The sequence below is a fragment of the Diceros bicornis genome, chromosome 12 (assembly GCF_020826845.1).
Source record: "Diceros bicornis minor isolate mBicDic1 chromosome 12, mDicBic1.mat.cur, whole genome shotgun sequence".
Classification (NCBI taxonomy): Eukaryota; Metazoa; Chordata; class Mammalia; order Perissodactyla; family Rhinocerotidae; genus Diceros; species Diceros bicornis.
Window position 1 is genome coordinate 37,880,344 of NC_080751.1, and position 144,179 is coordinate 38,024,522.

Genomic DNA, 144,179 nt, shown 5'->3' on the forward strand with positions numbered 1-144,179 from the left:
TGCTTTGCCTTTGGAAGGAAGCAATTGCAGGCAGCTTGTGCAAGCTTCTGAGGGGGGAACCGTAAGCATGGTTTGAGGGGGCAGAGAAGGGACCCTTCCCTCTCACCAACCTCCCAGAGACACACCAGTCCTCCAAGTTACAATGGTAACTCAGGATCCAGTGGCACGCGTGTATTTTTGCCCATGTTCCCCAGGTCTCCCTGCCCCCAATCTCAGTACATTATTGTCCTTCACCTCAGGCCAAAGGGCTCAGTGCTCCAGAGGCCAGGGGCTGCTTCCCAGGAAAAGCCAGGCTCCCAAGGTCAGGGGGATTGATGGAGACCAGACCCAGGCCTGAAGGACTTGTTTGACATCCTGCTTGACGGTGAACATTGAAATCCAGGACTGCTTGGCAAGCAGGGATGGGGTCCCCCCATCATTTCTGGAACAACGACATCAAGAGGGACCCTTTTCTTTGGTGCAGGTTCTTCTGAACCTCAGGCTAAGAAAGGGCTCCATTCTCTTAGATGCAGTGGCCTCTCCCACCATGTAGGGGTCTCCAGTGTGACCCACAGATGGTCACTCACTGCAGTCAACAACTCCCCCAGGCTCCAGGAGTTGCTTGCTAACCTTAGGCCCACACTCAGCCTGCTCATGGCGGGTCTGTGGGGCTCCCATAAACACGGCATGGGCTCTAAGAAGCCCTTGCCACCCGGCTGTGGCCACACAGAAGCCAGGGTCTTGGAGAGCAGCCAGGCCTTCTCAGAACCGAGTGGGCAGGTAAAGAAGCCACCCTTGGTGTCCTTGTTTGCTAATAAGGCCAGGTGGTCAGGCCCCTGTGTCCTCTGACTGAAGCCAGAGCCTCCAGGCCTGGAGAAGGAGTCAGAAGGCTCAGGCAGTCTCAGGCCCTCAGCTTGTGGAAAATGCCAGACTGTCCTGGGCATTTGCCCAGGAGCATCACACACTGCAGCATCATGCACACACACACATCAGCGTTACAAAGAGCTACCAGCCCCTTTTCCCAAGGAAAAATCCCAGTCTGGGCCACTTTAAGAAGTAAGATTTCCCATATTTAACTCCCTGGAGATCTACTAGGGCCTGGAAAATTCCTCTCTGCCTTGGGGGAGTTTCGTGTACACTTTGCATGAATTTGTGTTTTACACAGAAGCCAGCATCCAAACCCAAGCCAAATCCTGGGAAATAGCTGCTAAATTTACCCAGGCTCCTCCATCCCTCAGGCAGGCCTCCCAGCAGATGCCTTCTCCCTGCGTGCTCTGAGGTAAGGGAGTCTGAGCCCTCAGGCCAAAGGAGAAGCTTCTGGGGAACCAGGCAGAGGGCAGCCACAGAGGCGCAGCACAGGAGCTGTGGGCCAGGCGGTTCCATGTTACTGTAACTTTTTACATTCTTAACAAACCGAAAGCACAATTCCTCCTGTGTTCCTCAGGAGAGCACATCCAGGCAGACTGCTTAGGGCACTTCTGAGTCCAGAAGGGGCGCAGAGGCTTGTTTCTTTGTTCCAGCATGTGAGGCTGCAGGCTCCACACTCTGTGCGGTGGGAAGGGGGGGAAGGGCTGCTGAAACCACCCCTGACCCCAGGACGGCTCATCAGCATGGCCTCGGGGCCAGGCTCTTGCCCCTGCAGTGGCTCTGGCAGCTTCAGACCCCGTGTCCAGCCAGGCTCATTATGTGTTAAGAAGCAATGGGATTTCTGCCTAACCCAGCCCCAGACCCTCTTCCCCTTTCCCTCAGCCTCTCCCTCCTCTCCCTCCTCCCTAGGGAAGCTATACCTTGCTTTACGAATCCTTTTCTATGCTACATCTTCTCTTAGGAGGGGGTTAGAGCATTCGGGGCAAGCCTGCAGGGTTTCTTAAACAATACATTTATTTTTCTGAGCAGCACTCCAAGAGAGGAGTTGAAGGGTGTTTAAATTAACGATGAATAAAATGCAGCCTGCCACCCCTTTGAGCTGTTTGCTTTCTGTCTGTCAGAGCCACCTGCTTCCCCAGCTCCCTGCTCACACCTCCTCTCAGGGGGTCCAGGAGACTTTGGCTTCCTGGATTGGGACCCGGGGGAGTTACTCTGCAAAACAACAGTGACATCCACCTGTGCCAGGGGCACCTGGGTCTTACGAGGACCAGATTGGGCCAAGGCCCGTTTGTGACAGCCGGGCAGGAAGGAAGGCAGGGGCGCAGAGGAAACCAGCGCTGGGGGAGTTGGGAGATGGTCCCAACTGTGGCTGTGGTTTCCAACTCTGGCTGTGCTCTAGAATCTCCAAAGGGAGCTTTAACAGATACTGATGCCCAGGCCCCACCCCAACCGCCAAGAGTCCCAAGATTCTGATTTCAGTGGTCTGGGGAGCTCAGGCAGGTGCTGGAATTTCTTTGGAAGCTGCCCAGGTGATTCTAATGGGCAGCCAGTGTCTTGAACCCACACTCTAAACACAGAGCACTCACTGTGGTGTGGAAAGAGCACCATTTAGAAGCTAGGAGGTCTGGCTTCTAGTTCTAGATCTGGCAGTCACCCTGCTTATTCAGATCCTCAGTTTCCCCATCTCTAAAATGGGATAATGCTATCGTCCCCCCACCCCCACCCCCCAGGAGCCTTATGAAAAGTAACTGAGAGGCTGGGAACTCTGAAAAGCAGGAAGCGCTCCACAAATGCAGTGTCACCATTATAAGAGGCATTTCATGATAAGGGACCAAGTAGCCCCTATCGCTTCTACAGGGGGCCCTTTCTGCAGGGCCAGCTGGGGAAGAAGGCTGCATCCAGATGATTCCTTCTGCCTGCGATGCCTTTGCAAACCTCCCCTTTTTGGCACCACCTTAATCGCCATGCTAATAGTGCACACTCCACTGAGGCTTCCTCTCCCCTCCACAGCCCCTGCCCCAGCCATCCTTTTCCTTCAGGTTGCCCTAGAGATAAGAAGTAATTGACAGGTCACTCAAGTATGAGACCCCCCTCTCCACTTCTCAATCTGGAAAATCACTCTCTAGCTCCCCCCAAAGCCAAAGGTTTCACAAGGCTGCAGTGACATACAGGGTACTATTTTCCATTCTGGTTTTTGGGTTTTGTTTTGTTTTAATGCTGGTCAAAATTCTTAAATTGATTTCATGATCTGCTTGTGAATCACTCCCAGCCGTTTGAAAAACACTGGCCTACAGTGTTTCTGGAAAGAAACTTTCCTATTACCATGCTTGCAGCTAAGACCCGTTAGCTAGCTGTGACAGTGGAGAGGCCTCATCCCTGGTCACCCATCAGCCTCCTCTGTCTCTGGGTCTCATGCCCCAGCTGTGTAACCAGCCCAGTGGGTGTTTTAGCTGCATGAGGTGGTGCTTACCTTCCTTTCAAGTTCTAAGGCCTGTGATTCCTATGACATTTTAGACCCCTAGCCAGCCATTCCTGGATGGACTGCTAACCCTCCCTTCTACAATCAGCTAACTTTCTGGAGTATATCCGTTTTCTTAACAAGAAGATAAGAAAAAGATACTCATATTTACCATGCACAGGCACACATTTATATTAAAAGCCTACTTATAGGCACTGCTGCAAGTAAGACATGAAGCAAAACTTCATAGAGCTGCCGCCTGCAACTCAGACATTCATGTGGAATGCTCTGGCAGTGAGGAAACAAAAAAAGAAGCGTTTGCTGGACTCCATGGCTGGAGGTAAACGAGGACCGACGAGGAGAAGGTCACGCGGCAATTCACTAGCCGATCTCTAGCAGGAGCCAGCCATCCTTCCTGCCGGCCCACAGCTCTGTCCAGCCCCTTTGTTGGGTCTTGTGTTCAAACAAACACATGTGAGCACTTACTGTGTGCGTGCTCTGTGCTAGGCCCTATGGAGGTTACAGTCAATAAGTTAATAAGTCAATAAGACCTCTATGTCTAGGAGCTAGGACATGGCAATAGGTGACCGTAGAAGCAGGTACATCCAGGGCTCAGAGAGGTCCTGGCTACTTCAGGGTTTGAGCCACACGGCGAGCACAGGGTGGCTCTATACTTCACCCAGCTCTATTCCTTTGGCTCCCCATTCCTAATCTATCTTCCACCCAGCAAAAAATAGAATACATTCTTTGTTTATCAAAATCTCAGCAGCCAGTTAACACCAGAGTTTATAGACCTCTTTCACGCACATCCCATCCTCTGTGCTCCTCCGCTAAAATTGCTCCAGATCAGGTTCTTAAAGTCCTTCTCATGCCCAGGTCACAATACTGCTGAGTTTCACTCAGGAAGCACAAACCACAAGAGTTGGTCATATCCATAGCTGGAATTATAGCTGCCTGCAGATAAGAGTTTAGGGGTGTTGAGAAGGCCCATCAAAGTAGATTGTGGAACCTTTGCTTCTGTCTGCCCGGGATGTTCTCCTAGCCCCTTCTTCTGGGAACAATATCCCTGTCCTCCTGTCCTTTTGGAAAACTCGACCCCTTCTCTATGTGGTCTAGTGGACCTGTCAATCACAGGATCCCTCCTGTGTTAGTTAGGAATGCATTCAGCTGCAACTAACAGAAAACCCAACTGAGGGTAGCTGAAAGAAATAGACACAGGGGTTTATTTGATTAACAAAACCGGAAGTCTGGAGGCAGGTGGTGTGGGGCTGGTGCCATGACTCGGTGATGCCCACTGTAAAAAGCTAGCTCCTCCTCTCTTCCCACTCTGCCATCCTTAACATGTTGGCTTTGGTCCTCACTCTTGTCACCTCAGGTACCAGAGGTAGCAACACTCCCAAGTCTCACGTTCATGTTACCAGCAGCAAGAAGTAGGAACGGAGACTCCCTGGTGAGCCTTTCCCCAGGCCTCCCTAGGGACTTTCTGCTGGCATCTTATTGACCAGAAACGTGCCACCTGTGTATAAGGGAGGCTGGGAGACGGAGCATTTTGTTTTCAATCCTCTGTACCAGAGAATAGCAATGGTGAGGGTGTTGAGATGGTGTGGAGTAAGACCACCTACGGTACCTGCCACCACCCCCCCCCACCAGGCTGAATCAATCACGATTCCATATCCTCAAAGACAGTCATTGGTCTAAGGGAGAGCACATGCCCCAGGCCAGGGGAGCAGCTCCCTGGCCTTACAAGGACTGAAGCGGTGGAGCGGCTCTTTCTTCTCTCGGATTACAAGTTAGGCCTGGTGCACCAGTCAGGGTAGAGTTAACGCAATAGGATCCAGTGCAGCTGGTTTAAGCAGAAAAGATTTATTACAGGTGATAAACTGTGACCCAGCCATCTAGCCCACTGATACTGACAACCTGACTAGGTGACATGATCCAACTCAGGCAAGTCGCAGAGCACTAGATGCCACAGTCCCCAGGCAGAGTCTTATGTGCTTAGGAGAGACAGCTGGACACCACGATCCTGAGACAGGCACCACAAGCACAGAGCAGGCTGCCTCCAGGCAGCCAAGGCTTCCACAACCGACAGATCCAGTCAGCATCACTCAGATTTTGCTTTCCTACTGTGGGGCAGAGAGAGAATTTGCAGTTTTTTGATTTTAAAGAACCTACCCCATTTCTCCTCCCCAAACCTCATCCCAAACAGCCTTCCTAGACCCTGTCCTGGATCACGTTTCCTGCTTGTCAGTAACGATTTTTCACTCAACACTCTATTTTTGGTCTCTGGTGGGCTTTATTTTATTTATTTAACGTGGGATATTAAATGGCCTATACAGCCCTGGGAAAGCTGAAAGGACTCTAGATTGAGCTCTCAGGGCTGACTCTTAGGAGAGACACACCCACAGAACCAGGTCACTAAGGGGGCTGCTGTCTCTCCTATGATCAGGAAGCAGCCCTTCTCAGAAGGCTGCCATGATAAAGAAGCCACTCCAGAAAAACCAGAGACCCCCACTGGCCAGCAGAAAACAGCAGAAGCATGCGCTCCACCTCCGAACAGCCCGTCAAGTCTTGTGCAAGTGCATCTAACGTGCAGAACCTAAATCTCATCCAGATTGGTAGCTGCAAGGGAGCCCAGGAAATGTAGTTTTCAGCCTTCTAGCCTCTGCAGTACAGGACAGCCCTGTAGAAGGAGGGTGGAGCAGAGGCTGAGTGCCTGTCTGCCATGTCCTGCCTACAGGAGCTGTCAGTCAGCAGATATCCCCGCTCCTCCCCCATCATCCGCCAGGTGGAGCATCCCCCTACAGGAGGAGAGAGAGGCCACTGTGCAAAGGGAAGCAGAAGCAGGCCTCACTGCCTGCCTGAGCCCAGCTCTGCTCCCTGAGGCCCAGTGCCTGCAGTTGTTCCTCCAAGTCTGGGAGCCTCCTCAGCTTTCTTCCCACCAACATGAGCCAGTAATTTCCCCTTTGCCTACGGGCTGAGTTACCTAGGTTACTTTGCAATTGAAAAAATTGGGGCTAACTCTATCCCTTTACTCCAAATCAATTCCTTTCTTGCTCCTTGAGGGCTGAAATAGCAACTTTCAAGGGAAAGTTCAGTCTTGGAATGCAGACACCTTGGAATGCAGTCTTGGGAGAGAGAGCACAATCACGTATTCACACTCAAGAGTAAATGACTGCCAGTGGAGCCTCTCCTGAGACCACATTCTGATGGAGCAGAGGGAAAGGAAAGCCGTGGCTCCTGGCAGATGGAGATGGGAATCTTACCAATTGGATAAAGGCAACAGAAAAGGCCATTCGAGGGCAGCATGGATCAACCTTGCTAACTTCTGGCTTCAAAGACTTAAGGCTAAATGTAAGCCCTAACATTCCTTCCCTTCGAAAATGAATTTCCAGCCATCCCCTGTTACATTTCTAACAAATGCTCAGGCTCCAGTGTTGACTTAATGTTTATGTGACAAGGTCTCTGCCAGCCCAGCTTCTAATACGATTAACCAAACACCCTAACATTCGCAGAAGTCTCTCAATCTGTCTCTCTCTTCCGTGTTCCAGCTTCCTTAGATTCTCTTCTGAGCATCCAGAGCTTGGGACAAGAGGGTGGAAGGTAAATCTCTACTGGCTAGAGAGCCAGAGAGTATCTCTATTCCAGAAACTTGAAACATTTGCCCCTCCCAACCCACTTATGCTCACCCCACCATCCCTAATAAGGAATTTCCTTTTCCATAGGTCAAAAGTCAAAATAATAAAAAAGGAAAAAAATTATTCTGGGAATTTTATTCATCGTAAACAAGTTAACAAGAATGATGCAAAAGCGCTGGAGGCAGAATCAAGCTTTCTGGCCCGGAGATGTCTTAGCGTGCAGTCCTCTCCTGGAAGCTGCAGTCCCCTCAACCCCTTTCGCTGAAGGCATTAGGGCCCCCTTGCTCCTCCCACAGCCTCGTGCGCAGTGAGCGCCCTGTCCTTGGTCATGACCGTGGGGCTCGCGTGTGGACTCCAGGCTGGGCTCACACCAGGCTACTCCACCACCTGTGCAATTTAGGAGCTCACTCCTGCTGCAGAAACTCCAGAGAGACTTGCTACCAGATCCTAGTGCCCCCTTAAAGGCAGTGACAAAATAAGCCATCTGGCCACAGCAGGAGCAAGCCAAGCATCACTGGCATTTCATTCCCTGCTCCAACGCACCCACTATGTACCAGGGAAGCCACATAGAGCCACGTGGGAGAGCAGCCTGTGGACAAGGCCATAATCCAGCCTGGGTCAGCCACCTCTCTCCTGGAGGGCAGATGCGAGAAAGCCCCCAAAATTATGGATGGCTGCACAGGCAACTTCTAGCCATGGTTTAGTCTGTCCTTCCTGTTTTACAGATGAGGAGCCTGGGCAGAGAAGAGAAGCAACTTGCCCAGGTCTCCTGGTTATATGTGGGGAAAGCCTGGACTAGAAGAAGATCTGCTGGCACCACTGGCAGAGCCTCTGCTTTTTCCATCACCAAGCCATAGCCAAGGAAAATATGGCCTTGAGCCCCACCGCCAAAGAGATGCTATACTCCTGCTGCTTGCGGGTTCCCTCTATTCTAATATTTCTTCTCCTTTATCACTTCAAAACCTTCAAGGTCTATCCCCAGGTGACCTCAGCCCACCTGGAGAGCCCCCCAGACAGTTGCCTGGAGAGTCATCCAGATCCACAATAGACTTTGTATGAACAAGAAATAAACCTCTGTAACGTTAAGCCACTGAGATTTGGGGATTATTTGTTACTGCAGTTTAGCCTTGCTTATCCTGACTGGTACACACTTGTTCATTGGCTGCTGTATAGTTGTTCTCAGCATGGTTCCTGAATATGTACGATCCTCACCCCTTCCAGGAGCTCAAAATCTCCCCAGAAACTAGGGCCAAGTCTTGCCTTTTACCATTTACTTAGACAAGTCACACCCTTGTTGGGGATTGCTTTTCTCACCTGTAAAGTGGAGTTAAAAATATTGGCACATACCTCATACAGTTTTGGTGAGAATTAAAAGAGATAAAGCTGGGAAATGGCACAATTGTTGAGTATAAAATCTCTTTACTCCCCATTTCTCCATCTTCAACCCCCTAACCCCATCTGCTCCGGTGCCCACGTCAGAGCCAGGCCCCACCCAGCTGTCCTCTCCCAGTAGGGTCACATGGCCAGCACTTCATTCTCCAGGGAATGATGAGTGACAACACGGAAGTAATTCCAGCAAGGGAAGCTCACCCCAGCCTTGGTGTTTAGGGTTTTTATTGGGGGTCAGTCACATAGGCTTGGAGTACCCACCTGAATGACCTTAGTTACCCGTTCTTCAGCCCCTCCACAGATTGAGCTGATAGAGCATTGCCCAGGGCCCCGGGTGAACAGACAGGTGCTCCCATGCATCACATTGTTAGCACAAACTATCTAGCGTGACTCAAGTTCTCAGGATCTTTATGAAGCAAGATATTCCAAGGGCTCAGAGGTTATTTCCTGGAAGCAGGTCAAGGGCCAGTCCTTTCTTTGGAACATGAAAGGTGTGAGCACCCCAAGCCTCCTGAGTTAAGTCTCTATTCTTCACTGGTAGGTGGCCTCTGCCTCCCCAGGTCGTGCCTACAGAGGTCAGTGGCCAAAGCGGGCAAGAAGAGCGGTGGAAACCACAGCTGGTCTTGGCTCAAGGCCCTCTCCCCACAGAATCAGCACCAGACCCCAGCCCCAAAGACCCCCCTCTTCCTCTAACAGGGACCTGAAGGGCTGATGTGTTCTCCTTGGTGGCCATTAAAATTGTCCTGCTGTGGCCATCAATGATGACCTTTACTACACCTGTGGCAGCCTCATTACCTTGTCTTTTCTGCTTCCTGACTCTCCGTGGGGAGGGGAGGGGCCCAAACACGGTCCTCTCACCACTGCTGGTGTCACTCCACTTTACCACTTTCACACACTTCTCATTTTCAGCTCTGTTGGGGATCAGGGGCTCCCTCCATAGCAAAGTTACAGCCCCTAATAGTGTCCCCAAGAGCGGGCCTGGCTGTCTCTTTATCCTATACCCCTCTTGCTCAAGGAGCCAGGGACAACCTGGGTCAAAAGGCACTCATGTGGCACTATACAGTGTCACACCCAAGGTGCCTCTCCCCACAGAATTCCAGGCCCAATGCAAGTGCCTTAAGTCTTTGCAACCTCATGGGGAGTTTCTTCTCCACCTCGTCATCTCCCTGGTAGATGGGAGGGGGCATTCTCTGTCCTCCATCTTGAAGACATGTTCTAGGAAACAAGCACCCACTCCAAAGGCCGCAAGGACCCCTGAGGGTCCCTGTACAAATAGATGCCAGTACTGCCAGGGCCTGCCAGAGCTGTCAGGTAAGCAAATGGGCCTCCCACAGGGTTGCAAGTAAAACGGGCTTATGAAAATCCATGCCCAAAAGATGACGTATGTGAAGAAACAGTGTCTACTATTGAAGGCCATATGAATAGAAATGAGGAGGATTACTATTCTTTTGCTGACAAAAACTTTTTTTCCTCACGATATAACTTGCATACACAGCCAAGGAGGAAGGAGATATTGTGGTTCCCACATATAGTACCATGCAAATAAATGACTGATGACAGAAGCCTTGCAGTTTATGGCAAGGCTAAAGGCAGAAATAGTAGCCTCGCTGGTACCTTGAGGAGGCGAGGAGAAGGGGCTATTGGTGAGGGGGGTGGGGAGGGCACAAAGGCTGCGCAGCCTGGTGGTCTGTCAGAAGCTCAGAAGCCCAGCCTCCAAGAGGACAGAGCGAGCAGTCAAGGCAGCTTGTGTCATCAGGGGTGGGCCTGCTGATGGGAGCCTCAGCTCACAAGGCACCTGGACGAGGCTCCTGTGAAGGACAGGCCCACAGCCAGGGTGGGTGATAGGCTTTGGAACCAGGATGCTCCAGCAGGACAGACCATGATCATGCTGGGGCAGCCACACCAAGAATTCAGTCTCCAGAACTGAACCCACAGTCTGGGCTCCAAACCCCTCTGCCCCCTGACTCCCGGGCCCTGTCTCCTCTGAGAGTGACATCAGCTTGAGGTCAGGCCTGACAAACATTGTTCCTGAGCAGCACCCAGCTCCCACAACGAGGCCTCGTCTCCTCATCCTCTAAGGCCTGCCCATTCAGGTAATATCTGCTCTCAGCTCTTACACTCTGGAATAAGCATTGAGAAGGGTGTAGTCTGCTGTCTGTGGGGAAGGCAAGGGGGGACATGGGAGAGGAGAAGAGCCATGATGGGTAGGGCCAGCTGGCCTCAGCCTGGGCCCCACCTGTCTCAGCATGCAGCATTCTAGGACAGCTATGTTGAGGGCTTGGCCACACCTGTCCTCAGACTCCTTTTGAACCAATGAGGGGAATGGTCATCTGGGGCTGACTCAAGCCTTCAGGAGGCCAGCTCTTCCTGTAGCCCCCATTGCTGACCCTTAGTCATGCCGGAGCCTGCCCCACTTTAATCTATTTGAATCTGGCATCCACATGCTTTCCTAGTCAATGCTTCTGAGCAAAAAATATCATAAAAATCAACTTTTTGGTGTCTACTTGGTGCTGGGTTGACTTTTAGCGTGTGGGGGTTTTTCCATTCAGACTGACCTACATGAGGGTCCCATTAAGCAAATTCCTTAACCTCTCTGAGCATCAGTTTCAACATCTTGAAATGGGAAAATGAACCTACCTTACTGCACTGGTGTGAGGTGAAGGGGAGGAAGACTATCCTCTACCCACTCTGGGTCCTTTCTGGCTGGGCTGCAAATTAAATTGACATGATACTGAACAGCAGGAGAAAATCAAACAAAGCTTTATAACATGTATACACGGGAGAGACCCACTGGGTAACTGAGTATCTCAACAAGATGGCGGAGGTTCTCGCATTAAATATTACCTTCAGCTAAAGACAAAGGAGGATGTTGGGTGTAGGGGAGTCAGCTGTGGGAGATTACCAGAAAGCACAGTAAACAAGAGTATGCAGATTTAAGTCCTTGCCTTCGCACTGATAAGAGTTTCTAGAGATAAAGTCATCCCCCCTTCTTCCTGATACAGAGAGGGAGATACCTTTACAAATGGAGATTTCCCTTATAAATGTAAATGTCTCTTACAAAGGGTAACTTCTACTTTTCAGAGCTTCTTTCCCTTCTGCAGTTTCTTAAAAGTAACCAGCCCAAAATAATCCTCATGAAAAGAGCTGCATTTTGGGGTGGCCAATTCTGATCTCCCACAGAGGATTAACTGAAATGATAGTTACAAAGCTCCAGACACAGGGTCTAACACAGGCATTGAATGAATATCAGTTTCCCTCCTTCCCTCCCCTCATCAATAAACAAGTTCTACCCTTCCTGTGCCAACCTGACTATCAGGGGCCATCCATCCATCCGTCCATCCAAGTGTTTATGTTACATCATTTAGTGAGCACCTTCTGTGCACAAGCCACTGCGAGTTGTCCACAGAAGTAGATATACGAACATACAATCTAGAAGCACAAATTAAGTACTAAGATCAGGATATAAATAACTTGGCAGAAGGTGAAAAGTGTCATAAGAGAGGTACAGAGAAAGTGGTGGGAGATTAAACACTCCCAGACATCTCTTGAAGCTCCAATAGAAGGCAATTGACAGGATTACATTCTATTTAATAAAACATTTCTCTCTCTAATGGAGACCACCAGGACATTTTTTCCTTTTACACAAAGAAGCAGCCTCAAATTCTAATTATCCTAACCTGGGCAATGGCTTTCTCTTTCATTTTACTGTGTTCAGCTCTTAGTTGCTCCACTGAGGACAATGTATAGAGCCCAGATTCCTTCCACAATTGTAATTGGACCATCCTTGAGGAATTTTGAAACCAACAAAATGAGCTAAATGAGGAGATGATGGATACATGAAAGACAGCTGCCTCGGGCCAGACGTTCCCTACACAACAGTGTGCAGGTGAGTCAGTAAGTGAGGGCTTTGCATCATCTTCAGCCGACCTCCACACCCTTAAAGACCTCTCTCCACTGCCTGAGTCCTGCCCACACTTGAGTCAACCCCAGGAAGAATTAGGGGAAAAATATCTACCTACAAAAGTGCCTGATAAACAGCGTGGAGCTGCATTTCTCAGCAGATGAAAAAAGAAAATATCACAAATTTTGTTGCCACAGTGAGAAACAACGACCCATCAACATGATGAATGAAACACTCCATAATCACCACAGGCCACTACTTACCCCTGCAGGAGGAATTTAACTGCAAGATTCCTACAAAGACATGGCCAAGAAAATGCTGCCGATGCTACTGGTTGAGTTGTTGGTGTTGTGAATTTAGAGACAACAGAAGACCCAGCTCGGCCATGTGCCAGCCACGTGAGTTTGGGCAAGGCCCTTGAGCTCTCTGAGTCTCTGTTTACTAGTCGGTAAGCGGGAAATCACCCACCTCGCCTACCATAGCCGCTTGCTTGATCGTGACAGTGCCAGGAGGCGGGAGGCAGAGTGCAGGGCCAGTCCTTCCATCACTCATTAGCACAGTGATCTTGGGCAGATAACTTCCCTTTTCTGGTCCTGCACTTCCGTGTCTGTATAGGTGACAGGTTTGTGTGTGGATTAAATAAGATTATGTGTGCAGCGCATGGCGCAAACAGGGTGCTCAATAGATTTTAGTTCCTTTCCCCCAGACCTGTGCTGTTCACACTCTACGGAGTTCCCCTTGGCCTAGGACGGGAGGTACAGAGTCTCCTGGCTCCCCAAGCTAAGGCCAACCATTTAGGGTTCACCTCGTTGACTAACACATCTGAATCAGCCTGAGGCTGATTTCCACTTGGCTCAGTAGCTTCTGGCTCCTAGGAAATGATCTTCCAAACCCTCATTTCACCACACCACCAGCCGCAGATTCACTCTCCAATTCAGCATGCCTTCACAAGACTCTAGAATCATTTTCCCAGCTCTGGCCCTTATGACTTAGGGATTTTAGCTCTTTATGCCTCAACACAAAGAGATCCTCTTCTTCCCAGAGGCCGTTGCTAGCACATACAGGGCCTTGTGGGAATTAGAATTAGGCGCCCTTCTGAGCAGACAAAGCCTGGGCCAGGGCGTATGGTAAAGTGAAGGCTAGCTGCCCTCATGCAAGGTGTAGAGTACACCACATCCATCCTCTCCCTCCCCCCTACCTCGTCCTCCTCCCTCCTCCTCATCCTCTTCACCCTTCTCCTCTTCGCCATCACCACCATCATAGCAGCAGCTGACACTTATTGAGGGCTTGCTAGGACCCAGACACCATGCTCAGCTTTTCACCTGCCATATCTCTTCTAATCCTCACAAGTCTCCTATAAAGAAGTGTGTGGACATGTGCTGTTTTCCTCGGCCCAGCACCACTTCTTCACTTCTTTGGACCGTGGTACTCCCCATTTCCTCTGGGAACATCTCGTCCCCGTTCCACCAGGTTCTCCAGGGCTGCCCTGGTAGCCTTTGCCTCAGGTCAAGGTAGTTGGAATCCCTCCCAGGATGTATACGTGGACGCTGAAGAGAGATGACCTCTTCCTTCTGGATTGAGAGTTGTAAGGTTGCTGTTGACCCTGTTGCTGTCTGTCAGTGGCCATGTCCCCTGTCATGTGAAGGAACCCAAGGATGAGGCCAACACTCAAACAGGCCAGAATGAGAAAGGGAGAAAAGCAGGGCAAGGCCACGCCACGTTGCTACTGCTCCAGTTTCTGGACCCAGCTGGGCCCGAGATCAGCAGCCCCTGCCCCAGATAGCTCTTTTTGTATAAGGTAGTGTAGGCTGACTTTCTCTTACCTGAAAGCATACGTGTTCTGATGATTAGTAGATAGATAGGTAAATTAGGTAGATTCTTTTATTATCCTCATCTTACAGAGGTGGAAAATTAAGTGTCTGAGGTCTAGAGGCAGAGCAGGGACTGTTGCACGAATATATTTCATTCTGCTAGAATGCCCAGTGTGGCCATATGCTGGATGCTGTACAATAGAACTCTGTAGAAGTGGTTATGCTTCTCTTACAAGTAACACTCTAGGAAAGAGGTGCAGTCACATGTTACTGATACAACCCCACTTTAATCAAATCCCTGTATACCAAGCCATATTTATGGTCTGCACAACGCTGCAAAACAACTCACATCAGAGTTTCCTTAAATAGTGGATGTTCTTGGTGCCTTTGGAATCTGAATAATTCACAGAAGCATGAGTCTCCTATGTCTCTTTTGAGGCCCATGAGGAGTCGGTTGTCATGAGTTTTCATTCTGGCTCAGTCAGTGAATGAATCATCCAGGGACCCTTTGGTCACAAGCAACAGAACCTGCACTCAAAGTAGCTTAGCAAAAGGGAATTGATTGGCATGATGACTCAGAATCCCAGGAGCGGAGCTGGCCTCAGAGAGCCCAGGGACTCCAGTAAAGTGGTAAGCTCACTTTTGCACCCTCCGCCACCAACATGCAATAGCTCTCCTCTCTCTGTAAGTTGACTCAATTTTTGCCTCTTGCTGGGCTCCCTGTGATGGCTGGGTGGGGTAGGGGAAGATGAGGGGAGGTAAGAGGCAAGCAACATCCCAATTTAACAATCTTGGAGGAAGACGAGATTCTTGTTCCCCAAATCTGTGTATAAACTCTGGTGGTACGGCTTGGCTCCTTGGCACACCTCGGTGGCCAGGACAGTGGGCCCTGTGACTGGCAGCCCCTTCAGAACTGCATAGAGGGGCTTCACCAAGAAAGGTAGGGAGGGAATGGTGAAAAGACACAACATCAGCTATCGCTCACTGTCACAGTGGATTCGAGTTGGTGGAAGGCTTAGTGGAGGTCATCCAGTTCAGCCGCCCTGAGACACCCAGGGATGGGGGCATACAGGTGCCTACATCTCCACTCCTGGAAATTCCACTTCATACCACCTGTGTGGCCTTGGGTTCTTGGGTTCCTCACATTTAAATCAAGTGCTTGAACTTGATGGAGTTATCTGAAGACCCTCCCAGCTCTGATCATCCAAGGACTGTCACAGCTACACAAAATGAAGCTTTCTTGGAAAAGGGACCCCTGCCGTAGCTTAAGCCCTAACCTGTGCAGGAGCTGGTGCTAAAGCAGCTAGCGTGGGGGCTGGCCAAAAGCAGGCAAGGCAAAGGGCTGAAGCCAGGCCAGGCAGAGGCCAGCCTGAGCAGAGCGAAGATCGGGAAGCCGCTGGGCCTGGGAATAATTGGAGGGTCAAATCGCTCATAGATGAGGAAAGACTGGCATCAGACTATTCAAAGTGGTGAGAGTGTTCCAGGAACTCAGGCCTTGGGCTGCCTGGACTGTTGGGGAGAATATGGGGCCAAGATGGCAGAGATCTCGAAGCTCCAGGAGAGGAACGAGAGCGAGTGAGAGCTACATGTGGAGTGGAAGCAGCTCAGCTTCAGGCCAAGGAGGTTGGGCCTTTTCTTACGTGGCCGTTGGGCTGCCAGGGCCCAGATGAGATGTGAGACAGAACGTCTTACAGCTAATAAGAGGCCGAGTCCCCAGGGCTCCCAGGAGATGGTGCCCTCTCTGAGCTGTCACTTGGGACCTCTGGTGACCACAGAATCTGGGCAGGAGCCACCATGGGCCTAGCTCCAGCAGAGACTGTGACACCTCCACAAGCTCACTAAGCATCCCTAGCGATGCAGGTGGAATTACTCCCTAACTCCTGAGAGACTCGGAGGAAGGGCTGCCTTTGGAACCCGTGAGGCCAGTTGAGGACTAACAGGAGCCTACTTCCCTTAAAGAAGAACCAAGAGACAGATGTGGATTGATTCCAAGCAGTCTGAGAGATAATGTCATTAAGAGAGCCAAAAATATCCACGAGGAAAAGTCAGAAGAAAGCAGAAATGGCCTCAAAAAACCCTATGAGGTGACCTGGACCTCTGTCAGCAAGATTCTGGGCAGGGAGGACCCTGGCCAATGACTGTGAGAGGCCTGCGCTGGCCATTCCTCCCCTGGAGAGGGCTCTCCAGTGAGGTGTCCTTGAAGCATGATTTCTGCCCCAAGGGGAGTGCGGTCCTTACAGCGCTGCCCCTTAGAAATATGCCACAACCCCTAGAAAAAATAAACTGTTCTTTCTTCCAGCTCATTTATTTTCTGGCTTGTCGGTTCTCACACCAAAGGAAAAACTATTGGGAGAGCGGAGGAGAGAAAAGGAACATCTTCACAAGTATTAGGGTCTTCTGAAAGTCTATAAACACGGTACAAGCACAGTAATTACAGCTTAGATCTGGTGCTTAAAAAATCAGTTCAGGTTCATTATTTCCAGCTAAGTTAATCAACCCCAAGAGGAGGGGAGGAGAGAAACAATTTGCAAATACATAAAAATTTATTATCCATTTCTCTTTCACTTAATGATCCTGTGTGATGAGGCTCTGCCTGGAAATCAGGGTTTGATTGAGAAGCTCTGTAGTCAGAGGAAGTGCCTGAGGGTCAGGGGGCCCACCCTCCAGGACAGGTCTGGCACCAACCAGCCATGAGCCCTGGGTCATGTCACTCCCATCTGCATGCTGACGTCAACTCTCTACCAGTCTGTTCTGTGGAGGGTCATTTTGTTCCAGCCATGCCAATGTCCAAGGGCTCCACTACCCTCCATGACAGTCCAGAGGGAGAATTATATACATTGGGGCACATCAGAGTCACTGCTCAAAGGTGTCAGTAATCCAGGTCCCCAGGGAGCTCACACTGTTTTCTGAGAACCTGCTCCAAGCCTACTGTGCTCAGGACTGTGGGCAAGACAGACAAGGTCCTGAGTTTTTAGCTTAGTTGGATTTGGTGTAAACAGTGATTACAGAATAGAGTGGAGTTCAAAGAAGTTATTATGTGGGAAAGAGAAGGAAAGAACAGAATCCAAATGGTGTTCTGAGAGGAAATAAATATTAAAGACAGGTGGGGCTTCCAAGGTGGTGAGCAGAAGAGGAGACATTGTCATCCCAAAGCATTTACTAAGCACCAAGTTAAAAATCCATTGCCATTCCCAAAACATACTTTTCAAAATGGATTTTGGTCAACAGCTCCTATGAGGTAGGGAGGCCAGCTAAACACTCCATTTCCAGGGCTCCCTCAGTGTGGACACTTGACTCAATTCTGGCCAAGAAGATGCAAGTGGAAGCAATGTGTACAACTTCCACATTTCCTTAAAGCTAAGAAGAACATCCTTGTACGCTCTTCCTTCCTGCTGCCTGAAATGTGAGTGCATTGGTTGGAGCTCCAGCAGTCATCTTGGGCTACAAGGGGACCTTGGGAAGAGAAGCTGTGCACAGGGGAGAAACAAGCTCAAAGAATCCAGGGTCCCTGATGCTCACAGAGCCACCTTACCTAGACTTCCTGCCTCCAGATTTCTTTTACATGAAAGAAAAATAACTTCTATCCTAATCTACTCATGTATGATGATCTTAGGCTAGTCACTTATCGTCTCTACACCCCAGTTTCCTCATTTGTAAAATGCAATGTAATAGTATTTACCCAATAGGTTGTTGAGAATAAACAGTGCCAGACACGTAAAAGTGTTGGCTTTTATTACATCTTATTTAAACTACTATTTTTTTCGGGCCAGCCCCGTGGCTTAGCGGTTAAGTGCGCGCGCTCCGCTGCTGGCGGCCGGGGCTCAGATCCCGGGCGTGCACCGATGCACCGCTTCTCCGGCCATGCTGAGGCTGCGTCCCACATACAGCAACTAGAAGGATGTGCAACTATGACATACAACTATCTACTGGGGCTTTGGGGGAAAAATAAATAATAAATAAACTACTATTTTTTAACAGCTTTATTGAGATATAATTTATATACCATATAGTTTGCCCATTTAAGTGTACAGTTCAGTGGTTTCTAGCATATTTACAGAGTTTTGCAATTATCACCATGATCTAATTTTAGAACATTTTTATCAGCCCTCAAAGGAACCCTGTACCCATTAGCAATCACTCCCCATTACCCCACACACACCCAGGCCTTGGTATGGTTTATCTTTAATAGTAAATTCTCTATAATCACAACTTTAAGGATGCTTGAAGATATTTTATGATACTGGATACTCCTTGACTTAAGATAGACAGATTTTTCCTTTAGATTTAGACTGACAATTTAGATTCTCCCCAAGAGAAGGACCTTACGTTACAATGCAGTTTGTTTGGGGTAAGAGTATGACATTGTGTTTGTTGGATTTTTCTTAAAGTGTCAACATGCAAAGTGAATAATATCACTATTTTTTTTTTTTTGCCTGTTACCCTGGAAATATTTTCATTTTCTTTTTTAATTATTTTATTGAGGTCATATTGGCTTACAACATTGTGTAAATTTCCAGTGTACATCATTATATTTCAGTTTTGGTATAGACTGCATCGTGTTCACCAATAGTCCAGTTTTCGTCCATCACCATACATATGAGCCCCTTTACCTCTTTTGATCTCCCCCAACTCCCTTCTCCTCTGGTGCCCACTAATCTGTTCTCCTTATCCATGTGTTGGTTTATTTTCCACATATAAGTGAAGTCATACGGTGTTTGTCTCTCTCTGACTTATTTTGCTTAACAAAATACCCTCAAGGTCCATCTATGTTGTCACAAATGGCATGATTTTGTCTTTTTTATGGCTGAGTAGTATTCCGTTATATATTCATACCACATCCTCTTTATCCATTCATCAGTTGGTGGGTGCTTGGGCTGCTTCCACATCTTGGCTATTGTGAGTAGCCAAGCTATCTTGTGCTATGATGAACCTAGGAGTGCATATATATTTTTAAATTATTGATTTCATGTTCTTTGGATAAATACCTAGTAGTGGAATAGCTGGATCATATGGTATTTCTATTTTTAATTTTTTGAGAAATCTCCATACTGTTTTCCATAGTGGCTGCACCAGTTTGCATTCCCACCAGCAGTGTACGAGGGTTCCATTTTCTCCACATCCTCTCCAACATTTGTTATTTCTTGTCTTGTTAATTATAGCCATTCTGATGAGTGTGAGGTGATATCTCATTGTAATTTTTATTTGCATTTCCCTGATAAATAGTGATGTTGAACATCTTTTCATGTGCCTGTTGGCCATCTGTATATCTTCTTTGGAAAAATATCTGTTCATATCCTTTGCCCATTTCTTGATCAGGTTGTTCATTTTTTTGTTGTTGAGTTGGTAAGTTCTTTATACATTTTGTAAATTAACCGCTTGTCAGATATATGATTTGCAATTTTCTCCCAGTTGGTGGGTTGTCTTTTTGTCTTGTTGAGGGTGTCCTTTGCTATGTAGAAGATTTTTAGTCTGATGTAGTCCCATTTGTTTATCTTTCCTTTTGTTTCCTTTGCCTGAATAGACATGGTATTGGAAAAGATACTGCTAAGACCAATGTCAGAGTGTACTGCTTATATTTTCTTCTAAGAGCTTTATAGTTTCAGGTCTTACATTCAAGTCTTTAATCCATTTTGAGTTAATTTTTGTGTATGGTGTTAGATAATGGTCTACTTTCATTCTTCTGCAAGCGGCTGTCCAGTTTTCCCAACACCGTTTATTGAAGAGACTTTCCTTTCTCCATTGTATGTTCTTGGCTCCTTTGTCAAAGATTAGCTGTCCATAGGTGTGTGGTTTTATTTCTGGACTTTCAATTCTGTTCCATTGATCTGTGTGTCTGTTTTTCTGCCAGTACCATGCTGTTTTGATTACTATAGCTTTGTAGTATATTTTGAATTCAGGGAGTGTGATACCTCCAACTTTGCCTTTTTTTCTCAGGATTGTTGTGGCTATTTGGAGTCTTTTGTTGTTCTATATAAATTTTAGGATTCTTTCTTCCATTTCTGTGAGGAATGTCATTGGAATTGGGATTGGGATTGCACTGAATCTGTGTATTGCTTTAGGTAATATGGACATTTTAACTATGTTTATTCTTCCAACCCATGAGCATGGGCTATCTTTCCATTTCTTTATGTCTTCTTAAATTTCTTTCAATAATGTCTGATAGTTTTCAGTGTATAGGTCTTTCACTTCCTTGGTTAAATTTATTCCAAGGTATTTTATTCTTTTTGTTGCAACTGTAAATGGGATTGTATTCTTGATTTCTCTTTCTGCTAGTTTGTTGTTAGTGTATAGAAATGCAACTGATTTTTGTATGTTGATTTTGTACCCTGCAATTTTACTGTATTCATTGATTATTTCTAATAGTTTTTTGGTGGATTTTTTAGGGTTTTCTATACATAGACTCATGACACCCTCAAAGAGTGACAGTTTTACTTCTTCCTTTCCGATTTGGATCCTTTTTATAATACCACTATTTAAATAAACTTTTAGACAGTTTCTTTTTCTGTATTCATTTTCAATTTAATTGATTTTTATCAAAGCAGTAAATTTAGTTTCAAGAAATCAAATTATAGCACCATAAAGTTTATAATAAGAAACAGCAGTCCCCTTCTCAATGCTGCCCTGTTCACTGTCCCAGAGGTAGCCCCTGTCAGCTCTTTTAGAATCCTCGAGTGTTTATCTCCATATTTTTAAATAAAATGCTTATACTGCTATTTCTTTATTTTCCTATTTTAGACATTATCTTACAGAAATAGTGGCAGATTTACTCTCTTCCACCCTTTCCCACCCCAAATACAGTATGTTTCTTTACTATTTTTCTTCACTTGTTGGTGTTTAAATTATTATGACTAAATGAGTAAAATTCACAGTTGAGGTGGGCAGTATACTATCATGATATTTACTTTTTTTTAAATAAAGTTTTGATATTCCTGGAGTTAATCCCACCTCCCTTTCTTCCCAATTGCTTTTTCTTTGTAGCTATTATTAATTCAACCCCAGACTCCTCTCACTACACTCAAACACAGCAGGTCCATTTGTTCCGTTTTTACCTGTGTCCATCCTTCCAGGAAGTCCCGTCCTCCACCTGGTTGCTGTCTAGGTTTGCTTCAAGCTACTGTTTTTCAATCTTGAAAGTTACTTTACTTAAGTCAACTAATTCTGAAAGACACAGCCTTCTTCATCTCCTCACCCCCACTCTCCCCAAAACCTAGGCTTAAGCTCATGGAGCTGAGAGAGGCTTGGAAGTGCTGCTTTGGTCTAAGCACCTTGCCTTTCTCAGGTAAGCGGAGGTCCTCCCTCATTCTACCTGCTTGGGTTTCATTGGGTCTTTTTTCTCCATGTCTGATTTTAGTGAAGGGGCCACCCAAAAGGTTTCAGGGAAAGTATCATGAATGAATATTTCTAAGCCTCAACATATTTGGAGGCTAAGATCACAGCTAATAATAAAGAATAAAGCAGCAGGGCCAGCCCCGTGGCTTAGCGGTTAAGTGCTCGCACTCCGCTACTCGCGGCCTGGGTTTGGATCCCGGGTGCGCACTGATGCACCGCTTCTCCAGCCATGCTGAGGCCGCCTCCCACATACAGCAACTAGCAGAATGTGCAACTATGACATACAACTATCTACTGGGGCTTTGGGGAAAAAAAAGGAGGAGGATTGGCAATAGATGTTAGCTCAGAGCCGGTCTTCCTCAGCAAAAACGAGGAGGATTAGCACGGATGTTAGCTCAGGGCTGATCTTCCACACACACACACACACACACAGGCAGCAAAATGCTCTGTTGCTGATTAGAGAATTATGAGCTAGATTAATTTCTTTTTTATAATTTTATTTATTTATTTTTCCTCCAAAGCCCCAGTAGATAGTTGTATGTCATAGCTGCACATCCTTCTAGTTGCTGGTGGGACGCGACCTCAGCGTGATGGGAGAATTGGTGCGTTGGTGCGCACCCGGGATCCCAACCCAGGCCCCCTGCAGCTGAGCACGTGCACTTAACCGCTAAGCCACGGGCCGGCCCTGAGCTAGATTATTAACATGGACCTAAAGGGGGAGGGATGGGGCCTGGGGCCACCTCAAGGGGGGCTATTTGGAAGCTGGTGTAGACTAACTTAACAGAGGCTGGAGGTCTTTTTTAGCATGTATGAGAAAATCATTTCGTATAATCATGAAATATTAGAGACTGCCCCAGAGGACACAAACTGGTAGCCCTTGGACAGAATCAGACCTGCGGACATTTTCTCGTCCAGCAATGTTTTTAAACTTTTGAATGCTTTTAGGTTGGGGTGTTCACCTTAACGCCACTGTTCTGTGTACCCGCACCTGCCTAACCCTGAAGGTGTGGCATTTGAGAACTCGGATAATCCAACTCCCTTAAATTACAGAAGAGGAAAAAACCAAAGGAGGTGCAGTTTCAAGCCACACAGCTGAGTGGTGAAGCAAGGACTAACCCAACTCAAACAGCCTCCTGGATACACCATGGGCCACTCACTTCAACTCAACCATGTGTCCTGCCCTGCACAGCCTCAGTCATCAGTTTACTCACTAAGCACATATTCAGAGCAGAGTGACGGAGAGAACCTCAGAGTTGTTCCTCAGGCTAGACAAAACATTCCTGCCTTAAGACAGAACATACATAACCTCCAAGTCAAGTGGTCAGAACATTTGAGCGCACCAGCTTCAGTGTCTTGCTCCAAACACTGCTGACATTTAATTCCATCTCCCCATTTTGCAAGCTTCTAGTGACCATCTCTCTTCTCATTTAAACAAAATTTTTTCTCCAACAGGGTACCATGCAATCACTTAATTAGATGTCAGCTTTTGGTAACTGGTGAGCTTCTGAAAGAATGCAGCTTCTTAGCTGCTCAGGTTCCTTTGGGTTAATAAGCCCCGACAGCAGCTTTGCAGTAGCCAGGAACCAGCATGACCCCAGGTGGATGCCTCCTGCTGTGTCCACATAGCAGCTTCCACAACAGAATTAGAAATACTTCTTAACACCTGCACAACACCTCGCTCCATTTTCCCTAACTCCTGTTGCATTGCCTACACCACTCATTTTGACACTAAATAATATTTAGAAAGATTAAATTTATCACTCGTGTACATCTCAGATTCCTAACTATATTTTAAGCTTCTAAATGGAAAGAAAAAAAAGTACAGATTTTGGAGACTCATTGCTGGCTTTCACATCCTGGCTCTGCTTCTTACTGGCTGTGTGGTGGGCAAAGTACCGACCCTCTGAGCCTAGGCATTCTCATCTGTGAATCGCAGGTAACAGAAGTGCCTACCTTTTAGGATTGTATAGGAGGAGGAGCTTTGAGGAGCCCAGCACAGAACCTTGTCCTTTTCAGATACTCAGAAAGTATTTTAATGTTGCCAAATTGTTCATCCACATTGTAATATTAACGATTCAATGTGGAAAGTCATTTTCATGATTGATTTGGCTGAGCCAGAAAATGTTGAGCAACAAACATCACACTAGATTTAATAATATATACAAAGTCCTGATCATTATATGAAGAAAAAAATGGATACAATACATCTTGCTGGATGGACAATGCATATTAAAATTTCACATTAGCGGCTGAACTGAAAATAGTTGCATTGTCTTAGATTTAACTATACTTAATTTGGTTTTAAGCTATCTCCATTCATGATTATTCATAAAATTAAACTGACTGCTAATTATAACTGATAAGTGTCAACAAAATTCTAGGAAATAAACCCAGTACTAATAGTGTGATAATACAGTTAATTGCTTTGGTTGTGTTTACCTGCTGATTCTGAACACCAAGGTATTCATTGCCATTGTTCTTTTGTTAGAACTAATAAGAAATTGTCCAGTGACAGAACTTTCCTTCCTTCTAAATTTAACCACCTAAGGGAGTTTATAGTTTCTCTTTACCTCTTTGAGGTGAACCAAAGGCAGCAGCAGTGTGGTCTTCTAGTCACCAAGTCTAGAAATAAGATCAGATCCAGTGAAGGCCGCCCAACATCCCGTCATCACCATATTGTTCATGCCACTGCTGAATTTCCCATATAGCCGTATGAAAGATGTGTGTGGGCACTTCTGTTTGGACAAACCACAAGCCAAAGCGAAAATATGCCAACATACATTGAATTTGGACCGTGTTCTGGGTGTTGTCTGACACCATGAAACACTGCTTCCAGGGAGGTGGGGAAGCAGCTGTGTTAAAGGCAAAGCGAGGGCTCCCCATTTCCCTCCTCAGAGAAGAGGAAGCATTGCTACCAGCAATGAGACCTTGTCTACAAGGGGCAACTTCTTCTGTGATACCCTAGCACTGTACCAGAATGTTCACAGACATCTGAAAACTGACCAGATAGGCAAATTCTGAAGCAGAACAATAAGAGAGCAGCAGCTCTATCTATCAAGGAAAGAGGAAGAAGGAGAACCTCGGGCAGAAGCTACTATTTTAAGTTTTAGTCTAAAAATATGTGTATCATTCTGGGCATTTTCATCATCTTTCCTGGCCACGCCCTATCTCCTTACCTCAAACACACTGAGCCTAGGAAGGCAATAATAGAGATTTCCTTCGTATATGAAAATTCTCTTTACTCATTTGTTCTTCCCCATAAGTTGATTAACATTGTTTAATTTATTTCAGACCAGGCACTGGTTTTTCTTCTGACTGTTCTGCACACCATTGTAATCAACAGAATGTAGCTAACAAGCCTAAAGAGCCACTCAATACTGCATCACCAGCTCCTACCATATGCTGTGGTGAAAACATAACTTCCAAAAAAGCTAAATGCAGAAAGACCAAGGATAGAAGATGCATTTAATACTTAAGAAGTCTAACAGGATGTGCTTAGTATGTGGAACATTGAGATTTTAAGGGGAAAAAGTCATTCTTTAAATACATCTATCCTAAAACATCTTTCTTCTGTTCTGCTACAATTTTTACCCTCAAAACGGTAATTTAAGGAAAAAAAATCAAGTTAATTACAAAAACAATTGCATCTTTGGATGGATTCTTAGTGCTGTTAAAAACTGCAAAAAATCATGTATTTTCCCAGAAACGTGGTTTTGTGGGCAACAGATTTCATGATAACAGTATGGTTGAGTTCTAAATCTTGGATAATATTTATATATTCGGCTTTATTCTGGTATTACCCAAGTTCATGTCCGAGTGGGAAAAAAAAAAGCCAAACCACATTACAATTTTAAAATGCAACTGTCTTTTGACGGGTCAGAAATTAGTTTTTCTTTTGCTTTACATCCACCATTCCAAAAGGAAGGAGACTCTAATTGAAGGCCTGGTTGCTTCATTAGCCTATTCATGTAATAAGCAAAGCTTAAGTCTGAAACATCTTAAACAGGTCTATTATGTGTTTTTTCATTTTCAAGAACATCTTAGAACTAAACAAAGTCTCTTTTAGAGAAATGAAAGCAGCCTGATTTATCAGAGCTTGATAGACTACGTGTTTTCTTAAAATTGACATCCCCTCCCCCCAGGTCTTGTAGCCCTAACAACTAAAATCAAGGACTGATTTCCATTTTAGACATGCTTTTGTGCAGCCATCTAAAAACACTATTTCATAGTTAACCAGAGGATGAAATATTTCATTGGAATTTGAAAATTGCTTTTTGAATGATATAAAAAAATTCTTCCGCTTATAAGTAACTAAATGATTTTGTAAACTAATAAAAATTACCACATTAATAAGTTGTTCCTTTGCAAGTTTGCCTTCTTCCCAAGCTTTTGGTATCTGGAAAAGGAAAACTGATGTAACTCAGTCTAAAGTATCAATGATAATGAAAAAGAGCATGGTAAGTAAAGATAAGCATTTTAAAGGGCTCATTGGTCTTAAATTTTCATTTGTTCTCATACCAAACTTTAAGTGCTTAAAACATAATTGCATAGTTTAATAATTATAAAGCAAGCACCCGCATAACCACCACTCGGGTCAAAAAGCAGAATGCTGGAGGGTTCCAGAAGCCTACTAGAAGCCCCCCCCATCAGCACACCCACACACCTAGACAGTCTCCTGATTTAAATATTCTTGTTGGGCCGGCCCAGTGGCGCAAGCGGTTAAGTGTGCGCGCTCCGCTGCGGCGGCCCAGGATTCGCCAGTTCGGATCCCAGGTGCACACTAATGCACTGCTTGTTGAGCCATGCAGTGGCGGTGTCCCATATAAAGTAGAGGAAGATGGGCACGATGTTAGCTCAGGGCCAGTCTTCCTCAGAAAAAAAGAGGAGAATTGGCATCAGATGTCAGCTCAGGGCTGATCTTCCTCAAAAAAAAATAAATGATCCTGTTTAAAAAATAAAAATAAATATTCATGTTGTTTTTTTTGATAGTCTTACCCCAAGTATGAATGCACCATGAAACGGTATTTTACTTGTTCTTCAACTTCATGGGAATAGGAAAAACCTGTATTATTCCTTCTCTGTCATTCCTTTTGCTTACTGCTTTTAAGATTCTATGTTAGTTGGGCTGGCCCCGTGGCTTAGCGGTTGGGTGCACGCGCTCTGCTGCTGGCGGCCCAGGTTCGGATCCCGGGCGCGCACAGACACACCGCTTCTCCGGCCAGGCTGAGGCCGCGTCCCACATACAGCAACTAGAAGGATGTGCAGCTATGACGTACAACTATCTACTGGGGCTTTGGGGGGGGGGAAATAAATAAAATTATAAAAAAAAAAAAAGATTCTATGTTAGTTTGTGTAGCTGTAGTTTCATTTCCATAGCTGGGTTGTTTCCAATTTCCAATTTGGGCCTACTGTTTCCAGTTTGGGTCTATCACAAGCATTCTTGTATGTACAATGCATACAAGCATCTCTAGAGTATGCACCTAGGAGCAGAACTGCTGGGTCATGTGCATATTTTCAGCTTGACTAGATAATTATTGCCACTAGCAGCGTTGTCCCACATCCTCACCAACACTGGCATTGTGACACTGTAAATGATTGTCAATCTGGTGCGGGGAGGGGGTGGGAGTGGGGAAGGGTAACCCAGCATGGTTTTCATTTTCATTTTTCTGACTGGTGATTAAAGACCTTTACACATGTATGGACCACTTAGATTTCCTCTTTGGTAAAGTGCCTGAACTTTTTTTTTTTTTAAAGATTTTATTCATTTACTTTTTGCCCCCAAAGCCCCAGTAGATAGTTGTATGTCATAGCTGCACATCCATCTAGTTGCTGTATGTGGGACGCGGCCTCAGCGTGGCCAGAGAAGCGGTGCGTCCATGCGCGCCCGGATCCGAACCCAGGCCGCCAGCAGCGGAGCGCGCGCACTTAACCGCTAGGCCACGGGGCCAGCCCCTTAACTTCTTTTGAAACAAGTTTTATTGAGCTATAGTTCACATACCATACAATACACTCATTTAAAGTGTATGACTCAATGGTTTTTAGTATATTCAGATATGGGCAAACATGTTTTAGAACATTTTCATCTCAGAATGAAACCCCATACGCTTTAATTATCACCTCCCTAGCCACCCATTCCCTGGCCACCAACCCCTATGCCACTGCTAACCCACTTTGTTTCTACAGCTTTCCCTAGTCTGGACTCCTATGAATGGAACCATTTAATACGTAGGCTCTTGTAACTGGCTTCTTCACTGTTTCCAAGGTTCATCCAAGTTGTAGCATGTATCAGTCTTCCACTCCTTTTATGGGCAAATAATATTCCTTTATTCCGGATATCCCACATTTTGTATAGCCACTCATTCATCCATTGATGGACGTTTGGGTTGTTTCCACTTTTTGGCTATTATGAATGACCCTGCTATAAACATTTGTGAGCAAGTTTTTGTGTGGACATGTTTATTTTCTTGGATATATACCTAGGAATGGAAATGCTGGGTTATATGGTAACTGAGGAAATGCCAGACTTTTCCAAAGCAACTGCATCATTTTACAATTCCACAGGTAGTGTATGAGTTCCAATTTCTCCACATCCTCATCAATACTTACCTTTTTTTTTAATGAGGAAGATTGGCCCTGAGCTAACATCTGCCATTCCTCCTCTTTTTGCTGAGGAAGACTGGCCCTGGGCTAAAATCCACGCCCATCTTCCTCCACTTTATACGGGACACTGCCACAGCATGGCCCGACAAGTGGTGCGTCAGTGCATGCTCGGGATCCGAACCAGTGAACCCTGGGCCACCGCAGCTGAGTGCGCGCACTTAACCGCTTGTGCCACCAGGCCAGCCCCTTACCTTTTTTTAAATTGAAGTAACATTGTTTCATAACATCACATAAATTTCAGTTGTGCATCACTGTATTTCGCCTTCTGTTAGACTACATCGTGTTCATCATGTCTAGTTGCCGTCACCATGCGAATCTCCCACTTGACCCCTTTCGCCCTCCCCTCCACCCTCCTTCCCCTCTGGTAACCACCAATCTCTTCTCTGTGTCTGTATTTATCTTCCAAGAGTGAAATCACAGTATGTCTTTCTCCATCTGACTTATTTCACTTAGCATAATTTTAGCTATCCTAACAGGTGTGAAGTGGTAGCTCACCGTGGTTTTATTTATTTATTTGTGAGGAAGATCAGCCCTGAGCTAACATCCATGCTAATCCTCCTCTTTTTGCTGAGGAAGACCAGCCCTGAGCTAACATCTATCACCAATCTTCCTCCTTTTCTTTCCCCCTTTTCTCCCCAAAGCCCAGTAGGTAGTTGTACGTCATAGTTGCACATCCCTCTAGTTGCTGTATGTGGGATGCCGCCTCAGCATGGCTGGACAAGCGGTGGGTCGGTGCGCCTGGGATCCGAACGGCAGGCCTCCAGTAGCAGAGCGCGTGCACCCAACTGCTAAGCCATGGGGCTGGCCCCTCACCGTGGTTTTAATATGCATTTTCCTGATGACATCCTGCATCTTTTCATGTGCTTACTGGCCATTTGCATATCTTCCTTAGAAAAATATCTATTCAGATCCTTTGTCTTTTAAGTGGGTTGTCTTCTTAGTGATTTTATAGTTCTTTATATATTCTGGATGTAAATCCTTTGACATTTTATGTGGTACCGATATGTTCTCCCATTATGAATCTAATCTTTTCACTTTGTGATACCTTTTAATGAAAAGAAGTTTTTAATTTCAATATAGCTAAGTGTGTCAAACTTTATGGATGCTGTTTTTGACTTAAGAAATCTTTTCTAAAGCTGATTTCATATTTCCCAAATATTCATAAAAATATTTCCCTATATTATTTTCTATGGAACTATAAAACCAAACACTAAAAGCTTGGTAGTTTTGCCTTGTACATTTAGGTCAAAAAGTCACTGCAGTTAACTTTTATATATGATGTGGAGCAGGGATCCAATTTCATTTTGTTCCTGTATGGATATCCCACCATCCCATCACCATTTATTGAAGACTGTGTTTCTCCGCCCCCATTTTCAGCAGGGGCAGCCACTAACTCTTAATCTCTCCATCGCTTTGCTGTAAAATAAGAGAAGTAGACCATCAGGGTTCCCAATCTGAAAAGATTTTGTTAAAATCCAGATTTTTAAGTCTCACCACGAACTGGGAGTGGGAGAATGGCAGAAGGGGTGGAGAATCACACGAGGACTCTGGATTTATAATAAGTTCCTCGACTAATGTGTATGCAGCCAAGCTGGCTCCTGCCAACAGATGGACATTGTGGACAATCACTGAAAATGATTTCCATGATTCCTTCTAGCTTTAAGATCCTTTGCCTTTACAAAGTCTCTGGGCTACTTGTTTCTTCCATACCATTTGGGAATAAATACGTGTAGAAGATCTATTACAAAGGAATACAATGCATATCAAATTCCATAAACTACATAATTTTATTTATAAAATTCAACATAGTGCCTACTGTTGCCCACGTCCATTTAAGTATTCCTCAGTTACAGCTCTCATTTTTTCAAAATAAAGATCTTGAAAATGCACTCAAGTAGAACAAAGTATTACTAAATATTTTATTAAGTTGATATCCATGAGCATCAATTGCCAACACTATGAAAAAAGGTTACTATAAAACAATATAAAAGTATTACAGACAATAGCTTATCAAGATTATATTCATTCCATTGGTGGGATTTTTTCACGCAGTAACCTTTATTCGTGAAATGATTTCATTTACAAAACTATTATTCTTTGCTATCACCTCAGCTTTCAGCTGTTTTAACTTCATTGTGATGTTTTCTTCTGACATTTCAGTAAAGGGCACTTGCTTCACCTTGGATAGAAACTCTTGAATGATTTTTTCACCTTGCTGAAAAACATGTGAACATTCCATTAGTCTTTTAGAGAAGATATTTTAAAGTCACATTAAATAGTAGTGAATTGTTTCACTAAATTTCAATCTAAACACGCCACCCAATATTTAAAGAACATTCTTTAAATTGTACATGTGCACTATCTGAAATATGTAGCACAGCCCTTAGTTGACCATATTTCTTCATAGCAAATCATTAAAATGATATTTAGCATATTTTCAGCTGCTAATGACAAAGGGGCTGAATACTTTAGTGGTTCCCAAATCCCTCAGCTTTTATAATTGATATATAAACTTAGTCTTCTGGGGAAAAAAGAACTCAAGGTTTACAAATACTGTAAAGCACGGTCACCGAAAATTTAATACTCACACATAGGATGTTTCTCTTTTATTTTACTGCCCAGTAATTGCCATTCTAAAGAACATGGTTATTACTTGCCATGTGACCCATGGGCAAATTCCTTAACCCACATTCCTCATCCATAACATGGGGATAATATTACCAACCACACAGGGCTGTTGTAAAAATTAAAGAGAGTTAATATGTATAAAGTGCTTAGAGCAGTGCCTGGCAAAGGGCTAGCACTATGTAAATATTTTATTATTGCAAATGAAGCAGAACTAAAAAGTCTGCTTTTCACACAGGGAGCTAGTTGGTAGTAAATACCTTAAAGGTGAAAGGCAGATATCCAAATGACAAGATAAAGAAGACATACTTCTCTTTTAAATAACAAGTATACTTTTTCTCAAAGATAAAATCTAGACTAATATCAATAGCTATGATTGTCTCCCTTAGCTTAAAATTTTATCAAAATACATTGTAATTACTATTATCAGAAGTACATGGCTTCTCTTCTAATTGGAAACCAGAGATTACATAAAAGAGCCTATCTAATCCCAAATTACTGTTAGCTGTGGTGCTGATACCAAGACCATTTCATATTCAGGATGGCAACCTTCCATACTTAAAAGCTATTAACAGTTAAAATACATTTCTCCTGCTTGTAAAGGTACAACAGATAAAACCATACCTTTTAAACTCAAAAACAAAACACATCATCTATTATTTAACAATCATCTATCCTTCCAGTAAAAACAACAACAAAATTCACTGGGTAATAGCTAAAAATGTGACAAGAAGCTGTCACAATGCATACCATAGTAAATGTTGCCAGGACCCAGTAGTGAATTATGATTCTTTTATTTTCATTATTACAGAGAATAATCCTTTAAGTTTTAAAAAACACTTCGGCAGATGCTTATATCTTTCTGTGCAAACATCTAAATTTCACCCTCACTCAGAGAAGGCCCAACATAAGATCTATTTCTCCCATGAGAATTGAAACATACTGCCCAGAGAGCTTTCCTGAGTAAACATCTGTCATACACCATTTTATTCTCTATTATGTATTCATTATTCTTATTTCCCCAACTAGATTCTAAACTGGAGGACAGAAACTATATTTCTTTGGTATCATCTTAACTAAGCACCAAGTAAATATGCAATTTAACTGAACTTAATTTGTTCATTTATGAAGTAATCAAAGATGTGCTTGGACATCTCCAACTCCTTTGAATTACTTATTTTAAACCTACACTAATATTCCTATCCTCCTACTTTTTAAATATGGTACTTGAAATGCTATCTTCGATCATGCAGATTTATGTAGTGCAGAAATCAAAACGATACAGATGGATTCTTTGCCATGCAAAGAAATGGAAGTGAAAGCCAATAACGAATGATCAATGAATACACATTAGATCATTAAGGAAAAAGTAACTCATCTTGGTGACCCGATATACGTAACAATACAGAGGTTAAATAACTACAAAAACAATCTGACAAACCTCTCTTTCCAGATAGCACCTCTTTGCTGCCGGTTCCATTTCGTCATATTCTTGTGATTCTCCAATATTCTGAAACTCCTCTAGTTCCAGGGCTTTCTGTTTAGCACACTCTATTACATGCCTAGGGAAATTAGCAAGCTCTGCAACGTGAATCCCAAAACTTTGATCACAGATACCTACAAGAAATTTGGAGGGTGTGAGGGGCAAGGTGGGAAGAGACGGCAATTCATGTAAATGGAACTTATCCTTCTCACCTTGTCATTAGCAAACTTAATTTTGTATTATTTCAAATACATTAGCCAAATGTTTCAGAGTAACTTAGATAAAGGAATTTTAATTAAGCCTCCAGTGAAAAGTGATTATGACTTGGCACACAGTGCTGTATTTTATCCTGGACAAATGCAGTAGAAAAAATAAAAATAGCAGAGGAAAAGCTTGACAGATAATCCTCAAAGGCCTAGACAAATACCTGAATCTGCAGAAAAATTAATCAACTCAATTTCTCTCTGAGGTTTTCTCATTTCATAAGGGAGAAACTCAAGTATTAAGAAAAAAAGAGATCAACGCAAAACTGTCACTAATTAGGAGGAGCATTTAATTCAAAATATACTCATATTATTAGTGAATGGTCTATCCTCTGGATCTGCCTACATCATTTTCTAGAGATGGTGACTCTGGAAAATTGGCTGGACAAATATATTTAAATATTTAAAATACTTTTCTTACAAATGTTACTTACCATTCTTATGTAATCTGATTCTGATTCTAAACTACTGCAAACAAATGAAAACAGAATTTGACCCAAATCACTAGTAAATTTATAGACTAGGTAGCTTATCTTCATGCCCATTTGCAGAAAATAAACTGACTTAAGACATTCCTTCCAAAAGTTTAATACAAATGATGCTCATAGTTATCATGGAGCTTCCATTTTTGCCTCAATTATTTATCAACTATATATAGCCTAGTTATATATCCCATGCATTCTGGAGCTGGATACTTGCACCACTAAGAGAAATAAATAAAAATAAAATAGAAACAAATGTTTGATAAACATCCACAGGATGAACTTAGTCCTATCTTCTCCATACTTCATTTTTTACATTCTGAACCCATTTCTATATCACACAAAATACAAAGATTTAAAAGCAAAACCTCAACTTCATGCTAAATGCCAGGTCCAACTAAAAGTATCCATCTATATTCTCTATAAATAATAATAATAACGCAAACACAGTAACTCAAAAGGATTCCCAATGAAGCACTAGTAACAAAGGATAAAAGAACCAAAAAAAAAAAAAAAAAAAAAAAACTCATTAATGTGCAACCAACTGATGCAGAAAAATGTGTTCATGGAAAATAAGAAAGCCATCTTAAAAAGTTATTCTGATGACTGGTGAAATGTTTAAGTAATAAAAACTTTACAGTATGTTAATTTCACCAAGTCAGTAATCTGATTAGCTGTGAGAGCCACAAACGACAAACTTTCCTGAAAGAATAAAATGCCAACAAATAAGTCATTCCTCGTGTGATAACTACTAACAATTTCAGGATTTCTGTAAACGCCAGCTTTAAATGAACTTGTTTATATAACACATCTTTAAAAATACAATCAGATAACTACAATAAGTAGTTTATTAAACAGTAATAGCTAGAGCCTTGAAACTTCAGAAACTTATTATTACTATCAAGTAGCTAATTAGACAAGAAAATATACTCCCCATGGGAGGTAGTAGAAAATCCCTCTGTAATGATATTCAAGAGTATAGATAATTCTTTTTGCGACTGTTTCAGAATCAGCAGTCCTACTACGAGACACAGAAATGTAGATAATGGTCCATGTCTCTGCCTCCAAACTGAATTAAGAGGTAAACGTGTTCAGTAAAAACATCAATAATTCATACTAACTTAGAATAAGGCAATTACTGATGATTTCAAGAATAGTAAGTTTCCTATTGTCACAGTCTGAATTTACAGTACACCAGTGGTATACACTTACCTTTCTTCACCTGATAAAGCATAGTTAAGGTCTCTTGAGTAGTTAATGCTGTGACATGCAGATTATTAACAGTTGGTATCTGATTGGCCAAGGCAGTAAGTTCATGAAAATGGGTTGCAAACATGCAAAAAGCATTGATCTTTGTTGCAATGTACTCTGATATAGCCCATGCTAACCCAAATCCATCATAGGTAGAGGTTCCTCTTCCCAGTTCGTCTATGATTATTAAAGAATCTTTGGTTGCAGACCTGAAACACATAATTACATGAAAATTTCCCATAAAATAATGTCGTAATGCAAAAAACAAAATGAAGACAATGGGAGAGAGGGGCCCAACAAAACAGCTTATCTTAATATATAAAGAAATTCAACAAAGTCAATAAAACACACTAAATCTTCAGTAGAAAAATGGGCACCGTCACGAACAACTGATGGAAGAGGAAACAAATGGTAAATATTTTTTAGATTACCAATCTCACTACACATAATCAAAGAATTTCTAAAGAAAGCAGCTACCATTCATTTCTTGCCAATCAAATCAGCTAAAAATTTTAAAAAACAGTACTGCATGAAGATGGGACAAGGGTGTGATGATACGGACACCCACATACATGGCTGGTGGTCATGTAAACTTGTGTGACCGCCACAGCCCTACCAATACAAGATATTAGCATTTTTTCTTTTCTCATCTTTAACCAAATATAAGGAGGAGATTATTTTTTTAATTACAGAATTTGACAGTACTTCATGTGCTTATTGGTCATTTATTTCTTTTTCTGTGACTTGCCACTGACACCTTTGCTTATTTCTTTAATCTTTTAAGTTATGAATATTAACTTGTTGACTAATTACTATACAGAACATTTGTATTGCTTTTATAATTCCCCACAAACAAAAAATAATCAACACATAATTTACTAAGGATGTACTATATGCAAAATACTTTAGAAGACACCAAGAAACAGAAGGCATAGCCTCCCTGCCTTCAAAGAAGTTCCTAAAAAGTGAAATAAAGAGAAGAGATTTCAGTAACCTCTAAAATAAAAACCAGACATGTCCAAGAGTTCAGAGAAGCACCCATGACCTTAGGCTCACATGACAAGGAAAATCATCGGAGAAGTAGAATTTCTGTCATTAGAGCCTTTAAAGATTGGAAAGGACTAGGGTAAAGGGTAAGGAAGGACCATTCCAGGTAATGTGAACAGTGTAAGCAAAAGCATGGTAGTGGGGGAGATTTATAAGATGAGCAACCAGCAGAAGCCTTAAGAAGACAACTTTAAAAGTCAAAGAAGCTTTCCACAACTAGCACCAATCACCCTTTTAAGATGATATAAAATATATAAAGTTCACAGGAGAACTATTAAACTAGATAAAAGTTCTTGTATGTTTTATAGATGAATCTGCAAAGGTACTTCTTACACAGGATGGGGACATTCAGTTCCATTTTCAGGGGACTGGTAAATGCACTCACCTGAGAATAGAAGCAGTTTCTAACATTTCAGCCATGAATGTGGAGACTCCTTTCAACTGACTGTCACCAGCCCCTACCCGGGCCAAGATGCAGTCCACAATGGTCACTTCTGCCGACTCACATGGCACAAAACACCCAATTTGGGCCATGAGCACTATCACCCCAGTTTGGCGAATGTATGTTGATTTACCTCCCATATTGGGGCCTATCAAAGAAATTATATCAAAAAGCAACATTATTAATTTATTTCTCCTAATAATAAATTGACTGCTAGCCCTAAATTGCACATTGGTGACTAATCACCTAGGTCATATGATACGGTATACAAGCAGCAGAACTACACACTGCCCAAAGATGTGGACAAAGTTACTGACCACACTACTCCCTGAAGTAATGCTATTTTCTCTTCAAACAAACCTACACTGCACCCTTCATCAAGAGGACCCATGAAAAATATACCTTAGCTATAATTTGACTACGACCTAGAAAGACCATACATTTTCCCACAGCTCATAGAGCTGGCTGCAGGATAATTTTATGAAATCCGAAAAACAGGCCTAACTGAATAACTAACTAAACTCATTAATAAATGGCGCTATTAGTGAAAGGATCAGTATGGTCAAATCATTCAAATCACTTCAACTCTACCTAAAGCCTTAAGACACGACCCTGGCTTTTGGAAAACGTACAATTTACTTGTCTGGGTTAGATTATATGAACAACTTGAAAATCCATTTGGGGAAATAGAATACAATCATTGACTGTTCCCCAAATACATTTGCCCAAAGACTCCTACCCCACCTCTACTTTTGTTTTCTAGAATTGGTTAAGATCTCTCAAAACACTTGAGTTTGAGACACCCTATGTTAGTCTATAAGCAAGTCTACTTTTTTCGAGTTTCAAATATAGTGCTACGGCTTTCAAAGAATTGCTACCCTAAGCCGAGGTCATTCCAGCAGCCAATTCTGCTTGACCTTCAATGACCTCACCATTGAAAGGTCTGGCTCAAAGGTAAACTTTGAGGATGAAGGGATGTTCATTTTTAAATGCACTAAAGCCCTGGAACAGAAGTTTCACATAGACACAATATTCTATCATAAGTTTCCTCTTCCCTTCCAAATCTTCCCTCTAATCTAAATGTGAATATATTACTAACTAGTATGAATAACATGTTCTTTTTCTAACGTCAGGGACTAGGATTTTCTTCATCGATTTTAAATATATTTTCCACTCCAACATAAAAAAAGGGAAACATTACCCAAAAAAGCCCATAAAATAGGTTTGGTTTTTTTTCTTACCAGTAATGATGTGGAACATCTGTTTATCTTTTTCAAAGTGAACATCATTAGGAATAAACGCAACTTCATCTTGAACTTCAACACAAGCATGTCTGGATGCTTTCAATGTAATTCTTCCTTGTCCTTTCTCCAAAATGACCGGTCGTACATATGGAACAGGTGCTCCATTTGACACATGTGCAAAGCTGACCACAGCATCTAGCTGAGCCAACACATCATTGAGTGTCTGCATTGGTTCTACATAGCCTATATAAAAACAGAAGATAGACACAGGAATATTGAATAATAAAAAAATACACATAAGGAGCTAGAAGAATAAATATAACTCCCCCATTTGGAAATTCAAAATCCATTTCCTAATTTATATACTTAAAAAAAAAAAATTAACAGAAGTTTGCCATAACTAAACTTGAAAGGAACACCTAAAACTCAACATGAGGCTAAAATGTGTTGCTATATCTGCCCCTACTATGAACAGATTTCAAAAATAGAGAAAGTGTGATGCCTTCCCTTACCAAAATCCACTAAAATATAAAAGCACACAGCTGCTTATAAAGAAATGAAGCAGAGGTTTAAAAAAAAAAACCTAAAAAGGAAAAGCTTTCATAATACATTGATAAGGTAAGAAAAGCAGGGGGCAGTAATATGAGGCACACCTGCGATTTTAAGACACACCTTTCTCTAAATTTTAAGAGTCTAAAACCAGAATAGCATTTCATAATTATCATAAGAAACATGCAAACACCAGGTACAAACATCTAATTTAAGTCAAGGCCTATGCATGTATAAACCTGACCGTGAGACTCTTAGTTGAGCTTTTTTTTTCCATCAGTACCACATGCAGTTGAATTTTAGCATAATTTTAGATCCATAATTGTCACTTAAAATACTTTCAACAAGATTCTTCTCTGCTAGAGTATTAAACCTAGAAGCTATTATATATATTAAAAAGTCCCTGACACATGCTAGGCAAAGCATGTTTCGGCAATAAAAATGGTGAAAATTTTCAAAATAGATTCTAAAATATTAATAGGTTGGAGGGGTTGGTCTAACAGACCCACGTGTCACGTAGAACTACCAAGCAGACATCAATGTGTTAAAAAGCTTCAAGGGATATTCAAGAGAATAGCGTTTAATTTTAGAAAAACACAAAATTATGAGTTTAATAAAATGGCAGGAAATTTGACTCATCTTTGATTCCCTTGTTCCCCATAAAAGTGATAAAATGTTTTGAAAATAAAAATTAACTTATGAATGGCCAAATACAAATAATTCTCTTACTCTGTTTCACCACTTTTAAACTTATTCCTGTTTTACCAAACATATATTTAAAAAAAGGGGGGAAGGGGGAAGAGTTCACACTACCCTATCATGTAGCAACAGAAACCTGTTGCCGTATTAATAAACCTGTATTAAGAACACATAGATTGACATGTTTCTTACCAGCTACTTCAAAGCTGCCTTCAGGACAGTCTTAGTTCAGTCCATCTAAGTAAAGCCCACACTGTAATGCAGGCAGTCAAGTGTTTAAAGAAACTTCTACCAAAAGGAGTTTGTAAACAAGCTACTGCCATGACTTGTCTGGTGGTCCTATCTTAAATAGTAGTGGACTACTTACTATAATTACTTTAAAACTCAAAAAATTTCTAACATAACAAGAATAGGTTCATAATAAAAAAGAAACCCACAAGCCTCTTAATTAATAAGTCTATACATGGTATATCACATCATCTGGCTTTTAACAGCATCACCTTTTCTGATTTAACAGCAAGATAGAAAACTACAAAAATGATTCATTACATTTTTAAATAAAGATAGTTTATAATGTGTATATTAGACCAAGAAGAGGTTTCATTTAAATTCAAGGTGATTCCAAATATAAAACCTTCAATTTAAATGTTAAAACCTAGCAGTTTTAACCTAGTAGGTGCTTAATGAATACCAGTTAATATTACTTTTTGTGAGGAAGACTCATAGTTTGAATATACAGTGTTTACAGAGTTCTTAAAAATGCAATTTAGGCTCAGGAACATAATTCAACTAGAAGATTATCATGCTACAGTTATCTGATACCACCAAGCAAAAAAGTAATCTTTACAAATCTCATTCATCAACACCAATACATAAAGTGTATTAAAACTCTTTAAATTTTATGTTTCTGATTTACTATGAAAATTCATAATAGTAAAACAATTTACAGAATTATACATGCATAGTTTTTAAATGACTTTTTACCCCTAAATAATTCAACACGCATATCCTGAGAACAAGGACATCCTCCTACGTAATCACAATACACAGCCAAGAAATGCTGACACCGATACCACATTATCTCATATTAAACCTTGCCAATTCCTTTATAGCTATTCCCCAACTCCAATCCCGAGTCCTGGATCCAATCAAGGATTGTCCACTGCATTTGACTTTCCTGTCTCTTTATGTCTCCTTTAACCTAGAACAGATTCCTTTTTTGCTTCCATGACACTGACATTTTTAAAGAGTTCAGGCCTTAAAAAGAATGTCTCACAAGCTATCTAATTTTTCTTCTTCTTAATAATCAGGTTAAACATTTCTGTCAAGAATACTACATAGATGATATTGTGTCCTCTGTGAATCACATCAGGAAGCATACATATGTTATTTGTCCCATTATTGGTGATGCCAACTTTGATCACTTGGTTAAAATAGGTCTTTGGTATATTTTCAAAGGGCACAGTGAAGGTTACAGTCAAAATACACATGATGATAGGCAAAGTCTTCCAGCTTCACACATCACGCACCTACCCTGTGCTAAACATACATTCATTCATGCTAAGGGCGATACCATAGTGCTCAGTCATGTGTCTCTTCAGTTATAAGACAACCATCTCAAACAGTGCCTCTAGAATGGACTCTGAAAATCTATAAAATGGCACATAGAACTCAAAAAGGCTTGCCTCGTGTAATTTCTATTTGCTTTGCAGTGGTATTTATTTCCATAATCGAGAGTATGAGCCCATATATAATCTAAGGTATTAGTGCCTTGTAGCCCTTGGTGTTTCTTTTCCTTGTTACGACTACAGTAAGTTTTGTGCTTTTCTGCACGTCTTTGTTTTTCAGGGTATTCCCATTCCTTAGCCTGCACTAGCTTATCTTTCTATATACAAGAGTAATTTCCAGTTACTTTTCCTACCACAATACAGCATGCATTATTTTATAAGTAGCCTAACATAATAAACAGTCACAGTGAGTAAGAGCTTTTTGAAAAACCACTCTTCAAATATCCTGATGTTCTTTCTAGTACTAACAACCAGATCATATTCAGAATATTTAATGTATTATTGGTTCTATTAAACTTACCTGAAGAAATATTGACAATTTCTTTAACAATGGCATCCTGGGCTTCCTCGTATTCGGTTTTATTTTTGGTATACTCTTCATTGAGAGAAGTCAATTTACTGCAAATCAAGATAATGGTATTATTAAAAATATTAAAACATCTACCAGAGGTAATGTGCACTACATAAATATATATCCAGAGTATCTATCCTATAAAGCATCAAAACAATAATTAAAATGAAAATATCAGTAGAAAATTAGCAACTCATTAGAGGTAGATGTGGCTGGAATTCAGTGTACTAACATTTATGCTGTTTGGAATAGCCTGCTGGCACAATTCTTGCTATAACAATTATTCCCTTGAGTAAAATTCTGATCGGTGACCTTTTCTAAAATATTTAAGTGGAATAAGTTTTCATCCTTATTTAGGAGAGGCCATCACCCCTTTTAAAATACACATACACACACACACAAACACATCACACAGTTTCTCTCTTTACTGTAGTATAACTGTCTTTTGATACTGAAAGTTATCAAAGTAAGGAAAATGTCTGAAAGCTAAATCTTAATTAGTAATTTAAAGAGAAAATGAAAATTATAGGTTGAAATTAAAAAATGCTGAAGAAAGATGAGAATAAAGTAAAGAAAAAAATATTCACTGGTATCATAAGAAAGGTACGAAATTTTAAAAAAGACGAGGGTTCACAGAGGAGACGAGAAAGAGGGGGAAGTACTTATCAGAAGGAGAAGGGCATCAGTCAACCAAAGCAGTAACTGTGAAGTGGATGGAATTAGCCAGTGGCATAATATACATACACAGCTCAAGAACAGTACATAGGCAAGTAGCACAAAAAGACTAGTATGAGACAGGCAAATGGAAAGAATTACAGGAAGAAAAGCAAGAGGCAAAGCCATTATAAAGGTGAGACTGCTATGTGAAGGGAAGAGCTGCAAGAAACAAAAGCAGTGGGCAGGGACCAGAATGTGTAGGTCATGATAAAGACTAGATTTTTCTGGTTGACAGATAGACAGTGGAGTTTTTTAAGAAAGAGAATTATATGATCAGAATGAGATATATAGCAAGCATTCAATTTATTGACAAAAATGTATGAATGAACGAATTTTTCACAACTTTTGGAATCACTGTGGCCATTCAGTTCAATCTCTTTTATATATGTTGTAACTAACCAATGGATGATTCAATGATTACAACACCCCAAAAGTTCTGTCTTAGCTAAGCGAAAAATATACATATATTTCTAGAATCAGGGATATAGTGTGGTGGAAAAACAACTACTACTAAATTTGGCAACAGAAGATCTAGGTTTCAGTACCTAGTGTTACTAGTTGTCTAATCCTGGGGAACTGGAGTTTTGGCTTCTTCATCTAAAAAATGAGAGAAATACACCTGTCCTATTTATATCAGAGAGTTATTACGAGGAACAAACTAAACAGACTGAATGTTTTCATCACTGAGGTGTCTGAACACCTAGAATAATGTCTGCACATAATAGACACTCAAAATACTCGTTAAATAAATGGATAAAAGTGGATCATAAAAAGCTACCTGTAAAGTACTGGGAATATTCAAGAGGGGTGGGAGTAAGGCCAGCCATAAGTTCTAGTACAGTACAGGAGAAAGGACCAAATCACCCCGCCCCAATCACAGAAACTTTATTTTAAAATAATTCGTTTTTCACCTATGAATAATTTGCCTAAAGAACTTCCTAACATCAGCGAGGGAAAAGGCACAAAAAACTGGTAAGATTTTTTTTCAACGTGAAACATGATCCAAAAAAGAAAAAACTGTAACCTAATGAGTGGCCTCATTAAGGCTGGTAGATATCTCCCTAAATTAATCTATCCAATTGACATACCAGAAGAATTTTTTTTCTTGATAAATGATAGCAAAGTTTTCTTAGAAAAAATAAACGTGGGGTTGGCCCTGTGGCTTAGCGGTTAAGTGCCCGCGCTCCACTACTGGCGGCCCGGGTTCGGATCCCGGGCGTGCACTGACGCACCGCTTGTCCGGCCACCCTGAGGCCGTGTCCCACATACAGCAACTAGAAGGATGTGCAGCTGTGACATACAACTATCTACTGGGGCCTTGGGGGAAAAAAAGGAGGAGGATTGGCATGGATGTTAGCTCAGGGCTGACCTTCCTCACACAAAAAAAAAAAAAAAAAAAGGAAAGAAAAAAATAAAAGTAAAAATAACTAAGGCAGAGATCTGAGGGGGAACTAATTCTAATAGATATGGAAAATATAAAATAAATGTAATACCATCTATTTCATATTGACAAAAAAATGGTGAGAGAGATATATGAAAGAATAATCTTAAAAACAGACCCAAAGCACCACTCCAGCCAGAGAGGAAGAGACAGATTATTTAACAAGTGGTCTTGGGACACCTGACTAGCCTCTTGTAAGAAAATAAAGCTTCAATCTTACCTTATGCCTTATATCAATTAACAATAAATAAGGTAAAAACTTCCTTAACATAGAACATTCACATTTCATCACAGAATAATTTAGTTCCATGGAACTACTGAAGGTTTAACAACGTAATATAGGTTTACAAACCTGTTGGTAAATTTAACACCATTCTTCTGGATATCTACTGTACTGAAGTTTTTATTGTTACGAAGGACTTTTTCTTCCTTACACGTTACGCGAAAGTAATATCCAAACTGTGTGCTGGAATCCAGTTTAATCTGTTTCCCAGGATCTAAGCCTTCATGATCACGAAAAAAAGAAAACATACGTCATAGATATCTGCAGGCATTTTTCCAATGAAAATGTTGAAAATAATTAAATCTAAAAAGTGAAAAACATACTTTTATTACATGACAGCATGCTAGAAATTATTATAATCTAACTAGAAAAGATTCAAATCCTACTTCACTTCACCCAAAAACTGCATGAATTAAGGATTATCTATAAAATCCTTAAACTCGCGAATTAATGGTAGCTTCTGATGTGGAAGCACGATCTGGGTAAACCCATCCATCCAAGGCTGCAGAGCACCTGCCTTGGGCAGCACACACTGGTCTGATGTTGGAGGCCTGGGGGTGGATAAGATATGGCCCCTGCCTTTGAGTTCTGCATGAGGGTTCTTTAGTTAACGAAGGGATTTCTCTGGAACTGACACAGAGTATAATTAAAGTGAACAAATACACTTTCCAAACAAAAACTTGAGACTCTGACAATGAAACTAGAAAAAACTAGGACATATATTTTCTAAGTGTAAGAAACTTCACAAAACAAGCTAGACTTTATGCAACTAATATTTTTGAGTTTTTATAAGTCTGTCCTCTCCTCATCTCATTCTTCACTATGATCTTTAGACCACAAACTAGAAGAGAGAGAGAGTATCTACAAATTGATTTGCTACAGCATAGCTACTGAATGTCAGTAACAGCAAACAACTAACGACAGACCTCACTTGACTGGGGAGGAAAAGGAACTATGGAGAGAAGGTAGAGAGAGCTATGAAACGAGAAGGGTAAATTTTAATATTCTTCAAGGCAAAGATTCTTAAATCTATGATCTAGTCCATATATGGACTCTCCATGGAAACTATTTGTGAATTTTTTTGTATATGCAGGTATGGGCATATTTCTGGGAAGAAGATCCGTAACTGTCATCAGATTCTCCAAAAGTTTAAGTAATACTGCCCTGAGGCATCTTCTAACATACTAAGACTTATTTATTCATTCAACACACATGTGAGACACTCAGAACAAAAAGGTTTACAAATTCAGAACAAAACAGTGTGAACAGTGCGAGACTAATTAGAGAATTAACAATCTAGTATGGAATGCAGACATTAAAAAAAAGTTGGTATTAATGAAGTGCACGGGAACTCAAAGCCATATCAATGAACTATTCATAGCAGAATTAGGCTTATAGAGGAGGTGACATTTAAATCAGGTCTTATAAAAGACATGACGCAAGGGGCCTGTTGGGTGATTTGTCTGGCAGGAATGTGGGGTCATCCTGGGGTTGGGGGAGTTAGTAAGAGATGATGAGTCTAGAAAGGGAAGTGAAGTTCCAAATGTAAAGTATGCTGTATGTCAACTTTAAGTGTTTGTAATTTTATTCTGTAGAAAAAGGGGATGGCACTTTAAACAAGCAAGTGGCATAATCAATTATGTCTTCTAGGAAAGTAAGTCTGGCACTAGTACAAATACTATGTAGACATTAGAATTAGTCAGACCTCCAAAGGCCCATTCTTACCTAGATCTCTAGCTGCACTTACTAATGTTGATTGCATCTTCTTTTCTAAACCATCCATTATTTCTCTTAATTCACTCAGATTAGGATCAAACGAAGGTTTTACAAGGAATTCATGGTTTTCCACCTATAAACAAAGAGTAGCTCAATTTTATAAATGATAGGTAAAGATGGAAATCATGAAGCAAGTTATTTTCTTTTATTTATTTAATTTAAATTTGACCTATGTTTTGAGCTAAATGATTCACTACCCATAAGTTACTCAGTCACAACTATAAGGAGTTTATTACTTATAAGAGATGTAAATTTCTGTTTATTTAGGAACTTAGAGCTCTAGATGTACAAAAATTTTTCATATGAAATAGACATAGTGCTAATGATGCATATGTCACTAATAGCATTCATTGTTCAGGAAAAAATGTAAATGAAAATAACGTTCAAAACATTTTTCCTAAACATTACTAAAGAATGTTCAAAGTCTACAACAGAATGGGTAGTTTTTGCCCAAACCAAGGATCCATCTTAGGAATCTCAAAGTTAGCTCAAAAAAACCCCCAGTATTTTATTTCTTCAAAGCGAAAGTTCATCAAAATCTCATGATTTAAAAACATACTACTGGGGCCGGCCCGGTGGCACAAGCAGTTAAGTGCGCGCGTTCTGCTGAGGCGGCCCGGGATTTGCTGGTTCAGATCCCGGGCGCACACCGACGCACTGCTTGGCAAGCCATGCTGTGGCGGCGTCCCATATAAAGTGGAGGAAGATGGGCACGGATGTTAGCCCAGGGCCAGTCTTCCTCAGCAAAAAAAAGAGGAGGATTGGCAGATGTTAGCACAGGGCTGATCTCCTCACAAAAGTAAAAAAAAAAATTAAAAAAAAAAAAACCATACTATTAAGTACTTTGTTTCCCTAAATTCCTACCAGTAATAACCAGCAAGAAATCATAAGGAATAACAGATCTCACTTACAATGGTAAAAATATACACAAAATATTTAGAAACAAAATCTTAATTATATAGGACTTTTATAAAGATAACTGCTTATTAGAAGACTTACACGAACTGATAAGAGGCAAACTATGAAGAGATAACTAAATCAAATATTAAGATCTACTCATTCCGAGTGACTGTCCAATAGGAATCCCTTTTTGAAACAAAACAAGTAAAACTTAGAGAGACAAATTATGAATTTTTTATGTGCGTGTGTGAGCAACATTGGCCCTGAGCTAACATGTGTGCCAATCTTCCTCTATTTTGTAAGTGGGACGCCACCACAGCATGGCTTGATGAGTGGTGTGTAGGTCTGTGCTCAGGGTCCAAACCCGTGAACCCCAGGCCGCCAGAGCAGAGCACACAAACTTAACCACTATGCCACCGGGCCAGCCGCAAAAGAATATTTTTTAAAAAGAATGAAGCCTATCCTCATAGACATTAAGAACTATTAAAAAGAATTATATACAAAAGTGTAATATGAGTTTTCTAAAACAAGGAGATTTTTAAAAATTCAATAAGTGGGATTGATATAAATTCCTCCCAATTACTACCCACACATTCTTCACATACCAAGTGAACACCATAAAAATAAGGAATTAAAATAAAATTATAGAAAGCTAGCAAAAAAAAAATTTATCAACTTTCTCAACTTAAACCAACAAAATTAAAGAGATATAATTATGTATTAAAATTTAAATTTTTGAATAAACCTAATTTTTAAAAAGATGAAAAATTTGTAAAACTAGCTTTGCAAAACGTAAAAATATAAAGGTAATATTTTCTTTTATAAAGGCACTTGTTTGCATGTATGAGAAAAACATCAAAGTCATTAAATGGGCAAGTATAAAACCATACAACTCACAGATGAGAAAATAAGTAGTAAACTAACCCATTAGAAAATGCTAAAGCTCCATAACAATAAAAGATATGAATATTTAAGCAACCTTAAGATATTATTCTACAGCTATTTTTTTTTTAAAGAAAAAAAAACCATCACCAAATACTCATCAGGCTACAGTGAAATTAGTACACTCATTCATTTCTGGTGAGGATCTAAGTTGTTATAACCTTTAAAAAAGTAAAAAGCAATATGCAATAAGACTCAGATATTTGTTATACTCTTTGACATAGCAATTCTACTCCGAGGAATTCAATCTAAGGAAATAATGCAACAGAAGCAAAGCAACACAGCAATGAATAAAATCTCTGCAGATTTACCTGTTACAGCAAAACCACAATGGTACATCAACGGAATAATACAGTTATTTAAACAGACAACGAAGATGATCTAGAAACAAGGACCAAGACTTATAATTATTCCAGGGGTAAAAATAACGCTACAATGGTGGATCAACACTGCTACAGAACTTGCTTCTTCCGATGAACTTAAGAGAAGTGAGGCAGACCCAGGCCAAGTTCCTATCCTCACCCTCACCTTCCAGAAACCCACTAGTGAGCCAACAAACCCTGAGAATTCTCACTAATAATCCCAAATCTGGAGAGAAGAAAGATGAATGGGTATCATTAGATTTTCCTTCCTTGGATGGGAGAATACTGTTTCGAAAGCGCTGCTGGGGAGACCCAAGTGAAACAAGGGAAAGTGAGCAACTGGGCTCCAACTTACTAAAATATATCCTCTAAGGGCCACACACCAAATTGGGTATCCTTCAGCAATGCATCACTCCTCCCAAATAATCTGAGATAATAAAATATACCACACAAGGAAGTATCCTAACCCAGAACTGAGGTATTCTAACAAATACCACACATGACCTCTAATAGTTATCTTTCCAACAATATCACCCACCCAGCACCAGAAACACACACACCATTACACGCAACTACATATAGGAGACAGAACAAAATAAACTCAGGCTTGGAACTCCAACATAGGATGATGAAATCAAGAAATGAGATAAAAAGAACGAGGAAAGGAAGTTAGATTCTAATGATAGCATTAAAATACAAATAAATACAACATAGCAAAGAAAAGAGATACTGTTGAATCAAATTGCCTGTATTGACATAGCAGAAAAATTAATATAATCATAGAGAATTCACATGAGAGATAGAGATAAAAGTAACTAGAGAGGGGAAAATAAATATGGACGATACTAGACATCTTTAAAAAAAAAAACAAAAAACTCCACGACTCCAGAAGTATCAGATAAAATATAAGCATTTTTTCAAATAAACGTATAGGTGAGTTACAGAAAACCAGAGGTCTGAGTTCCTGTAAAGTGCCAAGTCCCCAGCATAAAGCCAGGCCAGGGGGACCATTTTAAAAACCTACCTCGTGATAAATGGCAACAACAGGGAAACCTGCCTCTATCAGCCTAGGCCCTGGGAAAGAGAAGGTAGGGGCAAAATCTCCTCTTTGACAATATGTGACTAAAAGCCCGCCTTCACTGGTGTTTGGATTTCAAATGTCTGCTATTTGTGTTGGCAGTGAAAGAGGCTGCTGGTTGTTGGCCATTTCTATCACTCTCTCCTTCTACAGTGACAGAACTGACAATTTTTTGTAGGACACATAACTACTAAGAACAAAGAATACATTTTCCAACTTCCCTTGCACCTAGGTGTGGGCATATGACTAAATTCTGGCCAACAGAATGTGAGCAGAAATGATGTGTACCATTTCCCGAAAGTGTGCTCCATTTCCCCTGTTGTCCTCTCCCGTTGATTGGGATGAAGGTAAGGTAGCAGGACTTGAAGATGAAGGCCACACCCCAAGGTGCTGGAGCCGCAAGGGAGGAGCCAGGCGGCAGAGACGGCGAGGCTGCCCTGCCAGCTCTGTGCTGCTATGCCCACACTGTTATGACAGAAAATTAAACCTCTCTTCTTGTTTAAGCCACTGCTATTTATTTGGGGTTTCTTTTTTAGCAGCTAAATCTTTGCCCTAACAAATCTAGAAAGCTCCAGGCTGACAAATTAAAAGTGTTCCTAGGTAAATTACATTGTGAGGTATACGGCAAAAGCAAAAGCAAATTTTATCTGGGGGGATGTATGATTTGCACAGCTAAACAAGAATTCATAATCTAAACACATGTAACAGATAAGGAAGCAAGCCGCCAAGAGTAAGAGTCGACAACAACAACAAAGACAGCACAAACAAGGAGCAGCTTTAAACCCAAGAAATTTTAGATATGGAATATTAAGTATATTTAAAATGTTTCAAGATATATAATACGGAATGGAACACATGAGCAAAGAACGAATACTACTTCAGAAAAAAGACTAGGCAGAGTTAGAAATGAACCAAGTAACTTTTATAAATGAAAAATATAATTGGTGGAAAAAAACCCCGACGGACTGGCTAAATAACATATTACAGCTGAATAGATGTTCAGTGAATTAGAACATATGAAGTAATCACAGAGAGCAGCAGAAACAAATGGCAGAAAAAGAATGCAAAAGTCTAACATACGTCCAATCACAGTTCTAGAAAAAGAGAACGAAGGAACACAACAGTCAAAAAGATAATGATTGATAATTTTTCAGAACCAATTAAAGACATAAATTCTCCAGTTAAGAAAACATAGCAAATCCAAATAGGAAAAATAAAAAGAAACCCATTTTTGGACACAGAGTAATAGAAGGAATCAATATCTGGAACCAGAACTTCTACACATCGATAATAATGCAAGCCAAAGGTCAGCACAACACAATCTCACAGACACCAAGGAACACCGTCAACCTGGAACTGTACACCCAGAGGAAACACCCCTCAAGAACAAGGGGGAAATACAGACATTTTCAAACAAAACCTGACTAACAGACGCCCAAAATAAAGGAACTCCTAAAGAATATCCAGGAAGAAGGAATGAATAGCAAAGAAACTGGTAAGCATGTGGGCAAATCTAAACTTTAACACTGACTGTACAGAATGGAAATCTGATGAGTAAAAAAGAACTACAATACCAGCCAATAATGAGGAAATGTAATCTGATCTTAGGTATCCTAAGACCCTAGTATTTTTTGGGGATAAGTGAGAAGATACTGATAGGCTTTTGACTTTGATGAGTTAAAGTATATACATTTTTTTTTTAATTTCTGAAAAATTTCCAAACTACCACATGTGTGATAGGATGGGGCATGGGCAGAGAGAAAGGCAAAATCAATATAAAAGTAAGAACGACAGAATGGGTAAGAGAAACCAAAAAGAATAGGAATCTCAAAACAATCTGATAGAAATAAAACCAAATTGCCACTTAAAAAAAAGGAGATCAAATTTAAAAATAAGTAAAATCCAGCTATAGGCTTTTTTACCTAAACCATAAAGACTCACAAAGGATGGAAAAAGATATACCATGTAAAAAACTAAAAAGGACTCTGGCACAACTCTCTTACTATCAGATAAATAAATCTAAGGAAAAAAGCATTGCTAAGATACTGGCACTAAAGAATGACAAAGATTCAATTCACATGAAGCAAAAATGGATGGAACTACATGGAGAAATTCACATTTCTCTCAGTTACTCAGGAGATCAAAAATTAGCAAGCATACAAAGTGAACAAAACAACTAAAGCTTTATCTAACGGACATTAGGGAGCACACGTGATCCTCAAGCATATGGAGAACTTCTATTAAACTAACACATACCAAGCTTGGAAATTTAAAAAATTATTCCTAAACAAATGACAAAGTGAAGAACAAATGAATAAAATAAAGAAACTGTACCTCTCAAAATGTATGGGATGGATTCAGCTAAAGCAACACACAGAAGGAAAAGTATAATCTTAAATGCTTACTGAAAAAGAAAAGGCTGGAAAAATAGTGAACACTCAACTAAAGAGGTTGAAAAAAGACCAAAAACAGATTTTTAAAAAAATTATATATATATGAACTGAAATTATTGAAATAAAAAGCAAAGATACAAAAGAGGATTTAAAAAGTCACAAGTTGATTCTCTAAAAAACAAACTATGGACAGGAAGAAGTGTTGGGGGAGGCACAAACAAATTATATTAAAAATAAACAGGGAGTTAATCTGCAAATGCAGCAGTGCTTTTAAAAATAATAAGTAACCACTAGGAACAACTTTTGGCAATTGAAAAACCCAGAAAGAAATACATAATTCCCAGAAACAGGGTCCAGTATCCAGAATATACATACAGAACTCTTACAACTCAACAACAAAAACAAGCAACCCAATTTAAAAATGAGCAAAGGATCTAAACAGACATTTCTCCAAAGATATACAAATGGTCAACAAACATGAAAAGATGCTCAGCGTCATTAGCCACCAGGGAAATGCAAATCAAAACCACAATGAAATACCACTCCACATCCACTAAGATGGCTACTAAAAGAAAAACCATAAAATAACAAGTACTAGCAACAATGTGGAGAAATTGGAATCCTCCTATTTTGCTGGCGGGAATGTTAAATGGTGCAGCCACTTTGAAAAACAGTTTAGTGATTTCTCAAAGTTATACATAAAATTACCACATGACCCAGCAATTCTACTCCTAAGAACTGAAAACAGGTAGTCAAACACTTGTACGTGACTGTTCATAGGAGCACTATTCTAATAGCCAAAAGACAGAAACCACCTAAAAGTCCAACAACAAGGGAACAGATAAACCAAAGGTGGTATATTACTGAGCCATAAAAGGGAATGAAGCACTGATAATGGTACAATGCAGATGAACCTTGAATACGTTATGCTAAGTCAAAGAAGCCAGTCACAAAAGGCCACACATTATATGATTCCATTTATAAGAAATGTCCAGAATTGGCAAGTCCATAGAGACAAAAAGTAGATTAGTGGTCGCCAGCATCCGGGGAAAAAAAGCAAAGGGAGTGACTACTAATGGGTATGTGTTTTCTTCTGATGGCAATGAAAATATTTTGGAACTAGATAGCGGTGGTAGTTGTACACCAGTGAGAATGTACTAAATGCCAGTGAATAGTACACTTTAAAATGGTTGATTTTATGTAAAATTCATCTCAATTAAAAAATGATAATCATTGGAAAGGAAAAAAATAAGGAAAGATACAAATAATGTTCATGAATAGAAAGACCCAATGTTGTAATAATGTCAATTCTCCCCTAAGTTAATCCTTATGTTAAATGCAATTTCAATCAAAATACTGATAACACAATATTATTTATAAAGCTTAGAAATAAAAAATAGGGCTGGCCCCGTGGCTTAGTGGTTAGGTGCACGCGCTACGCTGCTGGCGGCCCGGGTTCGGATCCTGGGTGCACACCGATGCACCACTTCTCCAGCCACGCTGAGGCCGCGTCCCACATACAGCAACTAGAAGGAGGTGAAGCTATGACATACAACTATCTACTGGGGCTTTGGGGGAAAAAATAAACAAATAAATAAAATTAAAACAAATAAATAAATAAAAATAAAAAAGAAATAGAAAATAGTACATATTACGGTAATGAAACGCATTAAAATAACAAACACCAACTTCAGGACAGCACGTATTTCTGTGGAGGGATGTGTGCAAACAGGACTTTGTGGTGAGTATACAAGTGTTGATTATATTGGTAATTGTATGACAATTATGTTATAATCAATTTTAAAACTTTTAAATACACCAAAAGGAAGAAAAGGAGGTGGAAAAACTAATGGAAAAAAGGATGCAGGTAGAAAGAAAGAAGGGGGAAGGAAGGAAAAAGGGTGGAAAGAGGGGAGGAAAGAAGGGGTAATGGCTCAGGGGGCCAGACAGAGGAAAGGGGGAAGGTGAAAGCAGGAAAGATAAGGGAGAGGGCAAAGGAGTGAAGGAAAGAGAACAAGAATGAAGAATTCTTCAGGCATCCAGGCAGAAAAAGGAAATCACCTGGAATGTAGGGTGGGGAGAAGGGTAGTGGTAAATCAAAGTGGTAACAGACATTTCATTAATACTGAATGTCAGAAGATAGTAGTGTATCACCCTCAGAGTTTAGGAAAGGTGTAAATTTAATAATCAAGATTTGTTTGAGAATAAAGCTAAAAGACAGATATGCTTATCAAGCATGAAAATAATTCAAGGACTATAATATCTATCAACCTTTCTTTAAAAAAACACCCAAAACACTTGAAAAACAAATCCAGCCAAATAAAAGTGAAATCAAAAACTTTAAACCCAGGAATGAAGAAGCCGTGGTAAAAAGACTGATGGTAAGCACTGAATGCATTTACATACAAACACGAACATTACACAACCCTGGAAACTGAAATTAAGGCTACAGACATACTGTGCATATTTTAGACCTGGACAATATAAAAATATAACTATTAATAATAACCAAGAGGTATGAGGAGAGGTAGAAGCACATAGAAGAGTGGTAAGTGCTCAACTTTCACAGCAGGGAATTAATACCATCCAAAATTGAAACACGTCATTCAAAGAAATCTCCAATAGCTTCACATTTTTCTAATTTCGTTTCTTTAACCTCTCTTTTTAGATTATTTTCCCTCTCTTGTGGTGAAAAATCATTCATTTGAAGTTCAACTGTTCCTTCCATAATTTTTTTTCTGTTACACTGAAAAACACTAAGTTGAATCCTTTTAAAAGTAACATCTAGGGCCAGCCCCAGTGGCCTAGTGGTTACGTTCAGCACACTTGGCTTCAGCAGCCCCGGTTTGGTTCCCGGGCACAGACCTTTACCACTGTTAGCAGCCATGTCGTGCTGGTGGCCCACGTACTAAAAAATAGAGGAAGACTGGCACGGATGTTAACTCAGGGCGAATCTTCCTCAGCAAAAATAAAATAAAATAAAAGTAACATCTACAGTAGGAGCTCCTTTCTCTAATTTATCATCTGTCTGTATATAACCACAAAAAGATCATTAGCTGTCTCTCAATGGGGGCACTAGTGGCATTTTGAGTGGGACAATACTTTATTGTAAGGGACAAAACACAAAATTTCAACACCTGTCTTCAAAACCCTCAATACTGCCCATACTATAGAGCAGACTGAAACTGGTGGACAGTTGGCCATTAATGATTAGGCAGCTAGTAACTAAAGTTTTTATGTAGTTATTAACTGTAGCTTTTAGTTGCTCACACACCCATCGGTAGCTCTGCTGCTCAGGTAATATATTATCCAACTCCCACTAGGTTCCTCATAGATAACATCCTTGACACTTGGGTCACCACGGTAACGATGCTTGAGCTGTTTTTCAGGAACTAAAAGTCTACCCCTGCCCAGTTCAGGCTGGTTGAGACCACCAACCCACCAACTGGGCCTGTGCAGGTGTCCCACAGATGAACTCCTGACATCAGGGAGCCAAAAACTCCACCCTGAGATCATGGTAATGCCATCATTTTGTGAACATGTGTCCAATGAAGAGCCATGAAGCTTGACTACGCTTGCCCAGATCCTTGATTACCTCACTTCTTCTCTCCTCCAATCATCTATTCCCACACTTCAGACCACCCTGCCCCCTTATCCCATAAAGGTCCCTAATCCCCATTTTTGGGGAGGCAGATTTGAGATTTGTTCTCCCATCTCCCCGCTTGGCTGCCTTGTGAATAGACCCTTTCTCTGCTGCAAACCTGTCATCGCGATGATTGGCCATGTGACACAAAATGAACCTGGTTCGGTGATAAGACTAAACGTTAATACAGTTATCTCTGGGTGGCAGATGTGGGGGACATTTTAAACTTTCATCTCTCTACCTTTCTGCCTTGTTTGAATGCTTTGTATAGGTATCAGTTTTACAACAAGAGTGTTTTATTTTTGAAGTATAACTATAAGCAAAAATGTTGACATGTTTTGAGAGTTAATAATTCTAGTCGGGAGAATATGAATACTTCCTCTTTTTTGTATTTCTTTTTCGTTTCCAAGAACAAAAATTTTACAGCATTTATATACACTATCTTTACAACTTACGTATACTCATACAATAATGATATAGTTGTATCAGGATTGTGCAATTGTGGCTTTATAAAAATTATTTTAATTTTTTCTTTCCCAGTATTTTCAATAAAACTTATCTAACATTATTACTTTTCTAATAATAGATGAACTATCAATAATAGCTATATGTGAAAACTAATATTATATGATAAAGTAGTCATTGTATTGATCAATACTATATAGAAAGATTTAAAAATTTAATACATCTCACTGAATCACCCAATCTAACTGAAATTGCTTACTTTTCTGTGAAAAATCATTGCCTTTTTTTGGTTTTGATCTACATTTACATTTGGTATATGGTTTTGATCTACACTTACTACAAAAATAGAAAATCTTTCTAAAAGATTTATGGAAAGCAGTCACAAAAACACCTGAAGCATTAACTGCAAAGCTCAGCCTAGGGAAAAAAAGAAAATTAACACAACCACTCATGTCAATGACTGCTCCCTTCATCACACAGTGCACAGCTGGAAAACATGAGTGAGGCTTTCAGAAATCATACGAACAACTGATAGCCTCTTGAGATTTTCTCAAAGTGGTTCTGAGTCATGTAATTTAAATGCCTCAATTCATTACAAATATCTACAATGAAAGTGAAGGGCTGAATTCTTACAACCTGAGACAAGTTTAAAGGTTTGTAACTGAGAATAAAGAAGATATTATACTAGGTCAGCTCCCTAGAGAATCTAGAACAGGTTTTAACCAGGAATCTGATTTGTTTAGAAGACAGTTATCCTACTATAAAGCATGAACGCCTGTAGTTACAGGACAGTATCTGGTGATCTATACAACAGTTATTCTCTTCCCTCCTCCTTCCCGCTTCCCAGCAGTGCTGTTACTGTACTTCCAACTACAGGAATAACCTGCCCCTGGTTATCTTAGGCCAGTTATCACATTCTATTTCCCTGGCCACAATCACTGCTTAAATGGTCTCTGCAAACTGCAGGATTCTTCTTAGAATGTTGCATGAATTGCTACTGGTAGTTGGCCATCCTAGGGCCAAAAGAGGAACTGGCCTTAGGCTGAAATTAAAATCACAAAAGAGAGAAGAAATATAGAAGAGATCAAGAAATTAGGTCCTTTGGACGGCATGAATGAGCTGTTGGATCAAGCAACTCTAAATAAAGCCTACCGTATCTCTAAGACTTTTAATTTCATGAGCCATGCTGTACCGAGTTTTAGGTTACCTGCAAAATAAAGTCCTAACTGATATTAAGTTTAATCTCAAATGGTCTATTCAGAAGGGAAAAAATAAAGGAAACCTACAACTCATGTCTTATTGGCATAGTACTTAACATTGAAGGGGTCCAGAATGTGCCACTGTGGAATACAAATTATTTCAAGATGAAAGCATTTGAGAACAGACTTTGTTTTTCTGAACTCCCTAATCTGCCTAAAAGCAGAGCCTCCCAAAAGAATTCAATTGTCATAAATCCCCTCCCAGGGAGTTTCAAAACCAAGGAAGATAAAACTATATCTCCCCCACCTATTCTCCAAAGGGCTCATTTATCTTAACTAAAAGTTATTTGCTTTCCCTTAAGTGCCCTTTCTCTCCCTCCCCTTCCTCTACTAAAATAGTATGTAAGCCTTAAACTCTAACAACCTCTTTGAGTCACATATTTCTGTGACCTCAAAAATCTGTTCTCTTGCTAATCTGTTTTTTGTCAGTTTTATTTGCAGGCCTCCAAACACCAAACCTAGGAGAGTAGAAGAAAAGTTTCTCCTCCCCTAAAGTTAACTACATAAGGTTCTACTTTCAGATTAAGAAATCAGGGCTTGTCATATCTAAAGTGACACCAATGAAATTAAGACAAATGACCTCTTCTTTTCCAGTCTATATCAATATAATTGCACTGTTTATCTTCCCAAAATCTACACTCTTACCAGACACTTCTAAAATCTCTTACAACATGCTAATCCCATAGCATCATTCAAGAATTAACACTTACTACTATTTTACAGTCACAGTAAATATTCCTTAACCCAGGGTAAGTTAGTGTAGTGGAACTGGAGGAAGCATAACAGGCTGTTAACATTGTTTATCTGAAAAAAAGGAAGGAGAACTATCGAGGACGGTCACCTTTGCCTCTATACTTCTTTGTATCATTTTGTTTCACTTGCTCTAATACTGTTACATAAGTAGAAAAGCATCAAATAAAGAAAAACACTTAAAAATTTATATTCTGGTATTTTAAATATCATTTTGAAAAACTACCCATTAGCACATTAAATGAAAACTACAAACAAGAGCCCATTAAATCATTAATGGTACATCATCATTTGTGAGGAAATGTTTTGGTTTATTTGCTGTCAAACAGAAAAAAAACCCAAGGGTTGGATCTATACAGTCAAAATATTGCATGACAGAAAGGGAGGGAGGGAGGGAGGGAAAGGAAGAAAGGAAATGAAAAGGCATAATATAAAGTAAAAGTATCCAAGATTTTATCATCCTGCTGCCTTTTGTAATTATCATAGTAGCAGCTAATATCCTGTGTATAATGAAAATAAACTGTTTATTATAGGAAGACAGCTTTTATTGTCCAAAAGTAGGAGAGGAGGAGAGGAAGAGGGTGGTCCTAAAAGGCAGAACATTGGGCATCTTTTGGGCAGATGTGAATGTAGGAAGGTGATGGCCCAGATAGCTGCAGAAGGATCTTTGATAGAGGATCTGTACATTGATGGAGGAGCTACAAATTTTAAGAAACTCTTAAACATTCTCAACTATACAAATCAATTTTTGTCCAAATATTGTCCAATGATTGCCCAAGAGTGCAGCATTTCAGGCAGCCTACAAACTGTTGGAAAGAAATCAGTCTTTCTCACTGTGAGAGACGACTACACTCCTACCCTATTAAATGAGTAGATCTCAAGACAAGTAGCATCATTTGGGTACATGTTAGAAATACAGATTCTCCAGCCCCACCCCAGACCTAAAGAATCTGATTTCAGGGATGGAGCCCACCAGGTGATTCTGATATATGCTTAAGTTTGAGACCCACAATATTAAGGGGCAAGGAGATAGCAAGTTAGAAGAATAAGGGTGGCCACAAAGGGCAAAATCAACTATAGAATTTCAGCAAAGCTTTGCCTGGCCTCTGGGTTCAAGTGTGTACACCTGTAGTGACAATTCCTGCTGTCCCTCCCTATTTTGGTGAGAGTTTTTGTTAACCATCAAGAACTACACTTTTATGCTTTCATTTAAAGGAATGTTTACAAATATCCAACTCTGCCCAATCACTGATAAGACCACATCCTCAGCTGCCGGGGAGTGGTGATGGTCTTGGTGTCCAGATGTCTCTGAATAGTATTTCTGCCTCCCACTGACCTAAAAGTTGTGCACCTAAAATCACTCCATTAATAGCAACATTACAGAGGGAACAATAGCTAAAATACGAGTTTTCCTAACCAAGGGGTGAACGATGCAAATTTTTTGGTTGCTTAACCTAGAAATGGAAAAGATTGCCCAATCACTAACAAAATATTACCAGAAAGTGAAGCATTTATACCTATACAAACACATACTCATGTACTTCTAAAATCCAAAGAGCACAGAGTAAATGGGATTTAACTTCCTTAAGCCTCAGTTAATGATCCAGTAAAAACAAAATAAATCAACATCACATAAGACAAATGTTAACTCAAGCAAATCCCGTCATTAAAGAACGCAAAGAGGGGCCAGCCCCGTGGCTTAGCGGTTAAGTGCTCGCGCTCCGCTACTGGCGGCCTGGGTTCGGATCCCGGGCGCACACCGACACACCGCTTCTCCAGCCATGCTGAGGCCGCGTCCCACATACAGCAACTAGAAGGATGTGCAACTATGACGTACAACTATCTGCTGGGGCTTTGGGAGAAAAAGGACGAGGATTGGCAATAGATGTTAGCTCAGAGCTGGTCTTCCTCAGCAAAAAAGAGGAGGATTAGCATGGATGCTGGCTCAGGGCTGATCTTCCTCACAAAAAAATTTAAAAGAAAAAAAGAATGCAAAGAATCTAACAATTAGCAAACCAAACTATTACCTTAATATGAATAATGTGAGCATATATTCCCTGCATGTTCATACCCACCCCCAGGCCCCCGCCAAAGCCCCAGTAGATAGTTGTATGTCACTGCTGCACATCCTTCTAGTTGCTGTATGTGGGACGCAGCCTCAGTGTGGCCGGAGAAGCAGTGCGTCGGTGCGCGCCCGGGATCCGAACCTGGGCCACCAGCAGCGGAGCGCGGGCACCTAACCGCTAAGCTACGGGGCAGGTCCATGCATGTTCATTTTCTTTTCTTTTTTTTTTTGTGAGGAGATCGGCCCTGTGCTAACATCTGCCAATCCTCCTCTTTTTTTGCTGAGGAAGACGGCCCTGGGCTAACATCTGTGCCCATCTTCCTCCACTTTATATGGGACGCCGCCACAGCATGGCTTGCCAAGCAGTGCGTTGGTGCGCGCCCGGGATCCGAACCAGCGAACCCCAGGCCGCCGCAGCGGAGCGCGCGCACTTAACCGCTTGCGCCACCGGGCCGGCCCCTCTTTTTTTTTTTTTTTTTTTTAATTATATCTATTTATTTATTTTTCCCCCAAAGCCCCAGTAGATAGTTGTATGTCATAGTTGCACGTCCTTCTAGTTGCTGTATGTGGGATGCGGCCTCAGCATGGCCGGAGAAGCAGTGCATTGGTGCGCACCCGGGATCCGAACCGGGGCCGCCAGCAGCGGAGCGCGCACTCTTAACCGCTAAGCCATGAGGCGGCCCTGCATGTTCATTTTCAACAGTAAATTTAGTGTGGAAAAATTTCAAAATATTTTTTTTTAAAGTAACATAATTTAAAAACACTACATTCAGGGCCGGCCCCGTGGCTTAGCGGTTGAGTGCGCGCGCTCTGCTGCTGGCGGCCGGGGTTCGGATCCCAGGCGCGCACCGACGCACTGCTTCTCTGGCCATGCTGAGGCTGCGTCCCACATACAGCAACTGGAAGGATGTGCAGCTATGACATACAACTATCTACTGGGGCTTTGGGGGGCGGGGGGGGGGGGGAATAAATAAAAACACTACATTCAATGGCCCCATCATATTAAATCTGTTCTATAAACAAACTTTTAGCACACATAAAACTTTACCATTTCATAAATTTTGCTTTCAAATTCATATTCATATAAGCATATTTTCAACTATTTCAGAAACTATTCCCACTTTACATATAAATTACTGTTTAAAATTGTTAAAGACCTGAGGATATAGATCACTTAAACCCTAACTGTTCTCAACTAACAAGAATTTGGAACAAAACAGTATTTAGAGTCATGGTTAACTTTTAGTTATATCAACAACTATTTAGGAGATACACACATACTCTAACCTCCTCCCCCAAAGAACTTCCCTACATGGAAAATAAACAAAAGAGAAGTGTCTTCTCTTGTGTTCCATATTTACTTCTTTTCTCTCTGATTTTTCAGTGACTATACTATTCCTTCTCTCTTGAAATTAAATAAAACGAAACACAGCCTGCATATGTGAAATGTTTTATTTATGAGATTTCCTTTATCCAGGTCAGTTATGCCCAGATTCATTTCCTCTGTTAGTCTTTCTTCATTTTCATCCACTGAAATCATTGTTATTAAAAAAAAACCTTTCCCATCTATCACTTAAATCTTACATCTGCTGTCTCAAAGGTGCCTCACAAAGTGCCAAAATTAAATACTAAAAAGAGAAATCTGAGTGTTCTGATGTGCCTTTGCTTTTAAAAAATACTTTCCTGCTTGAATTAAAGAGTATATTGCATACCTGATCCATATCTAAAGTTGTTTCTATCATTTCCTGAAACTTGGAGAAATCAGAACGAAGATCAATAAGAGGAGTCACAAAAACTGCCAACAACAATGTCTGATGTTTCCCTAAAAGAAAGCAAAAAGAAAAATAAATACATAAAAAGGTCCTATTTTTAAAAACACAAGACTACAGATCATAAACATTCTGCTGTGACAATGAGCATCATTTGATCCAATAAGCACAAATAGCACAGCAGGTCTCCAAAGTGACTATTGACTCAGGTATTTTAATTCAAATGTGTTTAGTATTTAATTTATTTTATAGAAAGGAAGACATCTGGCACCCAAAGCTTCCTATTATAAAACACTGCCTCTCCTGCCTGTCTGTAATCTCCTTCATAAGGAAACTAGAGATGCGGAAACGTGACCAATTAGAACTAAATGAATTGCATTTCTTTGTAGATTTAATAACCGCAAGTCAAAGTCATTAAAATAAAATATGTACCTCTAACTTACCTTATACCCTAATTTCCATGAATAATACAGTGTTCCAGAGGTTAAATCAAGCCAAGTATTTACACTGGAACTTTGCTTGATACTATCTAAGCGTACATGCTGGGGAACTTTGTGAGAAGGAGTAAGTGAGGCGACAGAGTCTGCAGTGTGAAAAGCATGAGCCAAGACCTGGGTGCCAATCCCAGCTCTGCTATCTACTGGCTTTTGTGATCCGGCACACGTTACTCTGAGCCCCCTTTTCCCTGTCTATTACAATGGGAGTAATAACAATAGCTACCCAGAAGATGAATAAATGAGATAGCAATACGCAACACTTAGCATAGTGCATGACACTTAACAGAAGCTCAACAGTTACCATGTATTATTATTGGTTATAACGTAAGGATTTTTTTTTCTGATCTCCAATAAATTCCCTTGGAAGAATTTTGTAAGTGATCTCTAGCACTATGCATTTCACTCCAAAGCAATAGTTCCCAACCTTTCCCTGAAATATCAGTAGCTCTTGATTGAGAAAATGATGGAAAACTACTATGAAGTCAGCAAAATTGTTATAAGAATTCATGTTTTATTAATCACAACAGCATCTACACATATTTATAAAATAGTACATATGTGTGAAACATTATTTAGACAGTCTATAAACAACACTTTGCCCACATAATGTCTGTTGTGCTACAACGCCTGGTTCTTTATTCTGCATTAGCTCCTGTACTATTGGTAAATCAGGAGATGATGGCAGCAAAGCACAGAGGTGGCGTTGGTTCACCCATTATTTTTCCCCCAGCCCATTAATGTTTTGAAGTGATCAAGGGCAAGCTTTCACACAATTAAAGAGTAAGCTCAGCAATATACGAAGACCTCAGAGTAGTTGGCTTAATGACCATTGTACTTTCCACTATGTTAAGATATGTGGAAAAGCTGAGTAAAGATGAAGGGTACAAAAATATTTGCCCATATTTCAAAATTTTTTTGACTGAATTCTATACCCTGGTTTAGATTTTTAACTTTGATGAAACTGACCTTTTATTAGAAGTGAATGCCATCAAAGAGTATCTCAAAGGAGAAAACAAGAGCCCCAGACTTAAGGCTGCAAAGAGTCACCTCATGCTCAGTGCTAGGTGCGAATGCAATGGAGATTTACATAGGCTATTATTTTTTGTGTGTGTGTGACGAAGATCAGCCCTGAGCTAACATCCGACGCCAATCCTCCTCCTTTTTGCTGAGGGAGATTGGCCCTGGGCTAATATCCATGCCCATCTTCCTCTACTTTATATGGGACACCATCCCAGCATGGCTTGACAAGTGGTGCGTCAGTGTGTGCCGGGGATCTGAACCTGCAAACCCCAGGCCGCCGAAGTGGAGGGCACGCACTTAACAGATGCTCCACCGGGCTGGCCCCTGTAGGCTACTATTTTTATTAAAGTTTGTTAATGCTTTTGTTAGTAATTATTTAAAATTTTTCATATATTTTGAGGTCTACCTTAACCCTATTTTTTTCTATAAGCTCTGTTATGTTTCTAGCACATGGCTTTGAAGAAGGTAAGATTTTCCAAGAATACTCATGTGGTATTACCTCAGCAATATCTATATAAACTTGAGAAGCTGTCATCCTCAACATGTCCTCTAGCCTCTCAAACACACAGGCCCATCTTGCTGCAGCTCTTCTCAAATTCGATAAAGCCCCTTCTGCACTCACCTGCTCCCTATTCTGCAAGCTTTCACTAGCATCTTAAATTCCTTCCCCTATTTGTAATTTGTATTGAGTCTCATTTGCCAATTTCCAACTAGGGTGCTTCTTCCCAATTGATTATGGTTTTTAATTAAAAATAACAGCTTTATTGAACTATAACTCATATACCAAACAATTCTCCATTTTAAAGTGTACAATTCAATGGCTTTTAGTATAGTCACAGATTTGTGCAACCATCGCCACAATCAATTTTAGAACACTGTCATTGCCCCCCAACAGAAACAAGAAATTCTGTGCCCATTAGCAGAAACTTTCCATTTCCCTCCAACCTCCTGCCTCTCCTCCAAGCCTAAGCAACCATTAATCCACTTTCTGTATCTATAGATTTGACTATTCTGGACATTTCATATAAATGAATCATAGGATATTGTGACTGCCTTCTTACTCTTACTATAATTTTCAAGCTTCGTTCATGCATGTTGTACCATGCATGACCACTTCATTCGTTTTTATTGACAAATAATGTTCCATTGTAGGGATATACCACATTTTATTTATCCATTCCTCAACTGATGGGCACCACTTGGGTTTTGATAAATTCCATTCTCTACTAGTTACCTCAGCCTAGAAAGCCCTACAAGATCTATCCCAGGGTCTTAACCCAAGGACCCCAGATCCTTGGGGGTCTGAGGTAGTACATAAACATAGAAGAATTCAGAATAGTACATAAACATAAAAGAGAAGTAAATTCCATCTTCATTTTCCCTAACCTCTAACTGGAATCTAGCATTTCCTTCCATTATTAACGTAGTCAACAAACCACAGTAGTAATACCAGTATCTCTGTCTTTGTCACCAATCAAAATCCCAGATATATTTTCATATCATAGTTTTTGGGGATAATGAAATATCACTTAAACTCACATTAGTTCAAAATTAAAGAAGGTAGTAGAGCTTCATTCAAATCATGTTATTTATTGCATTAATAAAAAGGACATTTACCAAGAATTTGTTTTATATTTTGGTATATGTATTTCAATATAACTGGTTTCCTTTGTAACTCTGTTTTATTTTATGCATTTAAAAACACTATTCTGGGGGCCAGCCCCCGGGGCGTAGCGGTTAAGTGCCTGCGCTCCACTGCTGGAGACCTGGGTTCGGATCCCGGGCGTGCACCAAGGCGCCACTTGTCAGGCCATGCTGTGGTGGTGTCCCACATAAAGTGGAGGAAGATAGGCACGGATGCTAGCCCAGGGCCAGTCTTCCTCAGCAACAAGAGGAGGACTGGCATGGATGTTAGCTCAGGGCTGATCTTCCTCACACATACAAAAAAATAATAAAAACACTATTCTGAGGAGTTCACAGGCCTCATTAGAAACCAAAAGGTCCACAGGACAAAAAATGTTAAAACCCTCTAGGCCTTGCCTCTCTGGCCTCCACTCCTATCAACATTGCCCTGATTCTCTCTCTCTATGTTTGACCACCCTAGCTTTCCTTCACTCCTTCAACAAGTCAAGCCCATGCCAGCCTTAGGCACGTGCACTAGCTGGTCCCACTAGCCTCCTCCCAGATCTTAACAGTAGGCTCCCTCTCATCATTCAAGTTTCATCCTAGACAGCAATTCCTTAGAGAGGCCTTCCTTGACCACCAGACCACCGGTCTACCCGACCTAGTGTCTCCCTGGCTCTAAGCCAAGTCACTCTATCACATCAATATATTCTGCTTTCTTTACTGTATTTATTCTATTTGAAATTCTTGCTCATTTATTTTACTGTCTGTCTCCCTCTACCATTCCACTATTACAGAACCTCCATAAGAAGAGGGATCTTAGCTGTCATATCTACCATTATAACTCCAAGAACAATGCCTGGCACAAAGCAGGTAATCAATAACTATTTGTTGAATGAATGACTTGATGAAGGAAGGGAGCAAGGGACTGATGAATCTATCGATCACTGGTCATTAGCTTTGATATACACAACACTCATCCAGCAAAGATACTAGAGATCACACAGGGAAATAATTGTTAGCTTCTTAAATGCATTAAAATTTCCAAGTTATCAAGTCATTAAATAATATTCGTAAATACTCCAGATTCATTGTCAGCCCCTAAAGATTCATTTATAACTCCTTGAAGAACTCATTTTTAAGAACGCTGTGTGTCTCATAAACTGTTGCAATGTTTAGGTTAATAAGCTTAAGTACCTACATTTCTATAACCACCTAAAGCATAATTTAATCACCATTAAATGCTTCATCGTCATTTACAATGATAAAAATTAGAACAAATTTCAGGATAGCACATTAAGTCTATCAAGCATTAAGTGGTTCATTAAGATATACTCCTGGAATGCTGCCCAGGCCAGCTTCTAAATCTAAACCTAAACTGGTTTATCAACACTAATTCTGAGATTTATTTTCGCCGTCTTACCTATGTTCATGCCACTTATTCACAGATTAAGAGAAATACTAAGGAGACTGTCTTTAGTGAATTTAGAAAGGTTAATTTGCAAATGGCAAAAATATCAATGAAAACTGCTTTGGCGTGTGCATTACCAAAAAATAAAATGTTGTACTTTCTTGATATACCACTTCAGAATTTTCTTTTTATAAAATCTGTCAAAATTATATTTTTGGAGTATTCAGCGTACAAAATGGTGACTGTAGTTAATAATACTGTATTGTATATTTAAAGTTGCTAAGAGTAAATCTTAAAAGTTCTCAAGAAAAAAAAATTTCTAACTATGTATGGTGATGGATGTTAACAAGACTTATTGTGGTGATCATTTCACAATATATATAACTATAGAATCATTATGCTGTATACTTGAAACTAATATGATGTTATATGTCAATTACATCTCAATTTTTTAAAATTATATTTTTATTTGTGTAATTACTTGTTTAATATGTTTCCCTCGCTCTTTGAGGGCAAAGACGAGCTTTGCTTTTGCGTCCTATCACAGCCTCAGCAACTAGCAGTGTCAGGAACATGGTGAGTACTCCAAGTATTTGCTGAACCTTCCTGCTATTTCTGCTTCTATTTCCTTATCTTCTGTAACAGCCTTTGGATACTAGTCCTTTGTTATGATATAAGCAATGAATTAATCAATTTTTGCTAACGGGCCTTTATTAGTATAGAGACTCAAGTAAAATACAGAACACTGAAAGCTTTCAGGATCTCTTAAATAACAATGGGAAGACAAAGCATCTTGAACTCCTGGCACAACCATTCATCAGTAAGTAGTTTCCCATTCTTACACTGCTTAATTTTCAGTTTCCTCTTTCGAATGTTAATTCACACTCTCTCTCCTACATTAAGTGGTACCTTTTCTTTCTCCCAAAAGAAGTTACTGAGTGACTACTACATGTCAGAAATTGGACTGGACCAAACACTCATTCCTCATGCATATGCTGTACACTCTTGGGGGAGGGAGGGGACGACACAGCCATTAAAAAACTAATTATAAAGAAGGTATAAAAATACAGTGACAGGGAAATATAGGGTACTTTGCAAACACACAACCAGGGCAGGAATGTACCCAAATGTAGGAACAAGGTAGGCTTTCCCAAAGAAATGACTTTTAAGGTGAAATTCAAAGATGAGAACAAAGCTGGGTGAGACAGAAAGGGATAGATGTCTGAGTCTAAAGGAATAGCACTTACAAAGGCCTGGAGATGAAAGTGTGCAGTGTATGTGATATCTGGTGGATGCTCAAGTTCACTTGGATTGATGCAAAAAAACAAATTGCATTTGCAGACCTTTCTCCATCATAAAAGTTAGTAAATCAGCATTTTTCAATGAAATAAAACAGAAAATGTCAAAGTACATAGTAGTAAGTATTGTCTATTGTTTTAGTTTTATAGAATTTATTATATAATTATTTCAGTTTTTATATATACAGTGTATATCTGTATACACACCCACGGGTATGCACTAAGTCACAATGAAAATGTATTTCATATTGTGGGTCATGGTCAAAAAAGTCTGAGAAACACTGGCAATGAGTACTAGGAAGGAAAGGGTAAAGAGATAGGCAGAGGCAACAATTTATGAGGGGCCTTTTAAACCAGTTTAGACTTTAATCCTGAAGACAGTGAAAAACCGCTGCAGGGTTTTAAGCAGGCTAATGACACATTTATATCTATATTTGAGAGAGACAGTTGGCTGGAGCAAAGAGAATGGGTTAGAGGGAGCCAATACAAGAGGCAGCAAGAGCAATAGGAGGCTGACAGTTCAGGTAAGAAATGATTACAGCTTGGACTGCTTATAGCTGGCAGTGGGAATGGAAAGGTGTCCAAGGTGAAGAATACTTATGATGTGATATCAACAGGACTTGGTGATGGAAGGAGTGCAATGACGGAGAGGAAAGAAGTCAGAGGTGATGAGTAGATGATGGGGCCATTTACTAAGATAGAGAACACTAGGAGTTCAGAGAGAGAAATTCAGATTAGACATTGAAACGCAGGATATGGGAAATCCCTGGTCAGAATTCCCATAAGGTGATAATTTGATGGTCTGACTAGCAGCAGTCCACCTCAGTCAGACCGTGAGGTCCCTAGCTCATCAGAATATTAGCCCACCATTCTGCTTCTTGTTATCTTTAACCTGCTGGGCTCCTTTAGGCATCTGTGCTTGCAATGCCTTATCCACCACTGGCAGCCACCAACTATGACACAGACCCCCAATTCCCACCTCAAAAGAAGCCTCTCCTAGACCTATCTATGTCTAGCAAAGTTGAGGTTGCTAGGTAAATTGACTGTAACTGCACTTAAATTACTGGTAACTGTCTTCTCTCTCAAATCACTTACATTTTATTTACCTTTTTTTTTTACTTTATTTACCCTTTTTTTTTTTCTCCCCAAAGCCCCTGTAGAGAGTTGTATGTCATAGTTGCACATCCTTCTAGTTGCTGTATGTGGGACGTGGCCTCAGCATGGCCAGACAAGCGGTGCGTCGGTGCGTGCCTGGGATCCAAACCCAGGCCGCCAGTAGCGGAGTGCGCCCACTTAACCGCTAAGCCACAGGGCCGGTCCTCTTACATTTACAAGTAATTAGAAATGCCTGGCCAAATAAGTAAGAAAAAGAAACTAAGACTTTCTAATCAGGTTAAATGAGCAATGAACACTAAAATCAGAATGAACTATAGGATAGTTCTGGATAGCAGCTATGAGGCACCTCCTAGCACATGCCCTCCTGACACTAACATCAGATCCAACACCTGGTACTAGTCACAAGTCTGCTGAATCTGACTTTCCAAATAGTCTATATGACTGAGAAAATCAACCTGAAGTCTAAATTAATTATAAAGTTAGTATTAACATTTCTTTTTTTGCTGAGAAAGATCTGCCCTGAGCTAACATCCGTTGCCAATCTTCCTCTTTCTGCTTGAGGAAGATTCACCCTTAACTAACACCTGTGCCAATGTTCCTCTATTTTGTATGTGGGTCACCGCTGCAGCATGGCCGCCAACTGAGTGGTGTAGGTCTGCGTCCAGGAACCAAACCCGGGATGCCACAGCAGAGCACACTGAACTTAACCACTAGGCCACAGGGCTGACCCCAACAGTTTTCATTCGATGAAATATTTTGGTAGTCAGTAATAAAAGGACATGAGTTCTGATTACCAAAGATTTTAAACAATTTATTCTGTGTTCACATTCTCTTGACTAATTTTATGTAAATTTTTTGTATTATTAATTCCAATCTAGATGTTTTATTAAGTATAATTACACTTGATCTGACCCTTCTGATGTATTTATGAAATAGATTTAAAAATCCATGTAAGCAGAAAAAAGACTGGTAATATATCACTAATGAAAGTTTACAGTATTCACACAAATACCAGACTGGATCCAACAAATTAGCAAAGAGGCCCACAGTAGAAGTGTAGGTGAATCATAGTAAAAACAAAAATAATTCAATCACTCTGAATAATGACCTTCAACACAAGCTGCCTGTTATTCCTTCGCTGCTGTCAGCCACTCTATAGTATTGGCCTCTTACCCTTCCCTATGGCCCTTGCTCAATTCCTTTACTCAATCTCTCTTTTCAGATTCTCTGGTCATGTCATCCCCTTTGTTAAGCACAGCCACTCGCCCTGCTTCCCCCATCTGCAAGTAATACTTTCTCTGACACCACCCCTCATTTTCCTTTACTGCTAGTGTCATTCTGACAAAACAGTACTTTTCTTTTCTATGCTTTTTCTTCTGATTCCACTGATTCTGACTACCATTTTATACCCGTGTTAGTCCCAACTTCATAAGATTATTCGTCCTTCCTCTCACCCATCACTTTATAGCAATTTTTTCATCTTATCTTTTGGTAGACCATAATTTAAATGTCTTCTTTCCTCTCTTCCCATTACTCCTTAGATCATCACTTTCACTATCTTCAATCTTCATCTTCAATGATAAAAGATTTCACGTTACAATTATATTCTTGGGCCAATGGTCATATTTATTGCCACGTCTCTGTCACTCCATTCAAATGACCCTGTACCCAGATCCCACTAAACAGTTCCAACAAAATGTACCAACTAACCACCAAAATAAAAAGCGAATAGTGGTGTGAGGATGCAAAGAAATTTTCTTGTAAACCTTATGATTGGAACTGTAAATTAGTACAACCTTTCTGGAAAAGTAATTTGTCAATATATAATTTGCTGTTAAAATGCAGACCAGAGGGGAAAAGTCTAGAAGGATTAAAAAGAAAAATTAAAAGTAGTTACTCTTCCAGAGCTAAACTGGGTGTTGACATTTACATTATTACTTTCATTATTAAAAGAAAAAAAATGCATAGCATGGCCCAGAAATTCTAGTTTTAGGAATCTACCAACAGGAAAAAAAACAAAATCAATGGGGCCGGCTTGGTGGCACAGCGGTTAAGTGCACACGCTCCACTGCAGTGGCCCGGGACTCGCAGGTTCGGATCCCACGCACACACTGACCCACCGCTTGTCAAGCCATGCTGTGGCGGCGTCCCATATAAAGTAGAGGAAGATGGGCACGGATGTTAGCCCAGGACCAATCTTCCTCAGCAAAAAGAGGAGGAGTGGGAACAGATGTTAGCTCAGGGATAATCTTCCACAAAAAGCAAATAAATAAAATAAAATAAAATAAAAACGCCAGAGAGGTACACAAACCTTTGAAGTTTCAATTTCCTGGAACTTTAAAACAACAGTAGATGTTAGTTAAATATAAGTTATAAAGAATAATGAATAATCTTTTTTTTTTTTGAGGAAGATTGGCCCTGTACTAACTTCTGTTGCCAATCTTCCTCTTTTTCTTTTTTCTCCCCAAAGCCCTAGTACATAGTTGTAGAGTTGTAGCTCTCCTACATGGGACGCAACCCCAGCACCGCCTGAGCAGCGGCGAGCAGGTCCGTGCCCAGGATCCGAACCAGTGAACCCCGGGCCGCTGAAGCAGAACATGCGAACCCAACTGCTCTGCCGCCAGGCCAGCCCCTGAATAATCTTTAATTAAAATAATGTCAAACGATAGACGTTAAATTATGGCAAGTGACAATTAGTACTATATACATGTTTACCTCACCAATATATTCTATCACACTTTTGCATACAGCCAGTACTTTTATAACGCAAGATAAGTATCCCTACAAACCACAGCACTATGCACAATTGTGCAATAAAACCACAGAGTTTATGAGAAAAATGAGGTTTAGGGCACAACACTCAGAAATTTCATCAGTGACACATTAAAAAAAAAAGATATGAATCTAATAAAAACAGCTGCACAGTTTTACATATGTGAAACTAAATGGTCAAGAAATACATAAACACTACAATAAATAATGCACTTTCCCTTGCAAAAGACCTAAGGTTTGCTCGTGGAGGAGGACTTGTGTAGGGCTGCAGCTTGTGAGTTATTGTGAAATGATGAGTTGTCTGAAATGGGGTGCAAAGTTGCAACGCCAGATGTGAATGACGGTGGTGCACATCACACAGTGCACTGAGGTCACCGGCAGCCATCTGAGATGCATGTGCATGTTGTGTCTTTATACATTCTGTGTATTCCTACACTGCTCAGTTCAGCTGAGGGCAGTTTTCTGCTTTCACCTACTGTTTCCTACAGACAAAACTGTGCATAAGCAATGCAAAATTCACATTATGTTCAAATTGTTCCCTAACATATCAACCACACTGGAACAGATCTACGTTTTTAAAACAAGTGTTATAGCAGAACTAACTATATAATTTTGTTTCAAGACTGAAACAACATATACCAAAATATTAATAATGATTATCTTTGGATGCTATGATAATTACCTATAATTTATGTTGCTTTTATAAACTGACAGATGAAATTTAAAGAAAATATTTCCAAAATACAAAATCCAACCAAATCTTAAATAGTAGCTTCACAGGCTAAAGTTTAAAAAGTGCTAAATTAGTAAAGCAGATTCCTTTCCAGAAATGCCAAATTAATTGCTTTCATATTCTTATCTTCCATTTAAAAGGAAACTAAGTAATCAAATAAAAAATGTGATTATTTTGGTTTTTTGGGGTTTTTTTTCCCTTTTTCTCCCCAAAACCCCAGTAGATAGTTGTATGTCATAGCTGCACATCCTTCTAGTTGCTGTATGTGGGTCACTGCCTCAGCATGGCCAGACAAGTGGTGCGTCAGTGCGCACCCACGATCCGAACTCGGGCCGCCAGTAGCAGAGCACGTGCACTTAACCGCTAAGCCATGGCGTCAGCCCCAAAAATGTGATTATTTATTAGACTAACTTACTATGTTATTTAGGGTTAAAAAAGCAAGGGACATAAGCACAAGGTGCTATAGAAACCAGAGAAAGAAACCTCTAAGTCTGCATGAGAAGGCCAGAGAAGGCTTCCCAGAAAGAGTGACATCTGAGCTCAATCTTGGAAATATCAGTAGGGGTTCGTCACATGGACAAGGCAGTAAAGGATATTTAAGACAGAAAAAACATGCACAAAAGCATAAAAGGGCAGAGCATGTCTGGAGACTGAAACTACTGCACTGAGGCAGAAAGTGAACGAATATAGGGGCAGCTGAGCAGGGAAGCAGCAGCCAGCTCGTGCAAAGGAATAGGGCTTTTTCTTGTAAGTTAAGGAAAGCAATTAATGTGTTCTGAACTGAAGGAGAAGAAATGACACGATCAGATGTGCCAAGAAAGATTACTTTGGGTTTACTGAAGAGGATACACAGACCAGGGGAGGGAAACTAGCCAATGTGAGGTATTTAAGAAGTATATTAAAACAGAAACAAATGATTAATTGGATATGGGGAGAGGGAAGGGTTAAGTATCTCAGTATGATAGCTGTTACAATAAAATTAATCAATAAAATAATCTAGATATTTAGTGTAGTTATTTTAAGCACTATCAGAAATTTGTCCTTAATTAGTATTTTGGTGGTGAACATGATGTAATCTATGCAGAAATAGAAGTATAATGATGTACACCGGAAATTTTTACAATGTTATAAACCAATGTTACTGCAATAAACAAAAAATTTAAAAAAAAAAAAAGAAAAAGAAATTTGTCCTAAATGCAGAATACCATTATTTTATGCCTCAACTTTTTTTTTTTTTTGTGAGGAAGATCAGCCCTGAGCTAACATCCATGCTAATCCTCCTCTTTTTGCTGAGGAAGACCAGCTCTCAGCTAACATCTATTGCCAATCCTCCTCCTTCCCCCCCCCCCCCCAAAGCCCCAGTAGATAGTTGTATGTCATAGCTGCACATCCTTCTAGTTGCTGTATGTGGGACACGGCCTCAGCACAGCCAGAGAAGTGGTGCATCGGTGTGCACCCGGGATCCGAACCCGGGCCGCCAGTAGCGGAGCGCGCACACTTAACCACTAAGCCACCGCACTGGCCCACCTCAACTTTTTAATTTTAAAAGAAATGAGGAATAAAGGAGGTGAGGTGTATTTTTCAAATAGCTATTTCTGACAGGAGAAAGATGATTTAGAGTAGAGCTTTTACTTGACGCAAATCTACTTTCTACACTGTTGCTGCCCTCTGCTGTCTCTGAATTTACTTAATCTTCTTTTTTCAGGAATAACATTAAGATATCGTTAAATCTCAAGTTATCAAAAACCAAAAACATCACAAGATGTCAAGAGAACACACTCAATTTCTAGCAATATACTAATATATTAAAAAAAACTTTTAAGTCGTGATTTTGCTTTTAAAGATAGTGCATTTGGTTTATTTCCTTCATAAATCAGCCCCACTCTTGGCTTTCTCTATGAGAGCAGTAGGTTAAGGAGCTATGATGAACTCTGCAAAATGCCATACTGTTGTTTTTTTTAAAACTTGAGAGGTCAGTTAGGTTTGCAATAACCAGGGCATCCCTAGAGTCTCCAATGTTCCATGTTACAGAAAGAAAAGAACACAGCTCTTGGCACCACAACACCTGGAACAGTTTTCCTCCTCTAATATTTTCTAGGCTGAATGACTTCAAATATCTAACTTTGGACATCAGCTGCCAAACTGACAACGCAAAGCATTTGATGTAGGTAATGTTATAACCTCTCACAGGTCTATATAACTTAAGTGTTAGACCAAAAAAGTAAAGAATTACTGACTTGTTCCAAGTCTCATCAAATACATTAGGCTACCCATTTGCAGTGGGGTTGAGGAAGAGAGCCAAGCTACTCTCAATCCCAATTTCTAACTTCCATGCTTATCCCAGGGAGTGAGAAAGATTACCCAAAAAACATGCAGCATGCAGAGCAGTATTTCTTACCTTTTTTTTTTTGAGGGGGGATGGAAGGTGGGGTGAGTTTACCTATGCTTTTGGATATTTGATGAAAATTACAGATCCTTTTCCCAGAAAAAATATATACACTCAAAATTTTGCACAAACTTTCAGGAGGCTTCCAAGAATTTATTCAAGAATCCCAGCATTAAAGTTCCTGATATTGAGCGAAAAGATAGTCAAAAATAGATTTGTGGGGGGCAGGTGGAGGGACACTTAAGAGAAAGGCAAATAGAAGGATACGATCCAGCAATTCCACTTCTGGGTATCTATTTGAAGGAAATGGAATTGCTATCTTGAAGAGATTATCTGCATTCCCATGTTCACTGCAGCATTCTTTACAACAGCCAAGAAACAGAAACAACCTAAGTGTCCATCGATGGATGAATGTATAAAGATGTGATATATATATGTATGTATGTATGTGTGTGTATATATAGATATCAGAATATTATTCAGCCATAAAAAAGAAGGAAATTCTACCATTTGTGACAACATGGATGAACTCTGAGGGTTTTATGCTAAGTGAAATAAGTCAGACAGAGGAGACAAATACACAAAGAAGTGAGTATGATCTCACTTATATGTGGAATCTAATAAAACCAAACTCATAGAACAGACTAGTGACTGCCAAAGGTGGGGGATTGGGGGTGGGAGAAATGGATGAAGGTGGTCAAAAGATACAAAGTTCCAGTTACAAGATAAATAAGTTCTGGGGATGTAAAGTACAGCATGTGACTATAGTTAAAAACACTGCATTGTATATTTGAAAGCTGCTAAGACAGTAGATCTAAAAGTTCTGACCACAAGAAAAAAAAATTTGCAACTATGTATAGTGATGGATGTTAACTAGACTTACTGTGGTGATCATTTCACAATATATACAAATATTAAGTCATTATGTTACACACCTTAAATGAATACAATGTTATATGTCAATTATATCTCAATAAAATTGGAAGAAAAAAAAAGACTGTCCAACTCAGCAGTGAAACCCAGTAAGATAAGAACTAGACCATGTTCACTGGATTTAGCAACACGTCAGTCACCCAGTAAATGCCCATTCAGTACTGTGGTCAGGGCTGGAAGCCAGTCGAGCAAATGAAAGATGGAAATGTAGGCTTGCAGAAACTTGCCTGGGCATGGAAACAGGGAGAGAGATACAGGTGGCACAAGAAGAGAACAAAGGGATAAGGATGTCTTTTCTTAAGAAAAAGAATAGATGTGAATTATTTTTAAAATACTTTGTGGTAAAGAGCCAATAGAGAGATTAAAGGGAAGTGGGGGATAAGAAGTAAAGGAGTGGGGGTGGGGACATGGGGACAGAAAATTAAGGGAGTTCCAGGGGCTGGCCCACTGGCACAGTGGTTAAGTTTGCGCGCTCTGCTTAAAGTTCATATGCTCCACTTCGGCAGCCAGGGGTTCACAGATTCAGATCCCGGGCACGGACCTAGACACCGCTCATCAAGCCATACTGTGGTGGCGTCCCACATACAAAATAGAGGAAGATGGGCACAGATGTTAGCTCAGGGCTAGTCTACCTTACCAAAAAAAAAAAAGGAAAAAGAAAATTAAGGGAGTTCCTAACTCAATACCAGTCTTTTCTCAGGGAAATATAAAAATATTTATTTACTACGTGAGGGAAGAGATGGAGAGAAGAGGTTCAAAACAGCTGATATAATGGTAAGATTGAATTGTTTAGAGAGCCCATCTCCATAATTATACCCTGATTATACTCCTAATACCAGTCAATCCTCTTGTGTTTCCAGTTGGTCCTCTTGGAATGGCCAGAAGATATGGAATCAGAAAAACAGAGAAGATCTTCATTTATAAGATGGGGAAATTGAGGCATAAGGAAGGTAAATGGGTGCATAAGCCACACTACAGAAGTATGGAAACAGGAAAAAGACCCATTTTCTTTAATTCCACTTTAGTGGAACTAAATGCAAGGGCATTTAAGTCTCATCAGGCTAACGAGGAACCTTGACTATAATGGGAATACTTTTATACACTGGTACTTTGAGAAGATAAGCACTTAGCCATCTTTTACACTTTGCTAGGTAAATAAGGGAAAAGGTTACCACAAAATTTAAATTAAATCTATACGTATTTTGCATCCTGTCATCCTAGAGTTGAGTTTCTTTAAGTCTGTCTGCAAAAGGATAAAACTTTCTCATAATATTGAAAGGTTTGTTTTAATAGTTCTAAGGGATATTCATTTTCAACTCTGAAACTTAAAATGCTTTATGTATTAGACATATAATTCTATTATTACTAAAATATTTGTTGTAGAAACTTATGTTCACTTAAAGTTAAAAACCATGCTTGTCAGAGCAAGTTGATTTTACCCACCAATAGTCTATCAATTAACTTTACTGTTAATTAACTTATATGTGACTTTGCGCACTTTATTCTGGTAACTTCACCGTGACTTTCACTGTTAGAGAGCACCAAGACCCTTTGTCTTAACTTACTTTCACAGGTATGCCAGAAAGGTTAACCAGCAGGCCTAGAAATAGCTTGTACTGTTTTCCTAAAGTTCCTGCAGGGCAATGAGCCCTGATCAAGGCATGAAACATACTAATTGTGCTGTTTTGTAATCATGGGTCCGAGGATATTCAGGAAGGTTTTTTCAGCTTGTCAGCATTGTTTTCTGTGATTGATGATTTGCACCTGGTCTCAGGGAGGCCTCCCAGAGGGCACTGTATAGAAGCTCATTATAGAACAAGAATGTGCCCACAAGGCCAGCAAAATATAAAAAAGCCCAGCCAAGACTCCATTTCAGGCTCCCTGGTTCCAAGGTGCTCTGCACACACTGGTGGTCCCCGATCCAAGAGAGAAAGTGCACCTCACCACAGACTTATCAAAACGAAGGACAATAGGAACCTGCACCTCACCTCTTTGCCTCCTTGCTATGACAGCCTTTGGCTGTGATGCATATCCTCATCAGTGCTGCTGCTAGATTGTGTCCTTTTCCTGTAATCAACTGTAGATTTGTAAGCACTGTCATTCTGGGTCCTGTGAGTCTTCTTAGCAATTGTACCCTGTTCAACTGCCAGTGTTAGTGCGATAAGCCTATTAAAAACCCAGTAATCCTAACATCCATTTCTAAAAAGCAAAAATTCCAAGTTGTCTCATGACTCCTAGCTTCTGCAACGTAGCTATAGGTCAACACAAACCTGTTATTAGACAAACTTAAAGAGCAAGTCACCAAGACCAACTTTTAGCACATTTGCTAAGTATGTTAAGAGTGAAGGAAAACAAAAACAAAATCAGTTTGTTACCTTCGTATTTTCCCAGAGCCTGTATAACATTGGGGAGTTGATTTACACCCTGATAGAGTCGATAGCAATCTTGTAAGTTTGCTGCTTGTCTTTGAAATTTCTTGGCAAGTCGGTTAAGATCCGGGAATCGACGAAGTAAATCTTCTTGCAAACTCTGCCTCAACTCTGCATCTTCTACAAAAGCTTCCACCAAATTTAATCTGAAATAAATTACAGTAGAATTAACCTTATATATTTTTGTATAAAATTAAAATCTGTCAAACAAGTACATAAGTCTCAACTAAATGAACTCAAAAATTTCACGTAAGGAGCTTAATCTATTCTGAAATGTCAGCTTTCTATAGAGGATGGAAAGCTCCATAACATTGTGATGTAAGCAGCTTCTGATTAATTAATAACCAAATTAATGTTTAGTTAAGTGGTATCATAAGATACTGAAATATACCCAATTTTGTTTGACTTTCATCAAATTGACATTTCTTAAATAGAAGAATTTCATTACTGGGACATGTTGTTACTAACACATTATTATTGCACATGTAAATAATGATCTTTAATGAAACAGAATTACAGTTCAAGAATGTTGCCAAATCCAATACTTATTCCATCAGAAGGTCTTATAAATTTTCAGAATGCATCCTAAAATTACCTCATGACAGTACAAAGCCAAAAATTTCTAACTGAAATAAGTTTATTGCTTCCCAAAGTTAATAAATATAATCTCAGCCTGTTTCAAGAACTGTAAAATATGCAGTTCATATTGTTTTTGCAATTTATTGGTATCAGTGGCTTTCCATCTTTTTCACTGTAATCCACAGGAAGAAATACGTTTTTACATCACGACCCAGCACGCACACTCACAGACGTTGTAGGCGGCAGACCATGCCACCTCAAAACATGCCACTTTGGCAGAAGGAATATTTTGAGTTGAAGACTATTGAGAAGAAGCAGAAAAAAGAAAAGCTCTGCCTTCTCCCTATTTGCATAAAAGCAGGACAAAAACTTACAAAGATTCCCCCCTCCCTTCTTCACCAGGAAGGACAAAAGTTAACCACCAGAGACAACTTTAGACCCTTATCAGCCAGAGGAATCTACATAACAAACTTGACTAGCTAGCCTTTATCTACCACTAGTTTCCCAAATATGTGGCTTCCCACAATTTGCAGCCCTAGGAACTCAAAGTCCTTTTCCTCTGTCTTGTCATTCTCTAAAAATTTATTGCTCCTTTGCTAAAATGCTATGTAAGCCCAAATGTTAACCAACCGTGGAATTACTCATCTCTGAGTGTTCCCATGTGTAAGCATAAACTTATGTTTTTCTCTTGTTAATCTGTCTTTTGTCAGTTCAATTTACAGGGCCCCAGTCAGATAATCTAAAAGGATAGTAGAGAAAAGAAATTTCCCGCCCTACAAAATATAAGTGTCACAAAGCAACACTTACTCTTAATATATGTGATGCACTCTTATTTTTCCACTGCATTTAACCTTTCAAAGGGGCCGGCCCTGTGGCGTAGCGGTTAAGTGAGCGCGCTCTGCTGCTGGCGCCCTAGGGATCCCGGAAGCGCACCGAGGCACCGCTTGTCAGGCCATGCTGTGGCGGCATCCCATATAAAGTAGAGGAAGATAGGCACAGATGTTAGCCCAGGGCCAGTCTTCCTCAGCAAAAAGAGGAGGATTGGTACGGATGTTAGCTCAGGGCTGATCTTCCTCACAAAAAAAAAAAAAAATGCTTGTTATTACCCATTACACTAATTTCACAACCCATTACTCGGTCACAGCTTGGAGTCTGAAAACCAGTGTAGTAGACGTTATTGAAGTAATAGTTGAAAGGTCAATTTTAAGAATCAAAGGTAGGGAAAATGACAATGGGTACAGCAAATCGTCCCAGGTTGAGACGGCTATCAGATAAGCAACCATTTTCCTCATATTTGTAAACTATATGAGCAGTAAATTAACCCTCAAATTACACAGGAACAGGGAAAGGAAACAAATTTTCTTCCTAAACCTCTTAATTATTTACTGGTCTCTCCATCAGCAATTACAATTCTTGCATCATCAAAATGTTCATCCAACATGTTATATGAGGGAAAAAATATGCTGCCCTCAGAGTCATCACGTAACCACCATATACATATTTAAAGTAGGATTTCTCAACCTTGGCAATATTGACATTTAGGCTAGATGATTCTCTGTTCATTTAGCTGTTCTGTGGTGGTCAACAGCATCCTTGGCTTCTATCCACTTATACTCTCTCCAGTGTGACGACCAACAACGTCTTCAGACACTGTCAAATGTCCCCTGGAGGGAAAAACTGCCCCAGGTTGAGAACCACTGGTTCAAAGCCACTTGAATAAAAATCCACTTTTTAAAAGATGAAAATAAAGAGAAAAATAACTAAAACTCTATAGAATGTCAAGATAATATCTAGGCAGCTGGCAGTAGATATATTTGTTACAGCAAATGCCAGATTAGTGGGAGAAAATACAAGTCTGTATTATGAACCAGTCACTGGGGCTATAAACAAACATCACGAATAATCTAGGCATTTACTGATCCAGAAAAGATTTCTATGGCATATACTCTTGATTTAAAAAGCAAAACAAAACAAAAATGAGCAATGGATGCAGCCCAGCCACAGAATCCAATAAAGCAAATTTGGGCCTTCCTAGCTAAGCATCTGGCTGTACTTGGGCTTCTCCAAGTTTGCTCCAAGATCACCAGCATCAAGTTACTTGGAGGTGGATAATACAGAATTCCCGGGGGGGGGGGGGGGGGAGCCCAGCTGTGAAATTTCAATGAGCTTCCCAAGAGATTCTTACGCATACAACACTATGAGAAAAGTCTGAATCCTCACAATCACAAGAAATCCCTGAATTCTCATGGGCAAGAAGGGAGAGAGGTGTAAGGGTTGAAGAAAGGATGAAAGAAACCAGATGCTGGCTGACCCATCCCCTCATCTTTCTTCTTCTCTTCTTTCCCTAAAAAATCTATATTCTTAGGCCACTCTCAGGTAAATGGTAGGAATCCATAGAGAAGTTATTTCTGATCAAGATGCTTCCTATGCTTCTTCCCTTCCTGCTCCAAGTATCATCACTGTTTCCTCTCAAATTGGCCAGAGAATGAATCATAAGTATCAACACTGTTCAAGAGGATAAAGTTCTAATAAGAGAATTAAGAAGTAAAACAGCAAGGGAATGAAAAAGCTTCTAAAACACATATCACAAGGTAACATATACACAGCCCCCTCAGTCTTTGGTCCAGTTATCATTAAAAGCCTAATAAACTGCTAATTTCACAAGTCTATTCAGTACACCATCTCAGAAATAATTACAGTGTCAGTTTATGTTCTGGATAACAGAAAATTTTTTAAAAAGACTGCTCTGCTGTTTCCATGACAATGCCACTTTTACATCACAATTTTAGAAGTACCAAAAGTTACTGTTGGCATAACATAGTATACTTGCCAATCCCACTCAATAAAATTACTCAGCTATACACAATTTGATACATTAATTTGCAAATTGACTGGAATACAAGATAATTCTTTAGGGTCAGTATCTAAAATTCCAACAGAATAAATCATGAAATTAATCACGAAAGTTTTGGCATTCTTAAAATCAACATTCTGTCCTTTCTTTAAAACTAGCATCTCTGGGCTGGCCGGGTGGCTTAGTGGTTAAGTGCGTGCGCTCCGCTACTGGCGGCCCGGGTTCGGACACCAGGCACGCACCGATGCACCGCTTCTCCGGCCATGCTGAGGCCGCGTCCCACATAGAGCAACTAGAAGGATGTACAACTATGACATACAACTATCTATTGGGGCTTTGGGGAAGAAAAAAAGGAGGAGGATTGGCAATAGATGTTAGCTCAGAGCCGGTCTTCCTCAGCAAAAAGAGGAGGATTAGCACAGATGTTAGCTCAGGGCTGATCTCCCTCACAAAAAAAAAAAAAAAACCTAGCATCTCTGATTTCTCAATGTAGGAACAGTTGATTGGAATTTCATGACAACATATTTATACAGCTGAGAACAAATCTGGTACCTAAGGAATTGCAATTACAAGTTTTTGAGTCTCTTCTTTATTTGTTCTTCACATGGTTTAATGCAGTCAGAATCATTCATTTGATACATTAAGTAGCAGATATTCTGCTAAGCCTGAGAAGATTGAAAAAGAAGAGAAGGTATGGCAAGATATAAAAGAGAGAAACATGCTGTCAAGGAATATTCAATCTAGTGGAGAAGGACATGTTCCATCTTACAGCTAGTGCTGAGTAACAAATGAAATACAAAATGCAATGAAATTGATATGGATAAAAGCAAGGAATTCCGATGGGAGCTGGGAAACCATCTTGGGGTATTTCATTTGCCTATATTCTGAATAGTTGGGATTTACAGAGATAGGATTTTGGGAAGGGAGGGAAGAGGAGGCAACAGCAGAGTCTTGAAAGGAGCAAAGTACAGGATGCACTGTAAGAAAAAAGAAGCAGAGAAGGAAAAGAATAAACTATAACCAGAGGTAAAATGGAAAGGTTGGCTTTGGAAAGGAAAAAGCATTATTTCTTCTTCTGAGAAAGAGCCAGGAAACAAAAGACTGAAAATACAGATACATTTTAAGATTGTAAGGATTAGAGGAGATCATGCTTAGAGGAGATCATGCTTAGAGGCAGAGGGAGCTGAAGGCTTTCAGGTAAAGTAAAAAATTTTGGACTGGTCACCATAATGAGTCATGTAATAAAAGTAATACCAGGTGGCACTGAAAGCTAGATAGCGTGAAAGTACAATGGGCCCAATCAGCACTGTGTGACCTTCTCCAGCAACTTTCAACTGAGAAAGAAAGCTAAGGAGAGGGGCCCGTATGACAAAGGGCCAACTGGGCAAGAAATTCTATGGTCTCCATGAAAGCACTGGAAAAACAGTTGCCTTTGCAGTGCAGGCTGGATAGGAAGTCAAATGAAATTCAAAGGGGATAGCAGATCAGCCTGGAGACCAGAACAAAAGAGTCTCCACTAAACTTGATTCAGAAGTGGTGGGAAAGCAGTGGAATGAACGCTTTCTTCCTGTTCTTCCTCAGAGGCTACAGCAATGCTTCACTATTTTAAAGAAAGTGCACTCATTATATAACCTCCAGACCTCTGCTTCCACAGAATATGGACTACTAACTAAAGATATCCTGGTACAAAAAGATAATATAACCTGGAAATTAGTCTAGGAGTATACTGCCTCAAAAAGCATGATATACTATCACATAAGCACCACCACCATCTCTAAATTTATAGGAGCCATACTTTATTTGGAGACTGGTTTCTAATAAGACTGCTACATTAATCATACTAAATTTTATATAAACATAAATATTAATGTATATTAATTTTAATATATTAATTTATATAAAATTAATTTATATTAATATATAAATGTTTATATAAAAATAAAATTTTACACTAGAAAGCAATAAGAATACCAAATTCAACATATGCAAATTATTTCACCAGCCACTTCATTTAAGAGTGAACTATTTCATATGCTAATATATATCCGATGTTCTTTAGAGAATTCTAACTTAGAAGAAATATTGGAAAATTAGCAAGGCTTCAGATGAATCTACGGAAAGACGAAAAACAAAAAAAACCCTAAAAGATTAAAAGTAACAGTACTAGTGTATGTGCAAACACGAGGACTTTTGGGACCTATCAGAAAATAACTGAAAAAAAAGTAATACCGGCCGAGTTCTTATGACTTCTAATTTGATTGGTAGATAAAGTACGAAAAGGAAGAAATACCTAAAAACTCACTCCTAAAAGGTAATAACATATCATTCTCATTGGAGATAAAGTATTTAAGCCATTAGCTAAAAAGTATTTGTCATCTCAGTGCAAATAGATTTTAGTGAATGGAATGAGCAGCCTAATAGATAAAGCGATTCCATGGATATAACTTTAATAAAAGCCAAAATAATGTTTCATTTCTGATGATAAAATCTAATTTGGATCAAATTAAATAGAATTGACGGAAGCAATAAATACAGTAGAGCAATTAAGGGGCACGGGCTCTGGAGTCAGGCTGGCCTGGCTTTAAATCCAGTAGCTACTGCATTACAGCTGATGAATGCGAGACGCTTAGCAAAGTGCCAGGCACAAAGTAAATACTAGTCTTATCACCATCCTCCTCCTAATCGCTTGACAATAATTTAAAAGTAATCTCATTTTCATCATTATTCCTGAATCTATCAATGGGCTACAGTCCTTGACAAGATGTATGCACCAAACTCAAAGATCTAGGCACGCCTGTCCCTATGTTGGCTCTAATAAAAACAGAAGAAAAAGAAAAAGCTGTGCTTTCCTTAACAGAATTCACCCCATAGCTACATACTTTAACTCCTTACAATTGCAAGAGGGTGGAGTAAAGAGATTTTCATTCTCTTGCCTTCTGGGAAATTACCACAAAACAATGACAGTAAGAAAGAGAAAAACGGGCCTGACTCGGTGGCATAGTGGTTAAGTTTGTGCGTTCTGCTTCAGCGGCCCAGGGTTCACGGGTTTGGATCCCAGGCGCAGACCTACGCACTGCTTATCAAGCCATGCTGTGGGAGCATCCCACATATAAAGTAGAGGAAGATGAGCATGGATGTTAGTGCAGGGCCGATCATCCTCAGCAAAAAGAGGAGGATTGGCAATAGATGTTAGCTCACGGCTGATCTTCCTTACCAAAAAAAACCAAACAGAAAAATTTGAGTGGATGTGTAACCCTGAAGAAAGATCAATCCTAAATGCTTAGAGAGGGAGATCATAGATTTGCCCTGAGAACCCCAGGAAGGCGTAAACTAGGAAGGAAGCACGAGCTATCACAGCATACAGAGTTGAGAAAGGGCAATCAAAACAGGGAGACAGGGCAAACAAAAGCTTGCCTAAGAAGTATAACTTTTTCTTCCTACTCTGTGGAATTTCAGCATTTGGCCTTGAAACCCAAGGGCCTTCCTACTTGGTGGTAAAAAAAAAAAAATTCTCACCAAGATAAAAAGGAGAAAATATTCTCCTCTTATCCTACAGGTGCAGAAAAGCAGATATCCTGAGTCATAAAGCCAACTTCACAAACATTATTTCTAATAAATAAGCCTTGAAAGACCACCAGACTTTGGAAATTAATGCTATGCCCTGTGAAAGTAACCTTTATTTACCCTCTAACTAAAAGAAAATCTGATTTTGATATCCGGCCTTCTAAATAACTTGTTACTCTGGTGATAATATATAAATGACATCTGAGGTTTCTGAGGGTATAAATACATGCATGCCCTAGTTGTTAAGGCAGAAGGGGACCACTGACACTTTCTCTGTTCCCACAAGCCCAAAGTTAAAAATAGAACCAATGACCTACAGCTTGAGAGTTATTTCAATTACCCAGTATTTCTTTTAAAAAAAAAAAGGCTAAAAACTAAAAGATGAGAGAATAAACATAAATTTTTGCTTGTTTAGGCACAGACTTTCCAAGGAAGGATACAAAGGAAACTGCTAAGATCAGCTGCTCCCCAGGCAGTGGTGGCAATTCACGTAGAGTACAGTAAGAAACGTCTCCCTGAGCTGTACAACATAGAGGCCCTGAGGAAGGGGTGCTGGGAATTGGGGGACAAGGGTAGGAGACTTATCACTGTATATCCTTCTGTTCTGTCTGAATTTTGACACATATAAATGTAGTTACTTATTCACAAATAATTAAAATTAAAAACAGTAAACTGCCTTAATTACTTGCAAATATCCAATCCTTCCTATTTCTTATTTTAAGTTACTAAATCCCACTCTTCTTTCCAAACTTGGTTTCAGAAAGTTACCTTAGCATTTCAACTTCTGCATTTTCAATAAAATATTGGCATATCCACAATTCACTAACCTCATGAGTTATTTTTATTGTAAGGCTCTTTAGAACCCACAGGATCAATACTTAGCTTGGTAATTATTTGCAGGGTGTCTTAACAATACTGATCATAATTTTATGTTTGTCTGGCATCTTCCCAAAAAGTCAAGAGATCATTATGGTTTTGTATACCATGAGTATTCAGCAGGTATGCAATAAATTCTGGAATTATTTGACAACATTAAAGCCATAAAAACACTGAACCTCTTTTACCCATTCTGGCAATGAATCTTAATGTGCCAAATGGAAAACATCAGGTACACAATAAGGTCATTAGAAATAACATAATTGTTGAGAAAGGTAAAGTAAATTAAAGTATATCCATTCAATAAAATGTTATATACTTACTGAAAACGCTGAATATGAAGATAATATAGCAATACTAAAAAACGTTAATTATAATATAAGCATAAGTGGGGAAAAACTAGGACACAAAACTATATTAGGATTACAACTACGTTTAAAAAGACTAACATAGTGCACTACATAAAATGATTCCATTTATATAAAGTTCAAAAACAGGCAAAACTAATCTGTGATGTTAGAAGGACAGTGATTACTCCTGGAGTGAGGAGAGGTAATAACTAGCAGGAAAATCGAGGGGCGTTTCCCGGATGCTAGTTATGTTGTTTTCTGACTTGTGTGTTGTTACACTGATGTGTTCCCTTTGTGAAAATCCATCAAGCTGCACACTTAGGATCTGTGCTCTTATGTATATTATACTTCATTTGAAAGTTTTAAAACTTGTTTCTAAAACAAAAGATACAAATAAAACACACCCAAATGCTAATCATATTAAGGTGGCAGGATTATATAACTTTTTCTTTTATTTCCTCAATTTTAAAGATTTTCTGAAATATATGTTTAGGCTGCCTTAAATCCTTTACAGAATAATGAAGAGTAAGTGCTTCCTATGTGCCACACCTTGTTCAATGTACTTTACACACATTAAATCATCTAATCCTCATAACAACCCTATGAAGTAGGTGTGTTATTATTGTCATTTTAAAAGTGAAGATGGGGCCAGCCTCATGGCGCAGTGGTTAAGTGCGCGCACTTCCTCTGATGGCGGCCCAGGTTCGGATCCTGGGCACGCACCGATGCACTGCTTGTCAGGCCATGCTGTGGCGACATCTCATATAAAGCAGAGGAGGATGGGCACGGATGTTAGCCCAGGGCCAGTCTTCCTCAGCAAAAAGAGGAGGATTGGCAGGGACGTCAGCTCAGGGTTGATCTTCCTCACCAAAAAAAAAAAAAAAGAAACTGCGACACGGAGGTTGAGTAACTCGCCCAAGATAACACAGCTAGTAAGTGGTAGAGCCATGATTTGAACCAAGGTACTCTGGTTCCCAAAAGTTCATGCTCCTAAACAATATCCCCACCATCTCTCTAATAAAATTTTACTTTTTTATAGTGAAAAAACCATAGTTAAGAAAATAAGTTACTTAATCGAAATCATTACTACTCTATTACTACATAGCTCTCTGTGCAGTTAGATGCTTAAAACAGAGGTGCAAATTTGCATATTAAAGTAAGTGGTATAATCATATGGAGTTACCCACAGCTTATAAAAGTGTATGCTAGTAATATACCTCTCTTCTATTCTGTTCTTGTCCATGAGTGGCTGCTTAATCCACTGGTTAACCAGTCTTTGTCCTTGAGGGGTTTTGCACTTATTCAGCAATGCAGCCAGAGACTGAGAGCCAGTGGTATCTTCAACAGAACCCTGGTAAACAAAAAATAAAATAGAAAGAATGGCACACTCATTAGTGAAAACCTTACTATGCCATGCAAGATAATTAAATAATTTTGGGAACAAGAACACTTAATATTCTTCAAATATTAAATGAGAAATTTGCACAAAAGTTCCTCTTCCTAAAATCAAACTTTCAACCTGTTACTCTGTCTTTTCTGCTGTATATTCTTCCCCAAACCAAAACCACTTTATAATGACTGCAGTTTTAGACATAAAACTTCTTAGAAATTTTTAAAAACTGCTGTTAATATACAAAATTATTCATAAAGCCAGGACAAATACTATTTATATAACTTGCAACTAGAAAAACATAGTAATTCACAACTACTTATCTATTCTAAATATAACAGTATTTCACAATATTTAAGCTCCTTAATAAGATTCTTCAGTACATATCAAAGGAAACATTTTTTAACCACTCAGTATTTTTAATCCATGTATTTTTTTTTTACCTGAAAAAGGTTAAGGGCTCTGACTGCTGCAATATCCAATTTCATGTACTGGCTGAAGTCAAAAGTAGTCAGTTCAAACTGACCAAAGTTTGAATCATCTGATAAGAGTTCTAAAAACTTGATTACTGCAGACAATGATGAAACCGCAACCTAAAATTAAGAATTTAAAATAAAAGATTGCTATCACCAGAATTCTAAAAAACAAATGGCAAAATGAAAATAAATTCTGAACACTATCATTTTTCTTGGTGTTCCTTACCAATCCAAACCAAGAAAAATCAAAGTTTAAGTAAATCTCTTAGGATTAGAAAATGATTTTTAGAAAGTGAAAATTTACCCTAATAGCACTATTTATCATAGCCAAAAGTACTCAAATGCCCACCAAGGATAAAATCTGGCATGTTCATATTATGCAATACTACACAACAATAGATATAAGCACAAACAATCCACAACAACACACAACAATATGGATAAATCTCACAAACACGACACTAAACAAAAGAGACACAAAAAAGCATAAACGATATGATTCCATTTATATAAACTACAAAAATAGGCCAAACTACTCTACACCATCAGAGGTAAGAACCAGGGTTACCCCTGGTGGGGGTAATGACTGGAAGGAAGCATAAAAAGGGTCTTTAAGGTCCTAGTACTATTCTGTTTCATGGATGCTGGTTATGTGGGTATTTGCAATTTATAAAAACTCAAGTTATACACGTATGATATAGGCCCTTTCTACATGTATATTTAAATAATAATAAGTTTAAATAAATTGCCTATGTTTTCACTGTAACATAAAATAAGAAGTCCAGGACATCAGAGCCAGCCCTGATGGCCTAGGAGTTAAAGTTCAGCACTCTCACCGCTTTGGCAGCCTGGGTTCGCTTCCCAGTCACGGAACCATACTACTTGTCTGTCAGTAAGCCATGCTGTGGCAGCGGCTGACACAGAAGAACTAGAAGGACTTACAACTAGAATATACAACTATGCACTGGGGATCTGGGGAGGGAAGAGAAAAAAGTTCAAAAACAGGCCCTGTGGCCTAGTGGTTAGGTTTGGCGCACTCTGCTTCAGTGGCCCGGGTTCACGGGTTCGGATCCCTGGCTTGGACCTACACCACTCGTCAGCCATATGGTGACCCACACACAAAATAGAGGAAGATTGGCACACATGTTAGCTCAGGGACAATCTTCCTCAGAAAAAAAAAAAGGAAGATTGCCAACAGATGTTGGCTCAGGGCAAATCTTTCCCAGCAAAAAAAAAAAAGTTCAGGACATCAAACTGATAACCCAATGACGAATTCTACTTATTACAATATACTTGATACTAGATTCACTATGAATGTACTTTTTTTCCTAATTGATAACATAGTCATCTATCTGCCCTTGCAAACTCTAACAAATGTGTAAGGCTGTCACAAGAATTTCCTGCTATCTCACCACCAGGCACAAAAACAACACACTTTTCAGTAGTCCTAAAAGCTTCTTCTATTTTCAACAGAGATAAGTTTCTCTAATATTGGGATTACTGCTCACACATATTGGTTTTTGATTATGTCATACACAAAAAAGTAAAACAGATAAACTTAGTTTATAAGGATTAAACTATTACGTGATAAGCAATCACTGCAAAATCATGAGTCATAAGAGTCTCAGTTCATTCTAGTTTGAAATCTACTTTGAAAATTATAAGAAGTTAAGTTTGTTCTGTCTTAAATATACAGCAGAATTTTTCAATTTACTTATCAGTGATCCACCAATATCCTGTCAAGAGTTTCCAATATTTTACCATAAAAATACATCTCTCAAGCATACTCACTTCAAAGATAAACCTCAACCACCGAAAATCCCATAAAAACTTACACTGTTCATTTCTACCACTGACCATACATAACCAGTGCCGATTTTTGAGCTACACTGTTTAAATGTAATATTTATTATGCAATTATTATGTGCTATATATACTTTCACCCTTATTACTCCCCAATCCCCACAATAATCCTTTAAGACAGGTATTTTTAACTTTATTTAACAGATAATGAAACTGCCTCAGAAAGGTGAATAATTAGGGGCTGGCCCCGTGGCTTAGGGGTTAAGTGCACATGCTCCGCTGCTGGCGGCCCGGGGTTCAGATCCTGGGCATGCACCGACGCACTGCTTCTCTGGCCATGCTGAGGCCGCATCCCACATACAGCAACTAAGAAGGATGTGCAACTATGACATACAACTATCTACTGGGGCTTTGGGGGGGAAAAAAAAAAGAAAGGTGAATAATTTATTAAAGACCCCACAGCTTGTACATTACAAAGCTTTGGTAGGTCTTTTCTCCCCTACAACCACTATGCCATCTCACCTATTTAAGCAATAGTAATCAGGCTCTTTCATGTGAAACCAATAAAACTCTCCCTCACCCCAGGGATATATGCTGTGACATTATATCTAAGGTTATGTTTAAATTTTTCTAGTTATTCCTTGAGTTTTTCAGAAGCTTCATCATAGATAAAATAAGCTTAATATCAGTGAGCCACAGTTTAGGCTTTGAGATATATATGATAGAAGTAGCCTTCCGAAAAGTCACTATTATAGTTTAAGAATAAATTCACAGTTGTAGTCCACATACCTGATTCTCCATTTCCGGCAAGACAGCACTATTCACCTGTTCTCCCTTTTTGCCTTTCAACAACCGGTTGAGGTCCTGATAAATATCTTTTGTGTTAAAGTCAGTTCTTTTTCTTTCCGTGATCAGAATTCCTCCTCTCTGAATAACCTATTTTACAAGAAATATTTTAAATTACTATGAGAAAAGGAAAACTATCATTGACAAATATAAAGTGACAAATTATTAATCCACATTAAATTTTTATACAACATGCAAGACACTGGTAACACATACATATTAACAGGTATTTTTAAAATCTATAAACTAAATTTTCATGGGAATTTAAAATTATGTTCACATAAAGCTTTCAAAAAATAGTCCCAACAGCAAAACCTCTGAATAGAATAATACTTGTGGTGCTGGTCCCGTGGCTTAGCAGTTAAGTGAGAGTGCTCCGCTACTGGCAGCCCGGGTTCGGATCCCGGGCACGCACCCACACACCACTTCTCTGGCCATGCTGAGGCCGCATCCTACATACAGCAACTAGAAGGATGTGCAACTATGACATATAACTATCTACTGGGGCTTTGGGGGGAAAAAAAGGAGGATTGGCAATAGATGTTAGCTCAGAGCCGGTCTTCCTCAGCAAAAAAAGGAGGATTAGCACAAATGTTAGCTCAGGGCTGATCTTCCTCACAAAAAAATAAATAAAAATAAATAAATAAATAAAAGAATAATACTTGTGGGGGCCGGCCCTGTGGCGCAGCGGTTAAGTGCGCACGCTCCGCTGCTAGCGGCCCGGGTTTGGATCCCGGGCGAGCACCAATGCACCGCTTGTCAGGCCATGCTGTGACGGCGTCCCATATAAAGTAGAGGAAGATGGGCATGGATGTTAGCCCAGGGCCAGTCTTCCTCAGCAAAACAAAAAAAAGAGGAGAATTGGCATGGATGTTATCTCAAGGAGTTCTTATGGTATTTGAGACCCACAGAAAGAAAAGAATCCTTGGGGGATACAACATCCCTTAAATAGCTAAATAAACCATATACTTACACAAATGGCACAATCAGAATTTTGTTAAAATAAAAGAATCAGTGAAATAAGAGGTTCAAGTTCCACTCAAACTATCAAAAACTAATCCTGAAGAATTGTATCTTATTTATTTGATAAATCCATGCTAAATAGGGTTTTTTTTTAATGGCCCTAAAGCACCTCTCTCCGCAACTGTGAAAGCAGTCCTTTTATCAATTGTGATCTCTTTAAGAGGGCATGCTGGGGCCGGCCCCGTGGCATAGCGGTTAAGTGCGCGTGCGCTCCGCTGCTGGCGGCCCAGGTTTGGATCCCGGGCACGCATGGCCACACTGCTTGTCAGGCTATGCTGTGGCAGCGTCCCACATAAAGTGGAGAAAGATGAGCATGGATGTTAGCTCAGGGCTGATCTCCCCCACAAAAAAAATTAAAAAAAAAAAAAGAGGGCATGCTGTGGAAGGAAGAAAGGGAAGGAGGGAGGGAGGGAAGATCTGAGGCAGAACAAGTCTTAAACAAGAAATAGCTTGTTCTGAAGTCCTGTTAAAGATACAAAGTTTCTGTGAAAGATAAACACCAAGAGATTCCTCAAAATAAAACATTATTATAATTAGACACACAAAATTTTGGGGCCGGCCCATGGCATATAGTAATTAAGTCCAGCGCACTCTGCTTTGGTGGCCCAGGTTCACAGGTTCGGATCCCCAGTGCAGACCCACACCACTTGGGCACAGACGTACACAACTTAGCAAGCCACACTGTGGCAAGGACCCACATACAAAACAGAGGAAGACTGGCACAGATGTTAACAGGGCTATCTTCCTTCTTCAAGCAAAAAAAAAAAAAAAAAAGAGGAAGACTGGCAACAGGTGTTAGCTCAGAGCCAATCTTCCTCACAAAAAAAAAAAATTTTACTTTTATTTTTTCCTTAAATAAAACACTATCATGTTAATTAGACAGGTTTTTCTAGGCTTGGATTCTCCTCTATCACTAGACTTGATTCCCTTACCTGTCTCAGTTTTCCCATGTCTCCAGCAGTCTCTCCTCCTGGTAAAACACATTCTTTTGGTCCAATCTGAATCAGGAGAGCCTCCAGATTGGAGAACTGATCATTATCAGGGAACTCACACAGTCCCAGCTTCCTCTGTATGGAGTCAACATACCCAACTCCGACCTGTCTTTGACCATCAACCGTAGACATTTTAACACCCACAACACCAATGGAAGCTGACATATCATTGTTACCAAAAAGAATGTCTTCAAACTGAGCAAGATTACCTGGAGAAGCCTAAGCAAAAAAAAGCGAAATTTTAAGAAACTGTTGAACATACTTTAAAATCTTACTAGCAAACAAAAATTACCCAACCTTGATGATTTTTATTAACAAAATGTTTTCTTACAAAAAAATAATTGCTTATAACCATATACTCCAATTATTATTACCACATTTTCTACAAAGTATCCTCCCTACTTTTCCAATTATTTTCAAAACACTTGGACACGTCTAAAAGTAATTGTGTCAAAAGTGATTTTCAGTTTGAAATTTGGCTGCTGGGTTTATATACACACAATCATTAAGGTACCCAAAGAGATAATCCTATCAACGGTATGTTTTAATTTCTACCCAAACTACCTATTGGTTGTACCTATTAGTATTTTCACTGAGTAGCTATACTACATAGAAAAGCTAGCATTATTAGCTTAAAAATTGAGCTGGGAAAGTCACCTCTCTATATCAATATATTTATCTGTAAAACGCAGAGATTGTTCTAGATCAGTGATTTCCAAATAAAGGGTCCTTGACCTATTTTCACTATTTCAAAAAGATTAGAAATCTCTCTTTAAGACTGCCCAAGCTAACTAAAGGGTCACGATTCTTTGCTTTTGGCTGAACCTGTGTCAAGTCAGTGGGTGACACTACATACTTCAACCTGATCAGAAGCTGACAGGTTGCTGTTAATATGAGGCATTTCCGGGGCAAGTGATGGACTATGGCACGGAATATGAGACAGTCACACATAGTCCAAAGGAGCACAGTGACAGACAAATTGAAGCAACCAGTAGCCACCAATAGTTCTTGAATGTTTTTAGCATCATAATCATAACTATTTATCTTTTCATAATATGGTTCTGAAAATCCTACAACGATGGACTGTTGAGTAAAACCTGGATCAAAAATGAAATGGAGGGCCTACCCCGTGGCGTAGTGGTTAAGCGTGTGCGCTCTGCTGCTGGCAGCCTGGGGTTCGGATCCCAGGCGCGCACCTACGCACCATCTGTCAGGCCACGCTGTGGCGGCATCCCACATAAAGTGGAGGAAAATCAGCAGGGAGGTTAGCTCAGGGCCAGTCTTCCTCAGCAAAAAGAGGATTGGCGTGGATATTAGCTCAGGGCTGATCTTCCTCACCAAAAAAAAAAAAAAAAAAAAAAGAAATGGAAAAATAGTGTTATCTAATTTTCAAATAAAAAAGTACTGACTCAATCAGAAACGTAAACATTGTATTTTCACACACAAGCTTTGGATTTACACGCACAGGTTTATGGAACACATCTTTAAAAATTGGGTTCTTGAGGGTCCTTGAAAATGATAAGACCACTAATCTCTGAACTAGATGGTATCTAAGGTCCTTTCCTGCTCTGAACATTATTACTGAGAACATGGGAAAGAAATCAATGATAGAGATCAACTACTTCAAATATCACTAATACTTTATAATAAAATCAATAAGCTAAAAAATGGAAAGATAAATCTGTTTCAGCAGTTTTAGATCCGAACTTCTTAAAACGTCAGGATGAAGATACCACCTTTTTAACCTGATAAAGATACACATATGAAGATTTTTTTCCCCTGACCTAAAAGGTAGGAGTTAAAAAGAATTCATCCTGAAGGATTCTGATATGACATAGAGGAGTGAGGTGTGATGGGCTGATAATCATGGTAATCGCTTGAACTTATGATTCCACATTTTGGTGTTGTTACTAATTTGAGTTCTGTGAAGGATGAGATAGAAAATATCACTTTATAGTACCCTCAATTTCCTATTAAAATCTTTCAAGACATAAGCTAAAAATTCTAAGTCTCACTTTCTTAGTCAAGGTAGCAAAGAAAATTCCCAGGAAACTCCATAATGGAGAATGCTATATCTTTCCAGATATAATCTTCAGTAAATGTCTCCATTTACAAGGAGGCGGGCAACATGGAACGAAGACTGAAGAATATTATACTTAAGGCAGCACCAACATCAAATGTTTAAATATTGTATTAAACCGCACAAGAAAAAACTCAAAGGACTTTCAAGTCAGAACGCATCTTAAAAACCTTCTTGGGGCCGGCCCAGTGGCATAGTGGTTAAGTTCACGTCCTCTGCTTCAGTGGCCCGGGTTCAGATCCTGGGTGTGGACCTACCACTTATCAAGCCATGCTGTGGCAGGCGTCTCACACAAAATAGAGGAAGATGGGCACAGATGTTAGCCCAGGGCCAATCTTCCTCAGCAAAAAGAGGAGGATTGACAACAGATGTTAGCTCACGGCTAGTCTTCCTCACCAAAAAAAAAAAAAAACCTTCTAATTTTACTGTTCATGGAGAAACAAACACAGGAGAAAGTTAGGAAATCTGCCAAGGTCACCCAGAGGGACAGAGGAGAAAAGAAATAAAAACTGTTGATGACAAGCCCAGAGTACTGTCCCCCTTACCACACATTTATTCCCTTTCAAAAATCAATCTCACCTCCCCAACAACATTTTAACCATTAATTTACTCCAGTATTTATTGAGAACCTACTCTGTACGGGTATTGTGTATGAACAAACAAAAACACGACCTTACAGACTAATAATGAAGACAGTCATTGAATAAAACAAAATAGCAGTACTATCTCCATGAAGGCATTAGAAGCATGCATATCAATAAGCCTTCCTAGGCACAGCAAGGAACATGATCACCATTAAACCAAATTCCACACTTACAAAAAATTACAATCTAATGGAAAAGAAAGGCACATACAAAGATACAAACACAATACAAATGTGTATAAATGAGATATTTGGGATGTTATAAACCTGTATGATATAACCTCAAAAACAGTAAAATCAAATCCTTGTTTAATGCTAGTATTCAACTTTATGTAAAGGCTATTATTTAGGTTTCAGGGATAGTGACAAATGTCAGAGTATTCATACTCATAGTAAGGATCTACTGAATTTCTGAATTGCTATTAAACTGTGATTTTAAAAACTACATCCTAGGGGCCGGACCCGTGGCGTAGCGGTTAAGCGCGCACACTCCGCTGCTGGCAGCCTGGGTTCAGATCCCTGGCGTGCACTGACACACTGCTTGACAGGCCATGTCGTGGCGGCGTCCCATATAAAGTGGAGGAAGATAGGCACAGATGTTAGCCCCGGGCCAGTCTTCCTCAGCAAAAAGAGGAAGACTGGCATGGATGTTAGCTCAGGGCTCATGTGCCTCACACACACACAAAAAAACTACATGCTAAAAGAATATTAAAGTTTCTCAAAGCATTTTACTATCACAACCTAGTTAAAATATTAAAGCACAGAATAGAATTCTCTTGCATTTTCATTTTTTCTACTCTTTAAGAACTAAATTAAAAAGGAAGATAATTACCTTAAACGCCAAATACCAATCATTCTCCTTGGAGGCTTTATTTCCAGCTCTGTTCTTAAAAACTTCAACTCTATATTGACGAACTAGAAGAAGATCTTTTACAAAAGACTCAAAATTCATTTTACTAAGCACAACGCTCTCCAGAGTCTTTGCTCCTAAAGAAAAACATTAAAAATACATGTTATAGATTTGAGGATTTGAAGTAGTAAGTGTTAAGTACCTAACACAATGCTTCCCCTCCAAGCTAGTTGTTCTCTCAGTAATTCATTCATTCAATACACTGTTTATCAAGCACCTATTACATGTCCTAGGGACTTTGGTAGGTGAGGGGTATAAAATGGCGAATAGACACAGCCTGCTGCTCCTGCGGAGCTTACGCATCAAAATAAAAAACTGAGAAGATACAAAGATAAAAGAATGAGTAAATACACATATACAGCTAACCTTACTTGTCCTTTCTTATAATTTGTTTTTCACAAGTTTGAATAAAAGTCTTATATAACTATACAGTATTTGTACAGAATTAAATTTTTTTCAAAAGGTCCATAAAAATGAATTAGTCATTATTCATTTCAAAATGTTCTAAGTAACATAGTTGAAAATTCAAAGGTTCAAAAAGGTACAGCAAAAAGGAGACTTCCCTTTCACCACTGTCCCCTACACATCCAGTTCACCACCCAAGTGTTATCAGTATATAGAATATATTTCCGAACAGTCTATGCACACACAAGCAAATATAAAGCATTAATTTTTCGTCGTTTACATAGTTGCATACTACACACTGTTCTGTATCTTGTTATTGTTTTTTCTTTTAACTTTAATATATTTTGGAGATTGTTCCATCATTACATAATCAGCGTCTTTCTATTTACAGCAGCAAACAATCCTGTGACTCTACAGATGTTCTATAATTTAGTCTCTTACTGATGGACATATAAGGTTGTGCCCAGTCTCTGCTATTACAACAATGCTGCATGAACAAGCTTGTACATGCTTCATACTCCAAACATGTGAGTGTATCTGTAAGATAAAGCCCTAAAACTGGATTTTATCTAAAGATATATGTAATTTTGATAAATACTGCCAGACTATCCCCCTTAGTTGGCTGTGTCAATTAACATTACCATCCATAAAGTATGAGCACATCTATTTTCCCTATCCAGTCAACACAGAGTTTTCAAACTTTCTGGTCTTCATCTTAGATCACTGGTTCTCAAGTGGGGGCGATCTTGCTCCCCTAGAGGATGTTTGTTAACGTCTAGAGACATTTGGGTTGTCACAACGGGGAGAAGAGAGGGGACACGGACTAATGGAATCAGTGGGTAGAGGCAGGGATGCTGTTAAACATGCAGAGGATAGCCCCTCACAACGATGAATTAATTATTCAGTCCAAGATGTCAATAGTGCCAAGGTTGAGAACCCACCTTAGATGGACAATAGTGTCTCAGCTTAACTGTGATTTGCAAATACCAATTTCTTTACAAAACAAATAAAATCACCCACGCCATCAAATGGAACCAAAACTCAATTTTCATATAATATGAGTACTACCAATTATTCACTTAAAGGTAATCCAGGATATACTTGTAGATTATTCTGACAATTGTGGATCTTATGAAAGATTCAACCTAAATTTACCAACAGATCATGTGAAGTACAGCAAGACACAGCTGATACTTCCAACATCAATACAGCAGTTCTAAGTACTAGACAAGAATCCCCACCATCAGACATCCTGAAAACTGGCTCAAATCTTGCCTTTCGAAGGTTATTCCCTAGAACATTCCTTACAATATAATCCAGGACTGGTAAACAAATATCTACAGGGAGCAGGCAGGTATCAAATGAGCAAAGAAAGCCAAAGGAACTGACAGACGGCAAATGGCGTCAAAAGAGACCATACAGAATGGTGGGAACTGTGACAAAACAAGGAAAACACATCAGGTTAAAGGAGGATCTGGACACACTAGGTCAGAGGGAGCAGCTACTCAGCTGCAACCCACTGCTGTACTGCAAGGATATTTCTGCACGGTTTCCAACTGTGAAGATTTTTCAAAAGAAGCTCAAAACCTGAATTATTTCATGAAATCTCCCAATTTTTAAAACATAGGAAATTAATTCAAACTTTTAGCAAAACACTATGTAGGCCACAAGTTTTCAACTCATTAGTTCAATACTGCCACATTTTCTTAAGACTTGAATAGACTGCTGTTTCTTTAGTTTGCATTTAGAAAGCAAGTTGCATGAGAATTATGTTTACTGTAGAATCCCATTCAGCAAGGCCTGTACTCACATTCCCAGAGGCATATGAGGGAACTAAGGCCTATCCAGGCTGCAGCAGACTCATCTCCAAACAAGCACTCACTCAGGATCAGAACCTCAGAGTGAAATGGCAGGCCCATTTAAATTATTTCCTGGGGCCAGCCCCGTGGCGTAGCGGTTAAGTGCCCGGGCTCCACTGCTGGCGGCCCCGGTTCGGATCTCAGGCGAGCACCGACACACCGCTTGTCAGGCCATGCTGTGGCAGCGTCCCACATAAAGTGGAGGAAGATGGGCACGGATGTTAGCTCAGGGCTGATCTGCCTCACAAAAAATAAATAAATAATTTCCGTTATTATCTAGCACATAGGGTGACCAACTCATCCTATTTTGCCCAAGACTCTCCCAGTGTTAGTCTTGAAAGTCCAGCGTCCCAGGAGCCCTCTCAGTTCCAGGCAAACTAGAATGATTGGTCACCCTATCAGCCCATCGAGTTGAATTCCACATAAGTAAAATTATCCATATGCTGAAACACCATCAAAAAAATCCAACTTGCTCAAGGAAAGCAATGAACCAGAGTTAATACAAAAGCAGAGAGGAATTTCTCCCAGAGACACTTATAAATGTGACAGTGAATATCGTCAGCGACTTCCAATATATACGGCAATGAGTTTCAAAAACACTGAGTTTCACATCATCCTTTAATTTAGAAGGCAAAAGGTTAAGTCCAACTCAGCAAAAACAATTCCAGGGAGACGGAAAAAACACTGGTCTAGCATAATTCTAAAAGGGCTCTTAAATCATCAATCCAGTAGGCGATGCCAGCACAGGGTTTTTAAAGCATTTGAATTTGAATGCTTATCACAGGAGGAACAAGCACCCTCAGATCCACAAGCCCCACCACTCCCTATTACTTACATCTGACTATTTTGCACATCAACGTTATCTGCCTGGCCCTAGGTAGTGCAATCCAGACCAATTGGTAAATCTTTTTATTGACACATTCAACAGGAACACAGGCTCACAACAGTGGTGACTTCTTAAGAGTAGGTGGGGTGAGGAAGCAAATGAGGTGATTCCCCTCCACCCCATGGCCTCCCCTACTTCCATTACTAATCTACAGAGGAGTTGCCCAACCACCAAGGCTATCCTCCAAAGATATTACTTCTCTCAAAGGAGTTCTTGTGACACACTGGGTGAGAGTGCGCTGTGAGTCTTATTTACTGACAAGTGTCTGAAGTGCAGCTACTCTACGTTCCTGGTGAGGAGCTTGGCTGGATCTTTTAAGTCTGACTAGCTGGGAAGTAAGCTTGACCTCCTGGTGTAAAATTCAGGGAACTGGAAGAAAAAGCTACCCAGCCTCCACCTGGGGTATAGCAGAAGGAAGAACTGCAGGTTGGTACAAGATTCTTCTCTTCAAGAATAATCTGGAGCCCCCAGCCTCATTCAGCTGACAATTATCAAGTGTATGCTACATGTGGGTATTGTGCCAGGTGCTGGGGTTCACAAGGAAAAGAGCAGAATAAATGCTGTGTCCAGGGTAGGGAGAAGGTCTCAGGGCAGGGAACACGTAAGAGGGGCAACTAACCAGGTACCCCTAATATGGGAGTTAAGAAAGGCTTCCAGGAGATGCCTACTGAGTTCTGACAGCAAAAGAAAAGTAACTTTATTTTTCGGTGACTCAGATTCTTTATCTGTAAATTGTTGCTATGTACTAACCCATCTCACAGGACTTTATTATAATAATGTATCACTAGATGTTGAAGACAGAGAAAAGTAACTGAAAGGATGTAAATAAGTCTAAGTGCCAACAGAATGATGCAGACAGAGAAAAGGAAATTATCAACAGAAAGCCATCTCTGAGAAGATGGGATGGGATCCAGGCCACAGCAAAGGCTCGTCTCTTCACTGGCACAATAGGAAAGAATGAGTAGACAAAATTACAAGTATGGGTTCAAGAAATAACTCAGTGTCCATCAACTGACAAATGGACGAACAAAATGTTACATCCATACAATGCAATATTATTTGGCAATAAAAAGAAATGAAGTCCTGATAATACAGATGAACCTTGAAAATATTGTTATGTGAAAGAAGCCAGTCACAAAAGACCATACATTGTATGATTCCATTTATATGAAATGTCCAAAATAAGCAAATCTAGAGATAGAAAGCAGATTAGGGGCCGGCCAGGTGGCGCAGCAGTTAAGTGCGCACGCTCCGCTACTGGCAGCCCGGGTTCGGATCCGGGGTGCACACCGACACACCACTTCTCCTGCCATGCTGAGGCCGCGTCCCACATACAGCAACTAGAAGGATGTGCAACTATGACAAACAACTATCTACTGGGGGCTTTGGGGGAAAAAAAAGGAGGAGGATTGGCAATAGATGTTAGCTCAGAGCCAGTCTTCCTCAGCAAAAAGAGGAGGATTAGCACGGATGTTAGCTCAGGGCTGATCTTCCTCACAAAAAAATAAATAAATAAATATTAAACGCTTAAACTATTCTAAACTGCATAACACAAAGATAAGAGAGCTAAGTGCACTAGCCTTAAATAACCAGAGTCACATAATCACTTTTAAAACTGGAAAGCAACTTAGATCATCACTAACTATGAAGCCACCCATAACTCTCTCTGGCTGGTCTTAACTGGTCTCCAGTACCTCTACTCTCAGCCCCTTCTAACCCATCCACCACACTACAGCCAAAATGATCCCACATGGCACTCCATCTTTACTTGAATTCTTCAGACCTCTCATTGCCTACAGCATAAAATTCCAACATCTCAGCCCAACATAAAAAGCCTTTCATCTTCTGACTCCACCCACCTGGGGGCCACTCTCCTCACTCATCCTTTTCTGCTCCTGCAATACCAATCTACCTTTTCAGGCCCCCTCCCCAGCAAACTCCTAGTCCTTCAAGCCTCCGTGGAATTTAGCCCCTCATGTACCACCTCTTCAGTCTTTGGCAATCCTGCCTCTATGCCTCTTCAACAACTTGTTATGGAGCACAGTGCCATAGATTTTCACCTATAATTGTAATTATTTCTGCCTTCCTCTCCAGAGTGAGCTCTGTGAAAGCAGGGATATTGCCTTTTCGTCTATGTTCTCCCAGCGTCTACAACCCTACCTGACATGGCAGTACTCAAATGTCTGTCTAATGAATGAAACATCTTTTGTCAGTAACATCCCATCTGCATGTGACAGAGGCAGGACCAGAACCCACAACTCCTTACTCCCCCTAAAATGCTCCTTCCATTATCACCACCCAGCCAGGGAGGAAAACGATCAACATAAAACATCTAGAGGGGCCGGCCAGGTCCGCGTAGTAGTGGTTAAGTTCTGGCGCCCAGCTTCAGTGGCCTGGGGTTTGCAGGTTCGGATCCCAGGCACGGACCAAGGCACCGCTTATCAAGCCAGGCTGTGGCAGCATCCCACACATCAAGTAGAGAAAGATGGGCATGGAAGTTAGCCCAGGGCCAATCTTCCTTAGCAAAAAGAGAGGGATTGGCAGTGGATGTTAGCTCAGGGCCAATCTTCCTCACACACACACAAAGAACACCTAGAACATCTAGCTCACACAGGGTGAGAAGTCTGTAGCTTCCCAAGCAGAGATGATGCTGGAGAGAGGGCGCGGGGTTACGGAAGGCACTGAATGCGGAGCTGAGGCACAGACACACCCGACTAGCCCAAGGTTACACAGCTACTAAGTGGAGGAGCAGCGACTTGAAGCCAGGCAATCTCGCTCCAGAGTGTGAGGTCCTGACCACTTGGCCACACTCCCTATCAATAGTAGTCCACTACAGGTCTCTGCGCTGAAACAGTGGTGTAAATGGACCGGGGCAAAATCACGCTCATGACATAAAATGGTCTCCCCTACTCCCTTCTATTCTAAATTGCACTCCTGGACTGGCGTTTGTAATAGAGGTTTGTTGGCGTTTGTGATGAGACGCACGGGGGCCGAGGTGCCGAGGAGCAGAGGCCCGCGCGACTGCTGGAAAATTAAACAGAATGTATTAAAACGCCTGGCACGTAGTGAACGCTCCCTACGTGTTCGTTATGAGTTCAGATCCGGGGCAGCTGCAGAGGGACAGACTCAGCGCAGGGCGGGGGGCGGGCGCCCCACCTGGCCAGCCAGGGGCCGCAGAGCGCGATGCCCACGAGACTTCACAAACGTCCCCGCCCCCGTGCGTCCTCGCCCGAGAGCCCGCCGGCCGCCCACTTCCCGAGAGGAGCTCACTCCACGGGGTCCCCCACCTCCGGGCCCGCGCGGTCCCCGCCCTCACCTGTCGGCCCCATATACTTGACCACCCCCTGGGTCTTGAACACCTCCCGGGCGGCCAGCAGCGCGTCCTCGCCGTGTGCCGTGTAGAAGTCGCCCCGGTCGAAGAGGCGCACCGTGGTGGTCGGCTTCTCCGGCATGCCCTGGAAGAAGCGCACGAAGCCGACCTCGGCAAAGCTCTCCAGCTGCAGCGTCTCCTTAGGCTGCACCGCCATTTCGAAACCTCTCCACCGCCTGCCTGAGGAAGCTGCGCGACCCCGCACCCACTAAGCTGTTTCCCGCCTCCCCTCCCTCGCCCTCCGTGTGGCGTCCGGCCTCTGCGGCGACACCCAATCAGCATCCAGCGCTGCGCTTCGGTGGGTGGGAGTCTGCCGCGGCAGCCAATCATACACGGACGCGGCCCAGCTTCCCGCGCACGCTGGTGACTCTGTCTACTGCGCATGCTTGAGCCTAGGTCGCGCGCCGACCCTGGCAGGCGCCCATCCTTAACGGAGTTCAGTTCTCCGGGTTTTCTCGGCTGCACGGGCGTGGAACCCAGGTGAACCGACAGCTAGGGCAGGCGACTAGGTGGGACGTTCCGGCGAGTTTCGAGTTTATTAGGTGCCCGGAAGCATGGGAGTGAAATCAGAAAGAAACTTGAAAACAAAGGAAAACTAGCCTTCCTTCCCTATCCCAGTAGTTTTTAAAACCTGCGCTCCTCTCTCCCCAACTGCCTCCCTTTTCCTTTTTAAGCAAACAGCCAACATCAAGATTACAGGTCTCTTCTCCACAATCTCTGTACTGCTCCCTAGTAGCCAAGTTCTCTCATTTTGTCCACTCTTTGATTGATTCATTCAAAAACATGTTTATGTGGTCTACTGTGTGCCAGACTTTTCTAGGATCTGAGGGTCCCTAATAAAAACCACTGCTTTTGTTCAGCTTACATTCTAACGAATGGATTCAGACAATATAGTAAGTAAACTTAGAGTAAGTAAGTTTATAGTAAGTAAACTGTCAGAAGGTAAGTGTTTAGGTAAAAAGTAAAGATGAGCGGGGTTGAAATTATTTTTAAACGTTGAGCAAAGACCTGAAGGAGGTCAAGATCCGTTCTGCACAATTACTTGCCTTAAAAAAGGTATTGCACTCTCCTGTTGGGCTCGCCCTTCCCCCATGGAAGCGGCCCCAAACCCTGATTCAGCAGCAGAATTACCCTGGGGGCTTTCCGAATGCATTCCCGGGCTCCACCCACCAATAATGGGTTAGAATTTCTGAAGGTGGGGTCTTGGGATCTTTTTAAAAAGCTCCCTGGGTATTCCTGACACTCAGCTCAGTTTAGAAACCACTGGCCCTACATGTTAAAATTCAAATACTCTCGGAAGCAGAGAATGTTTGCATTGTCTGCTGCTGACTGCATCTCCCACAGCTTGTAATGCTCCGTCCTCTCACCCCAACTCTGTGACCTGGGGCAATACTCTTCCTCTTCCTTTTCAACACGTGTGGCTCCTACGCTAACTTGTCCCTCTGCTCTGGAATGGCCCTTCCCTGCCTTTTGTGTAGCAAACTCCTAGTAATGCTTCAGTCCTCAGGCCCAAATGTCTCCTCAGCAAAGCCTGCCCTGTCTCCCCAGGTGTAATTAGTTGCATTATCTTCTGAAGAACCACCTTATTCATATCTCTATTATAATATTTTCTGCATTGTTTCAGAAATATCTGTTCACCTGTCTCTCTTCCTAAACACCTGGAAAGGACACGGATGGGCATTTATATTTATTTATAGTTAATAATAATGGCTAATGTTCATCAGGATTTATTGACTGTCAGGTGACTACTTTTACGTGTGTTTACTGTTTTAATCTTCGCAGCTCTAGAGTTTGGAACTATTGTTATTCTTATTTTACAATGAGGAAACTGAAACTTGGACATATGAAGTAACTTGCCCAAGATCACAGAGCTAGTAGTAAGTGACAGAGCTGGTGTTGAGTCTTTTTCTTCCTTCCTTCCTTCCTTCCTTCCTTCCTTCCTTCCTTCCTTCCTTCCTTCCTTCCTTCTTCTTCCTTCCTTCCTTCCTTCCTTCCTTCCTTCCTTCCTTCCGGCCCTGCGCTAACATCTGTTGCCAATCTTCCTCTTTTTTCTTTTTCTTCTCCCCAAAGCCCCAGAACATAGTTGTATCTCATTGTTGTAGAGTTGTAGCACTTCTGTGTGGGGCGCCACCTCAGCATGGCTTGATGAGCAGTGAGTAGGTCTGTGCCCAGGATCCAAACTGCCGAACCTCAGGCTGCCGAAGCAGAATGTGTGAACCCAGCCGCTACGCCACTGGGCTGGCCCCTGGTGTTCAGTCCTGCTTCAAGTTCTGTACGCTTAACTCTCTGTGTGCCATAGGGCCTGGCACGTGTTAGGTGTGCAGGAAATGTTTGTAAATGAATGAGCTGTGCATCACAATAACCGCTTCTATATGATAACCTGGCCTTGAGTGTCATCCCATCTCTCCCCTTTCCTATGTCACTTCCTAAAGAGTGAGTTCAGAGAGAGGCAGCATGTTAATAATAATACCTACCTCCACGGTTGATGTGAGGAGCAAATGAGGTAATAATAGCTTTGAAAATATTTTGTATTCTTTTGTAAACAGCCTTTATATTGTTTATCATCACATTTCCCCCACTCAGACCATGTCTATCTCTTATTCATTGAATTATTTATTTGTGTATCAATTGAATCTATTGATTCTAAAAATAAAGAGCATGCCCAAACTTGCCCTGATACTGTCTGGAGAGTTAGGACCTAGACTCATACTAGAGGACAATTCAAGGTACTGTGAAGGGCAACAGGGAGTGTCAAAATATAAGCTTCTCAAGGCAATTTGAGAAAGACAGAGTTTACAGGGAGTGAGGTGGAGGGCTTCATGGGAGGGGTTTGGGTTAATCTAGGTGAGGGCAGTGGATTTTTCTCTGGTCTTTAAAGATGAACAAGATTGCAAAAAAAAACCACTCTAGGCTATGTGCTAGACGCCCCACCTTCAGAATATTTGTCCAGTTTAGGGGCATAGCACACTGCTGATAGAGGTGGATCTCCAGAGTGTGAGCCTGTTAAAAGAAACTGGTAACCGTGGTTGCTCCTGGGCAGGGGAGCTTAGGGCCAGCAGCAGGAATGGGAGCTTTTTCTGTATATCCTTTTGTTCTGAGAAAGAAAATGTGTTTCAAACCTGAGCTTTGTAGTTTGATTAGCTGCTCCTTTGGGAAGTTATTTCCATTTCTGGTAGACTTTAATGGGCATAAAGTCTAGAAAATTCATCTAGAGGACTATCAGCCTTGGCAGAGGACAGTGACTTTTAACCGGACTTAGAAGATAGCTATGATTCCAGAGATTCTTTACTTTGTATCCAGACTAATAACAATGATCCTAACCTGCTTTTTTCCTACAAAATGTCTTTGAGAAGAGGGACCTTTAAATTAGGCTGCTTAGAGACAAACTTGAAATAAAACTTTGACATGTGCTTGTAATCAATTTGTCTAAGTTGTTGTAACAGTATCTTTTTTTTTTAAGCCACGTGCATGGGTTAAATGTTTATGATGAATTTCTAAAGTTATGTCAAACAGTTGTGTCTTATAGAAATTGTATATTTTCCAGTCCTACATAGGAAACTATGAATTTCTAAAACTAACTGGCAAGAGGAATTTTGCTAAAATATAACTGGAAGACATGGTATGATTGATAAGATGCAATAAAATCATTACCTCAACGTGGTTGCTTTTAGTTTTCTCATATATTTTCAAAATTCACATGATGACTATTATCAAATGACTATTTTTTTATAATCAAAATAAATATTGGGCAAAAAAGCACATGTACCTAACAAAGAAGCTCTTTAAAGAAATAATAATTAAGATTTTAAAGCAATCACATATGGAAAAGTGTTTAGTAAGTTTTAACGTGCTTTAACTTAATCTTAAAAGTAAATTATTATTGTTAATTCAGTTTTCTATGATAATATATCCTTGAGAAATTCATATTCAACACTAATTTTGCCACCACTCTAGTTTCCAAATTTTTTGTAATGTAGTTGCATTATTCTATTACTAAAAAATGACAATAAGTACAGTGCTGTCAGCCATGTCAAGCTGCAGTTTCAGAGAGAGTACTAAGAAGGGCCCTTGGAGTTGGGTATTAAGAAATCCTTTTTTTTTAACAGCTTTATGGAGATATAATTCACATACTGTACAATTAACCCATTTAAAGTATATGATACAATGGTTTTTAGTATATTAACAGAGTTGTATAGCCAGCACCACAATCTAATTTTAGAACATTTTGTCACTCCAAAAAGAAACCTCTTACCCATTAACAGTCGCTCCCCTTTTCCCCCTCCTGACAGCTCCTGGCAACCGCAAATCAACTTTCTCTTTCTATAGATTTGCCTCTTCTGGACATTTCATGTAAATGGAATCATACAATATAGGACCTTTAGTGACTGGCTTCTTTCACTTAGCATAATGTTTCTGTTTTTTGGGTTTTTCTGGCAGGGAAAGATTCACTCTGAGCTAACATCTGTTGCCAATCTTCCTCTTTCTTTTTTTTTCTTTCCTTCTCCCCAAAGCCCCAGTGCATGGTCGTATATCCTAGTTGTAAGTCCTTCTAGTTCTATGTGAGGCACCGCCACAGCATGGCAACTGATAGACAGGTGGTGTGGTTCCTGGACTGGGAAGCAAGCCCAGGCCGCTGAAGCAGTGAGCACCCAACTTTAACCACCAGGCTGGCTGTAGCATAATGTTTTTAAAGTTCATCCATGTCATGGATACTGACACATGTGTCAGTACTTCACTCCTTTTTATTACCAAATAATATTTCACTGTATGGCTGTAGCACATTTTATTTATCCGTTCATCAGTTGGTAGACATTTGGATTGTTTCCACTTTTTGGCCATCATGAATAATGCTGCTATGAATGTTCATTTACAAGTTCTTATGTGGACATGTGTTTTTATTTCTCTTGGATATATATCTAGAAGTGGGATTGTTGAGTCGTACTTTTGTTTCCTTTAGTGTTTATTTATTTATTTTTTTGGTGAGGAAGATCAGCCCTGAGCTAACCTCTGTTGCTAATCTTCCTCTTTTTGCTTGAGGAAGATTGTCCCTGAGCTAACATCTGTGCCAATCTTCCTCTATTTTGTACGTGGATGCCGCCACAGCATAGCTGGACGAGCAGTGTGTAGGTCGGTGCCTGGGATCCGAACCCACAAAACCCAGGCTGTCGAAGCGGAGGGCGCAACCTTAACCACTACGCCACTGGGCTGGCCTCCTGTTGAGTCATACTTTTAATATATGTTTAACTATAATCCTTATGTTAAACTATAACACGTATGTTTAACACACTATGTTTAACATTTTGAGGAACTGCCAAACTGTTTTCCAAAATGGCTGCAACATTTTACATTCTCACCAGCAATGTATGTGGGTTCTAACTTTTTGACATTCTGGCCAACACTTCTTACTGTCTGTCTTTTTGATGCTAGCCGTCCTAGTGGGTGTGAATGTTATCTTATTGTGGTTTTGATGTTCATTTCCCTAATGACTAATGATATTGAGCATCTTTTCATATGCTCTGTATGTTCTTCTGAGAAAATATTTGCAAATCATATATCTAACAAGGGACTTGTATCCAGAATATATAAAGAATCTAACATCTCAATAATAGGAAGATAAATAACCCAATTTAAAAGTGGGCAAAGGGGCCGGCCCCGTGGCTTTAGCGGTTAGGTGCGCGCACTCGGCTGCTGGCGGCCCGGGTTCGGATCCTGGGCGCGCACCGATGCACCGCTTCTCCAGCCATGCTGGGGCCGCGTCCCACATACAGCAAGTAGAAGGCTGTGCAACTATGACATACAACTACTGGGGCTTTGGGGGAAATAAATAAATTTAAAAAAATAAAAAAAATAAAAGTGGGCAAAGGATCTGAAGAAGTCATTGTTTGTTTGTTTGTTTTTGCCGAGGAAGATTCGCCCTGAGCAAACATCTGTTGCCAGTCTTCCTCTTTTTATATGTGAGCCACCACCACAGCATGGCCACTGACGAATGAGTGGTGTAGGTCCATGCCCAGGAACCGAACCAGGGCTGCCAAAGTGGAGCAGGCTGAACTTAACCACTAGGCCACTAGGGCTGGCCCAATCATTGGTTTTTCAGAAAGCTCTTTGGTTGGTTGATGTGGGGAACAGAAGCTCTATGGATTGAAGATTTCATTCTGAAAATAAGATGTGCTAGTTCTCTTTAAAAAGTTTGATAAGAAAGGAAGAATTTTCAGAGGGGTAGGGGGGACATGTTTTAGGATGATGGGAAAGAACTGTGAGATTATGTTGTATCTATCAAAAGTGTTGTGTTTGTTGGGGAGGAAAAACTTTACTCTCGTAAGTTCAGAAACTGTGAACTTGTGAATTAAACTGACGAAAGACAGATTAACAGGAGAAAAGGCACACAATTTTTATTAATATTTATGTGCATAGGAGTTCACAACAAAAGAAGTAAATCTCAAAGAAGCAGTTAGACTTGGGGTCTTATATACCCTTTTAACAAAGGAAAGAGGGTTTTGGCTTCAAGAGATGACAAATTGTGGGGAAATGACTAGGAAATATATAGGAGAACTAACGGAAAATAAGGGCTATTTTAGTGAGGTCTGTTAACGCAAAGTCGTCTCAGTGTCAGCTCTCCATTTTGGTGATAAGTCGCTCTTCCCTTGCTGGTACAGGGGGAAACACCTTCACAAAGGGAAATTTGTGCCCTGCTTTGAGGCAGATAAGGGGAGGGCAGAGAACTCTTGCTGCATCTATTGATTCTCAATTACCTTTAGCTCAAAATAATCCTTATGCCAAAGTGGCATATTTTGGGGTGGCATATCCTGATCTCCTTCATATTGAAAAAAGGAGAAAGAGCTGAGGCTAGGGGCCGGCCCCATGGCATAGTGGTTAAGTGCGCACGCTCCGCTGCTGGCGGCCCGGGTTTGGATCCCAGGTGTGCACTGATGCACCGCTTGTCAGGCCATGCTGTGGCAGCGTCCCATATAAAGTAGAGGAAGATGGGCACGGATGTTAGCCCAGGGCCAGTCTTCCTCAGCAAAAAGAGGAGGATTGGCATGGATGTTAGCTCAGGGCTGATCTTCCTCACCAAAAAAAAAAAAAAAGAGCTGAGGCTAAAGTGTTAAGAAAGCCTTCATGAAAAAGGAGATCTTAAGCTGGGCCTTGACTAAATAGAGGGTATTCCAGGCTTAAGAAAGAACACAAACAAAGGCATGATCAAACCCAAGCAAAGTATAAAGGACAGGGGAACAGGAACATTTGAGGAGTGGGAAGGAAAATCTTGAATGCAGCAAAATTTGATGTATTGGAGTGTAGTGGGAAATTAGGTAGATTGTGACTAGACTTTTAGTTGTTCTGGGAATAATATACAGAAAGGATTGGGAGAGAGGAGGGCTTGATATTAGGGAAGCCAAAAATTACATTAATTCAGGCAAGTGGTAAAGTTCTGGAGTAGGGTATTGGCAATGGAGAGGAAGCAAGAACCAAGGAAGGCCAGGCAGAGCCTAGATGACACCACAGGAACCTGAGGGCTGGGATGCTACCCCTGGAACACTCTTATGGTCTCACCCCACCACTGCCCATAAGTGTTTTCTCAACTGTTCATCCTTATTTTTATCACAAGATTCCAAGTCCTAGGTGGGGGTGCCTGTGCCCTGGATGCTCAGAGCAGAGGAAGGATCTCTGCCCTTCAACTTCTGCAGAGGGAGGTAGAGAACCAGCTCCCACGAATACCACACACAGGAGAATTCTCCCCAAATTGAAGAGGGGATGGAATGCTGGACAGCCAAAAGGGGTAAGTGTGTCCACTGCAGGGCCAGACTGAAAGGACTTGTGTGCCCCTCTGGCAGGGGGAAGAGGTAGATTTTATGTTGTATAAAAGTGCTATGATCAACTTTAGTCAAATCATTCTGGGAGCATTGTGGGATTTGAGCCAGAGAGGGAACAGATTCGTAGCAAAGAGATCAGTGAAAATGTGCAAGAGAAGGCAGACGAGGGGAGCATTTATTCCTGAGGGAGATTCACAGAGCCTAATGACTAAGGAAATGGAGAAGGTAAGAGAGAGAAAAGAAGTTGGGACTTGGTACACAGTGATGATGCCATTAACTGATTCTGAGAATACAAGAGATGAACTAGGTTTGTGAAGGAGGATGATGATATCGTTCAAGGGTAGTTAAGTGGAACATAGACAGTTTATCATAGAGCTCAGGATGAAGGAGAGAAATGGGGTTGGTCTTTTTGTTATTCTCTAGGCTTAGATAGTAACTAAGGCAAGGGAATGATGAAATCCTCCAGGAAGAAAAAGAGAGGAAAAATAGAAGTACGGATAAGTCCTGGGAACATCAGTATTTCAGAGTCAGTAGAAGAGGAAAACAACCAGGGGAAACTAATGCGAGTGAAGCCAAAGAAGAAAATTTGCAAGCAACATACTGGGGTAAGAAATGGGGCAGTCATCATGGTGATAAGCTGTGGAGAGATCAAATGATTCAACACTGGGGAAAAAAGGCCATTGGCAATTAGTAGGTCAGTGTTGACTTAAGAAAGAGTGGCTTTAGAAGAGATGGGACAGAAACTAGAGGGCATTGAGTTGAAGAGTATGCGAGATATTGATTTATTGCCTCTCAGCTCCAAATTCACCCTTTTTGCCTGCTCTGTAAAAGTGGATCTGAAGCTTCATCAGTAGAGGGCGCTGGAGAGACACCGCAAGAGGAAAGGATATTGTTTCCCTTGCCACACTGGCCGCTTCCCCAGTGCCCAGCTCCTGCAGCATCCAGGGTTTCTCCAGCATCTGGCTCTTGCAGCATGGGTGGCGGAGTTCTCCAGCACGCTGCTGCTCCTGCAGTGGACAGCAGCCAGCAGCTTCCGGAGCAGCTCTCCCCACACCTTCACTATAACAGGTAGCTTTAGAGTGCCTTTGGAGTCTGGTAGGACACCTCGCTATGAACAGCTTTCCCTCATCATCCTAGAGCAGGGGTCAGCAAACTTTTTCTGTCAAGGACCAGAGTAAATATTGTAGGCTTTGCCAGCCATTAGGTCTGTTGCGTCTACTCAACTCTGCCATTGTAGTGCAAAACAGACACACACAATACATAAACAAATGAGTATAGCTGTGCTCCAATAAAACTTTATTTATGGACACTGAAATTTTTATTTCATGCAATTTTCACATATAATGAAATATTTTTCTTTTGATTTTTTTCCCCCAACTGTTTAAAAATACTGTTATGAGAGGTTCGGGGATTCGATCGGAGATGTAAAAGACACTTTCCACTCCAAACAAATGGACTGAAGGTATATTTTATTACATAGAGGATAGTAAAGGCGATAGTCCGCAAACAGATCCGAATAGGTCAAATAATAAGAGGGAAAAACATCAGATCGATCGGAAAGGGAAACACCAGATCGACTGAAGGGAAATGACACAAATCAACCGGAAAGAGAAACACCAGGTTGACCGAAAAGAGAACACATCAAATCAGTTACTTCACAGTAAATCAATTACTCACAACATCCATGCCCCACTGCCGGGAGAGTCCTGTCAATCGACACGGCTGGGCAAGGATCACACATCCTGGGCAAGGCGTCCCTTCCACAGGTGGAACTCTCACCGGGTCTCAGTCTCCAGCAGTTTATATAAGCAGTTACAGAGTTTACAGAGCAAGCATCCAGTGTTCCCACGCACAAACGGTTATCAGTGGCGTACGTGCACTGAGCCCCTTGGCTAACGTCCCAGCCCAGCAGTTGTGTACGTGCATTGTTTTCTTTGGTTATCGCCTTAGCCTGGCACAGATGGCCAGTCCATCCCGTGCTAGGACGCTCCAAGAGCCTTGAAATGTTACAACTTGCAACTCCCTCCGTGGGAGAAGGGCCAGTTCCCACCACGCAGAAAGCAGCTTTTATATTTCTTTTTGTGCTGGTGGCTGTAGGTCAATGGAGCGGCTAAACATGGCTGTACTCATGTCAAGACAAATACAAAACCATTCTTAGCTCCCAGACTGTATAAAAACAGGTGGTGGGCCAGGCTGCAGCTGTAGTTTGATGACTTCTGCCCTAGAGGGCAGATTTCCAGCAAGTTCCACAAGGCAGATTTTCAACAAGTTCTGCCAGTGCAGCACCACAGCAACTTCTCTGCTCTTCAGTGAGGCACAATGCCCTCCCACGGGGTCTGGATCTCAGCCAAGGGTGTGGGGCTTGGGGGAAAGTAGACAGCGTCTCTTCTTTGGGTGCTCTGTCTCAGCCCTGGGGGGGTGGCTGTTCCTTGTATGTGTTATTCCTATTGTCTTTAAAGTTCTCATTACTTGCCACTAGCAGTATTAATTTCTATCGCTGCATAACAAATTACCACAAATTTAGCATCTTAAGACAACGAACATTTATCATCTCAGTTTCTATGGGTCAAAAGTCCAGGCATAGCATTAACTGTATCTCAAGACTGCAGTGAAGATGTCGACAGAGGCTGTGATCTCATCTAGAGCTGAGGTCCTCTTCCAGCTCACTGACTGGCAGAATTCAGTTCCTGTGGTTGTGGGACTGAGGCCCTCAGCAGCCAGAGTGGGCCTGCTGTTTCCTGATAGGAAACTCCATGTGGCAGTTTGCTTCAAGGCTAACAGGAGAGCGCTTCTGCTGTTTCTGCTTGTCATTTACCTTTAGGCCCTCTTTTGATTTTTTTAATTTTATTTATTTATTTTTCCCCCAAAGCCCCAGTAGATAGTTGTATGTCACAGTTGCACATCCTTCTAGTTGCTGTATGTGGGACGCGGCCTCAGCATGGCCAGAGAAGCAGTGCGTTGGTGCGCGCCCAGGATCCGAACCCAGGCCGCCAGCAGCGGAGCGCGCGCACTTAACCGCTAAGCCACGGGTAGGCCCTCTTTTGTAATTTCCCTTTTAATTCAGTCAAGTGATTAGCAATCTTAGTTACATCTGCAAAATCCCTCTACCTTCGCCATATAATGTAACCTAATCTTGGGAGTTGACCGCCCATCATATTCACAGGTCCTGCCCACACTCTAGGAGAGGGGATTATATAGGGCATATACACATCAAGGGTAAGAAATCTTGGGGGCCATTGTAGAATTCTGCCTACTACAGAAGGGAAAAAAATCATAGGTAAATGTTTAAATTTAGTTTTTATATTTTCTTTAATGTTGTTCTTTTCATAGTGTTTTTAAACATTTCTTATCAAAAGCAAAATATTTCAGGATACTTTAACTTCATATAAAATGTGTTTGTACCATAATTACTCCTTATGTAAGCAGCTGAAAAACTGGTGCTTCCAACTCAACCAACCATAAAATTCATGGTTCACAACATTCTCCATCAATTCAGCCTCAAGGTATAAGTGTTTGCCAAAATGCTACTGTGTCTAAGAGAACCTTAGATTCATTCAGAATAAAATTGATTTTTCAGTGTAGAAGTTACATATTATAGGTTACACATTTTACATTGAATATACATGACTTGAAGCACTCATGTAAAACTCTAATTTGTAGTTAGCATCCAGGGCATTTCTTAACCTGCTATCTCATGTGTATACTATGAAATTTGATTCAATGATTCAGTTAGGAAATTCAGTTTTTAAATGTTTTATTTCATAGTTCATAAAAAAAAAGTTTATATGTACAAGACTCAAAGTAAATAGAAAGGCAGCTTTCAATCACAAATGGATGAGATAGTAGTCATTCAAACTCTACTATGGAAGCATATTTAATGCACACTCTTCAATGTTATGCATAAATAATTTTAACTATGCAGTCCAAGCTCTGGGTTTTATATCAGATCTGCATATATATGACACGTGGTCAAATTTTAAGATTGGTAAAGTCAATTTCAAGCTGCTTATATTTTGAGTACAGGTTTCACTATTACAAATATACGATGTTAACTAACAAGATAGTTGTCCTCAAAGATCTTCTCTTTGTCCCATGCTCATACATTTGTAATCTGAGTCTATTTGCTAATTCTCCTTCTTATAGTTACTCTTCAAATCACAGTCCTTATGCAGTGAGTTCCCTATGCATCTCACCCATCTCCTTTACCTGAAATAGAGGGAAAAGAGAGAAAAATTTTAAATTATTTTCCAATCTTTTGTTCATTCTCAAAAATTTAAAAAACTATTAAAGAGGAAAGCAAGATGACTCTCTTCTATTTATAAGACTTATTTAAATTAAAAGATTAAAAGAAAAAAACAGATTACAAGGAAGCACACATTGAGTGCATGATCAAACTGCTATTTAGAGATAAGATGGTCACGGTGACAGGGGGAAGTAGCAGCTAAGTTAGAGCTTTAAGAATGGATAAGATTTTTATTGAATGTATACCATTTTTACATCTAGGAAGAACCAATTCATTTTCTATTATCAATCTTTTAATTTTATATGTGAGGAAGTTGAAGTTCAGAATTAAGTGACTTGTCCTCGATCACACAATTAGTCACAGGCAGAACTGAGACAAGATGATGACAACTACTCCTGCTGGCTAACATTCTGCTATGTGGCAAGCACGGGACCACACAGATTACTTTGTTTAAGCCTTACAACAGGTCTGTGCTAATAGCCCCATTTTACAGATAAGAAAACATGGAGACTTAAAGAAGTTAAATAACTTGCCCAGCTAATAAGCAGCAAACCCACATCTATATCGCTTTTTTTTTTTTTGTGAGGAAGATCAGCCTGGAGCTAACATCTGATGCCAATCCTCCTCTTTTTTCTGAGGAAGATTGGCCCTGAGCTAATATCCGTGCCCATCTTCCTCTACGTTATATGGGACGCTGCCACAGCATGGCTTGATAAGCAGGGCGTCTGTGCGCGCCCGGGATCCGAACCGGCGAACCCCGGGCTGCCGCAGCAGAGCACGTGCACTTAACCGCTTGCGCCACTGGGCTGGCCCTATATCGCTCTTAACCACAACACTACATTGTCATTCTAACTTTCTGTTATGATTCAGTTTAGGGATAATCCGTCCCCTAGACCTGTGGTCACCAAACAGGTAAGCCAGATGATGGACTATGGTATGGGAAGAAAATGTTAGAACTTTCCAGTTCGATTAGATTTTTTTCAACATTCTTTTCCATTTCTGTGTTATTTGGTACAATATTAGTAAATAGCACATACACGATTACAATTAAATGCATAAACATACAAAAAATTGGCGGGTATATTGAAAATGTTATTGATAGGGTTCAGGAACAAGTGTGTTCATATCCAAGTAACTGAAACACACTAACAATCTCACACTTTGTTTCCACACTAGTGTGCATGACTAGTTGAGTATGCAACAGATTTAAGGGTGTAAATTAAGTTTATTTTTAATGATTATTTCACTGGCATAGAGGCAATAAAGCAGGTCATTCGTCACACTGAGTTTCTCTAATGTGAATCCACTAGAGTATCTCTCTAAAAAGATTCCACTAAATCTTTGACACTTTCTAAAATAAAAATCATAGGCCTCCTACCCCACTATTCTATGAGGCAGAATTCAATTTAAGCTGGTCTGCCCTGGAACTCATGTAGGAGAATTTAGGTGAGGGCGTATGGTAAAACTGTCCCTAAGACCCTAAGGACCATACCCTAAAGGGACTCCAGTGTAACTGAGACATGTCAGTGTCTAGGAAGGTACAGTGATTACTAGGACTAAGAGATTAAACAAGGGCCTTTTTATTAAGTAATCCATTTACCTCAGCCTTCTCATACTTTGCCATTCTGTTCCTTCTGGAAAGAACCTGAATGGAAGAAAAATGATTATTATTTCAGGACTGCTAGCCAAACAAAAAGTTGGTCTACACTGACATATATGCTTTTAATGGACATAATTCCTAACGGAACAACTTTTTTTTTTATTGAAGTAGAGTTGACATACAATGTTGTATTAATTCAGGCATATAACATAGTGATTTGACATGTATATACATTATGAAATGATCACCTTGATAGGACTAGTAACATCTGTCGTCATACAAAGTTTTACACCTATCTGAAAAAATTTAATTTTAAAACATACCCATAAACATTATTTCTCAAAATTTCTCTACTAAACTTAAAAAAAAAAAGTCTACCACAACCAGTGAAACAAACCAAAAAAATGCATCGAGAAAACAATGAATAATCTTTAATGAAATTTAATAGCCTGGTGTGCATTCTTCTACAGCTTGTTCTATGCTAAAACATATATATAAAAACATATAGATACTAAGTTTTGGGAGTCTAAAAAAATGGGATCATGCAATATCATTTCTCTCTATGCACAGCCTGTATCAACATCATAGGAACCCTTCCAGATCAAAAGCTATACACTGAACTCATTCTTTTTGTGTGTGTGAGGAAGATCAGCCCTGAGCTAGCATCTGTTGCCAATCCTCCTCTTTTTGCTGAGGAAGATTGGCCCTGGGCTAACATCTGTGCCCATCTTCCTCTGCTTTATACGGGACGCCCCAACAGCATGGCTCGACAAGCAGTGCTTTGGTCTGCACCCAGGGTCTGAACCTGCGAACCCCGGCCTGCCAAAGCCGAGCGCGCGAACCCAACTGCTACGCCACCAGGCCGGCCCCATGAACTCATTCTTTTTAATAGTCACTTTGTTCCACAGCATGGATATACCAGTTTACTCATCCATTCTCCTGCAGATGCACACCCGAGGTTGTTTCCAGGTTCACCCTTACTGGCGACGCTGCAGTACATAACCCTGACTGCGCTTCCTTGTGTACCTGTGCTTTCATCTCCGCAGGACAATCAGCTTTCTGTGACTAACCTTTCATGTGCTTACTTGCCATCTGGAATTCCTCTTCTGTAAATTACCTAGCTACACCTGTTGCCATTCTTTCCTTCGTTGCCTCACCAATTTGTAAGAACTCTTTATATATTATGTATAATAACCTTTTTAGTTTTACGCACCATGAATATTTTCCCCCAGCCTATCACTGATCTTTGCCTTACAAAATGTTTAATTTCAGTGAAGTCAGAGGTATACCTTTTCCTTTATGGATTCCAGATTTCTTGCCTGACTTGGTTTCCTTCACCACAAGGTTGTACAAATATTTCCTAAATTAATTTTAAGACTTGTTTTCATTTATTTTTTTTTGTGAGGAAGATTAGCCCTGAACTAACATCTGTGCCCAGCCTCCTCCATTTTGTGTATGGGACGCTGCCACAGCGTGGCTTGATGAGCAGTGTGTAGGTCCACGCCCGGGACCTGAACCTGCGAACCCCAGGCCACCGAGGCGGAGCGTGTGAACTTAACCACTACGCCACTGAGCCAGCCCCTTGTTTTATTTTGTAACATTTCTAAATATGATCCATCTGGAATTTGTGTTTAAACACAGGTGCACTGCCCAACTCGTTCACACTGCTGGGCTCTAGCACGTGCCATTCACACAACGTGGGCCCATATGGCCAGCCCTGGCGGCGTGAAATAGGATCTCAATTTTTGTTTTCTTCCAGATGGAAGGACAAGTGTCATAATTCCAGTGAACTGAACGTATAAGTTCCCATACATCCTCAGATCTATTTCTGAATTCTGTTGTGTTGGTATGATGCTGCAGCATCCTTGTATTTCTAGAATAAACCCTGCTTGTTCAAGTGATACATTCTTCTGAAGCACAGCTGAATTCCATTTGCTAATCTTTCATTTAGAATTGTTGCTTCATATTTATCACTTTTAACTCTTTTCTATGCTAACCTTAATTTGTGTTCTGTTGTTCCATTTCACTGAACGGTTTGGGAGTTCAGGTATTTTGCACTAATCCTGGAAGGAGCAATGCACTGTTTGCAGCGAGAAGGAGAACTGAAGGTCCTTTGCTGCTTGATGGCAACGTAACTGACCTATGAGGTGCTCAGTACAAGCTTTTCTCAGATTAGTATCCTTGTTTCATAAAGTGACTGTTTTATATAAAGGGGCCAGAAATGTAATAGATTCATTCACTATAGAGAATTATAAAACATAAAGATTTTGTTTCATTCATACGTTTTGGAACATGCATGTAGTTTTTCATACTGTCACCTTTTCTTGAAAGAATACACCCTTAAATGAAAGTTTATTTGTTCTATACTCACCAGCACAACAATTCCAGCAATAATTGCTAGTATCACAACCACAATAACAGCAATAATACCAGCTTGTAGACCCTGCATTGAAAATTCAGGTGGTTTTTCATCAACATAGTAAATTGAAGTTCGACCAGGCTCCAGATCCAGTTTTTCCCCATTTACTCTCAGGTCCATTGTGTTGGAAAGGAACAAAGATTCACCTTTAACCTATATTGAGAAGAGAAAAGCAATTTAAAATATTAAAGAAAAGCTACCATGGCCACATAGAATTATATGCCAATTACATACTGAAAGAACTGCCTCCAAGAATCTTTATGGTTTCAGTGATAACAATCTCACACATTGAAACTTTAAAAAAAACTGTTATGGGAAATTTTCAAACATACAAAAGTAGAAGGAATAACATAATGAAGTCCCATGCACCTATCATCCAGATTCAACAGTATAAACACATGGCTAATCTTATTTTTTTATCTATTCTTCCTTCTATCCTTCCTCCCCCTAGCCTTATCCTGGGCCAGATTATTTTGAAGCAAATCTCAGATTTCATCAGAAAACAGCTCACTATAATATATTAAAGTTTAAACAAACTATTTTAATCACACCAGTTACACAGCATTTCTTACATAGTCTCTTATTCATGGAAATTATAATAGGGGAAGGCTATACACACAAACTAAGTAACTACCATGGAGGTAACAGATAATTATAAGAGAACATATTCTAGGCAGAACAATTTGATAAAAAGCCATAAATATACAAATAAGTAAGAAAAGTGTCTAAGAAAGGTGCGAGTGACAGGGAGGACAAAATTAATTATAGCACAAGAATCACCGGGAGAATAGTTAGAGATATGGTTGATTTGTAAGGGAGAAATAGATGATGAAAGATCTTGAATCCATTGAGGTATGATATACAACATTATCTTTCTAAACACAGGAATAAAATGAGGAAGATTATACTCACATCTTTTTCAAAATAATAAGCCACATCAGCTATGTCCACATCATTCTGAGTTTTCTGAGAAGAATTTTGCACCAGATCAATAGTGATAATATCATTCTCATACTGGGGGGAAATTTGAAAAATACAAATTAATATTAATATAATAAAAATCATATGAAAATATCATTGTTCAATAATCAGAATATTCAATGTCTGATTTTCTGTAACCTAAATGTATCAGTGTTCCCTTCTATTAGTGGATAATTGAGTTTATCACAAATAATTTACAAATCTTGGGGAGGTTTTTAAATCTATCCAAGGGAAATCAGACAGTAATGCAACCAAAGATAATTACACTACATATTTTCTTTTCAAAAGAGAATTTCCTTCTCCTGAAAAGATTTTTTAAAAAGATATTAAAGTACCTTATTTAGTTAGAACTACTTTAAAACTAAAATGATAAGAAATGCAATCGAAAATGCAGTATGCATTTACCATGTTCTACTTTTAGGAAGCAAAAAAAGTGCATTCCTTCCAAAAAGTCTTTTAAAAATGACATCAATTTTCTGCCTTAAAAGAGTTCCATCACACTATTCAAGCATGTTTCAACCAGAGTTGAAAGAGTTAAGGAAGGGCTAACTGGTTAAGGACTAGCTCCTTAAACCAGAGATGGGAGTAGGCAGCATCCTCAAGTCAATAGGTACCAAAAGCAATCAGAGAGAGGTTTTCCAGGGTAAGAAGACTGGTATGTATTAGGGATACTAAGAGATACCACATTTTCTATGAGGGTAAACTGGGGTTTTCAAAGGCCATGAAAGGAAAACAACAGGGAATTTGCATTATTAAGTGTTTAGGGCTTAAACTGTTACTCAAATGCAGCTTAACTACTACCAAAAATCATACCCAAACCATACTGCCCCACCAACTTTCTGCTAAAGCTCATTTACTAAAAAAATCTTACCAGAATATCTGCAATATATTTTGGATCCAGTTGATAACGATTTGTGATTACCTCCTTCAGTGCACTGTAAATAATTAAAAATCTGTGTTTTAAAAAAGTGTTTGTACTACACAACATTAAGATAGCACTACTTTTTTTTTTTTTGGTGAGTAGGATTGGCCCTGAGCTAACATCTGTTGCCAATCTTCCTCTATTTTCTATGTGGGACACCGCCACAGCATGGCTTGATGAGCAGTGTGTAGGTACACGCCCAGGATCTGAACCCGCTGCCAAAGAGGAGCATTAGAACTTAACCACTACACCACCAGGCCGGCCCCAAGAAGTACTTTTTTTTTTGTGTGAGGAAGACTAGCCCTGAGCTAACATCCAATGCCAATCCTCCCCCTTTTGCTGAGGAAGACTGGCCCTGGGCTAACATCTGTGCCCGTCTTCCTCTACTTTATATGGATGCCACCACAGCATGGCTTGATAAGCAGTGGATAGGTCCACGCCCGGGATCTGAACCTGCAAACCGTGGGCTGCTGAAACAGAGCACATGAACTTAACCGCTACACTACCGGGCCAGCCCCAATAAGTACTACTTTTTAACTAAGTAGAAAGCTCAAAGTCTAGAATTGCCATTCACCAAACTTGTCAAAAAGTTTACGCCATTTTGCAACCATCATAATAATAATCGATTCAGGTTAGACTCATCCACTGATGCTAAAACTGTTGAGTTCCAGTTTGATTAGAAACAGGATATTTACACAATATCCAAGTAACTGTCCACAGATTATATTTATTAATTACAAAGAGGAAAATGGTAACCCTATAGTGGAGAAACGCAGTGGACACCACCTTAACCACAGCTGATATCACTAGTAAAGGCACAAGCTCACATGTGCACCCTGATGTGAAGTACTGAGGACAGAAGATCACTTAAGTAATGTTTCTGTTAAAAATGCATAACCTGTTATTTAATTATGAGGAATCATCAGACAAATCCAAATTTGAGGGACATTCTATAAAACTTGCCCATACTCCTCAAAAATATCAATGTCATGAAAGACAAAGAAAGGCCAAGACACTGTTCCATATTAAAAGAGACTAAACAGTCATGACAAGTAAATGCAATGCATGATCTTAGACTGGGTCCTGGGTCAGAGGGGGAAAAACTGCTACAAAGAACATTGGGAAAACTGGCACAATATGATATAACATTAAATTTCCTGAATTTGATAACTGTACAGTGGTTATGTAAGAGAATGCCTTTTGTTCTTAGAAAAAGATACACTAAAGTATTTAGGGGTAAAGAAGCAAACCTCTACAACTTGCTCTCAAATGGTTCTGGGAAAAAATATTTATGTGTGCTTAGATAGATATAGAAAAGTACGTACAGATATGCATACACACATACACATATAAAAAGAAAATATGGCAAAATGTTCACTGGTGAATCTGAGTGCAGGGTACTACAGGAATCTGTACTGTTCTTGCAACTCTATTTCAAAGTTGAAAATATTATTTATGGTATCTCATTTTTCAGAAATATGAAAAAGCATTGGGATTTGTCTTAGTTTTTCTAACGGTGTAGGATGCAAGATTTGAGTACCAACTGCCCAAATATGATGCATTTAATAGCACTTACGTCTGCAAACTTTGAACATCATATGGTTCTTCTCTTGTTTTGTGTTTTAGTTCAATGATGATCCAGCTGTAAAGTAAAAACACAGTATTGCTTGACTATAACGACTCAGTCTTTTACACTATTTTCCTAATAAGATAATACTAAAATTCCCAAGTGGAATTATGTAGAATTAACAGAAAAAGGATTTATGCAATAGACACGCCCTTAATTTCTTCCTTGGCTCTCACACATCATTCATAAAGAAGTCATCCAGGAGAGAACACCCTTTCTGACACTGATCCTGCAGCAACAACACTCAAGGTCACATAAAGTCAAGGCCTAGCTGGTCATGTTGGGCCACGCTCAAGCGAAGAGACAAAAAGGCACTAAGAGAAACAGAAAAGTGACCATGAGGCTTTAGAAGACAGAAGCGGAGAGAGTACCTGCCTTGGGCTTTTTAACTTTCCAATTTCTAGTCCTTTCCAATAAAGTCTTTTTTGCTTAAGCTAGCTTGAGTGTGTTTCCATTCCTTTTCATTACATAATCCCGAAGACAACCTTATCTCACTTTAAAACATAATACATGAGCAAATATATAGAGAGCTTAAATTATTCACATACATTTAACACTAATCCAACTTTAAAATACTGAACAGTGTTAAGTAAAAATATAAAAGGAAAATTATGTTTAGTACGATACTATAAGAAAAAATTTTTTAAATGAGAAAAAATATATTGCTAGTAAATTCATAAAATATCTCTGGAAGGTTATGGAATAAACTGGTGACATCAGTTCTACGGAGGTAAACCGCAGCTTCTCACGGTACACCCATTTCTACCTTTTGAATTTTAAACCACGAAATCATTTTACATATTCAAAACTCAAGTTAACAAATCTGACAAGTATGAAAACAAGTAATATAGGCAGCCCAACTTACTAGGTCCTCACTCTTTCCAAGCAAGATATTTCAGTGTCCTTATCGGTTCTTCTGACCCCGGCAGTGTTCACACACCAGCACGTGGCGGTGCCATTGCATTGCTTGGCTTTAAAGAGCCCCTTCTCATCACAGTCAGGATCATACAGCCCGTCATTATGCTGGATAGCCCCCTCAGGTTTCACTCTTCTCCCAGACTTTGAGCTAGTCATCTCTGCCTTCATCACCAAACACTTGGCAGCCACTGAAAAGAAAACTTAATGTCAAACTGAAAAATAACTGCAGTTTTATGCTTAAGGAAAAAAATTTTAATTTAACTCCAAACTCCCAGGACCAAAGATTATTGTAGACTTACATGTTCCCACGTTCACTTTCTAAATTATAAGAAGCTTCAGATATGAAGTAATTTTGACAAAATCACATGATTCAGATTTGAGCCAATGAAACACTTCTCAACTCAAGACATATCAATTAAAGAAATGTAAGTCAAAATAAAGTTTCAAGGCAGTGGGGATACTCTACTCACGTTTTGAGCAAATGACGGAATTCTGTGTACCAAGTGAAGTACACTGGCATTGACCATACATGTTCGTAGAGCAGTTTGTGGTCAATTTGTACTTATCACAGTTACATTCTAGGAAATTAAAAAAAAAAAAAAATCCACTTTTAAAATGTGGCTCCAACTATCAACTCTGGTGTCCTACCTAAATTATGTTCTGACAATAATGCCCAAGTTACAGGGACACAAAGCCTTAAAAAGTGGTCCTGAATGTTTTATTTTTCAGCTATAATTTGAGTGGCAGACACCATGTTAAATAGTTCACATATGTTATATAGACACATGGTCGAGGGTGCATGCATTCCCATTTTGATTTTTAAAACCAAGAACAGAGCCCTCTGAACATCATATTCAGCTTTGCCTTTATGATACTCCCAGTCTCAGCTCCTTCCCTCTAAGATGAGGGATATGGCTGAGATAAACTGTCCTGCTAAGATAAACCCTTGCCTGTCAGCCACTGACTCTTTCCCTCAAAATCAACAATTCCAATTCTAGGATTTTCGAATAACTCACATTTCCTCCCCTCCTCCCACCCCATTTTCTTAATAAGAAATGCTTGCTTTTGGGCTTAATGGGAACATATTCAACCCTTGGACTATGTTATATATTAGAAAAATTATACTTTCAATTGAATTTGGGGACACCTCTGCCTATGGGTTTCCTAACTAAATTAAATCCTAGTACCCGGGCTGTGGCTTAGCAGTTAAGTTCTCGTGCTCCGCTACTGGCGGCCCGGTTCAGAACCCAGGCACCCAGGCGCCCACGGACCCACGGCTTGTCAGGCCATGCTGAGGCGGTGTCCCACATACAGCAACTAGCAGGATGTGCAACTATGACATACAACTATCTACTGGGGCTTTGGGGAGAAAAATGGAAAAAAATTTTAAAAAAATCCTAGTACCCACTTTTGAAAGTGATACTAAGCTGCCCATTCTGGTGGTGGTGTCAGTTTAATAGTTATATGACTCTCTCAAAAGTTCATTTTAACTTCAAATTGGCAAGCCCATCTAATTCCTTTTATTTGTCTAGCTAAGAGTGCAATCATTAAAAATAAAAATTAGTATGACAAACCAAAGAATTTTTATATTGACCCTTCATATTCCAAGTTGGCTTTAACTTTTCCCTGTTTAAATTATAATATGAAACACCTATATAATCTGTCCAGCACCAAACTCAATATTGGGGTCACAAAAGGAGAAAGCATAGTGGCTGTCCTCAAGGAGTTAAAAATCTCATGCAGCACTATGCAGCAGTAGAGGAAAATCTTATACTATACCTGCTCAATGCGCAGTTTTCATGCCCAAGGGATGTGAAATTTAAAACAGACCAATCAGGTACAGACTTTTTGAACATCCCCCCGATAGCAGTTATCATCACTTGGAAGCAATTTAAGATTAAGTATTTAACCCCAGACCTAAGCTAGAAAACCACGAGTTGATTAAACTGCATTATTTTGAAAGCGTAATGAGTTAGGCCGTGCCCTGTTGGTGCGGGTATAAAAGCCTTTCCAGAAAGCTTTGGGCAATTGCCACTTCACTACTAGCCACGATCTTACAAATAAATCAAGAGATCGAAGCCAAGAGGTTTATTCCAGAGGAAGAAAAGTGAAATCAAACTACACGCCCGACATTTAGATAATGGTGCGACCTTCCACGCTAGACATTGTTCTGTCACTATTGAATCGTGTTTTTCAAGACTACAGGAAACAGAAAACTCTAAATGTGAAGTGGAGGCAAAAATCAAGATACATAACTATGTGTTTAGTGTTTAGGGCAATGTGTAAAACAAAAATATACCCAATTATTAATTATGGGATTCTCTTGAAGTGGTGGGACTGTGGGTTTTTTTACCGTTTATCGACATTTCTAGGTTCCCTACAATAACCCTGGCGTTACTTATACGATCCCTGGAAGAGAGAAACACCCACACGCCTCGTAGTCAAGGCCCAGGAGAACTTTCTCCCGCGCGCAGGTGCGTAGCGGCCCTGGCAGTCTTCCCGCGGCCACCTGTCCCCGCCGGAAGCCGACATCCGGGGCCCGCCGCCAGGTCGCCGTCGTAGACTCCCCTCCCGGCTGCAGCCGGTTTCGGCCACTCCAGAAACCCAAATGCGCCCCGGCCCGGGGAGGTGGGCGCGCCCAGGCGTGGTTGTGTGCCCGGGCGCCGCCCCGGGCCCTCCGCGCCCACTCAGAGAACGAAGAATCCCCGGATGCGGCCCCTCCATTCCCTGCCCGCCCCGGGCCATTTCCCTAGGAAGGGGTGCAGAGCGCCCGAGCCCGGCCGCTCCCTCCCGCCCGCGCGAGTGGGCGCCTTCCTGCCGCCTCCGTCGCACAGAGGGCCTGGTCTGGGGCAGCCCGCGCGGTCCACGCTCCGGGTGGGAGAGCGCGCCGCCCGCCCCTGCCCCACAATGCCCGTCTCGGGTGCCGAGGGCCAGCACCCCCACCCCGGCCCAACCCAACCCCACAACTCCGCTCCTCACCTTTCTGAGCCGCGGCCGTCGCCACCATAAGCAGGAGCCCCAACGCGAGGACCTGGAGGGGCGCCATGCTGCGCGCGCGCCGAGCAGAGGGGCGCGAGGCGGGCCGGGGGCTCGCGGGCGGGCGGGCGTGCTGACGGAGTGGGGCGGCGGGAGCCCGCTGAGCGGCGCGAGGCCTGGGACGCGCCGGGCTGCGTCGAGCAGACCGCGGCAAGGTGCTCCCGGGGCCTGGCCGACGGTGCGAGCTCGTCGAGGGACTGCGCACTCTGGGCGCTCGGCGTGGCGGAGCAGACCTGCCCGACCTGGCGGCCCCGCCTCCGGGCCCCTGCCCCGGGGCTGCTCACCTCTGCCCGCAGGTTCTCGGCGATGAGTCACCGCCTGGGGGCGGGGGCGGAGCAGGCTGCCCTCCCCCACGCCCGGCGCGGCCGTTGGGAGCCACCCCCTCCCCAGGTGTGCGGCGGGGCGCCCCGCCCCTCCCGCAGGTGCTTCCTCCTGCGGCGGCCGGTGGGGGCAGGAAGGGCGGTGGGCCGCGACTTCTTTTTGCCTGAAGGAGCAGGACTCTGACATCTTGAAAAAATGGGGACTGGAGGCAAGAATGCGGGGACTAGGACGAGGAAGATGGAAGCTAAAACGGAATACAAAGAGAAGCGGGAGAACCGTCCGAACCACAATGAAAAAGACGACCTTTAAACTTTACCTGGCAGTTTAATTGTATTCCTTTGAAACTAGGAAAAAAAAAAAGTCTCCCTGGCTTTCGGGGGATGACAAATTCGTTTGTTCTTTATAATTATTCTCAATTCGTTTCCCTTTTTTTTATAAGCATTTTTATTGCTTGAAGATGTAAGAAAAGGTGTTCCCATTGAGCCAAACGCTGGGAACTGAGATTATTCCGGTTTTGATTAATATTAGAGAACAATGTTGATGAGTCCTTCGAAAGTACAGGGAAGCAGAAACGAAGGGCAATCATTTATTTCAGTGCAAATGGATTCAAATTACATCACGCTGTTATTACAGTCTTAAAATCATTGTAATGACTCGAAGCTTTTAATAACTATTCAAGTACTGTTTTTGATGTCAGTTTTGTTACCTGTAATATCATTGTAACCTGTTTTTAAAGGCTTTTTTTTTTGCTTAAGAAATCATCGAAGATTTTCAAAAGAGGAAAGGTGAAAAAGCAATTTTAGGATTCAACTAAATTGATGAATTTTTACAAGTATATATCAAGTCAAAAATTATGCTTTTATTAAGTAATAAGTTTGTGGTACTCTCCTGTTGCCAGTTGATTAATGTAAATAGTCACATCGTTACAGTAAATTCCTGTATAATATTGAATTTTACTTGGACATTACATAAGCTGTTTAACTATTTCATCATTGACTTCTTAAGGAAATCCTATCAGTATTATTAACACTGTAAATCTGAGTTGCTAGACCTACTTTGGGAACCTTGTGATCTGTTCAGCAATTTGTTTAAGTGAAAAGAATAATACTTTTAAATCAGGAACAAGTTAGCAAGCAGATTTTTGTTCTCTTCTACATTTTGGATGTTTTCAGGAAGTTGCACACTGTCTGCCCTCAAACTACACATGCTTTTCCCAAGAATAATGTAACTGGTTATTGTGGGTTTATTTGCAAAATGTTCCAGTTCCAGGTCTAAGTCTGTTACCTAATCAAGAAGAACCTCATCTTCTTATAACTTGACAGCTGTTTATTAAATTGTTCATTGCAATAAAGTGAATTGAGTAAACATGATTATTAAATAAAGGACAAAATACCACACTAATCTCTGACTCATAGTATCTGAGTATACATCCAGGATATTGTTTATTTTTATTGCTCTTTAACACCTTCTCAGTTTGTCATTCACCGCTCAAAATTACTCTCATTTTATGCTTTGTGAATCTTTTGTAGTTGTAGTGCCATATTTAAGAACATTTCTTAATGTTTTTATAAGATTTTATACCCTAGTATATTCCTAATATTATTTTCAAATTCTACAGATTTTTTTTTTTTTTTTTTTTTTGTGAGGAGATCAGCCCTGAGCTAACATCCGCCAATCCTCCTCCTTTTTTGCTGAGGAAGACGGCCCTGGGCTAACATCGGTGCCTATCTTCCTCCACTTTATATGGGACGCCGCCACAGCATGGCTTACCAAGCAGTGCATCGGTGCGCGCCCGGGATCCAAACCAGCGAACCCCGGGGCCGCCGCAGCGGAGCGCACGCACCCAACCGCTTGCGCCACCGGGCCGGCCCCCAGATGTTGTTTTTTAATTTTTACAGTAGTCAGTTTGATAGATAATATTTAACTAAGAAAGAAGTGTGATAAGATTAAAAACTGTATTTATATTTTTCTGACCAAACTCCTGCAGTCCATCAATTCAGAACCCAATTAAAAAACCAACATCAAAGCCAGAGAATGGATGGAAAGGGAGAGAAACTATTTAAGAAAAGATATAATGGGTAGCACATAGTAGTATAGAATAGTGATTTTGGTTATGACTTTCTCTTGAATGTTAAGGGATACTTCTAAATAAAAAGAAAACAAAACAAATATAAACAGCTTTGGAGAAAAGTTAGTATCATGTTCCTTAAAAAGAAACAATTAGGGGTGCTATTTAAGAAATTAGTTAATATCCTATAGTACAGTTAGTTTCCTCACATAGATTTTAGAGGGAGAGAGTGTATGTATATGTAAAATTTAAAGAAACCTTAATTGGGATGCGTTTTATTCTTGCAGATGGCTAAAAAAAAAAGTAATGTGTAAATGTTTACTATAGTGGGCTACTAGTTCTTAAGATTTTTGTTATTTCATGAGAAATACATTAGTGGAAAACAAAAGTACATTATAGAGAATGAAAGTTCTCCTTGACCACTACCCAGCAAACCCCTCTCCTAGATAATCATTGTTAACAATTGGGTATTCATTCTACTTGTTCATTAATTCTTCTCACCTATCCTAAAGAATCTGGTTTCATAGGATGTACTCTCTGCAGAGTGGGGGATATTACTTGGTTTGGTTTAGGTTTATAAAAATAGTTTGCATCTGTATAGTCGGAGTCCACCTTAATATATATACATATGTGTATAATTTTTATCAAGCATCATATCTGTCATTTAAAAAATTAACTTTGTCTCCAAAGCAAAACTTCTAAACCCTTTTTCATATCTTTCTACCCTTGAAATTTTTATAAAATATAAAGTACTACATAATAAGCACTTAGTACAGAGTTTAGTACATTAATATGTAGATGTTTATTAAGTGATATCTATTATAATTAAAAATAATACAGTAAAATTTTACTTTTATCAAAGAAATGCATGTGCATAGTATGAAAGTCAAATAGTACTACAAGGTTTAATTTTTAATTTTTAATTTTTTTATTTTGTTTTATTTATTTTTCCCCCAAAGCCCCAGTAGATAGTTGTATGTCATAGTTGCACATCCTTCTAGTTGCTGTATGTGGGACGCGGCCTCAGCATGGCCAGAGAAGCGGTGTGTCGGTGCGTGCCCGGGATCGGAACCTGGGCCACCAGCAGCAGAGTGCGCGCGCTTAACTGCTAAGCCACGGGGCCGGCCCCTACTACAAGGTTTAAAATAAAAAATAAGAGCTCCCTTCCCCATCCTGATTTCTGTTCCTCCGGTGGCAACCACTTCAGCTGTTTTTCCTCCCCAATTTCACATGGTATCTGTTCATTTCCTACTGCACAAGACAATTATTTCTCTCTTACATGGCTCCTTCCCCACATCTCTCCATCATCGTTTATGTGGAAATCATCCCACTTCTTGTTGGCTTCTCCTCACTATTTTTTCCTAGGACTTTTATAGTTTTAGCTTTTAAATTTAAGTCTATGATCCATTTCAAGTTAATTTTTGTGTATATATGAGTCAAGGTTTTGTTGTTGTTTTTTTTTTAACCTGTATGTCTGGCTGGTCGTTCCAGCACCATACAATGAAATGACTACCCTTTCTCACTAAATTAGCTTGCCACCTATCGAAAATCAGTTAACCATATGTGTGTGGGGTCTATTTCTGAACTCTCCTGTTTCATTGATCTATGTGTCTACCCTTGCCTCACTACTATACTGTCTAGATTACAGTAGTCTTGAAATCGAGTAGTAGAAGTCCTCCAACATTGTGGTTCTTTTTCAAAGTTGTTTTGGCTATTCTTGGTCCTTCGCATTTCCATAAAAATTTTAGAATAGGCTTGTCAATTTCTACAAAAAGCCTGCTGGGATTTTTATTAGGATTACATTGAATCTATGTAACAATTTAGGGAGAACTGATATTTTAATTATATGGAGTTTTTCAATCCATGTTCATGGTCTATCTCTCCATTTATTTAGATCCCACTTTAACTTCTCTTTAAAATGTTTTGTCGTTTTTAGTGTAAATATTTCATACAAATTTTGTTAAATTATTATTATTTTTTTCCCCAAAGCCCCAGTAGATAGTTGTAGGTCACAGTTGTACATCCTTCTTGTTGCTGTATGTGGGACTCGGCCTCAGCATGGCCAGAGAAGCGGTGCGTCTGTGCTCGCCCTGGATCTGAACCCGGGCCGCCAGTAGTGGAGCGCACACACTTAACTGCTAAGCCATGGGGCCGGCCCTGTAGTATGTTTTGAAGTCAGGGATTGTGATGCCTCCAGCCTTGTACTTCTTTTTCAGGATTGCTTTAGCTATACGGGGTCTTTTCTTGCCCCATATGAATGCTAGTATTCTTTGTTCTATTTCTGTGAAGAATGTCCTTGGGATTCTGATTGGGATTGCATTGAATCTGTAGACTGCTTTAGGTAGTATGGACATTTTAACTATGTTTATTCTTCCAATCCAAGTGCATGGAATATTTTTCCATTTCTTTATGTCATCATTGATTTTGCTCAATAATGTCTTATAGTTTTCATTGTATAGGTCTTTTGCTTCCTTGGTTAAATTTACTCCTAGATATTTTATTCTTTTTGTTTCAATTGTAAATGGGATTGTCTTCTTGACTTCTCTTTCTGTTAGTTCGTTGTTGGTATATAGAAATGCAACTGATTTCTGTAAGTTGATTTTGTACCCTGCCACTTGGCTGTAGTTGTTGATTATTTCTAATAGTTTTCCAATAGATTCTTTTTTTTTAATTAATTAATTAATTAATTAATTTTTCCCCCAAAGCAGACAGTTGCGTGTCACAACTGCACATCCTTCTAGTTGCTGTATGTGGGACGCGGCCTCAGCATGGCCGGAGAAGCAGTGTGCCGGTGCGCGCCTGGGATCCGAACCCGGGCCGCCAGTAGCGGAGTGTGCGCACTTAACCACTAAGCCACGGGGCCCGCCCTCCAATGGATTCTTTAGGGTTTTCTATACATAAGATCATGTCATCTGCAAACAGCGAGAGTTTCACTTTTGCGTTGCCTGTTTGGATTCCTTTTATTCCTTTTTCTTGCCTAATTGCTCTGGGCAGAACCTCCAGTACTGTGTTGAATAAAAGTGGTGAGAGTGGGCACCCTTGACTTGTCCCTGTTTTCAGAGGGATGGCTTTCAGTTTTTCCCCATTGAGTATGATGTTGGCTGTGGGTTTGTCGTATATGGCCTTTATTATGTTAAGGTACTTTCCTTCTATACACATTTTGTTGAGAGTTTTTATCATAAATGAATGTTGGATCTTGTCAAAAGCTTTCCCTGCATTTATTGAGATGATCATATGGTTTTTATTCCTCATTTTTTTAATGTGGTGTATCACACTGATTGATTTACAGATGTTGAACCATGCCTGTGTCCCTGGTATAAATCCCACTTGATCATGGTGTATGATCTTTTTAATGTATTGCTGTATTTGGTTTGCCAATATTTTGTTGAGGATTTTTGCATCTAAATTCATCAGGGATATTGGTCTGTAGTTTTCCTTCTTAGTACTGTCTTTGCCTGGCTTTGGTATCAGGGTGATGTTGGCCTCGTAGAATGTGTTAGGAAGTGTTCCATCTTCTTCTATTTTTTGGAATAGTTTGAGAAGGAAAGGTATTAAGTCTTCTTTGAATGTTTGGCAAAATTCTCCAGAGAAGCCATCTGGTCCTGGACTTTTATTTTTGGGGAAGTTTTTGATTAATGTTTCAATCTCTTTACTTGTGATTGGTCTATTTAGGTTCTCTATTTCTTCTTGATTCAGTTTTGGGAGGTGGTAAGGGTCTAGGAATTTATCCATTTCTTCTAGATTGTCCAATTTGTTGGCATATAGTTTTTCATAGTATTCTCTTATAATCTTTTGTATTTCTGTGGTATCTGTTGTAAGTTCTCCTTTTTCATATCTAATTTTATTTATTTGAGCTTTCTCTCTTTTTTTCTTGGTGAGTCTGGCTAAGGGTCTGTCAATTTTGTTTATCTTCTCAAAGAACCAGCTCTTTGTTTCATTGATCCTTTCTACTGTTTTTTAAATTTCAATTTCATTTATTTCTGCTCTGATTTTTATTATTTCCCTCCTTCCACTGACTTTAGGCTTTGTTTGTTCCTCTTTTTTGAATTCTGTTAGGCGTAGTTTGAGGTTGCTTATTTGGGCTTTTTCTTGTTTCTTAAGGTGGGCCTGTATTGCTATGAGTTTCCCTCTCAGGATCGCTTTTGCTGCATCCCATATGAGTTGGTATGGTGTATTTTTGTTTTCATTTGTCTCCAGATATGCTTTGATTTCTCCTTTAATTTCATCAATGATCCATTGGTGGTTTAGTAGCATGTTGTTGAGTCTCCACAGCTTTGTCACTTTCCCTGATTTTTTCCTTGTAGTTGATTTCTAACTTCATGGCATTTTGGTCTGAAAAGATTCTTGTTATGATTTCAATCTTCCTAAATTTATATAAGCATACCTTGTTTCCCAACACGTGGTCTATTCTTGAGAATGTTCCATGTGCACTTGAGAAGAATGTGTAATCTGCTGTGTTTGGATGGAGTGCTCTGTATGTGTCCATTAAGTCCATCTCATCTAGTTTTTCATTTAGGTCCATTATTTCCTTATTTATTTTCTGTCTGGATGATCTGTCTATTGATGAGAGTGGGGTGTTAAGGTCCCCTACTATTTTTGTGTTGTTGTTAATATCTCCTTTTAGGTTTGTTAATAGTTGCTTTATGTACCTTGGTGCTTCTGTATTGGGTGCATATATATTTAAAAGTGATATGTCTTCTTGGTGGAGTGTCCCTTTTATCATTATATAATGCCCCTCTTTGTCTCTCATTACCTATTTTATCTTGAAGTCAACTTTGTCTGATATAAGTATGGCAACACCTGTTTTCTTTTGTTTGCCATTAGCTTGGAGTATTGTCTTCCATCCTTTCACTCTGAGCCTGTGTTTGTCTTGAGAGCTGAGATGTGTTTCCTGGAGGCAGCATATTGTTGGGTCTTGTTTTTTAATCCATCCCACCACTCTGTGTCTTTTGATTGGAGAGTTCAGTCCATTTACATTTAGGGTAATTATTGATATATGGGGGCTTATTGTTGTTATTTTATCACTCTTTTTCCCGTTCTTTTGCATTTCTTTTGTTTCTTGTCCCGTGTGTTTCGGACTACCAATGCAGTTTGGTAGTTCTGTGTGGGGGTTCTCTTAGTTTTCTCTTTCTTTATCGTGTGTGATTCTGTTCTGATTATTTGGTTAGTGGTTACCATGAGGTTTGTATAAAAGCTCTCGTGGATGTGATAGTCCATTTTTTGATGGCCTCTTATTCCCTTACACTAAGTCGATTCAATCCCTTTCCTCTTCCCCTTCTATGTTATTGTTGTCACATCTTATTCCTTCTTGTGTTGTGAGTTCGTATTTAACATGATGAGGTTATATTTATGCTTGGTGCTTATCTTCGCTTGATCTTTGGTTTTATAATTGTGTTTGCTAATCTATTTTGATAGAGGACTGCAATTTTTCTGGTTTTGTCAACCTATTTTCCTCCTCATTCAAAACTTTGAATCCCCTTTCTCTTTTTTGCTTCAGGGATGAGGGCCTTCTTGAGCACTTCTTGTAGTGGGAGTCTTGTGGCAATGAACTCCCTTAGCTTTTGTTTATCCGGGATAGTTATTATTTCTCCATCATATCTGAAGGATATTTTTGCTGGATAGAGTATTCTTGGCTGGAAGTTTTTGTCCTTTAGAATTTTGAATATATCGTTCTACTCTCTCCTAGCCTGTAAAGTTTCTGTCGAGAAATCGGCTGAGAACCTGATAGGAAATCCTTTGTATGTTATTTTTTTGGTGCAGAAGATCAGCCCTGAGCTAATATCCGTGCTAATCCTTCTCTTTTTGCTGAGGAAGACCGGCTCTGAGCTAACATCTATTGTCAATCCTCCTCCTTTTTTTCCCCCAAAGTCCCAGTAGATAGTTGTATGTCACAGTTGCACATCCTTCTAGTTGCTGTATGTGGGACACGACCTCAGTATGGCCAGAGAAGCGGTGCGTCGGTGCATGCCTGGGATCCGAACCCGGGCCGCCAGGAGCGGAGCGCGCGCACTTAACTGATAAGCCATGGGGCCAGCTCTGTATGTTATTTTTTTGACTAGTTGCCCTTAATATTTTTGCTTTGTTGTTGACTTTTGCCAGCTTTACTACTATACGCCTTGGAGAAGGTCTTTTCGTGTTGATATGTTTAGGTGATCTATTTATTTCATTCACTGGTATTTCCAGCTCCTTCCCCAGGTTTGGGAAGTTCTCAGATATTATTTCTTTGAACAAGTTCTCTGCTCCTTTTTCCCCCTCTTCTTCCTCTGGAATACCTATAATCCTTATGCTGGATTTCCTAATTGAGTTGGATATTTCTCGGAGAGATTCTTCATTTCTTTTTATAATTTTATTTGTTTATTTATTTATTTTTCTCCCCAAAGCCCCAGTAGATAGTTGTATGTCATAGCTGCACATCCTGCTAGTTGTTGTATGTGGGACGTGGCCTCAGCATGGCTGGAGAAGCGGTGCATCGGTGCATGCCCGGGATCCGAACCCGGGCCGCCAGCAGCGGAGCGCGCGCACTTAACCGCTAAGCCACGGGGCTGGCCCTCTTCATTTCTTTTTAGTCTTAGTTCTCTTTCCTCCTCCATGTGGAGCACTTCTGCATTGCTGTCCTCAATATTGCTAATTCTTTCCTCCATATTGTCAGCTCTGGTGCTTAAGGCTTCCAGATTTGTCTTTATCTCCTCTATTGTGTTTTTCAACTCTAAGATTTCTGATTGGTTTTTTTTTTTATAGTTTCAATCTCTTTTGTGAAGAAACTCCTGATTTCACTGAATTGTCTATCTGTGTTTTCTTGTATTTCATTAAGCTTTTTTATGATGGCTATTTTGAATTCTCTGTTGTTAAGGTTACACAGTTCTGTGCTTTCTGGGTTGACTTCTGGGTGCTTGTCATTTTCCTTTTGGTCTGGAGATTTAAAATATTTTTGCATGGTGCCTGTTGGTGTTGGCTTACCTTTCCTCATAGTGAAAATACATGGTCACAGCTCCTCTTGCTGCCGCTGGGTGGGGGTCAAGGGCTGTGTATTCTGGCTTGCCTCAATCCGTGGGCACTCTTGTCTGCCCCTGGCTGATCTGTGGTGTGGCCGAGTGGAGGCTGCTGGGGGGGGAAGCGTGGAAACAGCTGGAGCTGGAGTGCAGCTAGGCCGAAGCAGCTGGGCCTCAGGTGTGGGTGGGTTGAAGCAGCTGCAGCTGAAGTGCCACTGGGCCAAAGAAGCTGGAACTGGGGCACACTGGGCCAACGAGGTAGGAGCTGGAGCACCGCAGGGCCAAAGAAGCTGGAACTGAAGTGCACTGGGCCAAAGAAGCTGGAACTGGAGTGCGGTGGGCCAAAGAAGCTGGAACTGGAGTGCGCTGGGCCAAAGAAGCTGGAACTGGAGCGCGGTGGGCCAAATAAGCTGGAACTGGAGCGCGATGGGCCAAAGAAGCTGGAACTGGAGCGTGGTGGGCCGAAGAAGCTGGAACTGGAGCACGGTGGGCCGAAGTTGCTGGCGCCAAGTCAGCTGGAGCCTGCACACAGGCAAAGCCGAGGCAGCTGGAGCCGGGGGGTGAGGGGACAGTCAAGCTGAAGGAGCTGGGGGTGGGGCATGTTCCAGCCAAAAGTTCTGGGGCCGTGGCACGGTGGAGTGGGGGAAGCTGGGGCCGTGGCTTGGTCCAGCTGGAGCAGCTGGGGCTGTCGCGTGGTGGGGACTAAGCTGCTGCTGCCTCTGGTGCGGGAGTGCAGGCTCACCCCGCTGCTGGTCGGGCCTGGCACCTGGGGGCTGCTGCCTCTGGGGCCTGGGCTGAGCTGAAGTGCTGCTGTGCTGACACACCAGTCAGTTGTGCCAGGTGGGGGAGGGGCGCTTACTGTCCCCTCCCCGATCTCAGAGGTTTCTCGCCTCGGTGTCACTCTCTGCTCTCTTGAGGCACTAGCTTGTTGAAACTACCCTTGCAACAGTTCTGCTCCCTCCACAGGGGGATTCCCTCTGGCTGTGAGGGGTGTCGGAGAGCACCATTTTTCACTTGGTGAGCCTCCCCTCCCACTCTTCTGAGAGCCTAGCAGTCTCAGTCTCTGGGTCGCAGTCCTTGGGGAAGGAAGGGAGCACCTCTTACCTCCTTCTGCTTACTCTGGAGATTCCAGCACCTCAATCCTTGGGTATACAGCTGCCTGGGTGCCTCAGACGTCCCCTGTGTTCTGTGAATAGCTTCTGTTGGAATATGAATGTCCTTTTTGTTGCGTCTTAGAGGGGGAGAGTTCAATGGGGGAGGCTCACTCCTCCAGGATGCTGACGTCACCTTTACTTCTTTCTTTTAAATCCTATTTATTGCATTGACTCGGATCTCCAGGATGATATTGAATAGAAATGATGAAAGTTGACATCCTTGCCTTATACCTGATCTTAGGGAGGAAGCATTCAATTGTTTACTATTAAATATTGTATTAGCTTCAGGTTTTATTGTGGATGCCCTTTATCAGGTTGAAAAACTTTTTTTTTATTTCTGGTTTCCTGAGAGTTTTTATCACAAATGGGTGTTAAATTTTATCAAATGCTTTTTCTACCTCTATTGAGATAATCTTATGGTTTTTCTTTATTTTTATGGCAAATTATATTGATTTTTTTTTTCTTGTGAGGAAGATCAGCCCTGAGCTAACATCCATGCCAATCCTCCTCTTTTTGCTGAAGAAGACTGGCCCTGAGCTAACATCTGTGCCCATCTTTCTCCACTTTATGTGGGACACCATCACAGCATGGCCTGACAAGCTGTGCATTGGTGCGCACCAAGGATCCGAACCCGGGCTGCCAGCAGCAGAGTGCACACACTTAACTGCTATGCCACAGGGCCAGCCCCTATATTGATTTTTAAATGTTAAACTAACCTGGCATTCCTGGGAAAAATCTCACTTGCTCATAATGTACCATTTTTGTTGTAAATTGGGATTATATTTGCTAATATTTTGTTAAAGAGTTTTGCAACAATGTTCATGGGGATATTTATCTGCAGATTTCTTAATTGCTGTCACTTTGTCTGGGTAATGTTGGCCTCTTAAAATGAGTTGGAAGGTGTTCTCTCCTCTAATTTCTGAGTTTTTGTAGATTTCTTATTGTTTTCTTCTTGCATGCTTGTTAGCACTCACCAATGAAGCCATCTGAGCCTGGAGGTTCTTTGTAGGAAGATTTTTAATTACAAATTCAATGTTTTAATAGACAGAAGGCAATTTAGATTTTCTATTTCTTTTTGTGTCTGTGTTAATATTTGTGTCTTTTTGGGCCAGCCCAGTGGCACAAGTGGTTAAGTGTGTGTGCTCCGCTGCGGCAGCGGCCCGGCGTTCGCCGGTTCGGATCCCGGGCGCGCACTGACGCACTGCTTGTCAAGTCACGCTGTGGTGGCATCCCATATAAAGTAGATGAAGATGGGCATGGATGTTAGCCTAGGGCCAGTCTTCCTCAGCAAAAAAAAGAGGAGGATTGGCAGACGTTAGCTCAGGGCTGATCTTCCTCACAAAAAAAAAAAATATTTGTGTCTTTCAAGAAATTTTTTCCATTTAATCTAAATTGTCCAATTTATTGGCATAAAGTTGTTTATAATATTCCCTTACATCTTTTTAATATCTGTAGAGTGTGTAGAGATGTCTTTTCTTTTATCCCTGTTATGGGTAATTTGTATCTTCTCTCTCTCTCTTTTTTTTTTTTTTTCTCTTTTTGCTTTGGCCAAGGAATCTCTAAAGGAATCGATTTTGGAATCTGAATTTTTTTGAATGCTTCTTTCTGCCACTTAGGAAATGAGGACCATTGGGAGTTTTAAGTTTGCTCCTTTTTGTTTGTTTGTTTTTGTTTTTTGTGTGTGAGGAAGATCAGCCCTGAGCTAACATCTGCCAATCCTCCTCTTTTTGCTGAGAAAGACTGGCCCTGAGCTAACATCTGTGCCCATCTTCCTCCACTTTATGTGGGACTCTGCCACAGCATGGCCTGACAAGCGGTGTGTCGGTGCGCGCCGGGGATCCGAACCCAGGCCGCCTGCAGCGGAGCACGTGTACTTAACTGCTATGCCATGGGGCCGGCCCACTCTCTCTCTTTTTTTTAAAATTACCAATCTAGCTAGAGATTTATGAATTGTATTGCTTTTTTCAAAAAACCAGTTTTTGTTTTCATTAATTTTCCTCTATTGCTTGTCTGTTTTCTATTTCATTTGTTTTCTCTCTTATTTTTATTATTTCCTTTTTTCTACTTATTTGGATTTAATTTGCTGTCCTTTTTCTAACTTCCTAAGATGAAAGCTTAGATAATTTTAGACTTTTCTTCTTTTAGAACATAAGCATTTAAACCTATAATATTCCTTCTCAGCACATCTTTAGCTGCATTCCACACATTTTTATATGTTGTGTTATATTTATCATTCAGTTAAAAATATTTTCTAGTTTCTCTTATGATTTTTCACTGACTTATAGGTTATTTAGCAGTGTGTTGTTTAATTTCCAAATATTTAGAGATTTTCCAGATACCTTTTTTTTTTTGCGAGGAAGATCACAAAAAAAAACATCCTGAGCTAACATCCATGCCAATCTTCCTCTTTTTGCTGAGGAAGACCAGCCCTGAGCTAACATCTATTGCCAATCTTCCTCCTTTTTTTCCCCTAAGCCACAGTAGATAGTTGTATGTCATAGTTGCACATCCTTCTAGTTGCTGTTGTGGGACTCTGCCTCAGCATGGCCAGACAAGCCGTGCGTTGGTGTGTGCCTAGGATCCGAACCTGGGCTGCCAGTAGCAGAGCCCATGCGCACTTAACCGCTAAGCCACGGGCCAGCCCCCCAGATATCGTTTTGTTATGGATTTCTAGTTTAATTTCAGTGGAATCAGAGAACAAACTCTGGGTGATTTCAATCCTAAATTTATTAAGAATTGTTTTAGGGGCCGGCCTGGTGGTGTAGTGGTTAAGTTCGCGCACTCTACTTCAGCTGCAGGGGATTCGCAGGTCTGGATCCCGGGCGCAGACTGACGCACCGCTTGTCAAGCCGTGCTGTGGCAGTGTCCCATATAAAGTAGAAGAAGATGGGCACGGTTGTTAGCTCAGGGTTGATCTTCCTCAGCAAAAAGAGGATTGGCAATGGATGTAAACGCAGGGCTAATCTTCCTCACACACACACACAACAAAGACTTGTTTTATAACCCAGTATATGATCTATCTTGGTGAATATTCCATGTGCACTTGAAAAGCATAAGTATTTTGTTAGGTGGAGTGTTCAAGTTGGTTGATGGTATGGTTTAGGTCTTGTATATTCCTTCTGATTTTGTGTTTATTTCTATCAATTATTGAGAGAAGAGTGTTGAAATATCCTACGTTTTACTGTACTTGCTTTATCACATACCTATCCATCTATCAACCTATCTGTCTTGTTATTTTGATGCATTTCCAAGTCAGTTGCAGACTTCAGTATGTATTTTTCCTCTAACTACTTCAGTATGTATATCATTAACTAGAGATCAGTGTTTGTTTAGAGGTTTTTTTCTTTTGCAGAAAAACAGTAAGAAAAAAATTTTGGTGTAATATTAAATAAGTTTGACAAATGAGTACACCTGTGATACAGACTCTTGTCAATATAAATATAACCATCATTTCCAGAAAGTTCTATTTTTCCCTTTCCAATCAACCCCTGCTCTTTCCAGATGCAATCCCAATTCTAATTTTCTTCCACCTTAAATTAGTTTGCCTATTCTAGCACTCAAGGCCAGCTTCACGAGCATGTAGTCACCTAGGACCCCATGCTTAGAAGGACCCCACACTTGGTATAATGCTCTGCAGTAATAATCTTGAAATTCTTCATATTTTAACAAGGGGCTTACATATTCATTTTGTACTGGGCCTTGGAAATTATGTAGCTGGTCCCACTAGAACTTTCATACAAGTGGAATCAAACCATATGTAATTTTTTGTGTAAAGCTTCTTTCGCACAGCATGATTTTTTGAGATTCATCATGTTGCATGTGCTGAAAATTTGTTCTCTTTTATTGCTGAGCAGTATTCAATTGTATGAATATGCCACATTTTGTTTATCCATTTTCCTATTGATGGACACCTGGGATGTTTTCAGTTTGGGGCTATTATGAATAAAATTACCATAAACATTCTTGTTACTGTCTTTTCATGGACACAAGAATGCCTTAGCCTAGGTGTCTCAACATGGGGCATTATTCAAATTTTGGATAAGATAGTCTTCAAAATATTTCGCGGAAATTAGCCATTGCCCACTCAATCCACTCAGTCATTTGGATGACCCCAAAAGGCTTTCATATATTTGTAGCCCTCTGGGGAAGGCAGTACCACTTCTGATTAAGACTACTGCCTTAAATAATAGCATACCTTGATTTCAGCAACATATTTGACCTAATTCAATATTGCTATAGATATGATAGAAAAATGTAGACTGTACACAAAGTATGCTAGAAGAGCAGAAACAAGGTCTATGGGACCAGAATTTGGTGATTGAGAGGGGAAGGGCTTGAGAGTAGGAATCAGCTCATGCAACGCCTTAAGGAATGGTAAGAAGTTTGGATTTTATTCTAAGGTAGGGAGAGAAGCAGGCGACAGGTATGACTTACATTGTAAAAAGATTACTTCTAGGTGCTTTGTAGAGAATGCATTGTAAGGGTGCAGAGTGTGAGAAGGGAGATGAATTAAGAGGCTATTGCAGTAGTCCAGGTGAGAAATTATGCTAACTTGGACAAGAGTAGTGGCAGTGAAGATGGAGAGAATTATCAATACATAAGAGATATATCTTTGGAGTTAGAGCAGATAGGACTTACTAATGCCTATGTGAGATATGAGGGTAAGTGCGGAATCAAAGATGACCCTTAGGTTCTTAGCTTAAGTAGCTGTGGAGGATGATGGTGCCATTTGCCGACAAGGGGAAGATTAGGGGAGGAAGGAACCTGGGGGAAAAAGTCCAAGTGGTCCATTAATCATCCCAACAGAGATGTTATGTAGGGATGTGGCATATGTAAGTCTAAATTCATAGGGGAGTCATCTGCGTAAAGGTAGTATTTTAAAGCTAAGGGAGTATATGAAGTAACTAGGGAAAGAGTGTAGGAAGAGACAAAGAAAGGTTCAGGACGGAAGTTAAGGTACCCCATCATTTAGGGGTTGAGTTGAAGAGGAGCCAGGAAAGAACATTGAGAAGCAGTGGCCAATTAAGTAGGAATAAGCTAGGAGAAGGGGTGTCACAGAAGTCAAGAGAAAGGGTTTTCAAAATACACTTAATGGTCAACTGTGCTGAATGCTGCTGAGAAATCAAGTAAGATGACATAGAACAGTCCATGGATTTGGTAATTTCAGTGGAATCATGGCCAGTGTGGAGAAAAATTGACGGGAAATAGCAATCAAGAAGAAGAGAGAACAAACACAAATAACTCTTGCAAACTGTTTTCCAAGGGGTTAATGAGAAACATGAGGACTGAAGGAAGAGTCTTATTAATCTGAGAGATAATATGTTTACATGGTGATGTTCCAGAAGAGAGGGGAGATTGATAAAGGAGGAGAGAAGAGGAATAAATGAAGAAGGGACATCCATGAGAAACGGAGAGGGAAGAGAGAATGGGACCCAGAGTGGAGGGGTTAGACTTTGAGAAGAACAGGGACACATTTCCTATTCTAATGGAAGGATAGAGGCAGATGCAGGTGTACTGGCTAATGTGGTGGTGGGAGAATGAAAGAGTTCTCTGAAACTTTTATTTTATCAAGGATGTATGAGGTGAGGTCACCAACTGAAAGAAGGGCATGAGGATGAGGAGACATGAGTTATTATTTTTAATTTTTATTTTGAAATAATTTTAGATCTCTGGAAGAGTTGAAAATTTAGTACAGAGTTCCCACATGCCCTTTACCCAGTTTCCCCTAGTGTTAACATCTTACATAACCATAAAGGACTTAACATTGGTACATTATTAACTAAGCTATAGATTTTACACGGAATTTCCCACTTTTTCCACTAATGATCTTTTACTGTCCCAGGATCCAATCCAAGATCCCATATTGCATTAATTGTCATATCTCCTTAGTCTCCTTTAATTTGTGACAATTTCTCAGTCTTTTCTTTTTTCTCATGATCTTGACACTTTTGAAGAGTACTGGTCAGTACTCTTTTGTACAGTACAGTTTTGTGCAATGTCCCTCAGTTGGGGTTTGTCTGATGTTTTCTCATGAGTAGACTGAGGTTATGGGTTTGGGAGAAGAATGCCACAGAGGGGTTATGCCCTTCTGATTAAATCATATCAGGGGACACATGATATCAACATGATTTATGACTTGGATACTTTATCATTGGATTACTTGGATCACTTGTATAAGGGGGTATCTGCCAGGTTTTCCCACTGTAAAGTTGCTACCTTTTTCTTTTCATACTCTATTTATTTGAAGTCAGTCACCATATCTAGCCCACACTCAAGGGGAGGGAATTTAAGCACCATCTCCTAAATGGAGGAATGTAAAAGAACTTGCGGACATATGTTAAAACCATCAGAGTTATAATAAATATTCTGAGGGAGATATGTTGAGGCTATGTAAACATTCTATTTTTCCTTAAAGCTTTGCAATATGGGAGATTTTGAGGAAAAAATGAGAAAGCCATTTTAGAGTGGGAAAATGAACTTTCCTGGAAAACTTGGTAGTATTTGCCAGGCACTGTGGAGTGTTCATTTGAGGTTTAGTGTCACCAATTCAAAGTGAAATCCATAAGCTACATTGTGTGATTTTCTCCAGCAATGACCAGCTGGGTGCAGGCTCTGAGAGGGTAGGGAGTTGGGTTCAACCAGAATGGGAGATTCCAGGCCGATATGACAGAAGAGAGAGGACAAGATTATTGTGGAAGGTGTTTGCAGAAGTGGGATGAAAATGCTGAGCCACAGAACCTATGCAGAGTTTGGAAGTGAAGACAAGGAGACAGAAGAAGTGGCTGTCAGACAAGGTTGAAGAACTGTAACAATGGAACTCTTGAGTAAGTGAACTGAAAGGATAGGAGATGAGAACAGGAGCTTCAAAGGAGCTGGATGTTTAGAAGAAGGAAAGTAAAGAAATGGTTTGGAAATGGCAAGCAGAACACCCACTACACCTCCTGGCCCTGAGGTGCCTGGGATATGAGGGGAAAAGTAAAAACAACTTCTACCTGAGAGGGCTGCTCAGGACAAGTAATCAGGGGCAACCAGGTTTCCTAACTGCCGGGAGGTGGAGGCAATGTTCAGAGAAGAGGAGGCTACCAGGATGTTTGATGGTGAACAATCTGGAGTTGCAAAGGGCACAGTGGAAGAGTTTGGGGAGGGGTTGGATCAGATTAGGTGATGAACTCAAGGGTACTGGGATGATTATCCAATGTCGATGTTGGGTAACCTAGAAGGCTTGTTCTTTTGGCAGTGACTGAGGTAAATGGGAATATGAGGTACGATGGGATTAGCCTGACAGGCTCTTGGAGGGAGATGGGAAATCGGCCTAAACTGTGAATTTTGAGTAGTTAGTAGGAAGGTCAAGGAGCTTCTGCCGTCTCCCGCAGAGTGTAGTGGTGGTGGCAGTCTTTGTAGAGAGAGGTGGAAGTGCTGTCTCTTGAAGCATATGGTAAAGTAGGCGCTATGGGGTGACCAGTCTCAGTTTAATAACGACCTGAATGATTGAGTCATGATCATTAATAAGTATCGGGCATTTATGTTGTGTATGATTTAACCATTCAACACTGTAAAAAGAATACAGTATTCTTAGAGCCAGCTGAGAGAGGAACTGGTTGGTTTCAGAGATTGTATTCTGGCCTATACAGAAGAAAATAGAGTGTGGCAAACAGAGACGGACCTTAACCTTAGCCTTATCAGCATCAGAGAGGGGTGGGGTCTTTATGATGGGTCATTTACAGTGTAGGCAACAGCCCTGATGAAGCCTGAGAGATTTTTTCAGACGGTGTTCATGTTCAATGACATCTCTGAAGCAACCAAGTATACATATACAATTGTGAGGAAGTTCCCTCTCCTGGTAACTGGACAGAGTCAAACAGGACTGTCGCTGTGGGTTCTCATGTTGCTGGTTGGGAACTATCGCATGATAAGGAAATAAAAAAGGGAAAATACACACTGAGACTGCTTGCCTTTTTGGAAATACCTGTACATCCCAATAGAGACTCCTGAGATATCTCTAGAAAAATCAAAGTGTGTGAGAAGAATGAACTAAATATCACAAACTTAATTTCATTGGTACTCCTACTCAGGATGAGTGAGTTATCAAGTGTCATAGTCCAGCTGAACCACACACAACACACATCACTGTATACAATTCTGACTCATTATGTATCTAGCTTGATAACGTTCCTGGGAGTCTGGGCTGTCCCCTGTCCTAGTGCTAAGGATCAGCAGTCATTGAGGACTGAGTAAGAGGGAGAATTATTGCCGTGAACTGGCAGAAGGAAGTGAAAGAAGGAAATAAGAATGTGGATAGGAGGGGGGAGGGAGGACATGTCGTGCCTTTGTTGATTCTCTGTAAAAAAAAAAACAAAAAAAAAACAAAGGGAACTTCCAGGAGTCTACAGGGAAGTCTTGTGAATTGGTAAAGAATGACCACATTTCCAATTCCGTGGAGCATTTACTGGGTGAACTAGTAGCAGGTTATAGTAGTGGTGGTGGTGGTGATGGTGATGATGATATAAAGTCCCATAGAAAGCAAATCTACAGTCAAACACCATCCCCCACTCCCATGGTCAGCAGCTGATAGAACTTGCTAGACTACAACTAGCAGCTAAGAGGTAGTGAGGTGAGTCACTTACACAGTTGCAGCACTGTTAGGGACCAAGTTTCTGTCTCCTCTTTGGTCGAAAAGACAGCCTAGAAAAAATATCAGGTGGGTCTAAATGCTACAAATAGCTCAAATAATATCTTAGACTGATAAAGGGTTAGTAAGCCATCTTGACATGGAGGACATCACACGTTGTTTCTATTCTTACGTACAAAAGGCTTTGTAGGAGAAAGCAGAGGGTCCATTGAATGGAGATCTCCAACCAGTGGAATTATACAAG

General features: G+C 40.6%; 2 protein-coding genes across 2 annotated transcripts; both read right to left on the minus strand.

Moving 5' to 3' along the window:
• Nucleotides 1-29,797: 29,797 nt before the first annotated feature.
• On the minus strand, nt 29,798-101,414 carry MSH2 (mutS homolog 2). The gene is made up of 16 exons (XM_058551290.1): nt 101,167-101,414; nt 94,623-94,777; nt 91,008-91,286; nt 88,996-89,142; nt 86,371-86,520; nt 85,755-85,888; nt 76,261-76,460; nt 60,040-60,149; nt 44,420-44,543; nt 42,764-42,914; nt 40,203-40,300; nt 36,864-37,109; nt 35,566-35,770; nt 34,095-34,342; nt 32,096-32,271; nt 29,798-30,244 (listed from the first exon to the last, which is right to left on the minus strand). The coding sequence occupies exons 1-16, from the start codon at nt 101,375-101,377 to the stop codon at nt 30,074-30,076; spliced, it is 2,805 nt and encodes a 934-aa protein (XP_058407273.1). The 5' UTR covers nt 101,378-101,414; the 3' UTR covers nt 29,798-30,073.
• An 11,351-nt stretch (nt 101,415-112,765) lies between these two features.
• Nucleotides 112,766-124,999, minus strand: EPCAM (epithelial cell adhesion molecule). Its single transcript, XM_058551292.1, has 9 exons — nt 124,718-124,999; nt 122,209-122,316; nt 121,686-121,926; nt 120,770-120,835; nt 119,143-119,206; nt 118,203-118,304; nt 117,243-117,443; nt 114,872-114,916; nt 112,766-113,234 (listed from the first exon to the last, which is right to left on the minus strand). The coding sequence occupies exons 1-9, from the start codon at nt 124,782-124,784 to the stop codon at nt 113,193-113,195; spliced, it is 936 nt and encodes a 311-aa protein (XP_058407275.1). The 5' UTR covers nt 124,785-124,999; the 3' UTR covers nt 112,766-113,192.
• Between the last annotated feature and the right edge of the window lie 19,180 nt (nt 125,000-144,179).

What these genes read in the sequence shown, in the direction of transcription:
- EPCAM (XM_058551292.1), bottom strand. Translation starts at nt 124,784, where the DNA reads ATGGCGCCCCTCCAGGTCCTCGCGTTGGGGCTCCTGCTTATGGTGGCG. An exon ending in TTCCGTCATTTGCTCAAAAC is followed by an intron (nt 121,927 to 122,208) that starts GTGAGTAGAGTA and finishes TTTTCTTTTCAG; the next exon opens with TGGCTGCCAAGTGTTTGGTG. An exon ending in GATGTTCAAAGTTTGCAGAC is followed by an intron (nt 119,207 to 120,769) that starts GTAAGTGCTATT and finishes AATTATTTACAG; the next exon opens with TGCACTGAAGGAGGTAATCA.
- MSH2 (XM_058551290.1), bottom strand. Translation starts at nt 101,377, where the DNA reads ATGGCGGTGCAGCCTAAGGAGACGCTGCAGCTGGAGAGCTTTGCCGAG. An exon ending in TGCCGGAAATGGAGAATCAG is followed by an intron (nt 86,521 to 88,995) that starts GTATGTGGACTA and finishes TCTTAATTTTAG; the next exon opens with GTTGCGGTTTCATCATTGTC. An exon ending in CAACTTTAGATATGGATCAG is followed by an intron (nt 44,544 to 60,039) that starts GTATGCAATATA and finishes CTTTGTTTATAG; the next exon opens with GTGGAAAACCATGAATTCCT.